This window comes from Ranitomeya imitator, chromosome 2 (genome assembly GCF_032444005.1).
Source record: "Ranitomeya imitator isolate aRanImi1 chromosome 2, aRanImi1.pri, whole genome shotgun sequence".
Lineage (NCBI taxonomy): Eukaryota > Metazoa > Chordata > Amphibia > Anura > Dendrobatidae > Ranitomeya > Ranitomeya imitator.
The window spans coordinates 478,940,678-479,084,856 of record NC_091283.1 but is presented as its reverse complement, the minus strand read 5'-3'; the positions used below and the strand labels follow the sequence as shown (position 1 = coordinate 479,084,856).

Here is a 144,179-nt window from a genome sequence, read left to right as displayed (position 1 = left end):
CAAGCGAAAAGCCAAAAACATCACTGCTCTAGAGGAGATCTGCATGGAGGAATGGGCCAACATACCAACAACAGTGTGTGGCAACCTTGTGAAGACTTACAGAAAACGTTTGACCTCTGTCATTGCCAACAAAGAATATATTACAAAGTATTGAGATGATATTTTGTTTCTGACCAAATACTTATTTTCCACCATAATATGCAAATAAAATGTTAAAAAAACAGACAATGTGATTTTCTGGATTTTTTTTTCTCAGTTTGTCTCCCATAGTTGAGGTCTACCTATGATGTAAATTACAGACGCCTCTCATCTTTTTAAGTGGTGGAACTTGCACTATTGCTGACTGACTAAATACTTTTTTGCCCCACTGTAACTCTCTACTGTTTTCCTGTGGGTGTTCATGTCTGTGGGCACTTTTCACATATCATGTGAACACCTTGCACCTGAAATATCATAGATCTGAAACTTTGTGATGATGCAATTGGCAATTTTCCGTGTGGGGAATTTTCCGTGTGGGGAATTTTCCTGTGGGCATTTTTCCTGTGGGCATTTTTCATGTGGGCAATTTTCCTGTGGGCAATTTTCCTGTGGGCATTTTTCTGGTCACCGAATGATTTACATCTGTTAGCCATCATAAGTACATGTGGGGGTTCCCTAGCAACCAGGCAACCCCCACATGTACTTATGCTGGCTAACAGATGTAAATCAACCAGCTGTGGCAAGAAAAACTAAATCTGTGAGCACTAAAAAATACTCGGAGGACCCCCGAGCATCTCGAGTAACGAGTTTATTCGCTCATCACTAGTAATCATATATAGTGGCCTCTATGAATACATTTTTTTAAATCTCTCCCTTTTTTTAGCCTGCTTAGTGGGTGTTGCTCTGTTTTGTAAAAAAGTGAATAGCGCCCCCAAGAGTCTGATTTTCTCTGGAGTCTCGGTTGCCGGGGGTAGCTGAGACCCCAGAGAACATGATTCGGGCACATTTGCAGGATCCGTTTTTTTGTCCAAAAAGACGGATTGCGACGGATGCCACACGACGCACGTGTGAAAGTAGCCTTAGGGTTAGGGTTGGGGCTAAAGTTAGGGCTAGGGTTGGGGCTAAAGTTAGGGCTAGGGTTGCGGCTAAAGTTAGGGTTAGAGTTGGGATTAGGGTTAGGGTTTCGATTAGGGTTGGTGTTAGGGTTGGCATTATGGTTACGTTTGGGATTAGGGTTAGGTTTGGGATTAGGGTTAAAGTTAGGGTTGGGATTAAGGTTAGGGGTGTATCGGGATTAAGGTTAGGTTTGAGGTTAGGGTTGAGATTAGGATTAGGGGCGTGTTGGATTTAGGGTTTTGATTAGTGTTATGGTAAAGGTACCTTCACACATAACGATATCGTCAACAATATCGTTGCTTTTTGTGACGTAGCAACGATAACGTTAAGGAAATCGTTATGTGTGACAGCGACCAACGATCATGCCCCTGCTGTGAGATCGTTGGTCGCTGAGGAAAGTCCAGAACTTTATTTCGTCGCTGGATCTCCCGCTGACATCGCTGGATCGGCGTATGTGACGCCGATCCAGCGATGTCTTCACTGGTAACCAGGGTAAACATCAAGTTACTAAGCGCAGGGCCGCGCTTAGTAACCCGATGTTTACCCTGGTTACCAGCGTAAACGTTAAAAAAACAAACACTACATACTTACCTTCAGCTGTCTGTCCCCGGCGCTCTGCTTCTCTGCACTCCTCCTGCATCCTGTGTCAGCGCCGGCCAGCCGGAAAGCACAGCGGTGACGTCACCGCTCTGCTTTCCGGCTGACCGGCGCTGACAGTGCAGAGGAAAGCAGAGCGCCGGAGGACAGACAGCTGAAGGTAAGTATGTAGTGTTTGTTTTTTTAACGTTTACGTTGGTAACCAGGGTAGACATCGGGTTACTAAGCGCGGCCCGATGTTTACCCTGGTTACCGGGGACCCCGGGATCGTTGGTCGCTGGAGAGCTGTCTGTGTGACAGCTCTCCAGCAACCAAACAGCGACGCTGCAGCGATCGACATCGTTGTCGGTATCGCTGCAGCGTCGCTTAGTGTGAAGGTACCTTTAGTGTTGAGATTAGGGTTGTTTCGGGATTAGGGTTGTGATTATCGTTAGGGTTGTGATTAGGATTATGCATCGGGTTGGGATTAGGGTTAAAGGTACCTTCACACATAACGATATTGTTAACGATATCGTTGCTATTTGTGACGTAGCAACGATATCGTTAATGAAATCGTTATGTGTGACAGCGACCAACGATCAGGCCCCTGCTGGGAGATCGTTGGTCGCTGAATAAAGTCCAGAACTTTATTTCGTCGCTGGATCTCCCGCAGACATCGCTGGATCGGCGTGTGTGACACCGATCCAGCGATGTCTTCACTGGTAACCAGGGTAAACATCGGGTTACTAAGCGCAGGGCCGCGCTTAGTAACCCGATGTTTACCCTGGTTACCATGCTAAAAGTAAAAAAAAACAAACAGTACATACTTACCTACCGCTGTCTGTCCTCCAGCGCTGTGCTCTGCTCTCCTCCTGTACTGGCTGTGAGCCGGAAAGCAGAGCGGTGACGTCACCGCTCTGCTTTCCGGCTCCCAGACAGTACAAGAGGAGAGCAGAAAAGCAGAGCGCAGCGCTGGAGGACAGACAGCGTTAGGTAAGTATGTACGGTTTGGTTTTTTTTTACTTTTAGCATGGTAACCAGGGTAAACATCGGGTTACTAAGCGCGGCCCTGCGCTTAGTTACCCGATGTTTACCCTGGTTACCGGCATCGTTGGTCGCTGGAGAGCGGTCTGTGTGACAGCTCTCCAGCGACCAAACAGCGACGCTGCAGCGATTCGGATCGTTGTCGGTATCGCTGCAGCGTCGCTAAATGTGAAGGGGCCTTAAGGGTGTGTTAGGGTTATGATTGGAGTTAGAATTGAGGGGTTTCCACTGTTTAGGTACATCAGGGGTTCTCCAAACATGACAGCCAATTTTGCGCTCAAAAAGTCAAATGGTGCTCCCTCCCTTCTGAGCTCTACCGTGCCCCCAAACAGTGGTTTACCCCCACATATGGAGCACCAGTGTACTCGGGATAAATTGGACAACAACTTTTGGCATCCAATTTCTCATGTTACCCTTGTAAAAATAAAAACTTGGGGGCTAAAAAATCTTTTTTTGTGGAAAAAAAATATTTTTTATTTTCACGACTCTGCATTATAAACCTCTGTGAAGCACTTGGGCATTCAAAGTTATCACCACACATCTAGATAAGTTCATTGGGGTGTCTAGTTTCCAAAATGGGGTCACTTGTGGGGGGTTTCTACTGTGTAGGTACATCAGGGGCTCTGCAAACGCAACATAAAGCCTGCAGACCATTCTATCAAAGTCTGCATTCCAAAACGGTGCTCCTTCCCTTCCGAGCTCTGCCGGGCGCCCAAACAGTGGTTTACCCCCACACTTGGGGTACCAGCATACTCAGGACAAATTGGCCAACAACTTTTGGGGTCCAATTTGTCTTGTTACCCTTGTGAAAATAAAAACTTGGGGGCTAAAAAATCTTTTTAGTGTAAAATTGTTATTTTTTTATTTTCACGATTCTGCATTATAATCTTCTGTGAAGCACTTGGTGGTTGAAAGTTCTCACCACACATCTAGATAAGTTCCTTGGGGTGTCTAGTTTCCAAAATAGGGTCACTTGTTGGGGTTTCTACTGTTTAGGTACATTAGGGGCTCTGCAAACGCAACATAACGCCCGCAGACCATTCTATCAAAGTCTGCATTCCAAAACGGCGCTCCTTCCCTTCCGAGCTCTGCCGTGCACCCAAACAGTGGTTCCCCCCCCCCCACACATGGGGTATCAGCATACTCAGGACAATATGGCCAACAACGTTGGAGGTCCAATTTCTCCTGATACCCTTGTGAAAGAAAAAATTTTGGGGTGAAAAGATCATTTTTGTGGAAAAAATATGATTTTTTTTATTTTCATGGCTCTACATTATAAACTTCTGTGAAGCAGTTGGGGGTTCATAGTGCTCACCACACATCTCACTAAGCTCTTTGGGGGGGGGGTCTAGTTTCCAAAATGGGGTCACTTGTGGGGGGTTTCTACTGTTTAGGCACATCAGGGGCTCTCCAAACGCGACATGGCGTCCGATCTCAATTCCAGCCAATTCTACATTGAAAAAGTAAAACAGCACTCCTTCTCTTCCAAGCTCTGCGGTGCGCCCAAACAGTGGTTTACCCCCACATATGGGGTATCGACGTACTCAAAAGAAATTGCACAATAACTTTTGTGGTCTAATTTCTCCTGTTAACCTTGTGAAAATAAAAATTTGGGGGCAAAAAGATGATTTTTGTAGAAAAAATTTGATTTTTTATTTTCACGGCTCTACGTTATAAGCTTCCGTGAAGCCCCTGGGGGTTTAAAGTGCTCACCACACATCTAGATAAGTTCCTTAAGGGGTCTAGTTTCCAAAATGGTGTCACTTGTGGGGGGTTTCCACTGTTTAGGCACATCAGGGGCTCTCCAAACGCGACATGGCGTCCGATCTCAATTCCAGCCAATTCTACATTGAAAAAGTAAAACGGCACTCCTTCTCTTCAAAGCTCTGTGGTGCACCCAAACAGTGGTTTACCCCCACATATGGGGTATCGACGTACTCAGGAGAAATTGCACAACAACTTTTGTGGTCTAATTTCTCTTGTTACCCTTGTGAAAATAAGAATTTGTTGGCGAAAAATCATTTTTGTGTAAACAAATGCGATTTTTTTATTTTCACGGCTCTACGTTATAAACTTCTGTGAAGCATTTGGGGGTTCAAAGTGCTCACCACACATCTAGAAAAGTTCCTTAAGGGGTCTAGTTTCCAAAATGGTGTCACTTGTGGAGCTTTTCCACTGTTTAGGCACATCAGGGGCTCTCTAAACGTGACATGGCATCCGATCTCAATTCCAGCCAATTCTGCATTGAAAAAGTCAAACGGCGCTCCTTCTCTTCCAAGCTCTGCCGTGCGCCCAAACAGTGGTTTACCCCCACATATGGGGTATCTGCGTATTCAGGAGAAATTGCCCAACAAATTTTGTGGTTCATTTTCTCTTTTTACACTTGTGAAAATAAAAAAAATTGGTTCTGAAGTAAAATGTTTGCAAAAAAAAGTTAAATGTTAATTTTTTCCTTCCACATTGTTTCAGTTCCTGTGAAGCACGTAAAGGGTTAATAAACATCTTGAATGTGGTTTTGAGCACCTTGAGGGGTGCAGTTTTTAGAATGGTGTCATGCTTGGTTATTTTCTGTCATATAGACCCCTCAAAATGACTTCAAATGTGATGTGGTCCCTAAAAAAATGGTGTTGTAAAAATGAGAAATTGCTGGTCAACTTTTAACCCTTATAACTCCCTAACAAAAAAAATTTTGTTTCCAAAATTGTTCTGATGTAAAGTAGACATGTGGGAAGTGTTATTTTTTTAACTATTTTTTGTGACATATCTCTCTGATTTAAGGGCATAAAAATACAAAGTTTGAAAATTGCAAAATTTTTAAAATTTTCGCCATATTTCCGTTTTTTTTAAATAAATAATCACCAGTAATATCGAAGAAATGTTACCACTAACATGAAGTACAATTTGTCATGAAAAAACAGTCTCTGAATCAAGTTACAGTGGTCAGAATTATAAAAATTGGCTCGTTCATTAAGTACCAAATTGGCTCTGTCACTAAGGGGTTAACTTTTTTACCAATCTAATTTTTCAGGGAAATTTTGGTGTTTAATACAATTAATAGGCTGAATGCAGATTCACTCTAGTGAGATTTAGTGCTCAATCTAGCATAAATGTCCACACAAATAAGGGAGCAAAGCCCTGTATTAGTACATAGTAACAGATGAACTGAATGATGAAGATAATAATATTGTAGTCAACATTGTCAGAGGGTAAGAATAAGCATGGGTGAAAAAGCTTTATGAAAGTAGCCTACCCGGTTGGATGTAGGGTCTGTGCCGCGTCCCTCAACCCCGACGCGCATTTCGCCCACACTTTTTTAGGGGGCATGTCAGGGGAGAGGGACACCGGACCTTTTAAACTCATATGGAGCCAATAATTTGTGCGCCGCCTGTCATGTGAGTAATCACAGCTGCCGGAAGTCTGGTGCCGCACACCATGTCATCGGACCACCCTCCCGGAAGTGGGCTTGTCACCTCTGGTAGATGGAACACAAGCACGAATGTGGCCTTGGTAACGGCCACTGTGCGCACCAGCCAATCCGCTGTTGTCAGAGAAGCGACAAGTCCGAGAGCGGTCAGAAAAGACAGGTGTGCACAACAACTGTACTGTAGGCTGATCATGGGGGAACAGTGTGAAGTGTATATACAGTACAGACCAAAAGTTTGGACACACTTTCTCATTTAAAGATTTTTCTGCATTTTCTTCACTATGAAGGTGGCTACTTTGAAGAACCTAGAATATAAGACATACGGTAATTTCAGTTGTTTCACACTTTTTTGCTAAGTATATAATTCCACATGTGTTAATTCATAGTTTTGATGCCTTCAGTATGAATGTACAATTTTCATAGTCATGAAAATACAGAAAAATCTTTAAATGAGAAGATGTGTCCAAACTTTTGGTCTGTACTGTAGGTCTAATTAACACTGCAAATAATAATGTGAAATAAATGAGGGAGTGAGAAGAAGGCTGCGGAGTGTATGTGAAGACAAAGTGCTGGAAAATCAATAGCATGATACTGAAGACTTGGTATGAATTACAGATGGGTAAAGTTAATGAATATAGTAGTGTAAAATAAATGCCCATACATGGATAAATTATTAGTATGTGACTATGTGAAAAAAAAAAAAAATAAAAAAAAACAATACAAATTTGATATCATCTGTGAATATTCACTGATGAGTGAAACAATGGATCATGCTAATAGCTGTATGGTGGAGGCGGGTATTGCCAAAAGTGATAATGTGTTCAGAGTAATAAGTTGCTTCATAAAGCCTCAAGAGAACACATTACATAAACATAAAGTGTAACATGACCTTGGTATATATGCTGAGGCTCCCACAGGTTGCTCCCATAACCTATAATGGACTCTGCCTTTCCTTATATTACTCATGTTTCCTCCTTATTAGACCTTGATATTCTATATGTTTGATATTTTCCATTTTTAATAATCTCAATAAACTTGTATCTTTTATTTGGTGTTTGATTGTTTATGGTTTCTTGATCTTTTAGTGGTTTCACAAGTTTTCATTATTCATAGGAGTACTCCACCGCTTTATTCTTTCCATTTAACTGAAGGGAGAACACCTTAAAATATTTTTGGTATGATCTCAACCTGGTTATATGACTTACACTGTATAAATATTGTTATAGGACACGTGAACATATTCTATCACTGTCTTAATATTAGTCAAAGCTTATCACCCTTTTACAAAGCCCACGTGGTGTGATCCTGCTAGTTTTGGTAACAGATCAGATAAACAGTTACACAAATTTTCAGACAATACTTTAACCCATTACCTACCAATGTCCTTTTTTGGGGACGCCTAATCTTTAGCTTCTAGAAACTAAGATTTTATAATTTTTATAATTCGGTCCAATTTTTTTGTGTTGTGTTTGTAAAGTGAATGTTTTCAAAATAGGAAATCCTGTCATTGTCATTTTTAATTGAATATTGGGACGCCCTTTTCTGAAAAATCTGTACTTGTAAAAAAAAATTATTTGGCAAATAATGGGTTAATACCTTGATCTATTAATAAAATTGACCCATAAAAAGATGAATTTGTGTTTGTGTCATTCGCATGAAGCAGGGCAGGAGGATGGTGATTGTGGGGATAGAGAAGGTGCCAAGCAAAATCAACGACGCACATTGAACCAGATCTTGCCGTGCAGGGGTATTATAAAAGGTATTTTTGGGGAAATGCAGAGGGGGTTGGGACTTTCCCCTTTAAGTCTTGTATTTGTGCTGCAGCGTGAGATCTGCTGTATAGTCCGCATAAGCGTTTCTCACCATCTCTACACCTTCATATTCTTTTGGATCTCCTAGAATAGATGTGGATTGTCTTAGCGGGGAGCATTATTCACCTGATATTCCAACCATCATCCCTTTGGATCTCTGAAGCTCTCCTCTGTAGTCAGGAAAGCTTAAAACCTGCATATACTGTATTGTCAGCTCCCCATTTAGAAGTGTCAGCGACCGTCATTATCGGTGGCCTATGATCTGAGATCATAAGTTGTTATATTTCTATTTCCTATTAATAATCATTGAGAGATGTGAAATAATAATGAATTTAGGCCATGTTCACACATTCAGTATTTGGTCAGTATTTTACCTCAGTATGTGTAAGCCAAAACCAGGAGAGGAACAACTAGAGGAAAAGTATAATAGAAACACGCCACCACTTCTGTATTTATCACCCACTCCTGGTTTTGGCTTACTAATACTGAACATGTGAACGTGGCCTATGAACATTCTTCATACATATGAATACTTAGCCCACTTGATGCATCTCTTTCCGTATATCATGTAGGCCAGCAACTGCTAAAGGAGGGGTATTGTCTTAACCGCAACTTCAGGGGGTTGTCGGCCTTAGGGTACAAGTCTGAAGATACTCTATATGAGTGCAGACTTGTGAATCCTCAAATCGTGCAGCGTGTGGACTCTCTGGTGTCGGGAGCGGAAGGTGCTTGACTGCAAGTATGTGATTTGCATTTCAGTATATTGTATCGAGCATTCGCTCAAAAAATGTTTATTTATTTGAAATCATTATTAGAATGCTCTAAAAACCAGAACAGTTAAAAACAAAAGGAAACACTTGTCCTACGCGTTTCAAGCATTAAAAGCCCTTAGTCATTTCACAATTTACATCTCAAGTGTTTCCCTTTGTGTTTAGCTACTTCTATATTTAGAGCATTCCAATAAAGATTTTAATTAAATAAGATAGTTTTTTGTGCTGATGCTGGATACCTGTTTTAATATACTGAATTTCTCCTTCACATGGGATCCTTCCGTGCACGACACCCATTGAGAACAGCTACCTGTTTTTGTGAGCTGATATAAAGCTTTGTTATTGGTATACTTATGTGATTTGCACATATACTGGCACATGCAGACTAGACGTGCAGGGTCGACCCCAGCGCAAGTGAATTAAGGCAGGCCGGAAATGGTCTAGCAGGAATGTGGCCTGAAGTGTAAAAATCGCATGCTTGCAGTCACATGACCAGGGCCGCCATCAGGGCATTACTGACCTGACTGGCGTATGGGGCCTGATGACCAGAGGGGGACCGCATTAGGCCCTGTCTCTTCTGGTCATCGGGTCCCAGCGGCAGGATTCTGCTGGTGCAGAAACTGAACCTGTGTCCGAGAGGCAGGTTCAGTTAAACTCTATTGTAGTGAGTGCCTGGGCCCGCACAGCAATAGTAAAAATCCGCCAATCGGAGGGTGGCAGCAGACGTCTGCGCACACATCGCCGGCATATGACGTCCTGCAGGGGGAGGAGGATGGGAGACACCGGGGCAGGATGGGAGACACAGGGGAAAGAATGGAGACACGGGGAAGAATAGAGACACGGGGCAAGAATGGAGACACAGGAGGAAGAATGGGAGACACTGGGAAGAATGGGAGACACAGGGGGAAGAATGGAGACACGGGGCAAGAATGGAGACACAGGGGGCAATAATGGAGACACAGGGGGCAGGATGGGAGACACGGGGAAGAATAGAGACACGGGGCAAGAATGGAGACACAGGAGGAAGAATGGGAGACACTGGGAAGAATGGGAGACACAGGGGGAAGAATGGAGACACGGGGCAAGAATGGAGACACAGGGGGCAATAATGGAGACACAGGGGGCAGGATGGGAGACACGGGGAAGAATAGAGACACGGGGCAAGAATGGAGACACAGGAGGAAGAATGGGAGACACTGGGAAGAATGGGAGACACAGGGGGAAGAATGGAGACACGGGGCAAGAATGGAGACACGGGGCAGGATGGGCGACACGGGGAAAAATAGAGACACGGGGCAAGAATAAAGACACAGGGGAAGGATGGAGACTCGGGGAAAGAATGGAGACACAGGGGGCAGTATGGAAACGCGGGGCAGGATAGAGACACAGGAGGCAGGATGGAGACACGGGGAGGGTCATGGGGCAGGATGGAGACAGATGGAGCAGGATCATGGGGCAGGATGGAGGCAGATGGGGCAGGATGGAGACATGGGGCAGGATCATGGGGCAGGATGGAGACAGATGGGATAGGATCATGGGGCAGGACAAAGACAGATGGGGCAGGATCATGGGGCAGGATCATGGGGCAGGATGGAGACAGATGGGGCCGGATCATGGGGCAGGATGGAGACACGGGGAGGGTCATGGGGCAGGATGGAGACAGATGGAGCAGGATCATGGGGCAGGATGGAGGCAGATGGGGCAGGATGGAGACATGGGGCAGGATCATGGGGCAGGATGGAGACAGATGGGATAGGATCATGGGGCAGGACAAAGACAGATGGGGCAGGATCATGGGGCAGGATCATGGGGCAGGATGGAGACAGATGGGGCCGGATCATGGGGCAGGATGGAGACAGGTGGGGCAGGATCATGGGGCAGTATGGAGACACATGGTGCAGGATGAATACAATGGAGACAGATGGGGCAGGATTATGGGAAAGATGGAGCAAGATCACGGGACATCATATGGGGGCAGAATGGATACTGATGAGGGCAGGATGGGAGAACATATGGCTGTAGCCAGGAATGAGACACACGGGGGCCAAGATGGGGGATATTACTACCATAGGGCTAATTAAGGGATATTATTACTGCAGTCATGTATTTATTTTTTGAGGATACTGTTTTAAATGGGGGGGGGGCGGTTCTGTTACTGAGCAGAGCGACTCATGTCGCCTTTTTTTTCTTCATCTGGTGTAGTGTAGAAGTTGTGAAAAAAATAAGTAATGTGTTCTGCAAGTCGTGCTCTAGATAACTGTTATTTCCTGCAGAGACGAGTCCTGGCTGGAAGAAGTGATGGCGGTCTGTGCTGGATAAAGATGAAAAGCAAACATGAAGGACTTCACCTAGAGGCGTCACTGGTGAGTCAATGTGTTAACTGTACACTGACACTATACACTGTATACTATATACAGCAGTCCTGTGTACAATGTCACCAATGATCACTGTATTACCTTTACACTAACACTATATACAGAGCTCCTATGTATAATGTAATTGATCACTGTATAGCCTGTACAATATATACAGTGGGGCAAAAAAGTATTTAGTCAGTCAGCAATAGTGCAAGTTCCACCACTTAAAAAGATGAGAGGCGTCTGTAATTTACATCATAGGTAGACCTCAACTATGGGAGACAAACTGAGAAAAAAAATCCAGAAAATCACATTGTCTGTTTTTTTAACATTTTATTTGCATATTATGGTGGAAAATAAGTATTTGGTCAGAAACAAACAATCAAGATTTCTGGCTCTCACAGACCTGTAACTTCTTCTTTAAGAGTCTCCTCTTTCCTCCACTCATTACCTGTAGTAATGGCACCTGTTTAAACTTGTTATCAGTATAAAAAGACACCTGTGCACACCCTCAAACAGTCTGACTCCAAACTCCACTATGGTGAAGACCAAAGAGCTGTCAAAGGACACCAGAAACAAAATTGTAGCCCTGCATCAGGCTGGGAAGACTGAATACTTGCACTATTGCTGACTGACGAAATACTTTTTTGCCCCACTGTACATCGCTCGTGTGTATAATGTCACTGATGATCACTGTATTACCTGTACACTGACACTATATACAGAGCTCCTGTGTATAATGTCACTAGTTATAACTGTATCATCTCTACATTGACACTATATACAGAGCTCGTGTATATGATGTCACCGGTAATCACTGTATTACCTGTACACTGACACTATATACAGAGCTCGTGTGTATAATGTCACTAGTGATCATTGTATTACCTGTACACTGTACATTATATATAGAGCTACTGTGTATAATGGCACTTATGGTGATATTAGTATTGTTTTTTTATTAATGATCAGTATTGTAGTATTCAGTCGCTATGTTGTGGTAATGTGTTGTCTGGCCATGGTGTGGTGGTATTTGTTCCTTGTATGTGCTGTTATTTGATCACTGTGTGGTGATAATATGTGGTCTGGACATGGTGTGTTGGTATTTGTTCCTTGTATGTGGTATTATTGGTCACCATGTGGTGGTAATATGTGGTCTGAACATGGTGCGGTGGTATTTGTTCCTTGTACGTGATATTATTCGGTTACTGTGGTGGTAATATGTGGTCTGGACATGGTGTGGCGGTATTTGTCCCTTGAATGTGGTATTATTGGTCACTATGTGGTGGTAATATGGTGTCTGGTCATGGTATGGCGGTATTTGTTCCTTGTATATATTATTGGTCATTTTAAAAATTGGAAAATAAATATATATCAAAATCGTATTAGATGTTTAAACAAATATTTAATAGGTTAGAGTAGGGTCTGGCCAAAAGAGTCTACCTTGCTGTGGTGGCGGCTTAAAAAATCTTTTGGCCAAAACAAGAGCTGCTGGCTATATATGTGTGTCGGGATCACACTCAGTCGGAGCAGCCTTTGGAAGTGGGGAATCACCAGAAATAATACACAAGACACGTCTTGTATAGTGTATCACTGGGAAGTCTCTGAAGCACGCCTGCCTTCAAGGTGCTATCCCTTCTTTATATAGTTGTTTCAGTAGGTTTAGTGGTTATACAAGTTTTGCATGTTTAAACAAAGAGACAAAACAGGAAAGAAAGAAAAGAAAAGAAAACAAGTTTCGTGGGCGGCAGTTTCACAACAAACAGTACAAAGGCAATTCCACAGACAAGAAAAACAGGATTTCATACTATAGCTAAAATGTCCTTGAATGGACAGGTCAATGTTTATCACAAATTCTTTTTTTTTTAATTTTTGTTCATTGAGGTAATCATTTTTGTTCTGCTCTTCACAATCCCCCCTTTGACATATTCCATTCAAAACCTTGTCGATCATTTTAGTCATTCTTTTTGTGATATTACAAAAAAAAAACTTTATATTCTCGCATCCATTACACAAAATGTATTTGTGCATACCGAGATACCCTTGAGTACAACCTTGAATAATACATATATAATTACAATTACAATAACCATAACTGTATGTATTAGGCTTTGCATAATCCCGGTAACCCACCCACCGATCCCTCTGAACCAATTGGCCGGGTTAAGAAAAGAAAAGGTATCTGACCACCAGCTATCCTTATTTTGGTCATTGTCTTTGTCATACTGATCCCTGAGTCGTTGTACGTCATTTAATTTAAATCTCATACTCATAGTACTATTCGGGTCTATATAATGACAGCAGGTGGGTCCGATGATTTGACACATACCCCCTTGTGAGGCAGTTATGTAATCCAATACCAGGGTATGTTGGTTAGTGACTATTATAAGCTGATTCTGTACAGCTATACTAGTATTTAATATGTCCAATATATCCCAAATCTGATCATCTAGATAATCCGTGGCTCTAACTAATTTATCCCACATCTGTGTTAACATAGGATAAATAAAAATGGTACTAGCAATTTTGTTGGGAATTCCCATTTGTACTATATGCGGCCTCCCCGAGGGACGTGGTGAGTTATCTGCAGCTCTTTTATACAGTGTGTGCTTGGGCACGGCTTGCATATTCACTTGTTTATTTGAAATTATGAAAGTAGCCGGGGTTAGGCGTCCTAATGTACAAGTACCCTTTATACCTACGGGAAGCCATTTATATGCTCCTTCTCCGCATATCCAAAATGTACCCTCAGGCAGATCCCACAAAGCTGAGTGCTGCAATACCAATCTGTGAGCCAAATCCACAAAACTAGATACATTCTGAAGCATACACCAAGAGGGTTTTTGTCCCAAGGGGCTACAGTACCCGGCTGCGGGATTCCCACATTCATGCATTCCGTTGACATACTCATTGGATTCATTACAAACCAGGTTCCCCGGCTTACTTGTACAACTGATTGCATCACCTTGGGGGAACAACTCAGAATGTTCCCATTTTCTATTATGTATATATGTTTCCAATACTGTAGGTTTGAAAGCATCAGAGGAAGGGGTGGTTGTACTGAAACTGAGCTGTAGATTTTCAGTGGGGACCTGTCCTAAATCAGTTAATCCAGTCTTATTCTTAGGTACCCATTTTCCTCCCTTGAATGCTAAATATTGTAAGTTGTCTATTTTTCCTGTAAGATTGCCCTGCCACCAAGGAAATTCTACCCATCCCACAATTGGTATGGCGATTGTAGTATTCCATAGTCTAGTATTGCCAGGTTGGTTGTTGGCCAGGTTGTCTGAACAATTAGGCCAAGCGAATATTTCTTCAGCTGACACGGGAACTGCTAGAAAAGGTATACTTGTGGCTGATACTGGTGAATGGGTACAGATCCAACAATCTGCCAGGGGTTGCGTATTATTTAACAAGTCATGCACTAATTTTCTATGATGTTGTACGAATCTATTGTTCAAAGGGGCTAGAGAATTCAGTCTTTCCCATGCCTCCGTTGAGGTTAACATTATTAACATCAATATCATGAGTCTTATACTGCTTTTTTGCAATGGCTTGCATGTATCCATGATGCCTTTCCTTCAAGCTTGACTGCTGTTGGAGTTGTTAACAGGACTTGGAAAGGTCCGTCAAATCTCGGTTCCAGAGTCTTTCTGGTGTGTCTTTTCACGTAGACTTGACCACCAGGTTCCAACTTGTGGCCTCCTTCGAGATTTTCTGGATCTGGAAGGGAAGCAAAAACTTGCGAATGCACTTTAGTTAAACGTTTTTGTAATTCTTGTACATAAGCAGTTAAAGTCTCAGTATTCAACATCAGTTGTTGTGGAAAATAACAACCCAAATTTGCTGCTCTACCAAAAAGAATCTCATGTGGTGACAGCTTAGCCTTCCCCCTTGGGGTGTTTCGGATGGAATACAGGGCAAGTGGTAGACACTCGGTCCAAGGCTTTCCTGTTTCTGCCATGGCCTTCTGGATTTTTAATTTTATTGTCCCATTTAATCTTTCCACTTTACCTGAACTCTGTGGATGATATGGAGTGTGAAACTGGTTTTCTACTCCCAACATTTTCATAACATTCTGGAATATTTCCCCAGTAAAATGGGTACCTCTATCTGACTCGATCACCTCAGGCATGCCGTAACGGGGTATCAGTTCATGTGCTATTTTAATGGCAGTAGTTTTTTGCTGAGGCTTTACGAACTGGATAAGCCTCTGGCCACCCTGAGAACATGTCCACACACACAAGCACATATTCGTATCCATTGTACCTAGGAAGTTGGATGTAGTCGATCTGGAGTCTTTGAAAGGGATACAGTGGTCTTACATGATGCTTGGTTGGGGTTTTAATGGCCTGACCTGGATTGTGTGCCAGGCATATAGCGCATGCAGCACACATGTTCCGAGCAAAATTACCAAAACCTGGAGCCAACCACCTTTCTTTTACCTTGAGCGTCATACCATTTGCCGACACATGCGTGGGTAGGTGGAAGTCACTTGCCACTGCGGGGTACCAGGCTCTGGGTAAACACAACAAAGTTCCTTTTTTCCATAATCCTTGCTGATCTTCTGCCCCTTTTTTCTGCCACTGCCCTCGTTCTTCGTCGTCTACCTGTTTCTGAGCTTCCTTCAATCTTTCCTCATCATCTTCAGAGCTATCTAGTGTGTGGGCATGATGTAAGGGTTTACGTGCTGCCTGTTTTGCTGCCTTATCGGCTTTATCGTTACCCCTGGCTTCCTCGGTGTCGAGTCTCACATGTGCAGCTACCTTTATCACCGCTATTTCTTTAGTTTCTTGTGCTGCCTCCAGAATCTGTCTAATGAGGGAGGCATGTTTAACAGGTTGGCCTGAAGCAGTCATATAACCTCTGGCTCTCCATATTACGCCAAAATCGAAAATAATGCCATGTGCATATCTAGAATCAGTGTATATGTTTGCTGTCTGATCTTTGGCTATTTTTAGAGCTTCAACTAATGCCGTAAGTTCTGCTTCTTGTGCAGACTGATTAGCAGGGAGAGGTTCTGCTTTCAGCACTTCATGCTGAGTTACTACCGCATAACCTGTATGAAATTGTCCATTCATATCTGCATATCTACTGCCATCTATGAAAAGTTCAAATGTAGCATTACAGAGTGGCTTGTCACGTACATTACATAAGCCCTGAGTCTCTTGTTCCATTAATTGTACACAATCATGCATTGACTTTGATGGGTCAAAGGAGTTGGAGAGTGCAGTTGCAGTTTCCTCAGGTATGGTACCCCCCTCAGACTCTAAAGGGAGCAAAGACGCGAGATTAAGAGTCTGAATCCTGGCAAAGGAAATGTTGGGCGGCAGTAGTAGGGAACATTGGAGACGGAGGTGTCTGGCCATTGAAATATGTTTAGGTTGGACCTGGTTAAGAATGCCATGTACATCATGAGTGGTCTGAACTAGAAGTGGGTGATCAAGAACAATCTCAGAAGCTTTATCTAATAACAGTGAAATTGCGGCTACTACTCTTACACAAGAAGGTGCGGCTCTAGCTACAGGGTCCAGATGAGCTGATATGTATGCCACAGGTCTCTGTTTGTTTCCATGTTTTTGTGTGAGCACCCCTGTAGCATGTGAGGATATCTCAGCTGCCATCAATTGAAAAGGTTTAGTGTAGTCTGGGAGTCCCAAAGCCGGAGCTGATACCAGTGCTGTTTTCAAAGAGGAAAATGACTGTTTAGCCTCTTCACTGAGTGAATATGGTGTGTTGGCAATACAGTCATATAAAGGCTGCATGAGTTGACTTGCATGTATGATCCACTGTCTACAGTGTGAAACAATACCTAGGAAAGCACGCAGCTGTTTGTGATTCCTGGGTTCAAGCATGTTACGTATGGCTTCCGTACGTTGAGGTGTGAGGTGTCTGATGCCTTGTGATATGCAGCGACCTAAAAACACGACTGTTTGTTGACAAGCCTGGAGTTTCTGTCTATTTACTTTACAGCCTTCTTGCGCTAGGAAAATTAAGAAATTAACAGTTGAGGTAACTGCCGTCTGTTCATCAGGGCAACAAATAAGTAAGTCATCTACATACTGTAGAATGACTACTCCTGGTTCTGGGATGAAATTTTTTAGCACGGTCTGCATTGCTTCAGAGTACAAAGTTGGTGAGTGTACCATACCTTGTGGCAATCTTGTCCATGCTAATTGTTTACCCTTGAATGTAAAGGCAAACAAATGCCAACAGTTCTTATGTAGTGGCACAGAAAAAAATGCGTTTGATAAGTCAATTACCGTAAAATATGCAGCAGTGCTTGGAATTTGAGACAGTAAGGTATGAGGATTCGGTACCACAGGGGTGACCGGTGCCAAAACCTTATTGATTTCCCGTAAGTCGTGCACCATGCGATATTTCACCATAGTTTCTTTGGAGGACACTTTCTTTTTAACAGGATATAAGGGTGTATTGGCGGGTGACCTGATTTCTACCAAAACACCTTGTAACACATAATCCTGAATTTGTTGAGAAATCGCCTGTTCTTGCTTGGCGCTGATGGGGTATTGCCTAAGCTGAGGTAATATGGTTCCCGGGGCAGTTTCTAACAGTATAGGAGCTACTGATAAAAATCCTACATCAGTGTCTCCTTTTGCCCATAGGCTGTCAGGAACCCGAGACAAGTCAATTTTTGCTTGTTGAGTGTAAATTTCGGGAAAATCCTCCATTGCCTGTATTCTAACACATGGTTCCAGAGTTTCTGCATCTTCAGGGATGGTCAGCATAACTGTGCCATCTTCTCTAAAATGGATGTTTGCATGCATTTTACTTAAGACATCAGTACCCAACAAGCAGGTAGGTGCACCTTTAGCAAATAAAAATTTGGATACAAAAGTTTTAGGGCCAAAGCTCACATTTAAAGGTTTTGTAAAGGGCAACGCCTGAATTTTACCATCATACCCTTCTGCATATGTAACCTTTGAGGATATATTGTCAGGATATGGTAAAAAGTCCTGATTTAAAATGGAGGATGTTGCTCCCGTATCTATCAGAAAAGGTACATTTTTACCCTCAACTTCAACTTGTATTATTGGTCTTCTAGAAGGAAGAGAGACCTGCATAACTTTCAGTCATTCTGAGCTGTCTGTTTGATCAGGCACTGGGTTATTTATCCTATTTTTGGGTACAAAGGTTCCTGAATCTATATCTGCTTTTCTCTTCCTACATTCCCTTTGGAAATGTCCTGGCTTCTTACAGTAATGACAAGTAAACTTTTGATTAGCAGAGCCAGTATTAGCCTGTGCAATTCTTACTGGCTTAGAATTTTCTCTTAAGTCCATTTCTATCCCTACAGCTTTCTGTCTAGCCAGGTGTGGGTCTTCCAAGGTTCTCCAATCAGGGGTTGCGGCCTTAAGCTTTTCCTTCACTTTTGGAGACAATCCATCTATAAAGGTTTTTGTAACTAACCTCATCATTCCTGGAGCGGTTAGATCCATGCCTTCATCTCTGAAATTATTTTCTACACTTAGATAATATTCGTCTACTGATTGTCCAGATTTCTGAGCCACCACTCCCGTTGTTCCTCTCTGCCTCTGTCTCTCCCTCATGAAAACCATTAAGTGATCTACAAATTGTGTACCTGATTCTATCGTTTGTAAGGCACCATCTCCTGCTTGGGGCCTATGTACCTGTAGATTTGCTAATAGCTCCTGGAAGAGTCCAGGAGTCATTTTCATTCTACATAATTCTTCTCCATCTGCCCAAACTCCAGCGTGAGTCTGCATAATTTGCTGTATATATTGTGCAAATCTAACTGGACACTGGGTGGGATCTGGTGCGTTGTGCAAGAGAGACATGCCTTCAGCGGGGGACCAAGGGAAATATTGTCGAGTTTGGTGATATCTAGTTCCCATTACTCCGTCAGCACCAGGTTCCCTAAAGGGTCTTGGTACTACCCTAACAGGGGCAAGTACAGCGCCATGTCTAGGTGTACCACAGGCTAGGCAATCATTTCTCCAGTCTGGATTTTGTTGTCCACAGTGCGGACATACCCATCCTCCTGGTCCGGCTAAACTTTGAGGTGGTGTTTGGAGAAAAGATGGGGCATGTGGGTTAAGGTATGGGGGTGGGGTATTTTTAGATTCCACATTTTGTTTTTCTCCACAGCCTGTGGGTCTAATACACCACTTTTTACTCTGTTGATTATATGTCCATCCCTCATTTTCTGCTACCCTAGAGACATCAATCAATGCTTGGATCTGATCTATCCATTTCTTGTCTCTGATTATGCCTTTTGTCCTTTCCTGAATTCCTTCCCATAGTTTTCTACTAAAAGCTTCTGCCCTAGTAACTCCAAACTTACTAAAAATCTTTTTCAGCCCCTTAGTGGCATCTTCACCACTTCTCTCCTTTATGATAGTATAGATATCTAATTCTTCTGGTTCCGACTTTGTTTGCTTATTCCCCATTTTCTTATCCTGAGCTTTCTTGCCCTAGGTGGCGTTTGGGTATGAGAATACCTCGTTACCTTCTTCCTAAGGAGCTAGGATGTCTTTTTCTTGCCCTAGGTGGCGTTTGGGTATGAGAATACCTCGTTACCTTCTTCCTAAGGAGCTAGGATGTTTAAACTGTGTTGATGTAAGAAAATCCTGATTCCTACACCTATAGCAAACAACACAAATGCAACCAGACAGAAAAAGAAAAAGAACATAGAACGTATCTTGTCCCAGGCTAATTTATCTGTCCTGGGCTTATACTATCACATACAACGTATTCTTGTCCCAGGCTAATTTATCTGTCCTGGGCTCATACTATCATACACTTATCCGTCACCAGGTTTTTGTCAAAGACAGGATCAGAGATTGAACATAGGCGCGGAGGTCTCCCCGAAAGGACGCAACCACGTTGCCCAGTGGGACAGTCACTTCTTCTGTTTCAACCCCCTGGGCGGCTTATAGGGCTATTCCCAACTTCCACACACCTTCTATTCACATTCACTCTCATTCAATGCCGTACTCCGTGAGGTGATCAATTCCTAAATAGTTCAAGAACCCGAGCTATAGGTATCCTCCTCTACTAGGCATCGTCGCATGTACCCTGGCAAACCTCTTTCTTGCGAGGTTTGAGGAGGAATATATTTATTCCAACAAAAACCCATTTCTTCGACATATCAAGCTATATGCTAGGTATGTCGATGACATGTTCATGGTGTGGGATGGGCACCAGGATGCCTTCACGGAGTTCGTGAGGTACCTGGGGACATCCAATACCATGAACATGGGATTTACCTCGCAATTTGGAGGCACCAACTTGGTCTTTTTGGATGTCCAGTTATGCATTGAGGACAGGGGGATCTCCACTAGAGTATATCGTAAACCCTCGGCATGTAATTCTTTATTACATTATAACAGTGCTCATCCGCCATACATGAAGGGATCTCTGCCCTATAGTCAACTTCTTAGGGTTAAGAGAATCAATAGTGATCCTGCAGGTTTTGCGCAGCAGTCAGTCGATTTGATTGGAAGATTTAAGAAACGTGGGTACCCCCCATCTATTTTAAAAAATGCCTACGATAAAGCAGCAGCCACGGATGTTTCCACCACCTCCAAAAAAAGACAAAAAGAAGAAAAAAAGTTTGTCTTCAGTTTTAAGTTTGGCCCTCTTGACAACCACATCAGAACCGTCATACGTAAAAATTGGTGTATTTTACGTCAAGATACTGACCTCAAAGAAATAATAGGGGACCTCTCTTTGCTAGCCGTCGCAGTACAAACATTAGAGACAGCATAGTCCGCAACCGCTTTGTCACTACCAAAAATAATTGGCAACTTAAAAATAATAGGCAACTTCACATGCGGGGGTTGCAACTTCTGCAAGTACCATCATACGGGTAATAGAATTAGAGTAGGTCATATCCAGCACACTGTACGGGACTTTATTTCTTGCAGGACTACCCATGTCGTCTATGTTCTTTTTTGTCCGTGCAGACGCTTCTATATTGGCAAAACCTTCCGCCCACTGTTTGTTCGGATTAGGGAGCATTTTTACTCCATTAGAACAGGGAAAGGAGCTCCAAGGTTAATAGACCATCTACACACTTGCCATGCAGGAGATGCCCAAGTACTAAGATTTGCGGGTTTGGAGCGGGTCTCGTTGCCTGAGGGAGGAGGGGATTTGCGCCGCCTCCTGCTGCGCAGAGAAGCCAGATGGATCCTGCGCGCAGACGCAGCAGGACCATCTGGTTTAAATGACAAAGTCGACATGTCGGTTTTCTTATAAAAGTGTCTCAATCTTGGTTTCTAAAAGCTGTATTCGGTTTATTTGTAGTTCTCAGCATGTGCTATTTTATTATTGTTGTTTTTAATACCATTTTGTTTTAAATGTAACACTGTTTATGTTTGGAGTCCAGGGGGAGGAGTCTGGGATCCAGATGGGTCTATAAAACTCCTTCCTGTTCCACTCAGCATTAGGACCCGTTGAAGTGCCGTAGAGCACGAAACGATCGTTGTCCGTGGCTGACCCTATCCCTCCCTGCTATCCGTTTGTTTATATGTCCTAATAAAGTGATATTCACCGCAACAGGGTAAGTGCGCGCCTACTTTTTCTTTTTTGCCATTTGGATTCTGCACACATTTTTCCTGGCAGCAGCACCCCGTTGATTCAGGTGTAAAGGATTCATACAGCCAGTATCACTTTCTGTGGTGCTAGACCGATATTATAATACGGTCACTGAGTTGGACCTTTGAGCAGTGCGGATGTATGTTTTCTCTACTATTGATCCTCCTCTACTAGAACTACCTGCTAAAGAACACGACACAGAAAATCTTACGGACAGTGCAGGGCAGATATAAGAGATCTAACAGTGTCTCTTACCTGGCCAGGTTTTTGTTCATCTGCCGTCCATTATCCCAGATTCTCTTTTCGTTCGTATTCTGCCGGTGTTCTTGAAGGAATACACAGACCTCAGGTCCCTGTTCAGGCGCCAGGAAATGTCGGGATCACACTCAGTCGGAGCAGCCTTTGGAAGTGGGGAATCACCAGAAATAATACACAAGACACGTCTTGTATAGTGTATCACTGGGAAGTCTCTGAAGCACGCCTGCCTTCAAGGTGCTATCCCTTCTTTATATAGTTGTTTCAGTAGGTTTAGTGGTTATACAAGTTTTCCATGTTTAAACAAAGAGACAAAACAGGAAAGAAAGAAAAGAAAAGAAAACAGTTTCGTGGGCGGCAGTTTCACAACAAACAGTACAAAGGCAATTCCACAGACAAGAAAAACAGGATTTCATACTATAGCTAAAATGTCCTTGAATGGACAGGTCAATGTTTATCACAAATTCTTTTTTTTTTATTTTTGTTCATTGAGGTAATCATTTTTGTTCTGCTCTTCACATGTGTGATCTGGTGATGGGAACTGTTAATGTATGATTGGTGAGAAGTGGAGTTTTTCCAAGAGAGAGCGGTGGGGCTGTGGACAGTTCGAGGGGTGGAGCCTGAGGGGAGTCTCAGGGGGGCCCCAAAATTCCTAGTGGCAGCCTTGCACATGACCAACTGTTCCTGCCACCAGAGTCACAAGTCTGCAGTTACATAGAGTGACTGTTGACTTCTAGCCCAAGGCCAGACAACACTTTAAATTTAAGGGAATCTGTCACCCCCAAAATCGTATATGAGCTGCTGCCATCAGCATCATGGGATTATCTACAGCATTCTGTCCGGGTCCGATGGGCGTTGCGGTCCGGCGCCTCCCATCTTCTTACGATGTCCTCTTCTTGTCTTTATGCTGCGGCTTCGGCATACTTTGTCTCCCTGTTGAGGGCAGAGCAAAGTACTGCAGTGCGCAAGTGCTGGGCCTCTCTGACCTTTCCCGGCGCCTGCGCACTGCAGTACTTTGCTCTGCCCTCAACAGGGAGACAAAGTACGCCTGCGCCGGAGCGTGAAGACAAGAAGAGGACGTCATCGTAAGAAGATGGGAGGCCCCGGACCGCAGCGGGACCGCCCCTGGGTGAGTATAATCTAACCTCTTTTTCTCATCTTTCAGGTTGCATCGGGGGCTTATCTGCAGCATTACAGCTGTAGATAAGCCCCCAATGCTGGTGGCCGCAGCTCATATACGATTTTGGGGGTGACAGGCTCCCTTTAAACTGTCAATGTGATAGTATCATTACATACCTAGCGCAAGGAACTGATGGGCTACCATAACTTATACAGCTACGTGGACAGAAATAAAAGTTATGGCTTTCAAAGGGAGAGGAAAAAAACCCACAAGAATTGGCCTCATCCTTGAAGGTTAAACTCCCCAGAACACTGTGTGAACAGCCTCCTTATACTCCCCAGGTGTAATCAGGCCATTCAGTGTGCAGGAGCGGCATCTGGAGGAACCACAAGGCCCGACACACCCCGGCAGGCGGCACTGGGCTCTGCCATGACCTGCCCTCTCCCTCACTACATGAGTGTGCGCGCTAAATATAGAAAAGAGGAATCCCCCAAGTTTATATAGTCGGCAGCTTGTAGCCACGCCCACACCGTGTGTGTCAAACGAATAAGAACCTGATTGGTGCTCATAGGGTGGGCGTCACCGAAACCAATGACGTTTCCCATCCTGATTGGTCAGACATGACAGTCACCATTTTACTATACCTTCTGCTAGAACGATGAACCATAACCATGGAAACTGTACGTCACTTTACGGCGTACTCTCACACGCCTCATTTGTGAAAATCCCTATCTTATTCAAATGTCATACACGAAGATAAAGTAATGAGTAACGCCGCTGTTTTAAAGGCGGGGACACGTAACAACTCTCGTTTCCTGGACGGGCTAACAACGTTAGTAAGATGGCTACACTGTAGCTTCCTGCGGGTGACGTTGCGGTTTTCTGATTGGACGTATGTCTCACACGTGATTAAAGGACGCCTACACATTGAGAATAGGAGCTTATGATTGGCTAGCTCCGGAGCATGCGTGTTCGGTATTAGTTCCGGCACTCTTCCTTCGGTGACGTCAGCAACCGCCGCCATTTCGTGTGACCGATCGGCAAGGAAGAGGCGGCGAGAGCAGGAAGTCGGTGAAGGCGCAGCTCTGGTAAGCCGTGTAGTGGTGGTGTGCGGTAATTGGGGGTCGGTGAGCGGCCTGTGGTAGTGGGGTGGGGCGCCTGGATGCCGCAGTGATGGAGGAGAGGGCAGCCTCACCGGAGGATCCACCATCCCAGCAGGACGTGTATCTGGGCCGTGACGCCATCTTCAGGCTCCCTGCAGGTTGTGATGTCACCTGGCCTTATAGGAGTCAATGGAGGTGTTGTGCTGCGGCGCAGTCCCCAGACCCCACATAGGTGTCATGGGTGAGAATCGCAGCGACCCTATATGTATGGCTGAGCACGCCAGGACCCCTGGACGTGGCCCCTATGGTGGGAGGCGTAAACGCTGTATAATGGGCGGAATCCGCTCATCCGTAATGTTTATGGACGGTTCGGTCCCTTTGTGACTGCGGCCACAGTCTATGATTCTGCCCCCTCCTCACCTGCACCATTAAAGGGGTTGTTCAGGTATTGCAGCTCATAGCCACACTGAAGTGAATGGAGACTTGCAATACCAGAGGCAAGCAATGGTCACGGGGGCGCTGTTTCTGAAAGAAAGTCGGCATGTTTTCCTGATGCTGCGGAACCTCCTGTAATGTAATTGACAACAGCTCAAATAGATGGAGACCTAATAGCGGGGTGTTTGCTGGGAGGGCGCCGCCTGGGCAGGGCACATGTATGACACAGTGGCTATCCAGTTAATACAAGGACAGCTGGTATTTCTGCCCCAAGTACGCAGTATATGGGCCGCAGATATCTCGCCCACCTCTCCCCATCATTGGAGCGAGCGCTTCTGTGGTCTATGAGAAGGGAGACATCTTTACTGGTGGCTAGTCCCTGGGACAATGTGATCAGCAGTCTGAAATTGGCCATGCCTGATCATCATCCCCCCCAGCCATCAGGTGGCGCTCCCATAAATGTTAGAGTACTGGCAGGTTTGGCCAACATTAATGTGTGTGGGAGCCTTAAAGGGAATCTGTCACCCCCAAAATCGATGGTGAGGTAAGCCCACCGGCATCAGGGGCTTATCTACAGCATTCTGGAATGGGATGTATCCTGAAAGATGAGAAAAAGAGGTTAGATTATACTGCCCCAGGGGCGGTCCGGGGCCTCCTATCTTCATCAGATGACATCCTCTTCTTGTCTTCACGCTCCGGCGCAGGCGTACTTTATCTGTCCTGTTGAGGGCAGAGCAAAGTACTGCAGTGCGCAGGTGCTGGGCCTCTCTGACCTTTCCTGGCGCCTGCGCGCTGCAGTACTTTGCCCTCAACAGGTCAGACAAAGTACGCCTGCGCTGGGGCTGCAGCGTGAAGACAAGAAGAGGATGTCATCGTAAGAAGATGGGAGGCCCCGGACCGCGACACCCATCGGACCGGACCGCCCCTGGGTGAGTATAATATAAAGTGTTTTTCTCATCTTTCAGGATATATCGGGGGCTTATCTACAGCATTCCAGAATGCTGTAGATAAGCCCCTGATGCCGGTGGGCTTAGCTCACCATCGATTTTGGGGGTGACGGGTTTCCATTAATAGTGAGGGTCTTGAGCAGGGGCTCTTCTCTACAATATCACTGATCTATTAGGGCATATGGACACGGGGGGCCGTCATCTTCTCCGATCAGATCGTGGTCAGGTTGGAGGCCAATCTAAGGTGACGTGCATCCAGAGAAGTTTAAAAAAAACTGAGTTTCATTGAATACACTTTTTTTCATCAGATTTTCCTTTTCTTCTGATGCAGTTGTTGTTGTTTTTTCCTGAAATGTTCTTTGCAGCCTTTTGAGTATACAGTGCTTAGTTTGGAGAAGTTTCCTTCAGGATCCTCTTAAAAAAAATAATAAATAAATAAAGTGACTTAAAGGCTTAAGAAAAAAAAAAAAGCTTATGGACCACAAAATGATTTCCCCAAGGAAAGAATAGGAAGTTTCCAAACGCATTTGAGGAGGATTTTAAAAATGTACAAAAAAATAAATCTTAGCGAACGTCCCTTTAAATATATACACGCAGGGTTTTTGTTTTCCTACTTGGATTTTGAAGCGGAATTATCCCCAAATCCACCTTAAGAAATGAAGAACTGCCTTGAACACTCACTAGTAATTTCCCATTGCTGTTCCGATTCCTCAGTTTCCCAGACTCCAGGACTCCGCTGCAGGGGGAGTGTTTTTTTTTTTTTTTTTTTTTTAACAAGCGGTTTTTGATCTTCACCAAACTTGACATTGAAGTAAAAAGACTGCAAAGCCAATATGTGGAAGAGTCTGCGCACAAACCGCTGCAGGACTGACTTGCCGAAACATCTCATGGATTTCTGATGTAGATTTCTGTTAAAAACCAAATAAGATTTTATGCTGTAGAAAAATGAAACACCGATGATGTGCCGAGGCTGTGTGTACACGGAGGGGTCTAAAAGTGGCGTTTTCATTCGCTCTCCTCTAGATTCAGTAGACTGAGATTAGGCCATTTATATTGTATTTCCAGGGTTTGGGCCACGTTCACGCATTCAGTATTTTACCTCAGTATGTGAAAGCCAAAACCAGGAGTGGAACAATTAGAGGAAAAGTATAATAGAAACATATGCACCACTTCTGTATTTATCACCCACTCCTGGTTTTGGTTTACACATACTGAGGTAAAAAACTGACCAAATACTGCTAGTGTGAACATGACCTTATGGCTTTGTTTGTGAAAATATATATATATATTCCCATTTATCAGCAACTTTCCTGTCTGAAGGAGTTCCCATCGATTATAGAAGTCCATCGGTGCTCAGAGGCCCCTTTTAGCCCACACTGATGAACCATTGCTAACCCTGTCCAGACCTCGCAGGCTTGAGTGGATTCTTTGCACTGACTTTTCTCCCACAGCCTGAGAAGCCGGCAGCACAGTCCGTAATCTCCACATGTTCTGCCAGACTTTGGACTCCGAGCTTAGTGGAGGAAGGTGATGGAGCTGTACATGCCAGTAATTCCCACTGTGAAGTGTCTGGACGATCTGTAAAATTATTAATGCCCACCTCAATTAGGACTTGGAGATTACCTTCCCATGTGTTTAATGTATAACCAGCGCTTTCAGGCCATTGATTATCCAGTCATTTATTACCTGTCGTGTGTGTGTCTCTGAGGGTGGTTAACACTGTGTAGTGGTGGCGTGGTGAGGGTATTCGTTTCTCTATATGTCCCCCAGTATTGTGTAATCCCAGACCCTGCTACCAGCAGATTTATGCTACTTACACTGGGATGCGCCCCAAGATTTCTCACCTCAGTCTTAGACCTGATGAGGCTTTTGTATTTGCTTTAGTAATCCATGTCATACTGTCTAAACCTGATGAAGCTGAACTCAAATGCTCGGCAACATCAGGTCTAAGGTCTGTTTTAAAGGGAATCTGTCACCACGTCTTTGGGCTACCAGGTAAAAATACCATTCAACTCGGTGCTCCCCTATGCATTACACAAGAACTTCTGATACCCCCTGACTCCCCATGTATGATCCATAAATACCTTTTTGTATTTCCCCCCCCCCCCCCCCCGCGCTGTATGTTATGGGCGGGGCTTAGTGTCTCTCTCCCCCCTCCCCACAGGCATCTCACACGTTCGCAGTATGCTTTCTATGTAGCGGAAGTATTTCGCTGCCATTTCTGTGTTCCGGGCCATAGAAAGCAATCATGTATGCATGCGCAACACAGCTTTTCTGCTTTGCCCACTGTTAGTCAAAGCTTACTGCGCACACGCGAGATGCCTTTGGAATGCACACACAGGAAAACTATGCAATCGCCGAAATTCACCGCAAGGAATACGTAGAAGCGAGGAGGGGGGAGAGATGGACACTAACCTCGCCCATTGGACCGGACCCACCATATTGACATACAGCACGGGAGGAATAAAAGTATTTATGGATCATACGTGGGGAGTCAGCGGGAATCAGAAGTACTTGTGTTATGCATAGGGGGCACAGAATTGAATGGTATTTTTTACCTGGTAGCCCAAAAAACTGGTGACTGATTCCCTTTAAAGCGTTATAGACCCATATAAAATAAAACTAATTGTGGCCCTACCCTAGAATCCATCTCCACTCCAGAGGTCTCTATTAGAACCGGAAGCGACGTCCTGATGGATGGCCCCAGCGATCTGCAGACTAGTAGTCGGAGATGTTTATGAAGCAGAACTTTGCTTTGATTGCAACTAAAAAACTAAAAACGTCCTTCTGTGGTCAAGCACCCATGTGACGGTGTGAGATGATAACATAGACCAGTGTTCACCAACTCCGGTCCTCAAGAGCCACCAACAGGTCATGTTTTCAGGATTTCCTTAAGGTACCGTCACACATAACGATATTGTTGCTTTTTGTGATGTAGCAACGATATCGTTAACAAAATTGTTATGCGTGACAGCGATCAACGATCAGGCCCCTGCTGGGAGATCGTTGGTCGCTGGGGAAAGTCCAGCACTTTATTTCGTCGCTGGATCTCCCGCAGATATCGCTGAATCGGCGTGTGTGACACCGATCCAGCGATGTCTTCACTGGTAACCAGGGTAAACATCGGGTTACTAAGCGCAGGGCCGCGCTTAGTAACCCGATGTTTACCCTGGTTACCATTGTAAATGTAAAAAAAAAACAAAAAACCAAACACTACATACTCACATTCCGGTGTCTGTCCCCCGGCCTCAGCTTCCCACACTGACTGAGCGCCGGCCAGCCGTAAAGCACAGCGGTGACGTCACCGCTATGCTTTACGGCCGTCCGGCGCTGACACAGTGCAGGGAAGCTGACGGCGCGGGACAGACACCGGAATCTAAGTATGTAGTGTTTGTGTTTTTTTTTTTTTTTTTTTTTTTTACATTTACAATGGTAACCAGGGTAAACATTGGGTTACTAAGCGCGGCCCTGCGCTTAGTAACCCGATGTTTACCCTGGTTACCAGGGGACTTCGGCATCGTTGGTCGCTGGAGAGCTGTCTGTGTGACAGCTCTCCAGCGACCAAACAGCAACGCTGCAGCGATCGACATCGTTGCCTATATCGCTGCAGCGTCGCTTAATGTGACGGTACCTTTAGTATTGAACAGGTAATAATTTCATCACCTGGACAGTCAAGATTTCAATCACCTGTACAATACTAAGTAAATCCTGAAAACATGACCTGTTGGTGGCTCTTGCAGACCGGAGTTGGGGAACGCTGCCATAGACCATCCGGTGCACTCATTACTTGAGATCGTTATTGGACATGGTTATATCGTTATGGCTATAATCGTGGTGAAAAGTCATCACCTTCCGTAGAGAAATTGTGCAAGTCTCCCTCTATCTAATCTCTCCAAGTCATCGACTGCACCTCAAAAATATCTGCAGAATATACGACCTTTTCTTACCATGGAAACTACCAAAACTCTTGATCTAACTCTCTGGCTCATTGTTGACTTGATAACTGCAAGTAACTACTAATTGGTCTTCCTGTCACTAAAAACTACCCTCTACAATAGGGGTCTCAAACTCAGCCGTTAAATGGGCCACACATTGAAAAAAGTTGAATCTGAAAGGCCGCGTTCTTTGCGGGAGAAGGTTTCGTTTTCATTGATGCCATTATTTTTCTGTACGACTTAATGATCATTCTCTTTACTTTTGTTGTTTTGTTTTTTTCTTTTTTAATGATGCTTTTCATGTGTTATGGTACAGGTCTTCTGTTTTACTTAAAGTTTTACACAAAACAGCATTTTTAGTGGTCAAACATTAGTCCATTATTTATTTTTTTCATTCTTTTATTTTACATTGTTTTTAAACGTTTTCCTTTTTTTGACCCTCAATCTGCCCAATACAGTAATATAGTTGTACAATTAGCCCCATAAAGTAATTCTGGCCCTCATCCTTTAATAATGTCTCCAATCCTATAAAGATGCGATCCAATCCTATAGTAATGTCCCCTGTGCTGTAGTAATGTCCATATACTGTAATGTACCCTGTACAGTAATAATGTCCCATCTCAGCGGTCCTTGGGCCGCACAACAGAGCCTCGGGCCACGTGTTTTTGAGACCCCTGCTTTACAATAAAACGTGAATGCGGCAGCCAGGCTCCTCTTTCTGTCCAGCCCATGCACCGACCTATCTAAACTATTAATATGGGCATACAGGTGATAGAATGCTGAAAACACTCCTCCCTGTGTGCCTCATATTAGCTGTGTTGTTGCTGAGAAATCATCTCACTTCATATAAATGACCTCTTCCAGGCTCTGGGGCTGATGGTGCCTGGAGGTCACTCTGCCCCCTCAGCTGTTATGAGGCCTACAGAGTTGGTCTGGTTTCAGCATTCTATCACCTGTATGACCATATTATTAGTTTAGATAGTCTAATGTGGCGACAGATTCCCTTTAAATAAAACCAAACACTAGAGTGGTGCGTTAAACTCCTCACCAACAAAGCTTGTCTCTTTTCTCATGTCTGCCACCCCACCCTGCTCTCCATTCTGCTAAGCATCTAAGGCTAGTATTCTCCATAATCTGAACCTCCCAACTCCAGCCTGCAGATGTGAGCCGGACGTGTCGGTCATGTGCTCTCAGCAGTTGCTGATCACGTGTGGGACGTTCCAGGAAGTGATCTGACGAGAACAGGACCTGCCAGCATTTTTACTCCAGCTCGTAAGACACTAGGAACTTTGTGGTCCTTAGATCTCCTGCTTTGAGGAGGCCTCCTTCATACTTGGAGTAAATGGTCTTTACCAACCTTATTGTAGGCAGCAGCTGTGAAACCTGAGGGTAATGGGCAGTATTTATAGCTGTCCGGCATTGTCTCACTACTCACTGTATGGGGTTTTCTGACGCACAAAGTACATTTTATTTAATATCCCAAGATCTATTATTTCAAATGTACTATGTTCATGGGACAACTCCTTTAAATTAAAGGGACTAATCGAAGAATAGCGTGCTGCTTTTACTATTGAAAAAAGGCGCACACTGGGATGGACACAATTAGAGATGTTTTACTGAACTGACATCTGTCTCCATTCACACATTTTCTTTTTCGTTTGGGTAGCCCTTTTAACTCCGTCCATGTTTGGCCTATGCTTTGGTGCAGTAGATGATGAAATTGGTATTGGATGTTCCCACCACACATTGAGGTTTGGATATATGCCAGGTGTGCTAGAGAGATATCACCTGATTGATGGTACATCTCCCTGAATTAAAGGGTTAAAACATTACTGCTTTCTTTTAGAAACAGCACCACCCCTCACCATGGGTTGTGCGCGGTATTGGAGCTACGCTTCATTCGCTTGTGTGCTTCCATTGCAGTACCAGACACCACCCATAGTTCAGAGGTGGCGCTATTTCCAAAAACAACGCAGCCAGGTTTTTGTAAGATGGCAGAAACATGATCTCTTACTAGACTGAGCCAATAAAGGGGCCAAGTCAGTATTTTATGGCCAATGAACAGGAATCCTGCGAGCCTCGTCCTACCTGACAGCATCCTTGACTCTTTCGATTAGCCAGCTTGACGTGACCTCGTGCACGCGTCTTGTGACAATGCTCCCGATCAAGGAATCAAATTAGGAGTTGAGGAGACGGCCCTCCGGGCTTCCATCCCCTGGCCATGGAATGCTACCCGGCTGCTGGACCACGGTCTCGCGGATTAGTTCCTCCCATCTCCACTACTGTCTTGTGGTAACAGCGCCATATCTTTCGCCAGGTTGTGTCTGGTATTGCAGCTTGGTTCTTTTAAAGGGAGATCAGCTGAGAAGCCATAGAGATGTATTACGAAGCATGAAATGTTTGCGGTATAGAAATCCTCCTACACGTCGCCTTGCATCACTCCATCTGGTTCCTTCCTGCGCCCTCGGGTCTGAGTCATCAGTAATCTTGCAGGCAGCGCTTATGTACTGTGTTTTATATGCAGCTTTCTTCCTTTATTGTATTGTGCCTATAGATGTGTGGGCAGAAGCAGTGTCTCATTTGTGAGTGGGCTGTTTCTGGGCAAGGGTAGAGGAGTGACTTCCTTCCATCTTGTCTCTGGGCCATTTTATATTCCACATTTGTGTGGCTGATGCTCAGCTGCATTTATGCAAAAAAGAGGGCCGAGCAGTGGGAACTAACCAAAAATGCCATCTGCATGGTTTTTTTTTTTTTTACTTTTCGATTTCTCTCCATTCTTTGTCGATCTTTGCAGAACAAAATAACTTGAGTCAATGCATTGTTTAGAGCCCAAATCTCTGAAGCCATCACCATGGCTAGGCGCAATGTTGTATGGTACTACTAGTACTACAGCTATATGAGGCACGTTACTAGAGCGTAAATAGAGGGGCTGACAACGTGGTGAACAGGCCGTCCCTATAGGTTTGGCCCAAGCTGATTTTCCTTCACTTCTTTAAAATATATTTAATGTAATTGTAAGAGATTAAGAAATTATTAAAGGTATACCCATCTCTGCTGCATTCAGGCGGAGAGAAAATGTATTGATGATCATGCATTGTAGTTTTGACAGCAGCTCACACTTCTCATGCATTTTTTGTCATATCTGATAATTGAATATTACTTTTTAAAAGGGGTTTTCTACCCAAATCCCAACTGGCCGATGGGATTCCCAGTGATCCTGAGACTAGGCAATGCCCATGGATGGGATGGAGCTGTGCATGCCCAATCTGCTCTAGTCATTGTCTATGGGACTGCTTGCTGAGTGATGTACTTCTCCAGCAGTCCTGTAGACAATGACTGAATTTCAATGTTCAGGGAGGTGATAACTTCTGACATTGTATGGGGGAGGATTTGAGGCATTATTCTGTCAAATTTCTTTTATTCACTGCTACTATTTGCTGAAGCAGTGACTCTTTAAGCCAAGCTTCCTAATACCCATCCCTGTCTTGCTGAGATGTCCTGTCTCACAAGAGGGAAATCTGCTTACCAGCTGTCACGCCATGGTGTTCCTCAGTGCAGTGCAGCTTGACATATCGGGGAGGATTTCTGGAGCTGAACCACTAACCACGTACAGAGATAGTTTGGTCTTTTCTGCCTCTTTAGTGTCTACATCATGGCTCGTTCCTTGTATTGTACAGGTGCCCGAGGTCTGGTCTGTACCATTCCGTTCATTAGGAGCGGCCTGCACTAGTGGCAGCTGCTGCCGGTACAACACTGCTCTGTGCGTCCCCAATCAATGGCCTCATGTATGGGACCTTCTCTTAAACAAGGTCACTCTGTTGAGATGGCCTTCACATTTGAGGTCTGGTAGATAGGACATAGCTTGTATTCTTGACTATACTGACGGCATGGCACTGCTTGTTCTGGGAAATCGGGGCTGGCCTTTGTACATTGAGGCCTCAAGTACAGATCCTGCATGGTGGCTCCCATGGATCTACTGACCTTACACACCTTAGAAGGAAACCACTTGTCCCCAGAACCAGTACTTCTCTAGTGGGAATGGTTAACTCTCAAAAAGGGCTAAGTGATTGTGAAAGCCTTTGGTGTTAGCAGGTCCTGTGGTGACGGCACAGGACCGTACAGCTCTGTGACTATCCTCAAGTACTGCAACTTGGCTTCCTCTCATCTCGGTGAGCGCTGTGTTGCTGTACTGGATAATGGCCACTACATGATGTACGGAGCCGTGCCGTTCTGGTGTTGTATACTGTATACGTCCCAGGGTCTGACTTTCCCCCCCCCCCTTCCCCCCATGGATCTGATATTGATGACCTATCCTAAGGGTAGACAGTCCAAATCCAGGACAACCCCACTACAAATACGCCAGGATCTTTCTGCACTTTGTCTTCTGAGATTCATCCGGCTGGAAGGATAGTTAAATATTCCATCACAGGGTTGGGAGCATGTGCTAACCTGACTGCGCAAATAGTCTGCAGTAGGAGAGTTAACTGATCCTGTAAGCAAGGAGAAGACAGAACATCCTCTCCTCCCCGCCTGTCCTTCACCCTTTGTGTTAATGTAATATTAGGCTGTAATTGTTCCTCTCCCCTGTACAGCGTCACGTTACAGCTCCCTCCTTCCCGTTAGCGCAGTCAGATGTCTAAGGCTGCCATGGTGACCGTTCCTTCTCTCTCCTCCTGAATCTTCATGGCTTTTAATGGACAGTGAAGGACACGAGCGCTTTACAGCAGAGTGAATACTATCTACAGGAAGTGGAGAGCAAACTCTGAATGGATGGTTGCTTTTTTTTTTTTTTATAAACAACTTCCTTTTCAAGGGTTAATGTAGATAATGCCAAGACTAAATATGGGGTTACCAGCCTCACCGTTCCGAAAGTAGTGCTCGTCTGAAACTGTGTTTTCCTGATCTTGGCCAATTTTTACAGGTCACGGGCAACCCACGCACTAAATTTAATTATCTAAAACTAATATATTATTGCAATTTCATGTTCCGACTCTCACATTTTCTTCCCAGGTGTAAAGGAAACCACCCAGACACTACAATGGGGAATATGTTTGCAAACCTTTTTAAAGGCCTATTTGGCAAGAAGGAGATGAGGATCCTTATGGTGGGCCTGGATGCTGCTGGAAAGACTACAATCCTCTATAAGCTGAAGCTGGGCGAGATTGTGACCACCATTCCCACAATAGGTATACAGTTCCTCTTATCATCTACATTGGGCGAATTTAGGGCTACGACCTCATTACTAACCGGGGGCCTCGTGATCTGAACTCGGCAATGTGGCATGTGCCTATGAGGCTGTTGGAGTTGGGATCAGGATATCTGCAGTCAGTCCAAAAATCGCACTCCATACTCGGGCCGGGATTACCAGACCTTCAGCCTTAATGTGTCTGGTATAAGAGACTAACTCATAACATGTCTGTGTCTTTTCAGGTTTTAATGTGGAGACAGTAGAATACAAGAATATCAGCTTTACTGTATGGGATGTTGGTGGCCAGGACAAAATTAGACCACTGTGGCGCCATTACTTCCAGAACACTCAGGGTATGTGCACTTTACAGGTGACCAGGACAATCCCTTTACCTAAATATACAGTGTCAGCCTCCATGCTGAGCAGAGACCCTGCAATTTTGTAGCATGTGGGGTCTCAGCGATAATTACAGGTGCTTCTCACAAAATTACAATATCAAAAAGTTAATTTATTTCAGTTCTTCAATACAAAAAATGAGATTCCTAATTCTATAGTCATTATAAACAGAGTGATCTATTTCAAGTGTTTGTTAATATTGATCATTATGGCTTACAGCCAATGAAAACCCAAAAGTCATTATCTCAGTAAAGAAGAAGAAAAAAAAAAAACGCCTGTAAAGGCTTCCAGCGTATTTAAAAAGGTCCCTTAGTCTTTTTCAGTAGGCTCCACAATCATGGGGAAGACTTCTGACTTGACAGATGCCCAGAAGGCAGTCATTGACACACTCCACAAGGAAATTAAAGTTTGCATTTCATTTGGAAATCAAGGTCCCAGAGTCTGGAGGAAGAGTGGAGAGGCCACAATCCAAGCTGCTTGAGGTCTAGTGTGAAGTTTCCACGATCAGGGATGGTTTGGAGAGCCATGTCATCTGCAGGTGTAGGTCCACTGTGTTTTATCAAGACCAAAGTGTTATGTAGGCAATCCAGTGACACAGTGTGCCAGCAATCAGAGCACATACAGTGATCTGACAATAACCCAAAAACAATAGAACGAGCTCTGAGACGTGGAATCTCTGTAGACCGCAATACCTGAACCTAACCTAAACACAACTAAAGGCAGCTGTGGATTGCGCCTGACACTACCTATGCAACTCGGCACAGCCTGAGGAGCTGACTAGCCTGAAGATAGAAAAACAAGCCTGACTTGCCTCAGAGAAATACCCCAAAGGAAAAGGCAGCCCCCCACATATAATGACTGTTAGCAAGATGAAAAGACAAACGTAGGGATGAAATAGATTCAGCAAAGTGAGGCCCGATATTCTAGATAGAGCGAGGATAGCAAAGAGAACTTTGCAGTCTACAAAAAACCCTAAAGCAAAAAACCACGCAAAGGGGGCAAAAAGACCTACCGTGCCGAACTAACGGCACGGCGGTACACCCTTTGCGTCTCAGAGCTTCCAGCAAAACGAAATGACAAGCTGGACAGAAAAAGTAGCAACAAAAGCAAAAAGCACTTATCTAAGCAGAGCAGCAGGCCACAGGAAAGATCCAGAAGCTCAGATCCAACACTGGAACATTGACAAGGAAGACAGAATCAGGTGGAGTTAAATAACAAAGCAGCCAGAGCTCACCAGAACACCTGAGAGAGGAAGCTCAGAAGCTGCAGTACCACTTGTGACCACAGGAGTGAATTCAGCCACAGAATTCACAACACAAAGTCAGCGCAGCCATCTACAAGGAAATGTTAGAGCACTTCATGCTTCCCTCTGACGACAATCTTTTTGGAGATGAAAATTTAATTCTCTAGCAGGACTTGGCTCCTGTCCACACTGCCAAAAGTACCAATACCTGGTGTAAAGACAACAGTATCACTGTGCTTAATTGGCCAGCAAACTCACCGAACCTTAACCTCAAAGGGAATTGTCAAGAGAAAGATGAGACATCAGACCCAACAATGCAGACGAGCTGCTGGCTGCTATCAAAGCAACCTGGGCTTCCATAACACCTCAGTAGTGCCAGATACTGATCATCTATGCCATGTTGCATTGATGCAGTAATTGATGCAAAAGGAGCCACGACCAAGTATTGTGTGCATTTACTGAATATACATTTCAGTAGGCCAACACTTCAGATTTTAAAATCATTTTTTAACCTGTTGTTATAAAGTATTCTAATTTACTGAGATAATGACACTTGGGTTTTCATTGGCTGTAAGCCATAATCATCAACAGAAATAAACACTTGAAATCACTCTGTTGCTATATAATATAGGAGTTTCACTATTTGTATTGAAGAACTGAAATTAGAATATCAAAGTAAATTTTGTGAGAAGCATCTGTATAATGTGAAGTTAAATAGTGAATGACTTATTTTGTCAAGTGCTTATGCTTTATATTGAATGGTTTTCACTTTAGCGTTTTCAATTAATACTTGCTGACTCATCCATTTTTCCTCTTTCGTTTTTTTTATGTGCGTCTTGTGTAGTTTATTAATTAGGAAATGGGGGGGTAATTGAAGTGTGTATGTATGTATGTATGTATGGGGATTGGCTCTAAACACCCCCATCCATTTAAAAAAAAAAAAAAAAAAAAAAAAAAAAGAGCACTGGCAAGAAAAACATGAAATGGGTGGCAGAGCTATCTTCTGTCTCTGCTGTTAGTAGCGGGTGCTAGCTGTGTGATACAGTAGGCACCTGCTGGGTTGGGCATGGAGTGGTCTCGCCCGCTCCATCTATCCACATGTAACACTCTGGAATGAGTTTAATAGAAAACATGGCTGTTCTACTCCAGAAACCGCTCTAAATGGATTATGTATTACAATTTATGTGAAGATCAAAGGCTGCTTTCACATTGCTTTCCTGTTTGGTGACCCCGTTGGGGCTTGCATCTGAGCTGCGCTCATATACATTGATGGGGGCTATAGACTGGGCAGACACTCTGGTGTAGTATTGGGTACACTTGAAAATGATGAATGGCTCTATCAGCACCAGTGCAGTCTATGGCCTCTTCGGTGCATATTTCAGAATTACAGATTTTAGGGGGCTTAAAATTAAAGCCCCCCCAACAGGGCCACGAAACCGGTGAAAAGTACACTAAGGGTACATTTGCACACTGTGGTTCCTATTTAACCCCATAGGATGTATCGTTGGCCTCATTGGGGTGAAGCAACGTGCAATTATACCTGTAATATCTGTGGGAGCTGGCATTTTGGACTGATTATAAATCTTCAGAATGGTAGTAATGTGATCACTTTCTCTTGCTCGCAGGTCTCATCTTTGTGGTTGACAGTAATGATAGAGAGCGAGTGAATGAAGCGAGGGAGGAACTGACAAGGATGCTGGCAGAGGACGAGCTGCGGGATGCAGTGCTATTAGTATTTGCTAACAAACAGGTAAAATCTGCTTCCAAATATATACCGTATATACTCGAGTATAAGCCGAGATTTTCAGCCCAAATTTTTGGGCTGAAAGTGCCCCCCTCGGCTTATACTCGAGTCACGGTAGCGGTGGGGTCGGCGGGTGAGGGGGTGAGGGCGCTGAGGAATACTTACCTAGTCCCAGCGATCCTCGCGCTGTCCCTGCCGTCCCACGGGCTTCGGCGCTGCAGTTTCTTCCTCTCTTCAGCGGTCACGTGGGACCGCTCATTACAGAAATGAATAAGCGGCTCCACCTCCCATAGGGGCGGAGCCGCTTATTCATTTCTCTAATCAGCGGTGCCGGTGACCGCTGATAGAGAAAGAAGCTGCGGCACCGAAGACAGGAGGGGACAGCGCGAGGATCGCCAGGACTAGGTGAGTATAGCATATTCACCTGGCGTCGCTCCATCTTCCCGGCCGGCGCCTCCATCTTCCCGGCGTCTCTGCTCTCTGACTGTTCAGGCAGAGGGCGCGATGACGCATACAGTGTGCGCGGCGCCCTCTGCCTGATCAGTCAGAGCAGAGACGCCGGGAGCTGCAATCAAGGGAGGTGAGTATGTGTTTTTTTTTCTTTATTGTGGCAGCGGCGGCACAAATTTATGTGGAACATCTATGGGGCACAGTGAACGGTGCAGAGCACCGTATATGGCACAGCACAGCTATGGGGCACAATGAACGGTGCAGAGCACCGTATATGGCACAGCACAGCTATGGGGCACAGTGAACGGTGCAGAGCACCGTATATGGCACAGCACAGCTATGGGGCACAGTGAACCGTGCAGAGCACCGTATATGGCACAGCACAGCTATGGGGCACAGTGAACGGTGCAGAGCACCGTATATGGCACAGCACAGCTATGGGGCACAGTGAACGGTGCAGAGCACCGTATATGGCACAGCACAGCTATGGGGTACAGTGAACGGTGCAGAGCACCGTATATGGCACAGCACAGCTATGGGGCACAGTGAACGGTGCAGAGCACCGTATATGGCACAGCACAGCTATGGGGCACAGTGAACGGTGCAGAGCACCGTATATGGCACAGCACAGCTATGGGGCACAGTGAACGGTGCAGAGCACCGTATATGGCACAGCACAGCTATAGGGCACAGTGAACGGTGCAGAGCACCGTATATGGCACAGCACAGCTATGTATGGGGCACAGTGAACAGTGCAGAGCACCGTATATGGCACAGCACAGCTATGGGGCACAGTGAATGGTGCAGAGCACCGTATATGGCACAGCTATGAGGCACAGTGAACGGTGCAGAGCACCGTATATGGCACAGCACAGCTATGGGGCACAGTGAACGGTGCAGAGCACCGTATATGGCACAGCGAACGGTGCAGAGCACCGTATATGGCACATCTATGGGGCACAATGAACGGTGCAGAGCACCGTATATGGCACAGCTAGGGGGCACAATGAACGGTGCAGAGCACTATATGGTTCACACCTATGGGGAAATATGAACGGTGCAGAGCACTATATGGCACAGCTATGGGGAAATAATGATCTATTTTTATTTTTGAAATTCACCGGTAAATGCTGCATTTCCACCCTAGGCTTATACTCGAGTCAATAAGTTTTCCCAGTTTTTTGTGGCAAAATTAGGGGGGTCGGCTTATACTCGGGTCGGCTTATACTCGAGTATATACGGTATTCTCCAAAAACATCTGAGATCCTTATTTCTCTCTTATTGTAATATATTCATCATGAGATAAATTGAAAGGAGGAAATGAAAGAAGAAATTTCTGGGATTTATTTCTTCGGTGTTTTGTGTGTTTAGTGTTTAACCCCTTTAAGGGGTTGTCCGGGTCTTTAACATTTGATGGTCTACCCTTAACATAGGTCATCAATGTCTGATCGCTGGGAGTGCGCCACACGGCACCCTCGGTGTCAGCAGTGGCCGGGACTGCTCAGTTATGGAGCTGCGCTGCTCCGTCGACTGAATAATGGTTGTGGCTGGGAACTGCACCTCTGCCCCTATTGATTTGAATATGGAGTTGACGTGCAGTGGATTATTACAACAAACCTGATGGGGCTGCTTTGGAATTACAAACAAATTTTTTTAGCGCCAACATATTGCACAGCACTTCACCATTCTAGAGATTGTACAGACAATAAGGACATTACAGAATAAACATAACTGTGATTTCAAAAGGAGTGCGGGCACTGCTCACAATCTATGAGGAAATAAGACACGTGGTTGCTACCCTAATTTCCCAGATTCTGGGTTGTTTATCTTTGATTCTTGTATTTGTAGGACCTTCCGAATGCAATGAACGCTGCAGAAATCACAGACAAGCTGGGTCTGCACTCCCTACGTCAACGGAACTGGTACATTCAAGCAACCTGTGCGACCAGTGGGGACGGTCTGTACGAAGGCTTGGACTGGCTGTCCAATCAGCTAAAGAACCAGAAGTGATCCCACCCTGAGTGACCACCACCCTCCCTCCGCCCCTACTTCCGCCTAACTCCCATCCTGTTCAGCATCTTGGCAGGGCTGGCCAGAGCCTCTGCTGCCTCCCAGGCGGGCATGTCATTTCCGCGCACATCTGTGTCGTGTGTCTGTCTGCGCGCCTGTGCGAGTGGGAGCAGTAATCTCACACTGTGCCTTATACATGCTAAGCAGTATTAACTTCCCCCTCTGAACAAAACACTACCCACCACGTAAACGGCCTGCGCATCTCTTTCCACCCTTTTTCCCCTGCCCCCAAAAGGGCTTCACAGGTAGATGGATTGCCCATCTTCAAAACCGCAATGCAATCTGAAGGGCATACATGAATATATTCCATGATGAGGTACTTTCCAGAGAGTGACTCTGGCTGATCCATGTCTTTTCTCTTGGTATTACATGGCCGCTCAGTCAATCTGCAGAACGTTGGGAAGTTATATCCTGCATTCAAGCCTCTAGTATCTCAGGAGGTCATCACTTATAATATTCCTGAGCTAGTGGGGGCTGTAGTCCTTATCGTAGCATATTACGGCTTCCCTTTACTAATATACCTACTATTTATCCACTTGTGACTTTTCTAGAGACTGAACTGATGGATGGATGACCAGGTACGTCCAGCATATGACCACACTGGAGAGATGTTACTGGGTAGAGGAGAACGCATATATTGGCACGGGGCTGGCACACCATTCTAGGCTTCCCTCACATCCCACCGCCAGGTCGTGCAATGGCCGTAATTTCTGACTTCTCCCACCACTTTGTACTGACACGCATGTAACATCACCAGCCTGGCTCACTGAGGCTTCTGAGATGTCTGCTCCCACTCCTAGAATTTCTTTTTTTCTTTTCTTTCTATTTTGGGGGGTATCGAGCGATATTCCATACCTTGAAGGAAGTCTGTACAGTAATATTTTCTTCTAATTTACTAACTTCACTTTTTTTCTTTTTATCCATCCACTCTCATCCCCAGCATTGCCCCTGGCCCCTTGTCTAGTCATCTGATAGACCAGCGTTTGGTTAAACGTCAGAACGGAGGTGCAGAGGGAGGTGAGGGGTATACACGAAAGGGAACATTTCTTTACCGTGTGGTCTGGTTCGCAGACACTGCAAGTGACATAGGCTCTTAAACCGGTAATCATCTTGTCCTGGGTCGTGAACTTGTACAGAATAGACTATAAGGACAGCGAATGTTACATCACCCGGATGTATGAATGTAAGGAGGAGTCCTTTAAATTATAAGACTATACAATGTTATAAGTACTGAGTAGTATTAAATGAATATGGCGTTGTTTGAAAATTGATCAAAAGGAAGTGAAATAATCCTGTACTTTGTACCCTAGCATTTAAATGTGGGGGTACTCACCAGCAATGTGACTCTCTAACTCCCAAAATTCTAATCTCCTCGTCTCCTGCAGCACCACCTTCTGGCCACTTGCTGTATTGCGTGTGTGAAAGACTTGGCAGCACACGGCGGGATCGCGTTCTATTTTAATCTGCATCTAAAATCTTTGGGTTTCTGTTTATTTTGTGGGGAACGGGTTGTAGCTCTTATCAATTTTAAATGACTATATATACTTCAGTCTGTAAATGAGACAGTTTTCATATCATGCATAAACGGCATCAGAGCTTTAAAGCGAATATTTTCTTTTCCTGTATAAAACTGATTGAAAAGCGTGAACTATGTGATGTACAATTGGACCGAAATTGAATTTCCTTTATTTTTCTTTTTTTTTCTTTTTTTTTTTTTTTGTTTTCTAACCATGTTGTAATTTGTCTGAAATGCTCTATATTAAAAAGAGTTCTGTATTAAAGTAATCGCCATGTTTTGTTTATTTTAAATAATGTCTTGGTAAATTGGCTACAGATGGTCGCTTTGTCTGAATTTGGTCTTTTGGGTATAGCGGTAAATGGGTATAGCGGTAAATGCATACGTTTGGTCAGTGGGCAGAACTGATAGGGTATGTGCACACGTTGCGGATTTTGCTGCGGATCTGCAGCTGTTTTCCATGCAGTTTACAGTACCATGTAAACGTATGGAAAACAAAATCCGCAGCAAACATGCTGCGGAAAAAAACCGCGCGGAAACGCAGCGGATTACATTCCGCAGCATGTCAATTCTTTATGCAGATTCCGCAGCGGTTTACACCTGCTCCACAACAGGAATCCGCAGGTGTAACACCGCAGGTGAAATCCACACAAAAACCGCAGCAAATCCGCGGGTAATCCGCAGTGTGGTTTACCTGCGGATTTTGCAAAAACAGTGCGGAAAAATCCGCACACCAATCCGCTACGTGTGCACATAGCCTTAAGGTTGCTAATTGGCAAACTAGTTCACATGTTGTTCCACACAAGTGGTCCCATTTGTAGTAATAAAAAAAAAACTGCAGCAATTGTTGGTATTGCCTATTTTGCGGATTAATGCTTTGATTCAAGGGACACAAACCTGTGGCTGACTGGCCCCAGAATTGCCACATTCATATGAATGTAGTCGTAGGGCTACATGGTGCTTGTTTTCCATCTACCTCTGCCCTTCTCTGGCTTTGGAAGACCAGAGCTGTCGATCGTAAAGGTAAGGGTTGAGAGAGATGAAAATCAAGTAGGTGGGAAAATGTAGTTAGCATTGAGGATAGGTAATCAATAGGGTTGAGCGAAACGGATCGTTCATTTTCAAAAGTCGCCGACTTTTGGCAAAGTCGGGTTTCATGAAACCCGACCCGATCCCTGTGTGGGGTCGGCCATGCGGTACACGACTTTCGCGCCAAAGTCGCGTTTCGTATGACGCGCTTGGCGCCATTTTTTTCAGCCAATGAAGGGGCGTGGGCAGAGTGATGACATAGGTCTTAGGGGCGCTTATCGCCATGTTGTCGCTTGTGCGCTGTAGCGATTTGCACTGTGTAACACCAGCTTTTCGAGAGAGAGACACCCCCATTGGGTTTCGTTTTTCGGTCGATCCTCGACCTTTCGCCATAATCGGTCGATTTCACTCGACTCGACTTTTGAGATAGCCACGTACTCTTGCAGAGCTGCCCGTTTTTTTTTTTTGTTATAGTGGCAACCGCAGGGTACTACACCTCTTATTGATTTGAATAGGATGTGGATGTGTAGTACCAAGCCCTGGCCATTATCACACAAAGTGAGGACCTGTGGCTGCTGACACCAATAACCGCTGAGCGGCATGGGTGCCAGACCACCACTGATCAGACATTGATGACCTATCCCAATGCTAATATAGTTGACAACCTCTTTACATTTTTGGCCATGCCATGATGCACTGAGTGCCTGTACTTATACTCTTCAACCAATCAAGTGGCAGAAGTTTCCCACCATATGTTGTGCGTTTTAATATGTTTGGGTAAGACTAAGGTTTTATCTGTTAATTGTGTGATTAGAACCCTGAATCTGCCCGTGGTCTTTGATATTGCACACCACAGTCACACCATAAAAAAAAATAAAAAAAAGTCCGCTCACCTCAGCAGTGCCACAGGCTGATCGCCTCCATGCCACGCCGCATTGATGCAAAGGGAGCCCCGACGAAATATTGAGTTTCACTTTTTGTATTGAAGAACTGAAGTAAGTTAACCTTTTGAAGATCTTCTAATTTAGTTAGCACTTGTAAGTAGTTGAACAGAGAAGGCTCCCTCTGACACCCCATTAGTGTGACTGGGCAGTGCCTGTGTGTTTCTAGATCAGCCTGGAGACTAATGAAGTCACTCACAACTTTGTGCTCCCATTGGGTTCTTAAAAAATCTAAAAGCTATGATCCCTTTTAAAGAAAATAAACTCCACGTGATGGCACAAAAAACTCATACACAGGGTTAAGTTGAATAAAGAGAAAGGAACGTTAATCCCCCAGAAATGAGTGCGCTTCTTATGGATGACTTATCACCTCCTGGAAAACTTCATGAAGAAAGGAGAACAAAGTACACAATCATTCCCAAGCAAGCAGGTATGCATAAGGCCGGTTTCACACGTCAGTGGCTCCGGTACGTGAGGTGACAGTTTCCTCACGTACCGGAGCCACTGACATACGTAGACATTAAAATCAATGCATCTTTTCAGATATCATTGATTTTTTTTTTGCGGACCGTGTCTCCGTGTGCCAAACACGGAGACATGTCAGTGTTCGTGGGAGCGCACGGATTACACGGACCCATTAACCCCTTCATGACCCAGCCTATTTTGACCTTAAAGACCTTGCCGTTTTTTGCAATTCTGACCAGTGTCCCTTTATGAGGTAATAACTCAGGAACGCTTCAACGGATCCTAGCGGTTCTGAGATTGTTTTTTCGTGACATATTGGGCTTCATGTTAGTGGTAAATTTAGGTCAATAAATTCTGCGTTTATTTGTGATAAAAACGGAAATTTGGCGAAAATTTCGCAATTTTCACATTTTGAATTTTTATTCTGTTAAACCAGAGAGATATGTGACACAAAATAGTTAATAAATAACATTTCCCACATGTTTACTTTACATCAGCACAATTTTGGAAACAAAATTTTTTTTTGTTAGGAAGTTATAAGGGTTAAAATTTGACCAGCGATTTGTTATTTTTACAACGAAATTTACAAAACCATTTTTTTTAGGGACCACCTCACATTTGAAGTCAGTTTGAGGGGTCTATATGGCTGAAAATACCCAAAAGTGACACCATTCTAAAAACTGCACCCCTCAAGGTACTCAAAACCACATTCAAGAAGTTTATTAACCCTTCAGGTGCTTCACAGCAGCAGAAGCAACATGGAAGGAAAAAATGAACATTTAACTTTTTAGTCACAAAAATTATCTTTTAGCAACAATTTTTTTATTTTCCCAATGGTAAAAGGAGAAACTGAACCACGAAAGTTGTTGTCCAATTTGTCCTGAGTACGCTGATACCTCATATGTGGGGGTAAACCACTGTTTGGGCGCACGGCAGGGCTTGGAAGGGAAGGAGCGCCATTTGACTTTTTGAATCAAAAATTGGCTCCACTCTTTAGCGGACACCATGTCACGTTTGGAGAGCCCCCGTGTGCCTAAAAATTGGAGCTCCCCCACAAGTGACCCCATTTTGGAAACTAGACGCCACAAGGAACTTATCTAGATGCATAGTTAGCACTTTGAACCCCCAGGTGCTTCACAAATTGATCCGTAAAAATGAAAAAGTACTTTTTCTCTTACCCCATGACGGCACTAACGAGAGAGGGATCCGCCCTCAGGGACAGGAAACCCACAGGTTAAAAAGGCGGGACCTCTCCTCCACCTCAGTTCGGTTTCCTGTCCCCGACGGGGATCCCACAACTCACCATCCAGGAGTCCAGGGACCATCGGGCCGAGTTCAGGCAGCGGGGGGCCCTGCCACGGTTCAGGTGGATTCCTCCCTGAAGGCGCGTTCCGGGGTCGGCGGGCCTCGTGGATATGCGCGGAGGGGAGGCAGTGAAGAGGTTACCGAGCCTGCCTCTTCTCAATGGAGTGGTCGGTAATAGGTAGCGGCGGCTACCTGGAGGTTTCCTCCGCCGGTCCATGAGGCGCACAGGGGGTGGTGACGCCGGTCACCGACAAGCGGCAAGACGCAGATTGCAGCGGCGGCTGCAGAAGCTCCGTCCCTCCTGTGAGCCGGCAAGTAGTGAGCGCGCGCGCGAGGTCCGGCAACTTACTGCGCAGGCGCTGGGGTCACTTCCGGGGTCGGCGCAAGGTACCTCTGGGTAAACCGGAAGTTACCTGGCGCCACTCTGTCAGCATAAAAAGAAAAAAAAAAGGGGCATACCGCTGCTCAGTAATTACCACCATGAGTGGAATAGAGCAGTCGGTGGAAGAAATTTCACAGGCCCCTGTGACAAAGAATCCGAAGGAGCGCCATTCGTCACGGAAACCTACGCAGCGCAGCAGCTCAGGATCCCAGCGCAGCAGAGGCTCTGGTGGATCCAGGAGGGAGACGGTGGTTCAAGTGGAGGAGGCATCCTCAAAGCCACAGCCGGGAAAGAAATGCCAAGGGAAAAGTAAACATAAAGTGTGCCCACTTTGTTCAGCAGATTTGCCAGATTCGTGGGTTAAAAAACTCTGTGCGTCATGTATTAAGAACACCATTGATGAGGAGGCACCAAGTTTCACATCTGAATTAAAAGATTTAATTAAAACCCAAGTAGCAGACGCATTAAAAAGCGTAAAAAACCGTAAAAGAAAACATAAAGAAAAATCTCCAGATTACAGCTCCAGCGAGGGAGATAGTACGAGTGGGGATTCTGATAGCTCTACAGCTTCATCATCCTCCTCTGCATCTTCAGAAAGCGGTCGCAACTGTTTCCCAATAGATGAAACGGATGCGTTGGTGAAAATGGTTAGGGCGACAATGGGTCTGGCAGATACTCGTTCCAAAAAATCTGTACAAGATCTTATGTTTAGTGGCCTGGAACAAAAGAAGTACAGAGTGTTCCCATTAAATGAAAAAATTCAAGCCCTTATAAAAAAGGAGTGGAAAAGACCAGACAAAAAAGTACTGTTAACACCCAAAAGGAAATACCCATTTGATGACCCAGCCTGCGCCTCATGGGGAAAAGCGCCAAAATTAGACGTCGCCATCGCGAAAGCCTCTAAAAAGTTCGCTCTGCCTTTTGAAGATATGGGGACCCTCAAGGATCCTATGGATAAAAAGGCCGATGTCTTCCTAAAAGGGTCCTGGGAGGCCGCCAGCGGGGGGCTAAAACCCGGTATAGCTGCTACGTGTACAGCTAGAGCACTAATGGTCTGGCTGGATCATTTGGAGTCTCAATTAAAAAATAAAACCCCGAGAGAGTCTATACTAGACTCCGTGTCAGCGATGAAAGGGGCCGCTGCATATTTAGCAGATGCCTCAATAGACTCAGTTAGACTGACGGCAAGATCGGCTTCCTTCTCAAATGCGGCTAGGAGAGCATTATGGCTAAAGTGCTGGCCGGGGGACCTGCAAACTAAAGCTAAGTTGTGTTCCATTCCGTGTGAAGGTGAATATTTGTTCGGTCCCACCCTAGACGATGTCCTCGAAAAAGCGGTTGATAAAAAGAAAGCCTTTCCGGGATTCCTAAATCAATCTTATAGGCGGCCCTTTCGAGGAAGGAGGTTCACACAAAGACGCCCCCCAAAAAATCAAAAGGAGGGGTGGGAAGACAGAAAATTCAAAAGAGGAGGTTTCATGTTCAACAAGCCGGATAATAAAAAACAGCCACAATGAGGGTGTGCCCCAGGTAGGAGGGAGACTGACCCACTTTCTTCCAACCTGGGAAAAAATTTCTGGAAGTGCCTGGACTCTAAACATCATAAAGACGGGCCTAAAACTAAGCTTTCACACAATGCCACACAATCAGTTTGTGGTCACACCACGAAGAAAGTCAGAGATCGAGCAGCTGAGCATCCAGAGAGAAGTTCTCAGTCTTCTGGAGAAGAAAGTCTTACAGGAAGTTCCACAACAGGAAGAGATGAGGGGGTTTTATTTTCCGCTCTTTCTTCGAACAAAACCGGACGGAACTTTCAGAGTAATTATAAATTTAAAACAACTAAACAGATACCTGATAATAGAAAAATTCAAAATGGAGACAATAAAATCATGTGTCAGATCCCTTATCCCGTCTTGTTTCATGACTGTTATAGACTTAAAGGACGCATACTATCATGTGCCAATCCATCCGGATTTCCGGAAATATCTCAGGGTTGCAGTAATGATACAAGGGGAACTGAAACATTACCAATACAAGGCTCTTCCGTTTGGTCTAGCCATTGCCCCGAGAGTATTCACAAAATTAATGGCGGAAGTAATGGCCCATATAAGGGAACAAAACATATTGATTGTGCCTTATCTGGACGACCTCCTAGTGATGGGCAGTTCCTCTCTACATTGCAGCCAGCAACTAAACAGAGTGATGGTAGCCCTATCGAATCTAGGATGGTTTCTGAACCTGGAAAAATCCAGGCTTATCCCATCTCAAGTACAGTTGTACTTGGGGATATTAATAGACTCAACAAAGCAAGAGTGTCGTCTCCAAGAAGAAAAAGTATCCAACATGATACATCTAGTAAATCAGTTGAGTATCTCTCCTCTGATCTCTCTAAGGAGAGCCATGTCCATACTGGGATCAATGACATCCTGTATCCCAGCGGTACAGTGGGCTCAGAGCCACTCGAGAGATCTCCAGTGGGAAATACTAGAGGCGGTATCCCACGCAGGAGGAAATTTAGAAAAGCAATTAAAAATATCCTCTCGGACAAAAACTTCCTTAGCTTGGTGGACAGACCCGTCCAATCTCAGGAGGGGGGTTCCATGGGTATGGCCGGTCTCGATAATCCTGACCACAGACGCAAGCCCTTGGGGGTGGGGGGCCCACCTAAACAGGCAAATTGCCCAAGGTCCTTGGTCAGTAGAAGAAAAAGACCTTACTTCAAACATGAAGGAGCTTTTAGCAGTTCAGTACGCCATCAATCATTTTTTAACTTCCCTCCGTTCCCACCACGTGAGAGTACTGACGGACAACAGGGTGGTAGTAGCATATTTAAACCATCAGGGAGGGACGAGGTCTCAATCCCTAATGAAAGTGACAAATTTCATCATGTCACAAGCAGAAGCCAACTTGTCCTCCCTGACAGCCCTTCACATAAAAGGGTCAGAAAATCAAACTGCAGATTTTCTAAGCAGAACCCAATTAAAACAGGGGGAATGGGAGTTAAATACAAGTATATTCAAACGCATAGTGGATCTTTGGGGGGCCCCGGATATAGATCTATTTGCAAACAATCAAAATCGGAAAACGGAGGCCTTCTGCTCGATAGATCCTCGGGGGAGTCCAGTGGCCATAGACGCGTTGTTAATTCCATGGAAATTCCATCTAGCTTATGTGTTTCCTCCGATAGCTCTAATTCCCTTAGTCTTGAAGAAAATCAGGGAAGACAGAGCCAAAGTGATACTGATAGCTCCGTTCTGGCCGAAAAGAGTATGGTTCCCATGGCTACGCCTAATGTCCATAGCGGATCCATGGGTACTCCCAGATATCCCAGACCTTCTGCATCAAGGGCCAGTGAATCACCCTCAAATAAAAAGTTTGCACATGACGGCCTGGCTTTTGAAAGGGAACTGTTAACAAAAAGGGGGTTTTCTTCAAATTTAATTTCTACCCTGCTGGCCAGTAGAAAACCTATAACTACCAGAGCCTACGGCAAAGTCTGGAAAAAGTTCCTCTCCACGTCAGGAGTTATCCTATCAAATCAGATGCCAATTCAGGAAATCTTAGAATTTCTTCAAAAAGGTTTAGAGAAAGGCCTAGCAACAAATACTCTGAAGGTTCAGATTGCAGCATTGGGTGCCCTTTACAACCAGGATTTGGCGGGGAATCACTGGGTAAAAAGGTTTGTTAGAGCATCTACTAGGTCCAGACCAGTTATACATCTCACCGCTCCTCCCTGGGACCTGAACTTAGTCCTTTCAGCACTAACTAAAGCGCCGTTCGAACCTTTATCTCAGGCTTCACTAAAAATAATATCTTGGAAAACCTGTTTATTGGTGGCCCTAACCTCAGCTCGCAGGATTAGTGATCTGCAGGCCTTATCAGCCTACCCACCTCTAACACAAATATTAGATGACAGAGTAATCCTCAAAACTGACCCTTCTTACCTTCCCAAAGTGGCATCAAAATTCCACAGATCTCAAGAGATAGCGTTACCATCTTTTTGCCCCAATCCAAAAAACAAAAAAGAGGAGGCTCTACACACTCTAGATGTAAAGAGATGTCTAACACACTATCTATCAGCCACAAGGGAGTGTAGAAAAGGGAGGGCTCTGTTTGTCTGCTTTCAGGGACCAAATAAGGGTCACAAGGCATCGAAAGCCACGTTGGCGAGGTGGGTAAGAGATGCCATCAAGATGTCATATACCTCTTCCGGAGAACAAGCTCCGGACACAATTAAGGCTCATTCAACCAGGTCGGTGGCAACCTCTTGGGCTGAACGTGGTGGAGCATCAATAGATCAAATATGTAGAGCAGCCACTTGGTCTTCCCCCTCTACATTCTTCAAGCACTATCAGCTTAATCTATCTTCTCCCTCAGACTTAACTTTTGGTAGGAGAGTTCTTGAGGCAGTAGTCCCACCCTAAAATTTTTCATTCTTTGAAATTCTCTCGTTAGTGCCGTCATGGGGTAAGAGAATATCGTAGTTACTTACCGATAACGGTATTTCTCTGAACCCATGACGGCACCTGTATATTCCCTCCCTTCACGTATGGGTGTCCACACTACTTATAAATTAAGTCACGAGGTGTGCATAAAAAAAAAAAAAAAAAAAAAATGTGTGTGTGTATATATATATATATATATATATAGAGGAGCTTATATAAGTTATACAGTTATATTTTGTTGTGTAAAAATAACCAATTAAGTTACAGCAGAAATTCCCTGCAAGGCTCTGTAAACCAACTGAGGTGGAGGAGAGGTCCCGCCTTTTTAACCTGTGGGTTTCCTGTCCCTGAGGGCGGATCCCTCTCTCGTTAGTGCCGTCATGGGTTCAGAGAAATACCGTTATCGGTAAGTAACTACGATATTTTTTCACAAAAAAATTCTTTTCGCCTCAATTTTTTCATTTTCACATGGGCAGTAGGATAAAATGGATCATAAAATTTGTTGGGCAATTTCTCCCGAGTACGTCGATACCTCATATGTGGGGGTAAACCACTGTTTGGGCACTCGGCAGGGCTCGGAAGGGAAGGCGCGCCATTTGACTTTTTGAATGGAAAATTAGCTCCAATTGTTAGCGGACACCATGTCGCGTTTGGAGAGCCCCTGTGTGCCTAAACATTGGAGCTCCCCCACAAGTGACCCCATTTTGGAAACTAGACCCCCCAAGGAACTTATCTAGATGCATATTGAGCACTTTAAACCCCCAGGTGCTTCACAGAAGTTTATAACGCAGAGCCATGAAAATAAAAAATAATTTTTCTTTCCTCAAAAATGATTTTTTTAGCCTGGAATTTCCTATTTTGCCAAGGATAATAGGAGAAATTGGACCCCAAATATTGTTGTCCAGTTTGTCCTGAGTACGCTGATACCCCATATGTGGGGGTAAACCACTGTTTGGGCGCACGGCAGGGCTCGGAAGGGATGGCATGCCATTTGGCTTTTTAAATGGAAAATTAGCTCCAATCATTAGCGGACACCATGTCACGTTTGGAGAGCCCCTGTGTGCCTAAACATTGGAGATCCCCCAGAAATGACACCATTTTGGAAACTAGACCCCCAAAGGAACTAATCTAGATGTGTGGTGAGGACTTTGAACCCCCAAGTGCTTCACAGAAGTTTATAACGCAGAGCCATGAAAATAAAAAAAAAAATTTATTTTCTCAAAAATGATCTTTTAGCCTGCAATTTTTTATTTTCCCAAGGGTAACAGGAGAAATTTGACCCCAAAAGTTGTTGTCCAGTTTCTCCTGAGTACGCTGATACCCCATATGTGGGGGTAAATCACTGTTTGGGCACATGCCGGGGCTCGGAAGTGAAGTAGTGACGTTTTGAAATGCAGACTTTGATGGAATGCTCTGTGGGCGTCACGTTGCGTTTGCAGAGCCCCTGATGTGGCTTAACAGTAGAAACCCCCCACAAGTGACCGCATTTTGGAAACTAGACCCCGAAAGGAACTTATCTAGATGTGTGGTGAGCACTTTGAACCCCCAAGCGCTTCATAGAAGTTTATAATGCAGAGCCGTGAAAATAATAAATACGTTTTCTTTCCTCAAAAATAATTATTTAGCCCAGAATTTTTTATTTTCCCAAGGGTAACAGGAGAAATTTGACCCCAATATTTGTTGTCCAGTTTCTCCTGAGTACGGTGATACCCCATATGTGGGGGTAAACTACTGTTTGGGCACATGCCGGGGCTTGGAATTGAAGTAGTGACGTTTTGAAATGCAGACTTTGATGGAATGCTCTGCGGGCGTCACGTTGCGTTTGCAGAGCCCCTGATGTGCCTAAACAGTAGAAACCCCCCACAAGTGATCCCATTTTGGAAACTAGACCCCGAAAGGAACTTATCTAGATGTGTGGTGAGCACTTTGAACCCCCAAGTGCTTCATAGAAGTTTATAATGCAGAGCCGTGAAAATAAAAAATCATTTTTCTTTCCTCAAAAATTATGTTTTAGCAAGCATTTTTTTTGATTCACAAGGGTAACAGGAGAAATTGGACCCCAGTAATTGTTGCGCAGTTTGTCCTGAGTATGCTGGTACCCCATATGTGGGGGTAAACCACTGTTTGGGCACACGTCAGGGCTCGGAAGTGAGGGAGCACCATTTGACTTTTTGAATACGAGATTGGCTGGAATCAATGGTGGCGCCATGTTGCGTTTGGAGACCCCTGATGTGCCTAAACAGTGGAAACCCCTCAATTCTACCTCCAACACTAACCCCCCCACACCCCTAACCCTAATCCCAACTGTAGCCATAACCCTAATCACAACCCTAACCCCAAAACACCCCTAACCACAACCCTAATTCCAACCCTAACCCTAAGGCTATGTGCCCACGTTGCGGATTCGTGTGAGATATTTCCGCACCATTTTTGAAAAATCGGCGGGTAAAAGGCACTGCGTTTTACCTGCGGATTTTCCGCGGATTTCCAGTGTTTTTTGTGCGGATTTCACCTGCGGATTCCTATTGAGGAACAGGTGTAAAACGCTGCAGAATCCGCACAAAGAATTGACATGCTGCGGAAAATACAACGCAGCGTTTCCGCGCGGTATTTTCCGCACCATGGGCACAGCGGATTTGGTTTTTCATATGTTTACATGGTACTGTAAACCTGATGGAACACTGCTGCGAATCCGCAGCGGCCAATCCGCACCGTGTGCACATAGCCTAATTCTAAAGGTATGTGCACACGCTGCGGAAAACGCTGCAGATCCGCAGCAGTTTCCCATGAGTTTACAGTTCAATGTAAACCTACGGGAAACAAAAATCGCTGTGCCCATGCTGCGGAAAAACTGCACGGAAACGCAGCGGTTTACATTCCGCAGCATGTCACTTCTTTCTGCGGATTCCGCAGCGGTTTTACAACTGCTCAAATAGAAAATCGCAGTTGTAAAACCGCAGTGAAATGCGCAGAAAAACCGCGGTAAATCCGCCATAAATCCGCAGCGGTTTAGCACTGCGGATTTATCAAATCCGCAGCGGAAAAATCCGCAGAGGACCAGAATACGTGTGCACATACCGAAACACTAACCCTACCCCTAACCCTATTCTAACATTAGTGGAAAAAAAAAATTTCTTTATTTTTTTATTGTCCCTACCTATGGGGGTGACAAAGGGGGGGGGGGGGGTCATTTATTATGTTTTTTATTTTGATCACTGAGATAGATTATATCTCAGTGATCAAAATGCAGTTTGGAACGAATCTGCCGGCCGGCAGATTCGGCGGGCGCACTGCGCATGCGCCCGCCATTTTGGAAGATGGCGGCGCCCAGGGAGAAGACGGACGGGACCCCGGCTGGATCGGTAAGTATGATGGGGTGGGGCGGGACCGGGGGGGGGGGGGGATCGGAGCACGGGGGGGGGGGAATCGGAGCGCGGGAGGGGTGGAACGGAGCACGGGGGGGGCTGGAACGGAGCACGGGGGGGCTGGAACGGAGCACGGGGGGTGGAACGGAGCACCGGGGGGGGGGGGGGGGGTGATTGGAGCACGGGGGGGTGATTGGAGCACGGGGGGAGCGGACAAGAGCATGGGGGGGGAGCGGAGCACTGGACGGAGGGGAGCCGGAGCAGTGTACCGGCCAGATCGGGGGGGTGGGGGGGCGATCGGAGGGGTGGGGTGGGGGCACACTAGTATTTCCAGCCATGGCCGATGATATTTCAGCATCGGCCATGGCTGGATTGTAATATTTCACCCGTTATAATAGGTGAAATATTACAAATCGCTCTGATTGGCAGTTTCACTTTCAACAGCCAATCAGAGCGATCGTAGCCACGAGGGGGTGAAGCCACCCCCCCTGGGCTAAACTACCACTCCCCTGTCCCTGCAGATCGGGTGAAATGGGAGTTAACCCTTTCACCCGATCTGCAGGGACGCGATCTTTCCATGACGCCACATAGGCGTCATGGGTCGGATTGGCACCGACTTTCATGACGCCTACGTGGCGTCATGGGTTGGGAAGGGGTTAAAGTCAATGAGTCCGTGTAAAACACGTACCGCACACGGACGTTCTCCGTGTGCCGTGCAGGAAACAGCGCTCCAGTAAGCGCTGTCCCCCCCACATGGTGCTGAAGCCGCGATTCAGATCTTTCGTGTATAAAATAAAGGTCCATGTCCCCACCCCCTGTGCGCCCGCTGTTCTTAAAATACTCACCCAGCTCCCTCGTTGGCTGTCGCTGCTTCCTCTCCTGGCCGCACCTTCTCCTGTATGAGTGGTCACGTGGGGCCGCCGATTACAGTCATGAATATGCGGCTCCACCTCCCATAGGGGTGGAGCCGCATATTCATTACTGTAAATGAGCGGCCCCACGTGACCGCTCATACAGTAGAAGGTGCGGCCAGGGGAGGGAGCTGGGTGAGTATTTTAAGAACAGCGGGCGCACAGGGGGTGGGGACATGGACCTTTATTTTATACACGAAAAACCACAAAAAAAAAAAAGGATTATTCATATCTTCTCTGCAGCAAACGCTGCTACACAGAAGATATGAATTGCGGTTTCAGCACGATGCAGGGGACAGCGCTAAACTTTAGCGCTGTCTCCTGCACGCTCTGTGTGGTACCCAGTGGGCACACGTGTGCCACACTGATGGTCCACAAACGCAGGGGCACACGGACACGGATAATTCCGGTACCGATTTTTTTTTTTTTTTCCCCGGTACCGGAATTATCTGGATGTGTGGGACTGCCCTAACATCAGGAAAAGTGGAAAAAAATAATAATTTTGTGATAATGGGACCCTTGTTCTTTAAAGGGGTTGTCCGGTCCAAATCAGTAAGTCTGCAGGCATTCTCACATTAGAAGTGAGTTTGGGGGGGGAGGGGGGGGGTCAATATAACAGAAAATGCCCAAAAGTGACATCATTCTAAAAACTGCACCCCTCCTCACAGTCCTCAAAACCACATAGAGTTTATTAATCCTTCACGGGCGTGACCGGAATTAACCCCTTAACGTCCAATGACGGATATATCCAACACTGGACGCCTCCCCCCGTTTGGTGCAGGCTCCGGCGACAAGTTCGCACCTTTTCCGGCACATGTGCCCCTAATAGCTGCGGTGGAATCGTGATCTACCTGTGGCTGGTATGGTAAATGCCGCTGTCAAACTCTGACAGCGGAATTTAACATGCAAGCGCAGGAAGCGCGTCATTAACCCTGCCCATCGGTGCCCGTGTCACATGACCGTGGGTCGCCGATGGGTTGGCATGACAACCCGGGGTCTGCAGGAGAAAATTGCTCAGAAGCCTGAACATGTGCACCGCAACATGAATTCATAATAGGAAGGGTCTGTAAGCCGCCGTTGGAGCGATTATTTCGGTGTCCATGGTGGTTTGTGCTGTTTAGGAGAATATGCTTACATGCTGCCAATGAGAACAGTGTGAACATCGCAGTATTATATGTGAAGGTCACCAGGCCGCCTCCCTCATTATTACTGTAGAAAGCTGATATATTCTGCTGGGTAATCTGCAAGGACAAGTGTCCAAACCACAACGCACAGGCTGCAGTGCGACATGCAATGCCCTAAACAAATATGGCCGCTAAACGTTCTGTGATGACGTCATTAATGGTGCGCCGCTTCCTGCCGTCACGTGATAATCCAAAGCTCTCCGATTCGCTTTAGGAAAGGGGCGTGTCCAAGTTAAATTCGCGGCGCGTATACTACGAGTCGCCCACTAACCGGTGATGGAAGCCGAGGTTTTGTCTTTCACGATCCCTGTAGAGAGTAGTAAAATCGTGTTTGTGTGGAACATCACAGCGCGGCTACCGGAGGCGGTCATTTATGTGAGTCTCGTCGTTTTCCCTGTTTATGCAGAGGTTGCGTGTGCTGACGTGGGCGTGGTCTCCCTCGCGCATGCGCAGTTTCTTTCCACGTATTGCCTTGCCGAGATGTGTTGTACTTGAGAGCTATCTGGAAAGTGTCAGCTCTTTCCTTTCAGTAAAGCTTTCTAGTGACAAATTAACGTCCCATCCACTGAATGCGGCTTATATGGGCCTTAGAGTAGTGCTAGCCACATAACAAAGACCTAAATGTGCAAATTAGCCAGTCTTGTTGCCACTGCTGTTGGAGCATGCGTATAAATAATGTAAACCTGGAAACTGGAACATTTCGGGACCTCTAAAGAACACCCTGAAAATGGGCGCCTTATGGTGGGATTTGTCGAGGTTCCTCACCTCAGCTTGGTTCACGTAGAAGTGATTGGCCCTCATAGTGAAGGCACGACGCAGCCATTAAACAATCCAGCAGGTTCCCACAATCACATCATGGGGTGGCAGAGACCCCTCTCCCCATTCTAAGGCTACGTTCACACTAGCGTTATGCTAGTTTGCGTCGGGCAACGCATGCGTCATGCGCCCCTATATTTAACCCCTTCAAGACCCAGCCTATTTTGACCTTAAAGACCTTGCCGTTTTTTGCAATTCTGACCAGTGTCCCTTTATGAGGTAGAAAAATATTTAGAATTGAGAGTCCTCAGTGGTTGATATTTCTTTCCTGTACCTTTATGAGGTAATAACTCAGGAACGCTTCAACGGATCCTAGCGGTTCTGAGATTGTTTTTTCGTGACATATTGGGCTTCATGTTAGTGGTAAATTTAGGTCAATAAATTCTGCATTTATTTGTGATAAACACGGAAATTTGGCGAAAATTTTGAAAATTTCGCAATTTTCACATTTTGAATTTTTATTCTGTTAAACCAGAGAGATATGTGACACAAAATAGTTAATAAATAACATTTCCCACATGTTTACTTTACATCAGCACAATTTTGGAAACAAAATTTTTTTTTGTTAGGAAGTTATAAGGGTTAAAATTCGACCAGCGATTTGTCATTTTTACAACGAAATTTACAAAACCATTTTTTTAGGGACCACCTCACATTTGAAGTCAGTTTGAGGGGTCTATATGGCTGAAAATACCCAAAAGTGACACCATTCTAAAAACTGCACCCCTCAAGGTACTCAAAACCACATTCAAGAAGTTTATTAACCCTTCAGGTGCTTCACAGCAGCAGAAGCAACATGGAAGGAAAAAATGAACATTTAACTTTTTAGTCACAAAAATTATCTTTTAGCAACAATTTTTTTATTTTCCCAATGGTAAAAGGAGAAACTGAACCACGAAAGTTGTTGTCCAATTTGTCCTGAGTACGCTGATACCTCATATCTGGGGGTAAACCACTGTTTTGGCGCACGGCAGGGCTTGGAAGGGAAGGAGCGCCATTTGACTTTTTGAATCAAAAATTGGCTCCACTCTTTAGCGGACACCATGTCACGTTTGGAGAGCCCCCGTGTGCCTAAAAATTGGAGCTCCCCCACAAGTGACCCCATTTTGGAAACTAGACGCCCCAAGGAACTTATCTAGATGCATAGTGAGCACTTTGAACCCCCAGGTGCTTCACAAATTGATCCGTAAAAATGAAAAAGTACTTTTTTTTCACAAAAAAATTCTTTTAGCCTCAATTTTTTCATTTTCACATGGGCAACAGGATAAAATGGATCCTAAAATGTGTTGGGCAATTTCTCCTGAGTACACCAATACCTCACATGTGGAGGTAAACCACTGTTTGGGCACATGGTAAGGCTCGGAAGGGAAGGAGCGCCATTTGACTTTTTGAATGAAAAATTATTTCCATCGTTAGCGGACACCATGTCGCGTTTGGCTAGCTCCTGTGTGCCTAAACATTGGCGCTCCCCCACAAGTGACCCCATTTTGGAAACTAGACCCCCCAAGGAACTAATTTAGATGCCTAGTGAGCACTTTAAACCCTCAGGTGCTTCACAAATTGATCTGTAAAAATGAAAAAGTAATTTTTTTTTCACAAAAAAATTCTTTTCGCCTCAATTTTTTCATTTTCACATGGGCAGTAGGATAAAATGGATCATAAAATTTGTTGGGCAATTTCTCCCGAGTACGCCGATACCTCATATGTGGGGTAAACCACTGTTTGGGCACTCGGCAGGGCTCGGAAGAGAAGGCGCGCCATTTGACTTTTTGAATGGAAAATTAGCTCCAATTGTTAGCGGACACCATGTCGCGTTTGGAGAGCCCCTGTGTGCCTAAACATTGGAGCTCCCGCACAAGTGACCCCATTTTGGAAACTAGACCCCCCAAGGAACTTATCTAGATGCATATTGAGCACTTTAAACCCCCAGGTGCTTCACAGAAGTTTATAACGCAGAGCCATGAAAATAAAAAATAATTTTTCTTTCCTCAAAAATGATTTTTTAGCCTGGAATTTCCTATTTTGCCAAGGATAATAGGAGAAATTAGACCCCAAATATTGTTGTCCAGTTTGTCCTGAGTACGCTGATACCCCATATGTGGGGGTAAACCACTGTTTGGGCGCACGGCAGGGCTCGGAAGGGATGGCACGCCATTTGGCTTTTTAAATGGAAAATTAGCTCCAATCATTAGCGGACACCATGTCACGTTTGGAGAGCCCCTGTGTGCCTAAACATTGGAGATCCCCCAGAAATGACACCATTTTAGAAACTAGACCCCCAAAGGAACTAATCTAGATGTGTGGTGAGGACTTTGAACCCCCAAGTGCTTCACAGAAGTTTATAACGCAGAGCCATGAAAATAAAAAAAAAAATTATTTTCTCAAAAATGATCTTTTAGCCTGCAATTTTTTATTTTCCCAAGGGTAACAGGGGAAATTTGACCCCAAAAGTTGTTGTCCAGTTTCTCCTGAGTACGCTGATACCCCATATGTGGGGGTAAATCACTGTTTGGGCACATGCCGGGGCTCGGAAGTGAAGTAGTGACGTTTTGAAATGCAGACTTTGATGGAATGCTCTGTGGGCGTCACGTTGCGTTTGCAGAGCCCCTGATGTGGCTTAACAGTAGAAACCCCCCACAATTGACCCCATTTTGGAAACTAGACCCCCAAAGGAACTTATCTAGATGTGTGGTGAGCACTTTGAACCCCCAAGTGCTTCATAGAAGTTTATAATGCAGAGCCGTGAAAATAATAAATACGTTTTCTTTCCTCAAAAATAATTATTTAGCCCAGAATTTTTTAATTTTCCCAAGGGTAACAGGAGAAATTTGACCCCAATATTTGTTGTCCAGTTTCTCCTGAGTACGGTGATACCTCATATGTGGGGGTAAACTACTGTTTGGGCACATGCCGGGGCTCAGAAGGGAAGTAGTGACTTTTGAAATGCAGACTTTGATGGAATGGTCTGCGGGTGTCACGTTGCGTTTGCAGAGCCCCTGGTGTGCCTAAACAGTAGAAACCCCCCACAAGTGACCCCATTTTAGAAACTAGACCCCCCAAGGAACTTATCTAGATAGTGGTGAGCACTTTGAACCCCCAAGTGCTTCACAGACGTTTACAACGCAGAGCCGTGAAAATAAAAAATCATTTTTCTTTCCTCAAAAATTATGTTTTAGCAAGCATTTTTTTAGATTCACAAGGGTAACAGGAGAAATTGGACCCCAGTAATTGTTGCGCAGTTTGTCCTGAGTATGCTGGTACCCCATATGTGGGGGTAAACCACTGTTTGGGCACACGTCAGGGCTCGGAAGTGAGGGAGCACCATTTGACTTTTTGAATACGAGATTGGCTGGAATCAATGGTGGCGCCATGTTGCGTTTGGAGACCCCTGATGTGCCTAAACAGTGGTAACCCCTCAATTCTAACTCCAACACTAACCCCAACACACCCCTAACCCTAATCCCAACTGTAGCCATAATCCTAATCACAACCCTAACCCCAACACACCCCTAACCACAACACTAACCCCAACACACCCCTAACCCTAACCACAACCCTAATTCCAACCCTAACCCTAAGGCTATGTGCCCACGTTGCGGATTCGTGTGAGATATTTCCGCACCATTTTTGAAAAATCTGCGGGTAAAAGGCACTGTGTTTTACCTGCGGATTTTCCGCGGATTTCCAGTGTTTTTTGTGCGGATTTCACCTGCGGATTCCTATTGAGGAACAGGTGTAAAACGCTGCGGAATCCGCACAAAGAATTGACATGCTGCGGAAAATACAACGCAGCGTTCCCGCGCGGTATTTTCCGCACCATGGGCACAGCGGATTTGGTTTTTCATATGTTTACATGGTACTGTAAACCTGATGGAACACTGCTGCGAATCCGCAGCCAAATCAGCACCGTGTGCACATAGCCTAATTCTAAAGGTATGTGCACACGCTGCGGAAAACGCTGCGGATCCGCAGCAGTTTCCCATGAGTGTACAGTTCAATGTAAACCTATGGGAAACAAAAATCGCTGTACACATGCTGCGGAAAAACTGCACGGAAACGCAGCGGTTTACATTCCGCAGCATGTCACTTCTTTGTGCGGATTCCGCAGCGGTTTTACAACTGCTCCAATAGAAAATCGCAATTGTAAAACCGCAGTGAAATGCGCAGAAAAAAACGCGGTAAATCCGCCATAAATCCGCAGCGGTTTAGCACTGCGGATTTATCAAATCCGCAGCGGAAAAATCCGCAGAGGACCAGAATACGTGTGCACATTCCTAACCCTAACCCTACCCCTAACCCTACCCCTAACCCTAGCCCTAACCCTACCCCTAACCCTACCCCTAACCCTAACCCTACCCCTAACCCTAACCCTATTCTAACATTAGTGGAAAAAAAAAAATTTCTTTATTTTTTTATTGTCCCTACCTATGGGGGTGACAAAGGGGGGGGGGGGGGTCATTTATTATTTTTTTTATTTTGATCACTGAGATAGATTATATCTCAGTGATCAAAATGCACTTTGGAACGAATCTGCCGGCCGGCAGATTCGGCGGGCGCACTGCGCATGCGCCCGCCATTTTGGAAGATGGCGGCGCCCGGGAGAAGACGGACGGGACCACGGCTGGATCGGTAAGTATGATAGGGTGGGGGGGGACCACGGGGGGGGGGGATCGGAGCACGGGGGGGGGAATCGGAGCGCGGGAGGGGTGGAACGGAGCGCGGGGGGCGTGGAACGGAGCACGGGGGGGCTGGAACGGAGCACGGGGGGGTGGAACGGAGCACGGGGGGGGTGGATCGGAGTGCAGGGGGGGTGATTGGAGCACGGGGGGGTGATTGGAGCACGGGGGGAGCGGACACGAGCACGGGGGGGAGCGGAGCACTGGATGGAGGGGAGCCGGAGCAGTGTACCGGCCAGATCGGGGGGGTGGGGGGGCGATCGGAGGGGTGGGGTGGGGGCACACTAGTATTTCCAGCCATGGCCGATGATATTTCAGCATCGGCCATGGCTGGATTGTAATATTTCACCCGTTATAATGGGTGAAATATTACAAATCGCTCTGATTGGCAGTTTCACTTTCAACAGCCAATCAGAGCGATCGTAGCCACGAGGGGGTGAAGCCACCCCCCCTGGGCTAAACTACCACTCCCCCTGTCCCTGCAGATCGGGTGAAATGGGAGTTAACCCTTTCACCCGGTCTGCAGGGACGCGATCTTTCCATGACGCCGCATAGGCGTCATGGGTCGGATTGGCACCGACTTTCATGACGCCTACGTGGCGTCAAAGGTCGGGAAGGGGTTAACATGGGGGACGCATGCGTTTTTTTTTTTTTTGTTGCGTTGTGCGACGCATGCGTCTTTTTTGCCGCTAGCGTCAGACCAAGAAAACGCAACAAGTTGCATTTTTCTTGCGTCCAAATTTTGGCAAAAAACGACACATGCGTCGCAAAACGCAGCGTTTTTGCGTGCGTTTTGCTGCGTTTTTGCGTGCGTTGTGCGTTGCGTCGCCGACGCAGCGGCGCACAACGCTAGTGTGGACGTTACCTAACCGCGTAGATGCTGTGGTTGCTTCTCCATGGCATCTAAGAGGTTAAACTGTAGAAAGCTAGTGTCAATTACAGCAGTTTCTGATGGGCGTCAGCTGTGCATAACAGACGGCTCAAAAAAACCAAAGAAAAACAGGATTCATAAAAAATAACCTTTATTAATATATACTACTAAAACACTCTAATCATTAAAACACAATAACAGAAATGTGCCTATATGGTCCTAGAGCGACACTATGCTTTGTCCTACCTGGCAGCGGGGGTTGGCACCCTAAATTACGCTTGGCGCCCCCACTCCACGGCGGCTCGCCCTCAGAATCCCTAGAGATCCCTACGATACAGGAAACCTGGAGCAACCTAATAAATGCCTAACGGACAAACCCTACCTGACAGTGGAGGTTGGCACCCTACTTTGAAACGGTTGGCGCCCCCACTCAGCGTCGACTTACCCTAGGATCCCTCAAAAAATCCCTACAATGGAGATAAAGATCAGAAAAATGTCCCAATACACCCTGATAACCACAAAAGTAAATAAAAAATGTGAAACAAAAACATAAAGAAAATAACCTAACCAGATAATGTAGTGTAATAGAGAGATCAGTATATCACAAATTGGGCTTCAGTCTACAAAATCGGATATGCCCAGCTAGCAAAAGGTATATCAGGATGCAATAAATAAATCTCACATCATCAAAAAAATAAAAAAGATGATAACATATCCAATAGGGGGACACATTTATATCATAAAGTCAATCAGTATATGATTATGTTAGCGAGACACAATCGTCTCTAGCCGAACAGGCAATATACAAATGTTTAAAGAATTTGCCCAAAAAGCCCCCTCATATGGACAAAAAAAGGCTATTATATCAATCTCCGATAATGCAAGTACCCACGGCAATAATAAAGTGCGAAGTGCCAAATTTGAAAAAGGGGCAAAGGACCGATAATTATAACAGTGTTATCGTCACAAGAAGCCCCGTAATGACTCAGACTTATCCCCTAATAATAAAGGGTGCAGAAACAATAGTCACAGCAGCATAGTAATTCAATGATTGGCACAGTAAGATTAAAGATACTCATCTGTGAGCTGCGGCACGAGAACCCGAAATCCGGGTGACGCCATAGGAGATGATGATACAGAGATGACGTCACCCGGATTTCGGGTTCTCGTGCCGCAGCTCACAGATGAGTATCTTTAATCTTACTGTGCCAATCATTGAATTACTATGCTGCTGTGACTATTGTTTCTGCACCCTTTATTATTAGGGGATAAGTCTGAGTCATTACGGGGCTTCTTGTGACGATAACACTGTTATAATTATCGGTCCTTTGCCCCTTTTTCAAATTTGGCACTTCGCACTTTATTATTGCCGTGGGTACTTGCATTATCGGAGATTGATATAATAGCCTTTTTTTGTCCATATGAGGGGGCTTTTTGGGCAAATTCTTTAAACATTTGTATATTGCCTGTTCGGCTAGAGACGATTGTGTCTCGCTAACATAATCATATACTGATTGACTTTATGATATAAATGTGTCCCCCTATTGGATATGTTATCATCTTTTTTATTTTTTTGATGATGTGAGATTTATTTATTGCATCCTGATATACCTTTTGCTAGCTGGGCATATCCGATTTTGTAGACTGAAGCCCAATTTGTGATATACTGATCTCTCTATTACACTACATTATCTGGTTAGGTTATTTTCTTTATGTTTTTGTTTCACATTTTTTATTTACTTTTGTGGTTATCAGGGTGTATTGGGACATTTTTCTGATCTTTATCTCCATTGTAGGGATTTTTTGAGGGATCCTAGGGTAAGTCAACGCTGAGTGGGGGCGCCAACCGTTTCAAAGTAGGGTGCCAACCTCCACTGTCAGGTAGGGTTTGTCCGTTAGGCATTTATTAGGTTGCTCCAGGTTTCCTGTATCGTAGGGATCTCTAGGGATTCTGAGGGCGAGCCGCCGTGGAGTGGGGGCGCCAAGCGTAATTTAGGGTGCCAACCCCCGCTGCCAGGTAGGACAAAGCATAGTGTCGCTCTAGGACCATATAGGCACATTTCTGTTATTGTGTTTTAATGATTAGAGTGTTTTAGTAGTATATATTAATAAAGGTTATTTTTTATGAATCCTGTTTTTCTTTGGTTTTTTTGAGCTTGAAAGGGTTCTAGAATATATTTTTGTTGGCATAACAGACGGCACCTACAGGGAATAGAGCAGCTCAGTGCATGAGCGCACATACGAATCCACCGACTTCTGCTGTAAGTGTACGCTGCACCCACAAACTAAAAGCCCCATAGCTGGCATATGCATGGCCGCCAGTGCCATAGTTATCAGGGACGCTGACACTTTTTCCAACAGGTGGCATTACACCAGCATTCTGCCCACAAAGCATGTTTTCTAGGGGAGAATACCCTTCTCGGAGGCATCTTATGGCCGTGCACAGACCGTCTGCGAAACCCTAAACTGGGCCTGTAGAGACGCATCGGTTATTGGAAATTTGATGCAAGTCAGTCGGAGATAATGGAGGGTAGAGACGAGAAACAGGACCTGTGACACGGAAGCACCGATCAACCATCACATTAATGCCGCCTGCCTAATATTGTGTAGGTCCTCCTGCACCCAAACTGCTCCAACCCATGGAGACTTGGACCCCACTAGATCTCTGTGCTCTCTGGCAGCAGATCCTTTATGCCCTGTGTGTTGTGAGGTGCTGCCTCCATGGGTCAGAATTGTTTGGGTTTTTTTTTTGTCTTTTATCTGCACATCCCACAGAGCTAGGCCCGGATTGAGGTTTGGGGACAAGACATCACCTAGTCAAAAACATTATTTACGGATTGCTTCTTCTTTGGGAAGTTTTGGGGGCAGTTTTTCATTTCCTGAAGCATCTTTGAAGAATTTTTTTTATTGATTTCATTTTTCAGCCTTTTCATTGGGCGGTGCCTAGTGTAAAACGGATTACATCGGGAAAGCAATGATGACCATTTTCTTCACCAGGCGTTTTTCAGAATTTGAAACTCTGAAAAGACAGAACATATGAACAGCAAAATGAATTTACAATAGAAATGAATAGGATGTGTTTTTTTTTTTTCAAACAGTTTTTGAGCCATTTTTCATGCGTTTTTGGAGCGGACCCACTTCGAAAGATTCCTCTGCAAGCACACCAACAAAGTTTTCAGAAATTTGTTCTATTGTAGCTCTTCTTTGGAATCAGACAGGATGATTTAACCTTCATCCCCCTCACAGACCTATAATCCTTGAGTGTCACCAGTTTTCCTTCCTTGGACGTCATTAGATCCTAACACCCCACAGGACCTGCCCGTTTGGAGATGCTCTGACCTAGTTGTCTAGCCATCACATTTTGCTCCATGTCACATCTACTCAATTTCTTCTGCTTGCCCATTTTTCCTGCTTCCTGGAAGAATATCCTGATCATCTCCCACTGTTAAACCCTTAATTTGTCCGTGGTCTCTACTCTTATGGCTGATCAATGTGTATAAAAGTATTCATTTGCCGATCGCTCTCCAGGCTAAAAATGATGTTTCAGTAAAACTAACATCTTATTCATTAAAATCCCTGGAGTCTGTATGCATAAGAGTCCAATGAGCCATCCCACTCAGTGATTGACAGTCTTCCCTGTATGTATAGCTGTCAATCACAGTAGTCTGCCCACTGGACTCCTATACATACAAATACCAGGGATTTTAATGAAGAAAATACAAGTTCTACTAAATCTTTTCCCATAAGCCCATAAATCATTCTGCTCAGCTTCTCCCTTTTACCATGGAGGCGACAGGTCAGGCTGCATGTACAACATGACAGGTTCCCTTTAATATCACAAGGTATCTCTTGGAGCATGCTCTGCGTTTGTGTCGTGTCCATGGCAGGACCCCAGGGGCAGAGTATGATTTGTGCTGTGATCCCTTGTGTTGTGCTCTTCCCCATCGTCCTACTGTAGCCACATAAGTGTATCTGTTTTGTTCATCATGTTCCTTTTATTTTGGAGTGACCCGTTCTCATACATTTCTCTCTTTTTGTAGTTCTCTATGCAAGAAGTGTTTTCTCAGTTTGGCCCTCTGTACTCACTGAAACTCTTCCCAAATGCTGGCGTGGCAGAGCCTGGGTACTATGCCGTCATCAAATACTTCTCATCCCAAAGTGCCAAAAGAGCACAGGTATCGTGTGACAAGAAGAATCTCTTCCAGGACACTCCTGTAAAGGTAATTGAGATGGCAGCAGTTTACAGTCTGACCTTCTTCAAGCAAGTCATAGCGTGCATGTGTAAATTCATAGCCAGTATCATATCTGGGCTCATTATTCTGCTGAGAGTCATTGGAAACAGTCAGAAAGCTTGTTGGCAGACACATTCCGCAGCTTAAACTTTGTTCACATGCCAGTTTTGTTTTTTTTAATCCATTTTGTAGATTAAAAAAACAGAAATAAAATGATCCAGTGCAGGATCCACTCATTTGAATGAGGTAGGAAATATCATAAAATATATTTAGTTTGACTGCAATCCATTTTTTCTCCGGATCGAAAAATTGTCTGCATTTTTTTTTTTTTATTGTTCGGTCAACAAAAACGGGTATTAACTGGGTCCAATTTTTTTTTAAAATGTAATGCTCCAACTGTTATAAACAGATGAAAACTGCACCTATGAACAGCGCCTTAGCTAAACTCCTAGAATGCAGATAGGTTGCCAGTTTTTAGAGCCTCACATTACTGCTTAGTGTTTGGTGTAAAGTTTTTACATCTCAGAAATAAATTACAGTAATTAGCACAGTGCAAACCCCAAGTTCCCAGGAATTCTGGGAGATTTCCTGCAAAATATTTAATGCAGCTCTAGAGTAGACTCAGGTCCAGGAGAAGATAGCTAATTATTCAGTCGCCATGACAGCACCACGAGAGAGGGGATTCGCCCTTCAGGGACAGGAAACCTACAGACATAAAAGGGCGGCACCTTTCTCCCGCTTCAGTTGGTTTCTTGTCCCTGGCAGGAGAACCTCTTCAGGCAGGCCTTGTGAAGAAGGTCTTAGAAACGGAGATAACCCAGTCCTGGCAGGCCGATTCAGGTAGCGGGGGTCCCCTACCTCGGTCTGTCCAGGACGCCGGAAGCACCACACGGCAGGGGAACTGCTGGTGTCGGTGTCAGCAGAGAGGGGCAGCCTTTATTCAAACGCTTGCCTCTTAAGTGACCCGTCGCTGTCCGGTACCGGGTGAGTATGTGGGGTCTTCTGCTGTGACTGTGCCCGGGGGTCCTCCCGGAGTCTGTCTGCGGCCTGGCGATGAAGTGCACGTCGGTCCGGGCGGCGCTGGCTTCCTCGACCGCGCGTCGGCTCGCTCACTGCGGCCGCGACCAGAAGGGGCATGTCTGGATGAAGCGGCTGGCGGCGTGGCGGGGGATGTGCAGTGGGACCGCGCCGGCCGATGACGTCACAATCGCGTCCGTACCTGAGCCAGGTACCCGGCGATTGTGCGGTGGAAGCGCGGGTTTGCAGGCGGACCTTCGGAGGGGGGGCAGAGACCGGTTTACGGTCGGTCCGTGGTGCGGTCCTGGGGAAGGCACTCCAACGTTTAAACATTATACCGGGCAGATCACCTGGAGAACCTGCTGACCCCCATCAGGGGGCGGTACCTTGGGGGCATATTTAATGAGGAGTATGACGACTGCTGAGTGCTTCTGACTCATTGTGATGATGGAGTCACTGGAGCAGGGAGAACCCCTGCCTGACAAGCAGCAGCAGATTCAGCCCATTGAGGAGCCTAGAATTATATCCTAGTGGCGATCTAGTGGCAGTAGTCTCACTGGTGGAGACAAGAATACCCAAAAATTGAGGCAGAGCAAGTCCTCAAGCCGTAGAACATCGCTGGCTAGGAAGGACCCCCCACTGATTACGGTACCAATCACTGCACGTTTGGGTAAGTGATCTACGTGAAAGTTCACTTAGTGATTTCCTGTTCCTCCTTATATTCCCTCTCTCCTTGTTAGGGAAGAAAATGTACCGCCAAACATGGGGAGTGCGCCAAATGTGGGGAACCACTCCCAGATGGCCATGACAGGAAGCTATATCAACCCTGAATACAACGCTTAATTGAGGAAGAAGCCCCTGACCTTACTTCCACTTTAAGGGATATGGTTAGACAGGAAGTTAGAGGTTCTATTAACCCCTCTGTGACCTTAGACGTACTATCCCGTTGAGGTGCCCTGGGCTTATCTGACCCTGGACGGGATAGTACGTCATAGCCGATCGGCCGCGTGTCAGCTGCTTATCGCAGCTGACATCCGGCACTATGTGCCAGGAGCGGTCACGGACCGCCCCCGGCACATTAACCCCTGGCACACCGCGATCAAAGATGATCGCGATGTGCCGGCGGTGCAGGGAAGCACCGCGCAGGGAGGGGGCTCCCTGCGGGCTTCCCTGAGACCACCGGAGCAACGCGATGTGATCGCGTTGCTGCGAGGGTCTCACCTCCCTCCCTGCTCCCTCCAGCCCCGGATCCAAGATGGCCGCGGATCCGGGTCCTGCAGGGAGGGAGGTGGCTTCACAGAGCCTGCTCAGAGCAGGCACTGTGAAGCCTGCAGCGCTGCATGTCAGATCAGTGATCTGACAGAGTGCTGTGCAAACTGTCAGATCACTGATCTGTGATGTCCCCCCCTGGGACAAAGTAAAAAAGTAAAAAAAAAATTTTCCAAATGTGTAAAAAAAATAAAAAAAAATATTCCAAAATAATGAAAAAAAAAAAAAATATTATTCCCATAAATACATTTCTTCATCTAAATAAAAAAAAAAAACCAATAAAAGTACACATATTTAGTATCGCCGCGTCCGTAACGACCCGACCTATAAAACTGTCCCACTAGTTAACCCCTTCAGTAAACACCGTAAGAAAAAAAAAAAAAAAAACGAGGCAAAAAACAACGCTTTATTATCATACCGCCGAACAAAAAGTGGAATAACACGCGATCAAAAGGACAGATATAAATAACCATGGTACCGCTGAAAGCGTCATATTGTCCCGCAAAAAAAGAGCCGCCATACAGCATCATCAGCAAAAAAATAAAAAAGTTATAGTCCTGAGAATAAAGCGATGCAAAAATAATTATTTTTTCTGTAAAATAGTTTTTATCGTATAAAAGCGCCAAACCATAAAAAAATGATATAAATGAGGTATCGCTGTAATCGTACTGACCCGAAGAATAAAACTGATTTATCAATTTTACCAAACGCGGAACGGTATAAACGCCTCCCCCAATAGAAATTCATGAATAGCTGGCTTTTGGTCATTCTTCCTCACAAAAATCGGAATAAAAAGCGATCAAAAAATGTCACGTGCCCAAAAATGTTTTCAATAAAAACGTCAACTCGTCCCGCAAAAAACAAGACCTCACATGACTCTGTGGACCAAAATATGGAAAAATTATAGCTCTCAAAATGTGGTATTGCAAAAAATATTTTTTGCAATAAAAAGGGTCTTTCAGTGTGTGACGGCTGCCAATCATAAAAATCCGCTAAAAAACTCGCTATAAAAGTAAATCAAACCCCCCTTCATCACCCCCTTAGTTAGGGAAAAATAAAAAAAAATGTATTTATTTCCATTTTCCCATTAGGGCTAGGGTTAGGGTTAGGGCTAGGGTTAGGGCTAGGGTTAGGGCTAGGGTTAGGGCTAGGGTTAGGGCTAGGGTTAGGGCTAGGGTTAGGGCTAAGGTTAGGGTTGGGGCTACAGTTAGGGTTGGGGCTAAAGTTAGGGTTAGGGTTTAGATTACATTTACAGTTGGGAATAGGGTTGGGATTAGGGTTAGGGGTGTGTCAGGGTTAGAGGTGTGGTTAGGGTTACCGTTGGAATTAGGGTTAGGGGTGTGTTTAGATTAGGGTTTCAGTTATAATTGGGGGGTTTCCACTGTTTCGGCACATCAGGGGCTCTCCAAACACGACATGGCGTCCGATCTCAATTCCAGCCAATTCTGCGTTGAAAAAGTAAAACAGTGCTCCTTCCCTTCCGAGCTCTCCTGTGTGCCCAAACAGGGGTTTACCCCAACATATGGGGTATCGGCGTACTCAGGACAAATTGGACAACAACTTTTGTGGACCAATTTCTCCTGTTACCCTTGGGAAAATACAAAACTGGGGGCTAAAAAATAATTTTTGTGGGAAAACAAAAAGATTTTTTATTTTCACGGCTCTGCGTTATAAACTGTAGTGAAACACTTGGGGGTTCAAAGTTCTCACAACACATCTAGATAAGTTCATTGAGGGGTCTAGTTTCCAATATGGGGTCACTTGTGGGGGGTTTCTACTGCTTAGGTACATTAGGGGCTCTGCAAACGCAATGTGACGCCTGCAGACCAATCCATCTAAGTCTGCATTCCAAATGATGCTCCTTCCCTTCCGAGCCCTCCCATGCGCCCAAACGGTGGTTCCCCCCCCACATATCGGGTATCAGCGTACTCAGGACAAATTGGACAACAACATTTAGGGTCCAATTTCTCCTGCTAACCTTGGAAAAATACAAAACTGGGGGCTAAAATATAATTTTTGTGGAAAAAAAAATATTTTTTATTTGCATGGCTCTGCGTTATAAACTGTAGTGAAATACTTGGGGGTTCAAAGCTCTCACAACACATCAAGATGAGTTCCTTAGGGGGTCTACTTTCCAAAATGGTGTCACTTGTGGGGGGTTTCTACTGTTTAGGTACATTAGGGGCTCTGCAAACGCAATGTGACGCCTGCAGACCATTCCATCTAAGTCTGCATTCCAAATGGCGCTCCTTCCCTTCCGAACCCTCCCATGCGCCCAAACGGTGGTTCCCCCCCACATATGGGGTATCAGCGTACTCAGGACAAATTGGACAACAACTTTTGGGGTCCAATTTCTCCTGTTACCCTAGGGAAAATACAAAACTGGGGGCTAAAAAATAATTTTTGTGGGAAAAAAATTTTGTTTTATTTTTATGGCTCTGCATTATAAACTTCTGTGAAGCCCTTGGCGGGTCAAAGTGCTCACCACACATCCAGATAAGTTCCTTAGGGGGTCTACTTTCCAAAATGGTGTCACTTGTGGGGGGTTTCAATGTTTAGGCACATCAGTGGCTCTCCAAACGCAACATGGCGTCCCATCTCAATTCCTGTCAATTTTGCATTGAAAAGTCAAATAGCGCTCCTTCCCTTCCGAGCTCTCCCATGCGCCCAAACAGTGGTTTACTGCCACATATGGGGTATCAGCGTACTCGGGACAAATTGGACAACAACTTTTGAGGTCCAATTTCTTCTCTTACCCTTGGAAAAATAAAAAATTGGGGGCAAAAATATAATTTTTGTGAAAAAATATGATTTTTTATTTTTACGGTTCTGCATTATAAACTTCTGTGAAGCACTTGGTGGGTCAAAGTGCTCACCACACATCCAGATAAGTTCCTTAGGGGGTCTACTTTCCAAAATGGTGTCACTTGTGGGGGGTTTCAATGTTTAGGCACATCAGTGGCTCTCCAAACGCAACATGGCGTCCCATCTCAATTCCTGTCAATTTTGCATTGAAAAGTCAAATAGCGCTCCTTCCCTTCCGAGCTCTCCCATGCGCCCAAACAGTGGTTTACTGCCACATATGGGGTATCAGCGTAGTCAGGACAAATTGGACAACAACTTTTTGGGTCCAATTTCTCCTGTTACCCTTGGTAAAATATAACAAATTGGAGCTGAAGTAAATTTTTTGTGTAAAAAAGTTAAATGTTCATTTTTATTTAAACATTCTAAAAATTCCTATTAAACACCTGAAGGGTTAATAAACTTCTTGAATGTGGTTTTGAGCACCTTGAGGGGTGCAGTTTTTAGAATGGTGTCACACTTGGGCATTTTCTATCATATAGACCCCTCAAAATGACTTCAAATGAGACGTGGTCCCTAAAAAAAAATGGTGTTGTAAAAATGAGAAATTGCTGGTCAACTTTTAACCCTTATAACTCCCTAACAAAAAAAAAAATTGGTTCCAAAATTATGCTGATGTAAAGGAGACATGTGGGAAATGTTACTTATTAAGTATTTTGTGTGACATATCTCTGTGATTTAATTGCATAAAAATTCAAAGTTTGAAAATTGCGAAATTTTCGCCAAATTTCCGTTTTTTTCACAAATAAACGCAGGTACTATCAAAGAAATTTTACCACTATCATGAAGTACAATATGTCACGAGAAAACAATGTCAGTATCACCAGGATCCATTGAAGCGTTTCGGAGTTATAACCTCATAAAGGGACAGTGGTCAGAATTGTAAAAATTGGCCTGGTCATTGACGTGCAAACCACCCTTGGGGGTAAAGGGGTTAAATCCATGTCCTAGAAAACGGATGTCAAGAGAAGCAAATATAGTAGCTCCCCAGTTTCGGATTTGGGTTCGGACTTGGGTGAACTGAGCTCTGATTCCTTTCCGTCATCCTCTTCATCTGTAGACACCGAGTCCGGTCACTCCTGCTTGTCGCTGGACAGAGTTAACCATCTTGTTAAGGCGGTAAACAACACAATGGGGATTGAGGAGACCCAGTCAGAATGCTCCATGCAGGACATTATGTTTAAAGGCCTGGATCGAAAATTCCGTAGGTCTTTTCCGGTGGTGGATAAAATAAATACATTGATTACAAGGGAGTGGAAAAAACCTGAAAGGAAAGGTTCGCTTCCACCGGCATTTAAGAGGAGATATCCATTCGAAGAGGAAGCTTCGTCCTCATGGGACAAGGCTCCGAAACTGGACGCAGCAGTAGCCAAGGCGTGTAAAAGGACCTCTCTTCCGTTTGAAGGTCTAGGAAATCTAAAAGATCCCCTTGATAGAAAGGCTGACGTTTTCCTTAAAGGGGCTTGGGAAACATCAGCAGGATCCCTAAGACCAGTGATTGCAGCCACTTGCACAGCACGGTCACTGATTGTGTGGCTTGACCACTTAGAGGATCAACTCAAAAATAAGGCTCCCAGGAATAAGATCGGTAGACGCTCTCCTAATCTCATGGCACTTCAATCTTGCCTACGCTTTTCCCCCTCTGAACTTAATCCCAATAGTTCTGAGGAAAATACAGGAAGACGGGGCCCAAATAATCCTGACAGCCCCGTTCTGGCCCAGAAGATGTAATTTCCTTGGCTGAGGAAGATGTCCTTTTCCCAGTCATGGATTCTTCCAGAAATGCCAAATCTCCTCTCCCAGGGCCCAATCCTCCATCCACGAGTGGCCAATTTACATCTAGCGGCGTGGAATTTCAAAGTTCATTACTAAGGGGGAGGGTTTTTTTGCGGGACCTGGTAAATACATTACTTAAAAGTAGAAAAATCTCTGCAACAAACATTTGCGTCAGGATTTGGAAAAAATTCTTATCAGTTTCAGAAACGGATTGATCAGGAACCCTGTATTAACCAAATTCTAGAATTCTTGCAAAAAGGGTTAGATATGGGTCTAGCCACAAGCACGCTCAGGGTTCAAGTGTCGGCTCTAGGGTCACTATACAATAGTAATTTGGCCAGCAATCATTGGATAGTCAGGTTCTTCAAGGCAGTTAAGAGATCTAGACCAATCATTAAACAAAAAGTAGTTACATGGGACCTAAATCTTGTTCTCTCAACTTTAACGCAAGCTCCATTTGAGCCTATTGATAATGCCCCGATTAAAATCCTATCCTTGAAAACAGCCCTCTTAGTTGCGCTCACATCCGCGAGAAGGATTAGTGATCTACAAGCTTTGTCCAGACAGCCTCCGTACATGCAGTTTAGGGAAGATAGAGTTATGAGACCTGATCCTCTTTATCTTCCAAATGTAGCTTCAAAATTTCATAGGTTACAAGAGGTTATTCTTCCCTCATTTTGTCCTAATCCCAGTAATGATAAGGAACATAAATTTCATACTTTGGATGTTAAAAGGTGTCTTCTTAAATATATTTCAGCTACCAACACTTGGAAGAAAGATAATTCCCTGTTTGTATCCTTTCAGGGAGTTAGAAAGGGACTTAAAGTATCTAAAAACACACTAGCTAGATGGATCAGGGAGGCAATCTCTCTTGCTTATACAGCAGGTGGCGTGGAGATCCCAGAAGGTGTCAGGCTATGTGCACACGTCAGGGTTTTTGGCAGAAATTTTCCTGACAAAAACCAGACATTTCTGCCAGAAATCCGCATGCGTTTTTTTCACGTTTTTTCATGCGTTTTTGGTGCGTTTTTTTCCAAATGCATAGAATAGCGGGAAAAACGCGAAAAAAACCGCAAAATTAATGAACATGCTGCCTTTTTTTACCGTGATGCGTTTTTGTTTTTTTTCGTGGAAAAAAAAACCGCATCATGTGCACAAATTGCAGAATGCATTCAAAATGATAGGATGCATATGTCTGCGGTTTCTAATGCGTTTTTATCGCGAAAAAAACTGAACGTGTGCACATACCCTCAAAGCTTATTCCACACGAGCCGTGGCCACATCCTGGGCGGAGAGATCAGAAGTGTTGATTGAAGACATTTGTAAGGTGGCCACATGGTCTTCTCCGTCTACTTTCTTTAAACACTATAGACTAGATCTCGGTAGCTCCTCTGACCTCACGTTTGGGAGAAGGGTGCTTGAAGCAGTTGTCCCTCCCTAGTCCTTTTACTTCTCTGAAAGTCTCTCGTGGTGCTGTCATGGCGACAGAATAAATACGTAAGCTACTTACCGGTCGCGGTGTTTTTTTCAGGAGACCATACAGCACCCTTATATTCCCTACCCTTTTTCTCGTATGGGTCAACACTTCCTCTTTTCCTTTCTATATTTACTCACATGGTGAATTGTATTAAGTTGATTTTGTGCTACTAACCTAGGAGACCCTCTCATGCTCTGTAAACCAACTGATGCGGGAGAGAGGTGCCGCCCTTTTATGTCTGTAGGTTTCCTGTCCCTGAAGGGCGGATCCCCTCTCTCGTGGTGGTGTCATGGGCTCCTGAAAACCACCGCTACCGGTAAGTAGCTTACGTATTTTCATATACTGACACAGTGAATCTTCCTGCAGAATAATGAGTGCAGCTCTGGAGTATAATATAGGCTGGAACTCGGGATCAGTACAGGATAAGTCATATATGAACCTGTGACTCCACCAGCAGAATAGCGAGTGCAGCTTTGGAGTATAATACAGGATGTACCTCAGGATCAGTACAGGATGAGTAATGTATGTACACAGTGAGTGCAGCTCTGGAGTATAATACAGGAGGCAACTCAGGATCAGTAATGTAATGTATGTACACAGTTAATCCACCAGCAGAATAGTGAGAGCATCTCTGGAGTATAATATAGGCTATAACTTAGGATCAGTACAGGATAAGTAATGCATGTACACAGTGACTGCACCAGCAGAATAGTGAGTGCAGCTGTGGAGTATAATACAGGCTATGAAACAGAATCTATATAGGAAAAAAGTAATATATCTACAATGTGACTCCACCAGCAGACTAGTGATTGCAGCTGTGGAGTTTAATCCTGTATGGAATACAGAATCAGCAGAGAAAAAGTAATGTATATACTATAACGTTACTCAACTTATCTTGGTGATTTCTATATGTAAGCTAAACAGTGATGTACATGATATTACTTATTGGAGTATATAACATTAAGGAGGAGTTTTAAGGTAATGGTGGTTAATGGTTCTTATAGTTGAATCTTGTTTTCTTTGTATCTAGGTACAAATATGTGTCAAGCAGAAAGGATTTCCATACAAGTCTCTGGAGCTGTACGGCCACAAATGTCAGGAACTTGCTAACTATTACCTGGGGTTTAATGGCTGGTCCAAAAGGATGATTGCTGTGAGTAATTTCCGATATTTTATTCATAAATTCCCAGACAATCTCTTTAATATACTATGTGGCCATGAAGACAATAACATATGGGGAACTTGGCAAATTGTCTCTATGCATGCTGTAAGTGACATGTGTTTGTAGAGAGTCATCGATGTGGATCCAACTATACAGAGATGCCTAAAACACACTATTTCTCCAGATGCACAGGGTTGTCGTCCTGCTTTCTTAGCCCCCGGATGTACAAGTATGCCTGATTATGCATATGTATGTTTTCCTTCAGATGCAGAATATAACTGGTTTGGATCATGATCCAGAGGAGGAACCAGAATTACAAGAACCATCAAAACTACGATACCTGTGTGTAGTGCAGGTGACCCTTCATTACCATGGAGTTTGCAGCAGAGGAGTTGGAGTTGCAGAAGAAATCATCGACAAGGAGAACGGTGAGGACTCCTTATGAGAACTGTGGATTGTAGATCTATATAGACACCATTTTATTCATGTTTCCAAGGCTGGGATTAAAGGAATTGTCTGGGAATTTATCAAATTTCATAAAATAGCAGACAATACGATAAAATGATAAAATTACCATAATCCACCTTTCACATTCCCTGCACTTTACTCCTGTGGCTTCAGTGGTAACATGCTGAACATTGTTTACAATGGTCACTTGAGTAATCACTGGCCTGAGTGTTCTTGTGTCGTATATGCCAGTATCAAAGCTGAGACCAGTGATTGGCTGCAGCGTTCATGTAACGCTGCAGCAGCAGGGAATACCTGAGTGGCAACTCTTCAGTAGATGGGGACTTGACAGGTGAATTTTGGTTATTTTATTGCCATATTCCTGCAGGTTTTTTATTGCTGGAAAATTTCTGTAATGCATTTACTTATGGATTATGTTTTCATTGATATTATGGGATATTTTGAGAAAATTTGATGCTACTATCACAATGTGATCACTGCACTTATTGTATTGCTATGTGGGGGACATGTCCTGGGCAATGGAAGGCACTATGTTAACTGGTCATTTGTTTTTATACCTGTGCGAGGCCGGAGGCAGAAGAACACAGCGCATAACACATTTACACAGCCACTGACCATTATATGAGCCCATACATATAGAGCAATAATGATGTAGGGCTATAGGACCAGTACAAGAAATGACTGTCTGACACCACTTAAGACTAGCAAATGTACATGGTGGTATTTTTTTTTTTTTTTTTACTGCTATTATATTTCAATGTCTTGTTTTATGTTCTTCCCAGATCCACTGGTATTAATATCAAAGACCGAGAAAGTACAGAAGTTTTCCCAGGAAAAAGCTCTGTCTAACGCTTTCCAGAAGATCTTGCTGGTGGTTTTTGGTAATTTGTTATTGCAGACTGTTTTATATAACATTATGTATTTTTTATATATAATTGTCTAAGTGTCTGTTTGTCTGTAACTGAAATCCCGCGTCGCTGATTGGTCGAGGCCGGCCGGGCCTCATACATATACTACAACATACATATACTAGAACGGGAATAACATGAAGGACAGTCTGTGAGGGGCGAGAATAAAGGCTCCTTCTCACTTGCGAGAAATACGTCCGTGTCTCGCAGGTTAAAACCCTGCTCTGGCGCCGGCACTCCAGAGCGGAGCATGCAGCCGCACAGCAATACATGGAGCTGCACACTCCGCTCTTGAGTGCCGGCACCAGAGCAGGGTTTTAACCTGCGAGACACTGACGTATTTCTTGTAAGTGAGAAGGAGCCCTAACATGGTCAGTCTGTGAGGGAGAAAATAACATGGAGGACAGTGTTTTGAGGGAGAGAATAACATGGAGGACAGTCTGTGAGGGAGAGAGAATAACATGGAGGACAGTCTGTGAGGGAGAGAATAACATGGAGGACAGTCTGTGAGGGAGAGAATAACATGGAGGACAGTGTTTTGAGGGAGAGAATAACATGGAGGACAGTCTGTGAGGGAGAGAGAATAACATGGAGGACAGTCTGTGAGGGAGAGAGAATAACATGGAGGACAGTCTGTGAGGGAGAGAGAATAACATGGAGGACAGTCTGTGAGGGAGAGAGAATAACATGGAGGACAGTCTGTGAGGGAGAGAGAATAACATGGAGGACAGTCTGTGAGGGAGAGAATAACATGGAGGACAGTCCGTGAGGGAGAGAATATTAATTTTCCCCGTTTTTAAGTTTATCATAAGGTAAAATAAATGGTGTCTCTGAAAACTATAAGTCATCCTGTAGAAAACAAGCTGTCATACAGTGATAGATGACTAATAAAGTTTTGACTCTTTAAAATAAAGACAGGAGAAAAACAATGGCATTGTGTCCAATGGGTTAAAACATAAATGTAAGCACCAATGTTTATATGAATACTAGATGGTGGCCCGAATCTAACGCATCAAGTATCTACTATATAATCGTCTAATTTTGTCTGTTTTGTCTGTAACGGAAATCCCGCGTTGCTGATTGGTCGCGGGCAGCTGGAGAGACCAATCAGCGACAGGCGCAGTCCGGCTGCGAATTGGCGCGGGTTTTTGAACCACGCTTCGCTGATAATGTATATATTTTACCTGGAAAATCCTGTCATTGCATTATTCTTAAATCTTCATAAATAAACTACATACATATTCTAGAATACCCGATGCGTTTGAATTGGGCCACCATCTAGTATTAAATAATCATGTAACATAAAGGCCCTCACTGAAGAATTTGATGGCATATTGCTAACTATTAACTTATCTTGCCAATCTTTTTAGGGATAGTAACTCTAGAGTCTTCGGCCTCTAATCGACCTCTAAAGTAACTAAAGAGGTGAATGTGCAATATTCTTATAATATGGGCTGCTTCTCAAGTGTTGGCCAATTAGGGCTCACACCAGGAAATTCCTATCTATTAAGCCAATTAAAGTAAGTCATTTCATCCTTAGGGTACCGTCACACTATAACATTTCGATCACTACGACGGTACGATTCGTGACGTTCCAGCGATATCGTTACGATATCGCTGTGTCTGACACGCAGCAGCGATCAGGGATCCTGCTGAGAATCGTACGTCGTAGCAGATCGTTTAGAACTTTCTTTCATCGCTGGATCTCCCGCTGTCATCGCTAGATCGGTGTGTGTGACACCGATCTAGCGATCTAGCGATGCGATCCAGCGATGCGTTCGCTTGTAACCAGGGTAAACATCGGGTAACTAAGCGCAGGACCGCGCTTAGTTACCCGATGTTTACCCTGGTTACAAGCGTTAAACTAAAAAAAAAACAAACAGCACATACTTACATTCTGGTGTCCGTCAGGTCCCTTGCAGTCTGCTTCCAGCACTGTGACTGCCGGCCGTAAAGTGAAAGCAGAGCACAGCGGCTGTGCTTTCACTTTCACTTTACGGCCGGCAGTCACTGAGTGCGGGAACCAGACTGCAAGGGACCTGACGGACACCAGAATGTAAGTATGTGCTGTTTTTTTTTTTTTTTTTTTAGTTTAACGCTTGTAACCAGGGTAAACATCGGGTAACTAAGCGCGGTCCTGCGCTTAGTTACCCGATGTTTACCCTGGTTACCCAGGGACCTCGGCATCTTGGTCGCTGGAGAGCGGTCTGTGTGACAGCTCCCCAGCGACCACACTACGATTTACCTACGATCACGGCCAGGTCATATCGCTGGTCGTGATCGTAGGTAAATCGTATAGTGTGACGGTACCCTTAATGAGAATTCTGATCTGTCAAGGTGACTCGGTAAAACACAACACTCTCTATAGTATTCGCATCCTTTATTTTCATCCAAGCTGGCACCATAAGGGGTGATGACCAGAAGTTAGGATTATGTGTCTGACGAGAGACGTCATGTGTTGCTGTGTCAAGTCTTTATATACTGTAACCTGCAGTTTTTTTGATAGCAATCGGCTCTGTGACAATAGGTTATTGACCTTGCTAAGAATCAGGGTGGCAATCTTGATAGTTGTGTCTTCCATTCAATACAGACAGTGGTAAGGTTGCTGTGGAATATGTTGCTGGTGAAGACGATACTGTAGACTGCCTAACAGAGGAAGAACTGCAAAGACTCATTCAGGTATAGAAGGATACACCACTTCGTCATTCAACATCCCAGTGACTTCTGCAGCTAATTATTGGGCTTAGGCTGGGGTCATATTGCGTTAATGGGTTAACGCTAACGGACAGCGTTGCATGGCGAAAATGTCGCAATTAACGCCGTGCAACGGGTCCGTTAGCGCACCCATTGACAGCAATGTTATTTCTGCCTGTAGCGCATCGCTAGCGCGTGCCATTTACGGGCCATTTCCGTTCTTTTGTGACGGACCTCACTGCAGCGTCCGAGGTCCGGTCCTCACTAGCGCAGATCGGGGATCTGCGCCAGCGGGGATGGCGAACGCGGACCAAAAAAGAAACATTGCGTTAGCACAATCCGCTAGCGCTATGCGCTTAACGGATTGCCCTAACGCAATGTGAACCTAGCCTTAGGCCATGTTCACACGATCCTTTTTTTCATGCGGAATTGCCGCGATTTTCCCGCTGCGGGTCCGCAGCTGTTTTCCATGCAGGGTACATTACATTGTACCCTATGGAAAACAGGAACTGCTGTGCCCACAATGCGGAAAATAAAAAAAAAAAGCCGCGCTGAATAGCTGCGGGAAAAAAGAAGTACCATGTCACTTCTTTTTTCGGAGCCGCAGCGGTTCTGCACCCATTGACCTCCATTGTGAGGTCAAACCCGCAGTAAAACCCGCAGATGAAAAAAATATCTGCGGGTTTTACTGCGGTTTGTGGTGCAGAACCGCTGCAGCAGGAAGTGCGGGGAAGCGGGCGGAAGTGCGTGGGCGGAGTGTGGCTGCCCCCCCGTGCTCCGATCCCGCCCCCCTGTGCTCCAATCCCACCGCCCCGTGCTCCGATGCCCCCCGCCAGTGCTCCGATGCCCCCCCCCCCCCCCCCGTGCCCAAATCTCCCCCCCTTATACTTACCCGGTGTCCGTCCGGCCGTCTTCTCCCTGGGCGCCGCCATCTTGCAAAATGGCGGGCGCACTGCGCATGCGCCCGCCGAATCTGCCGACCGGCAGATTCGTTCCAAAGTGCATTTAGATTATATCTCAGTGATCAAAATGCACTTTGGAACGAATCTGCCGGCCGGCAGATTCGTTCCAAAGTGCATTTTGATCACTGAGATATAATCTATCTCAGTGATCAAAATAAAAAAAAATAGTAAATGACACCCCCCCCCCCTTTGTCACCCCCATAGGTAGGGACAATAAAAAAAATTAAGAATTTTTTTTTTTTTTTCCACTAAGGTTAGAATAGGGTTAGGGGTAGGGTTAGGGTATTTTCAGCCATTTTAACCCTAAAAAACTTCCTAGAAAACACAGACTCTGCATAGAAAACTGCATAAAAAAAAGGATCAAAAAAAGGATAAAAAAAACGCATCAAAAAAGGACAAAAAAAGGCCGTGTGTTTTTGCCAAGAGCTGCAGTTTTTTAAAAAACAGTCCTGAAAAAAAAAAGGATGGAAATCAGGAACGTGTAAACATACCCTTAGAGTTTTTGCCGATGTAGTTGACACAAGACCAGTGTCCCAGTGATTAGCTGCAGAAGTCACATCCACTGTAGTCGTGATGTCACAACTGCAACCTGTCAACAACAACTATGGGCAGCCTCAAAAAAAAGTCATTGCTGGAGCCATGAAAGGTCAGTAATGCTTTAACTAATGCAAGCTGATAGAGTAAAAATGATCCATGGAAAATGTTTTACACAAAAATGACTTGGGTTGCTTTGTGTCATCTTCTCGGCACAGCCTTTAATTTTACTACTTTTTGTCTTGTTGTACGTGTTTCTGTGTTTTAGGTAAATGACTTCACATGGACTCCACTGGATCCCGGAGGAGGGGAAGATGAGGACTGGGCTGAGCTCACCTGCCATGAAGACACTGTGATAGAATCATAAGGGTTTTTATTTTTGTAATTTATTTTTGTACTTTGTATAGACATTAAATGTCATGTTTTGTTGAGAAATGTTTGATTTTGTGATATTCAGTTTGTTTTCTATAATCACAATTTGTAAACCTTTATCAGTATTTCTATGTAAAATAGAAGTTACTGTACAGCAGCAGACTGCTGTTTACGATTTCAATCATAGAAATCACAGTCTACAGGCAGAAAGAATAGTTATTATATGTGCTGTGATACTTTGCCCGGGCATCCCAAAGAAAGGTTTCACCAGATCACATCATAAAGATGTTCAAGTCATATAGATCCACAAATGATGGATTGAAGAACAGGAGAATCTACAGACTGAGGTCTGTGCAGCTCCATGCCTGTCACAGGCCTTATTCAAACTCCAGCAAGATGATTGGCTAGCAAATAGCCCTACAAAATAAAGGAGCTGCCTAATGGAGATTGGAAAAGAACAGAACACACTGTAAGAAAGTTCTTACCGAGAGCTGGAAGAGCCGAGAAGACCCTGTAACCATTCTCCTGGAAGCAGAGGCTGAAGTTTATTTAGAGATATGCAGCAGAACAGTTTACAGAAGACGGTGAGCTAAGACACGCATATACTCGCAGGTGTCCTGATAAGCAAAGCAACGCTGGGATATTTGACCTCGAACTATAGCATGGGGGCTTTTTATACATGATTAAGACAAAGAAAGTTACACATTGCGGCAAAGGGCATATACGGTACATGATAACTTCATACTATACTGTTCACTACCATATAATACCACTTGTTTACTATCACAGTGCCCCTCAGCCGCTCCTGATAACCTTTATGCCAACCATACATGCTAATGGCTCTGTTGTCATTTTATACCTCTAGTCTGAAGAGAGTTTCAGCTCTTTTAGCAAAGTTACTTGACTACAGATTGTCCATGATAGCTGCCAAAACATGGCTGTTCAGTATATTATGGCTGACCATTCTCTTACACAGAAGGGAAAGAAAATGTGTGGTCATCATCCAGTGCATCCCTACATTTGACTGAGCCCATTTTGCTTGATATATTGTATTACTTGACACAAACATGGAAAATTGTTTTCTCTATTGCTTCATTGGGGGACACAGGAAACCATGGGTGTATGCAGCTGACACTAGGCACAAATAAACTAGTCCCCCCAGCAGTGAACACCCCACGAACTGGTACGAAGTTAATCAATTTAGCTTAGTGTCAGTAGGAGGCTGATGTGGGTCTTTCAGTAGTCCCATATGTACCTATGTTGTCGGCGTTTTTAACTAATTATTTCTTTTCTTTTTCCTGAAGCTTCTCTTCACTAACCTTTTGGAGGAAAACCATGTGAATAGGCACTCTGTTATTCCACGTACAGAGAGAGTATGGTGTGGACTGACACACCATATTCTTTTCTGTCTATCTAAACACACGTGTTCAGGTGCTCCAGAGGACGGTCCTGGCCCTCCCATCCCTGTCCGCTCCCCTACCAGAGCCAGACAGCATCAGGAGGTACAGTCATCCAGCTACAAAGGTTTGGGCTTCAGCTTAATTTCCTCCATGATAGGACATCTGAGGAATCCGCTTCAGGGATAGAGAGGTAATTTTTCTCCAACAGGTCCCCTCTCTCCTTCCCCATGTGCAGGAGGTGGTATCGTCAGTAAGAAATAAGGTACTTCCTGCCAGCGCCGTCTTATGACCTCCGCGCTGCTCTCCTCACCCCTGTTAACCTCTAGTCCCTGGCTTTTTTGTGGCCCAGCCTAGCTTTCGGCCCTACCCCCTCACTTTCCATTGCGTCGGCTCTCCTGGTGCCGACACGCCCTCCTTTCCTCGTTCACTGGCGCCAATATCTTTGCTCCCTTTTTTCTCCTGTAAGCCCTCTCCTTCCCCCTGCAGCTGCCATTTTCTGGCATCCGACCACCAGTCTCATAGGAGCTTCTCCAGCTGGCTTCCAGGACCCTCATTACCGCAGACCCCTGCCATCAAATTGCAGTACTTCAGCTCTCTGGAGGGTAAGCTCTGCGCTGCAAACTGACACTCTTTTCAACAAACTTATTTTCTGTCCACTAACCTCTGGTATTAGTTAGTGAGTTTTTTTTTATCTTCCGTCATGTCTCATTCAAAAGGAGTCCGCTCTCGCCCTGCAGCCTCTGCTAGTTTTGTCAACCATTTTGTTTTCTCTTGTAAGTGCAGACTCCCTTCAGATCAGTCTTCTTCCCTCTGCCAAGATTGCAGCAATCAATCCGTGCTTACTTAGGAGTCCTCCACCGCTTTCGGTGAGAGTGCACCCCTTATCCCAGTGTGAGTGACTTCTCTTTCCCAATCCGTTGCAGACTTAACCAAGGTTTCTCAGACTCTAGTATCTGTGCTGGACAATTTTATTCCTCCCCCCGCTGCTGTTGGCAGCTCCCATGACCTACCCTTCCCTCCTTCTACTGATACTAGCAATGTCCGTAAGAGGGTTAGGCGGGAGAGTCATTCCAGATCTTCCTCTTGTTCCCTGTCTCCCCATGCAGGCTCTTGTAGGCAGGTTGAAGCCAAGTTAAACCAGTTTTTAATGAAGGTCACTGGGGGATAAAGTTCTGTTTAAACAGTCCAATCCTCAGCATCCTCTCCTTAAGCGGAGATTTCAGCCCTTTCGTCCTTTTCAGCACTTTTCACCTGTGGAAGATTCTTCCTGCCAGGAGAGGCCGCAGGCACAACAAGAAAGGAGAAAAGCATCCTTTAAGCCGACACCCTCCTGGTTCCCCGCAATGCGCAAAGCCGATACTCCAGGAGCAGGCCTAGCAGATTCTCTTCCTCACGACGTTTCTTTGCCACCCAAGTAGTCTTCCGCGGTGGGCGGTCGACTCCTATTCTTCAGGGACTCTTGGCTCGCCTCTGTGTAAGACTCCTGGTTACAAGATAATTCACCTCACTGCCCCGAGGTGTGTTTTTTTTTTTTTTTTTTTAAATCCTGCCCCCCAAGGGACCCCTCTCTGATTCCGGGTTGCTTCGCAGTCATTGCCTCTCTCATTCGAACAGGCGACATCGTTCCTGTCTCACCTCAGGAGCATTTTACAGGATTCTATTCAAACCTCTTTGCAGTTCCAAAGAAGGACTGGTCTGCCCGACTCATCCTAGAACTCAAGTTACTGACCCACAAGATCCGTCTACGTCATTTCAGGATGGAATCCCTCCGCTCAATAATAGCTTCCATGGAACTACAAGAGTTCCTGTGTTTGGATATCCAGGGCGCCTATCTCCAGGTCCCTATTTTTCCATGACATCAGAGCTTTCTAGAATTCGCAGTGTGACAGGACCACTTTTAGTTTGTCGCTCTGCCTTTTAGGCTGGCGACTGAAGAGAATTCACTGCACACTCTATCCGTAAGGTGATGAAGAAAGGAAATTTATTTATGTGGTCACACAATATTCGTAGAGCAGAGAAGAGAAAAACGTATATGAGCGACTCTATTCAACGTTTCGACTGATCTCCGGTCTTATTCAATATGCCGCCTTATGCTGAGAAATGCTTGAGTGGTCCTGTGAAGTGGATGTTATGGGCAGCGCTCCATCACTTTGCCCCCTTAAACAGTGTGCTTAGGCTGCTTCTGCTCTCTGCTGCTGGCGTGGCAGGCAACCACATCCAGGGTCTTTACAAAGATAATGGCAGCTGTGATGGTCATTTTGAAGACCAGGGGTCTAGTGGCCATATCTTACCTGGATGATATCCTGATTAAAGCTCCATTCTTTTCCCTAGACCAGGAGAGCCTTTCTATCACTCTGGACACCAGGTCAACAAGTCCAAATCTTGTCTAGCTCCGACCTAGCATCTGATTTTCCTAGGCATGTTCTTGACACTCCAGGCGAGGGTCTTTCTCCCTAAGGAAAAGAAAGCAGCTCTCCTCTAATGGGGTATTCACGCTCTTCAGGGCCCTTGGGCTCTGTCCCATCGATCGACCATGGAGGTCATGGGCAGGGTCATGGCGGCTGCCAAACCGATGCCCTTCGCTCATTTCTGCACCAGGCCACTTCAGCAGACCATTCTGTCCCAATGGGACAGGTCCGTTCTCTCCCTGGATCATCCAGTTCGGATCTAGTCGCAAATCAAGGCATCCCTAAACTGGTGGCTATCCTCCCCCCTCATTTGTCAGGGACGGTCGTTCCTCCCTATTCACTGGCAAATGATTAAAATGGATGCCAGTCTCCTCAGCTGAGGAGCCGTCTTCCACAACAACACGGTCCAGGGCCGTTGGTCGCCGGAGACTTATCTGCCAATAAATGTTCTCGATATCCTTCTTCTGTCCATTGTCCATATATGAACCACTAGGGAGGAACCCTGAGTCCACTGGCCATGACCAAAGTCTCCAAGATTCTTCTCTGGGCAGAGACCAAACTTCCGGCATATCAACGGTGCACATTCCTGGCGTAGACAATTGGGCCGTCGACTTTCTCAGTCGCGAGGGTCTCGCGGCAGCAGAATGGTCTCTGCATCAGGCTGTTTTTCATCGGATTTGTTTCCGATTGGGGACTCCGGAAGTGGATCTCTCAGCTTCCAGAATGAACAGAAAGGTTCTTTTAATCCTCTCGCTGTGGGCGTGAACACTCTGGCAATACCCTGGTCACAGTTCATCATTCCTCATCTGTTCCCGCCTCTTCCCCTTTTTCCCAGATTGTTAAAGAAAATTAAAGCAGAAGGGGTGCCTGTCATCCTAATAGCACAGGATTGGCCCAGGAGAGCCTGATATGCAGAGGGTGTCAACTTACTCGCATATGCCCCTTGGAGACTTTCAGACGGACCAGCTCTGCTTTCCCAGGGACACCTCTTCCACCGGAATTCTTGGTCGCTCAATTTGATGGCGTAGCTGTTGAAGTTGCAGTTTTAAGAGCTTCCAGGTTTTCAGAGACTGTTATTCAGACAATGATCCGTGCTCGGAAGCCGGCATCGTCTCGAGTCTACTATCAGACATGGAAGGCCTTCTTCCATTTGTGTGGGACTAATCACACCGTGCCTATGGTTTTTTCGCTATCTTTTCTGGCCTTCCTTCAAGGAGGGCTTGATGAAGAGCTAGCTCTGTTTTCTGAAGGGCCAAGTCTCTGTTATCCACCATTCTTTTCCAAAAGAATTTGGCTATTCATCCTCAGGTCAAAGCTTTTCTTCAGGGATTAGCTCATGCAGCTCATCCGTATCGACCTCCTGCAGATCATTAGGACCTCAACCTGGTTCTAGAGGTTCTCAGGAGTTTCCCCTTTGAAACTGCTCAGGGAGGTCTCCTTACTTTTTTTTTTTTTTTTATCTTGGAAGGTTTTTTCTCATAGCCATCAGATCCATCAGGTGGGTTTAGGAGCTGGCGGCTTTTGTTGCTCACCCTTCCTTAAGGTAACGTTACACTAAACGACTTACCAACGATCACGACCAGCGATACGACCTGGCCATGATCGTTGGTAAGTCGTTGTGTGGTCGCTGGGGAGCTGTCACACAGACAGCTCTCTCCAGCGGCCAACGATCAGGGGAAAGACTTCGGCATCGTTGAAACTGTCTTCAACGATGCCGAAGTCCCCGGGTAACCAGGGTAAACATCGGGTTACTAAGTGCAGGGCGCTTAGTAACCCGATATTTACCCTGGTTACCGTTGTAAAAGTAAAAAAAAAAAACACTACATACTCACATTCCGATGTCTGTCACGTTCCCCGCCGTCAGCTTCCCGCACTGACTGTCAGCGCCGGCCGTAAAGCAGAGCACAGCGGTGACGTCACCGCTGTGCTCTGCTTTTTGGCCGGCGCTGACAGTCAGTTCAGGGAAGCTGACGGTGGGGGCCGTGACAGACATCGGAATGTGAGTATGTACTGTTTTTTTTCTTTTTTTTGTTTTTTTTAACTTTTACCAGGGTAAATATTGGGTTACTAAGCGCGGCCCTGCGCTTTGTAACCAGGGTAAATATCGGGTTACTAGTGAACACATCGCTGGATCGGCATCACACATGCCGATCCAGCGATGACAGCGGGGGATCAGCGACCAAATAAAGGTCCTGATCATTCCCCAACGACCAACGATCTCAGCAACTAACTAACTAACTAAATCGTTGTGTGAAGTTACAGTACCTTTATTCTACACCAAGATAAGGTGGTTTTACATCCTGTACCTTCTTTTCTCCCAAAGGGACTGTCCGCCTTTTATCTCAATGAGGTCATTGTCCTCCCCTCTTTCTTTTAATCACTAACTGATTAACTTAGTGCCAGTCGGTGGGGTGTACACTGCTGAGGAGCAGCTAACATTTTTATGCCTAGTGGCAGCAGCATACACCCATGGTTTCCTGTGTCCCGAATAAAGATTTTACGGTGAGCAATTAAAATCTTATTTTTTTTCCCCATTAATTGGAAACTGTCACCGGGTTTTTGACATGTAATTTGAGAGTAGCATGATATATGGGATGAGACGCCGATTCCAGCGATATGTCTCTGCTGGTCTGCATGCTGTCATTTTAATACAGTTACTGCTGAGAATGCTGAGCCCTGTATAACTCCACCACTGATTGGCAGCTTTCCGTGTACATTGACAGAAAGCTGATAATCAGTAGTGGGGGTGGGGTTGGGGGTTACACAGAGGAGGGGATTAGGAAGCTTGAGATCTCCTGCTGTTAAAACACTGACTCTTTTTAAACACCAACACAAAGCTGAGTAAATGATACATTGCTTGAATCATGGTCTCTGTCCCTATATCATGAACCTGCTGACAAATCCACTTTAAGCACTTTGTCATATAGTCGGTGACACATCTTGGACATAAGGACATTTATGCTGCATGGTTGCCATAATATACTGGCAGTATATGCCCTTCATGCCACCTGGTATGAAGAGCTATTGGCTTTGTGAATATACACGTTACTGTAGTTGTTCTGAAGTAGATTATTAATGCCTTACAAGGATTCTGCTTCTTATTCTTTTATTATTTTACAATATACAAAGACATTTAAGAGACAAGGCAAAATACATTAGAAACACATATTCTTTGGTCAGGAAGTATGATAGTAGCATTACATTAACCATTCTGATTTTCTCCACGTGGCTGATGATAAAATGCAGCAGGTTTCTGGGCTTCTTGTAGAAGGGCTGCCACTCGTAGCACTCCTTTTCTCCTTAATTTACACCATGCAGTTGCTCTCCACAAATCTCCGGCACTTCATCACTTTTAGGTAAGTCTCCACCTTGTGCATGTCTTTCTTCAAACAAGACAGGAGACCATAGTTTTTAATCCGTGCATCATCGTTGTTGTCTGAATGGGAATCAAATTTGTCATATGTGAAGGTCAATAGGCCGTAATTCCTGGCGTTTCCATCATCTAGTTCCTGGTGATGGCAAAAAAGATGAATCATTAAAGGGATAGGCTAGGTCATCCATATCAGATCGATGACCCGTCACCCTGACTGATCAGTTATTATTAGCTCTGGATGCGACCATTGAATGAAGCTGTATGGCACATCTCCCGTTCAATGTGTAGCAGCCGCTGCTGAGAACTGCGGTATAGGTGCATGACTACTAGCTAACCAGCAGGGGGGGCACACTGAAGGTTTATCTTACCCTTATGAGAGCATATAATCCTTCTTCAAGATCTCGCAGTTTTTCATAGACTGCATTCCCGAACATTTGGTTAGTGAATAGTTTACTCAGCGATTGCATCGGTGTCATCCAAGACTGAATGAGGGTGAGGGAGAATCGAAGAAGGTCCATGTCCTGTAATAAGTGGAAATTAGTTAAGAGTTTTGTTAGCGGTGTGGTTATGGTGGTAGACTCATGACACAACCTTCAGGCTGTGAGGAAACCACCCTCAGTGGAGGACACAACTTACTGATTTCTGGTGGGTGTTGTCCTTGTCGGTTGGGGCTGGGATGGTTTCTGAGTAGCAGAACATTGCATAGGAGTTTTTATTTGAGTATCTCTTATCTTCACGGATGAATGTTCGTTCCTGGAAGAGAGATGTAAGCTAGTCAACAGCACAGTCGGCCATAGTGCGATGAACTATTCACCATATTGCTTGGGTTTGCTTCATTACAAGCATCATCTGAGAATTAGGGCGCATTCAGATGACCATAGTTTCGTTCTGAGGGTGACCCATCACAACATTGCATCGCACTTGAGCCAATGTTATTCAATTAGGTTGTGCACATGTCCAATTTTTTTTTTTCTTGGACTGTGTGGTTCGATTAAAAAAAAAATAAATTTTTGCAGCATTCATGATTTTGTTTCGGTAATTGGATCACGCTCGGCCATTCAAGACTATGGATTTGTGAAAAAAATCAGACCACACTTGCATGACATCTGAGTACGGTCCCATTTTCATGGACTGACAGAATTTAGAAGATAAAGAATTTTTTTTAAAAAATTCGCCACATTTGATCCCATTTTGACCATACTCTAATCAGTCATAAACGGGACGCTTTTTTCAGATGGAGAATATACGGTTGTGTGACCCTAGGCTTACAGTAATTACATTTCCATATCTGACTCCAATTTACATACATTGGACTCCAGTTTGAAGTCTGCCAACCATTGGGGCCCCTTCGGAAGCAGCCCATACATTTTCAACAGTTATTCTCCAAGTGCCCATTCAGCAGGATGACTACCGTTCTTGCCCTTTCCATACACATGTATGTTGGCTTGGCATGTGTTCTCAATAGGGAAAAAGCCATTGCCAGACACTTGTGGTGACTGCTTATCTTCCCTGAGAACAAAAGGATAGGGCTTTGACTTTTAACAGCCTGATCCTTCTTTCCCTCAATATCTGTCACTGAGAGACCCCCATACGAATAAGAAAACATGCAGTCCTGCCAAAATCAATGGGTTAGGTTGATTATTTCTGATGTCTAGGCCTCACAGATCTTCTACTGAGTAGAATACAGGAACTCTATCGGCTTTTTGCCTGAAATGGCGCTACTCCCAGGTATTTAGAAGGAACTACAACACAGCTTGACTTACTTTCATGAGGTTCTTTAGCAATTTTCTGCACATTAGCTGCTCAGGAGCAGGATATTGTCAGAAAGAAGCTGAAGTAGCCACAATCCCACCATTCTAGGCATTACTATACATCTGAGTGGTTAGATACTCCCTCAATCAGGACTTTGGAGATAGTATATGGCATCAGTGTTTCGGTGGAGAATCCCTTTAGATATAAAGGCTATACATTTTCTATTCCAACCATCAGTCCAGTACTTACATAGTCTCTGTATGTGTCTGCCACCACCTGGTGAATGTATTGTGCCCTGATTACAGCATTATTGAGGAGACTGGCAAGAGGTATCTGGGGGAAGGCACTGAACCCTGGAGGGCTTTGAAGGCACATGATGAGCAGCAGTCCAAGCGAGGAGCACAGTCCTAGAAACAGGTAATGAACCACATAAGTTAATATGAGATAATAAATTATGATGCCACCACCTTTCAGACATTTCTGCATGAATAGTCTGCATTGGTCCATCTGTTAGCCACCATTATTTTTAGACATTTGATGGACTTGTAGGAAAAGTGCCATCGTTGCCCACAGATTGTGCTTGTTATTGCTTAATCCCATCAGTTGCAATATCAAGTCATAACCTATGGACAGATGGGACTTTTGGAAGACGGCAGCCGTGGGTTTTTTTCCTAGCCATCTACTTTCCATACCTGAAGCCATTTCTTTCTGGTTGTGAAGGAGTTGGTGGTGCAGGTCTTCTTGATGTAAGGACCAGCTCAGATCTCAGCCATTTATATATGTAAAGTGATTAATAATCAAAAGGTTTTTACAACGATCAGGTCACAACTAATACATGTATGAAACGTTTCTCATGTGACACTTCTTTAATATGGATAAAACAAGGTGACATTTCTCCTCGTACAAACATCTATATACAGTATTTCTGTAAAGCTCATATTACCGCTCGCATTATTCCATTCACGGAGCGTAGCTTGGCTTTCATTGAATACTATGTTGATCGTTCTGATCCATTAATGCAGTAAGTGACACCTATATCCTGTGTATTTAATAGGCAGAAATCCACCTGCTCTTTGACTACACATCGACTCTGAATATTAAAGAAGTGGACAGACGTAGAATAGACGCTGAGGGAGACCTTGCTCTCACCCCACACTATTTGTTGTTGTTGTCTCCACACACTGCTTTCTTACTGTCCTATTCATCTTTTACTTTATATACAAATCGTTTCTGGCTCTATCGGGTCATGTGTTTGATGCCATGAAAAATCAGATTGGGGCAGAATATCCTGACTGATCAGTTCACTGTAACGAGGGAGATAGTCACTTTGTTTTCCATCTGGACTCTGGTCAGGAAGTGTCGGTCTTTTCTGGTGGGCATGAAATTGTGGTAAAAGACAGATAATGACTGCTGGAATGGGAACCAGATTGAGATCAGAAAGTAACTGTCATTTTAGCAAATGGCTCCATACTCCGAATCCCTCAGGGCTATAGATGCAATCCCTGAGAGAGAGTGGCCCGAAAACAATGCCTAACACCCAGTTCCCTGACTCTACTCATCTGACCCTAGATCACAATAGTGCTCTTCACAGAAAGTCTGGTTATTGTAGTTGTAATACAGTGGCCATATTACAGCCGTCTTGAATTAACCTAAAGGTCCACAATTATCAGTAACGAGTCGTAGAAACGATTGTTTCATGATAACCGTGCGGTGTAAACAGGTCGCCTGTCACCCGACAAATGGTGAAATTAGCTTTTGTTTTGTATAAAAGATCATCGTTCTCAGCAGCACATCATCTTTTGTAAGCAGGACTTGTGCGGCTGAGCGCAAAGCTATGTGCATGGAGTTGGGGATATGGCAAACCAGTCCCTATAGTGTGCGTTTCCCATTGTCCTCCCTATTCCATGTTTCTCAGTGTAACATAGCGAGGTACATTAGGGCCCCTCTGTAGAAGCTGCGGTATGTCTCTATAGAACATACGACAGTAATGTACATGAGACGTAGGCTGGAGTCACACTTTTACAGTCTGCGAGAGAACAGTATACAGTATATTTCTTGTAAATACAAGAGCAGATCCCGACTTCCAGATATGATAGGACAAAGTGCAGATGTTAAAAAATCCCATTCACACATGAGGTCAAAAACCAAACAACCTCCATGGTGTGATTTTTATTTCATCGTGGCAGCATGCTCTGTCCGTTGCAACAATGTCAAGGAGTTAATGCTTCCTTCTGTTTTTTTTAGACACTCTTGCCAACCATAAGGTAGGACATTGGGGTGAAAGGTTTAAAAACTCGAGAAAATTGAATGTTACGAGCATATCCTCATAATTATTTTATTTTTCTGCATTTATTACACACGTCTTTGCATCAGGGAACAATAATAGCACCATATTATATAAGGAGAAAACCGGTTACACATCTGAACAATCCAATAGTTTAAAAACTTTCCTCTAAATACAAATAATGGAATGAGTAAAATAGAATATATTAACCCCTTAATGACATGCGCCGTACATGTACAGCACATGTCATGTCCCTTCCTTTGATGTGGGCTCTAACGTTGAGCCCACATCTTTCCCGGCACATGTCAGATGTTTTGAGCAGCTGACATGTGCCCCTAACATCTGCGGGTGGAATCGTGATCCACCCATGGCTGTTCACCCGATTAAATGCCGGTGTCAACCTCTGACAGCTGCATTTAATGTGATCCTGCTGGAAACTCCTCACTAATCCCGCCCATCGGTGACCCCGGAACATGATCACAGGTCACCGATGGGTCGGCATGACAACCAGAGGTCTCCAGCAGACGTCTATGGTTGTCATAACCGGATTGCTATGAGCACCACCCTGTGGTCGGCGCTCATAGCAAGTGAGCATTCTGATCATCGCCTGTATGTAGCAGAAGCGATCGGGTTATCGCAGCCTCTAATCTCCCATGGAGAATATTGAAGCAAGTGAAAAGTTTAAAAAAAAAAAAAAAAAAGTTTTTAAAAATATATATAAAAAATATAAAAGTTCAACTCGCCTCCCATTCGTTCCATTCAAAATAAAACAAAAAAAATACACATTTGGTATTGCAGCATTCAGAATTGTTCGATCTATCAAGCTATAAAAAGAATTAATCCTATTGGTAAACAGCATAATAATAATGTTTTAATAATCTTTTTACTTATATAGCGCCAACATATTCCGCAGCGCTCTACAGTTTTCACACATTATCATCGCTGTCCCCGATGAGGCTCACAATCTAAATTCACTATCAGTATGTATTTGGAATGTGGGAGGAAACCGGAGAACCCGGAGGAAACCCACACAAACACGGGGAGAACATACAAACTCGTAATGAAAAAAAAAAAGCAAAAATGCCAGAGTTACAATTTTTTTTGGTTGCCACAACATTGCATTAACATGCAATAACGGGCGATCAAAAGATTGTATCTGCACCAAAATAGTATAATTAAAAATGCCAGATCAGCACGCAAAAAAGAAGCCTTCACCCGACCCCAGATCACGAAAAAATGGAGATGGTGCTACGGGTCTCGGAAAATGATGCAATTTTTATCTTTTTTTACAAACTTTGAATTTTTTTTTACCATTTAGATAAAAAGCAACATATACATGCTTGGCATCTATGGACTCGTAATGGGCTGGAGAATCATAATGGCAGGTCAGTTTTAGCATTTGGTGAACATGGTAGAAAAAATCCAAAAAACAGTTGTGGAATTGCAGTTGGAATTTTTTTTCCCGTTTTCGAGTACACGACATGGTAAAACCAATGGTGTCGTTCAAAAGTACAACTGGTCCTGCAAAAACAAGCCCTCACATGGCCATATTGACCAAAAAATAAAAGTTATGGCTCTGGGAAGAAAGGGAGCAAAAAACAAACGCAAAAACTAAAAAAAAAAGGGCGTGAAGGGGTTAAAGTCTGCCAAGAAAGTAGCTTATTTATTAAAGGCAGTCTGCCAGCACAAAATGACTGTACAGACCAAGCACCGTACCATGGCGTGGCAAAGCATCTTCCCACCTGCTTGTTTTCCATAGATCTCTGCCCTCCTCTCTCTCCTAGCTACGGCTGACAAGGTAAAGGGGAAGAGATAGATGAAAAGCAAGTAGGTGGGAAGTTGCACTTAACTGTCTGGCAACACCAAGGGGGAACAGAGCTTGGTTTGAACAGTCATTTTGTGTTGACAGACTCCCTTTAACATAGCTTTAGATCAGTGGACTGTAACCCGTACCTTTCTATTGGTGGTGAAACAATCGTTTTCTGTAGACTGCGGCAGTCAATGCATGCTGGGAGTTGTAGTTTCATTAGAGAATGAGAGGTGAAGTTGCAGATCACTGCTTTATATATTGATCATGCACCTTTAATATGATCAAAGGGTTTGATGGGTTCAAAACTATTAGGACACTTTACTGAATATTGCCGGCTGTTCACTTTGTGTCGGCACATTAAAATATACAAAGGGGTCATTTGATTTCAAAAACCTAATTTCAGATTTCTCGATGGGTCAAATTTGGGCTATTAGCAGGTGTTTCTCATAGGGAACCTCCATCAGCTAGACAAAGTAGAGAGTGACTGCGGAGCGCTTGGCTACAGGAGCAACATTTCTGTACAATGCACAGACCAACGCATTTAATAAACCTGTTTCACCCTGCGGGGGTGTTGCAGGGAAATTGAACACTTACTATCATGTACAGCTGGCTGCAACAACCCTAGACCAGTCTGTTTTAACAAAAAGGAATTATAAAAATCGAACAACCCCTTTTAAAATGGATTTCCCCTTTAAGCAAAGGCCCAAACAATGCCTGATAGCTATAATATATGGTAGATTCCGGATTTTCATAGGTGTAGCAGGTTATGCATTGCTAAAGCTGGGTACATAGTAGTCCCACTTGTCCCAGAAGGCAGAGAAGAAAAGAAAAAGGACAAGATCCCACAACATAGTCTGTTCATGTTGGTTCACGGCAAGTCCATCCTCATCACTTTGGGTTCCAACCAGAGCATTTTGGTTTAGTCTTGACTTTGAACCCAAGACGTAGCACTAAAGGGTCAGCATTATCCACCATCGTGACACTTCTACTCAAGGCACGGGTGCTCGCCCTCCATGGTCTTGGCTGCAAGGACTCGTACATTTTGGATGTCTTCATAGGTCGCTGTCTGATAGGCTTCTAGCCCCTGTGTAACACACAACATAAAATATAAGTACTCATACTAGATGCGTCTACAATAACTCGTCCTGTGGGTGATGACAAACCAATGCTAAATCTATTGTACACGGCCCTATAAGGATCTGGCATATGGGCCAGTGAAGCACGAGCACATTTATGCACCCCCATTATGGCGGCTGGAAATCCCCATGACTTTGAGCTAATGGCACAATAGTGATTTGTAATGCAGTTAGGTCAGGTCAGATCGGCATTTACACCATAATATGGATGTCAAAATGCCCCATATTAGCTTTGTGTAGAGGTTTGTGCACACAGCGGCTTTTTCAAGTGGTTTCCTCCTGAAAAAGTACTGCAAAAATGCCCTATAAAATGAACATTGCTGTGTAAGACCATGTGCACACGCTGCGGATTCCATTGCGGAATTTTCCGCAGCGGTTTTGATAAATCCGCAGTGCAAAACCGCTGTGGTTTTTATTGCGGTTTCCGCTGCGGGTTTTCACCTGTAGTTTCCTATTGGAGCAGGTGAAAAACCGCTGCGGATTCCGCACAAACAATTGACATGCTGCGGAAAATAAACCGCTGCGTTTCCGCGCATTTTTTTTCCGCAGCATGTGCACTGCGGATTTCATTTCCTATAGCGTTACATGGTACTGTAATTGCATGCGAAACCGCTGCGGATCCGCAGTGTGTGCACATACCCTTTATTAACGTTCTGTTTTATGTCACGTCTTTTGACTGTTATACACATTTGGAAAACCCAGAAGCGGTTAAAAAAAGTGACTTGCATATTCTTCCGCTCTGTATACTCAAAAGTGTAGAGTAAAAGACACCGGTTGCTGCAAGAACGATGCAAAACCGTTCAGGAAAATGACTCCTTGCATACACCTGAGACGGCTTTACCGGGGAAAACCAGGCTGCATCCCCATTCTAACATTTCTATCCTAGCAGTACATTAAAGTCTCCACTAGACGTCACACTCCCACCCCACAGGACCGATTGTGTCAGCAAATCCCCGATACATGATTCATTTAGACTCTGCACATTGAGTTTGCACCCCACACGTGCCATATATGCCATTTGTGCAATTGGGATTCATCAAACGTTTTGCACTGTTTACCTCGGGGTTGCAATATGTATTGCTTGCTGCAGAATGAGTTCTCTAAGAATCTCTGTGAGTTGAGTTTGTAACATATTTTTAGCTGTCTTATTCTGACCTGCTCTAAGATGACTTATGACCACAGACCACATCTAATATGAATGTGCACGGCCACAAAGCCAGAAGCTGCAAAATTTTCAATGACGACACCCAATTGCAAAAATGATTTTTAAGTCACAAATACATGCGTTTAAGTGAAAAACAAAAGCAGACAACCACTTTAAGCACTGCCTGCAAATCATCATAAAGAGATCCAATATGGTCAGAAATTTTGCACTACTTGTAAGACCCCTTGCAAAGTTTTATCCCATATGGAAACACTGAATGCATGGTTTTGGTGAACCTGTCGCTTTATACTGACTTGCAGGAAATGTCATGTAAGACATGGAGCCGTAGTATAAGGGACAGGCAGTGAAAAAAATCCTATAGCAGATGGCAAAACAAGCCCAGAGAAGTGGAGGTTATCCACTACTATATACAGGCTTGGACTGGCCAACAGGAGAACAGGGGAATCCTCCGGTGGGCCGCCACCCTCTTATATGAGCAGTACTTGGCACTATATACTTGAATCACTACAAAGACAGCATCTTATTCATTTACCAACCTACCCAGTTCATTGTTTTATAAATTTGTGATTGAGGATAATGTCACCTTTACATGTAGCTGAATAGTGGGGCTCTGGGGTTGGTTACTGGTGGGCCCTTAGCACCACCGTCCGACACTGGCTGTAGGTAGCCAATACTAGCAACCCTTCTCCAATAGGATTTTGTCTATGGCCAGTTGTACAGTGTTAGGCTGCCTTCACACTAGCAGTATTTGGTCAGTATTTGACATCAGTATTTGTAAGCCAAAACCAGGAGTGGAACAATCAGAGGAAAAGTATAATAGAAACATATGCACCACTTCTGTATTTATCACCCACTCCTGGTTTTGGCTTACACATACTGATGTAAAATACTGCTAGTGTGACGGCAGCCTTAATATGCAGTACGTACCTCATATGTATGGTCCTCGATCTTTAAACTGCGTTTTCTCTTCTGTAAGAGGAGCAAAATGAGTGTTAGTGCCGATTATAGCCTGTAATACATATTCTACATGGGCTTTAATAAGAAAGCATTATCTGTAGAAGATTGAAAGCTGATAATGAAATGTATCTATAGAGAATAATGTTTTGTTGACTACCTAATCAACCCATAGTTTGAAGATGGGACTCTCCCATTGATAGCATGTCTTCAGGACATCCCATAATATTCTCAGAGACCCACAACGATCAACAAAATGAGGAGGAAGCAGCTTAGAAGAGCCGGATTACCAAGCACAGTCACTTATATGAAGAACTGTGCCACAACCCCCTATTTATTGTATAGATTGGTGGGTGGTCTTGAAAGTTGGACTCAAACACAAATGTCTTATCCTAATCAATTTAAGTACTTGGGATATCACATATGGCCAAGTTCACATGGCTGGACTCTGACAACATTTTAAGACCCAAATAATGGCATCAATACCTAGACATCCCACCTTACAGAACTTAAAATGCCATAGAGGTTCATTGTGAAGTAGAATTAAGTAGTGTCCATGTGTTGTGGTCACAGTACCGAGCCTAAAATATATACTGCATCCATTAGTATTTGTACGGGATATTGATTTTTAATGTACTTATTGTTTCACGTGGCTTTTTAAAATAAACTGTCATGTTAGTACGGTACATTAGGAATAACAGTATTTCTGGTCATGATGTGTATCCTGCACTTTTTGTCAGTTTTCTCTTAGTTGTCCCTGAGCTAGTGGGTAGAGATTACCTGCTATGATCTCTCATACATACAAACATGATAGATTCATTTTCTTCTTTCTTTGTGCCATACAGAAACCCAAACAGCAGCAAGGAGGATATTATGCAGCAGTATTGAGCTGTGTGGCTGTGAATCCAGCAAATCTGCTAGAATCTGCAGAATAATTTGACTGCCTCTCATTATGCTTAGTGCTCCTCACTCTATTCTCCATTGAGTATCATAGGAGATGTCACCTGATACCTCACTGTGATTGCAGTATGGTTTGGCAGAGTTGAAGGGAAAATAATAATAATAATAATGTTTATTTTTATATAGCGCTAACATATTCTGCAGCGCTTTACAGACATTATCAGACTCATAAGTGGAGAAAGAAGCAGAATTCTCTGATAAATTACATTAGAAATTTTCTTATCCGCCAATAATATTAATTGGTGAAAAGTTTGTTGAAATGAGTGACTATTCATATATGATTATCCACATTACTTACCATTTCTCGTAGCAGTGTGATAGGCACCACTACAAAGAGCCCAATAAGGATTGTCTGAATCACTATGATTGCATCTTTCATTGTATTTCTTGTCTTTGTAGTATCTGGTTTACCGCAACCTGAAAATAGAGAATCTTCATTTTAATGTTTAGTCTGTAACTTTGCCATATTCTGGCTTCCTTCCCTGCTGTTAAACCATCCTGAGAACAGGTACGTCATGTTACGGTGTGAGATGGCCACAAAGCCGATACCATAAGTTCCCAGCACAGTCCATTGATACTACTGTACATCAGGGCAGATCCACTCCATACAAAGTAGTAGCATTGTGGACATCTGTGGAGAAGCAAGGGATGCAGTGCCTTATAGATGGGGCCACAGAGGTTCTGGCTGAGAAGTCTCCTACTGGTTGTGGATGGCTGGTCTAGATGGAAGGCACTTATCGTGGATCCACAAATCATTGATCTTAGCACAGTGCATCAGGTGAAATTCCCTTATTCTCTTCATTTATGATATATGAATGAATCAGGTTGAGCTTCAATTCCAGACACTGCCCACATCTAAGAGTTGCTCTGTTTCTGAATCAGAAGCAGACACCTTTTTTACATCTGTAAGTTGAGATGATCTGTACAGTGAAGGATTCTTGTGTGTTCATATTTGGTGAAGAAGCTCTATTACATTTGGAGCCACATATGGACACATCTGGGGCAAGGAAAACTTAGGTGATTCTTTTCTTGCAGAGTACAGAGCCGACTATCATGTGCTTTATTTACCTACCTACAACCTCCTACTGATAAGAGACTGAACCAAGTAGCTTCAGAATAAACCGTCACCGCTCTGCTTTCCGGCCGCTGTGTTTACACAGGGCAGAGAAGCAGAGCGCCGAGGGACAGACAGCGGAAGGTAAGTATGTAGTGTTTTTTTTTTTTTTTTACTTTTACGCTGGTAACCAGGGTAAACATCGGGTTACTAAGCGCGGCCCTGCGCTTAGTAACCCGATGTTTACCCTGGTTACCGGCATAGTTGGTCGCTGGAGAGCTGTCTGTGTGACAGCTCTCCAGCGACCAAACAGCGACGCTGCAGCGATCGACATCGTTGTCGGTATCGCTGCAGCGTCGCTTAGTGTGACGGTACCTTTAGTAAAGGCCAGGGAGGTTATACGTAGAGTAGCATAATTCTTTGTTTATTGTTTGCGTTTACTTGTGTAACATATTAAGTCTATAACAGTTGAAGCACCCTTTGTTGTTTGCATCTCATCTTGTGTACAGTAGTCTTCCTGCACCGTGGTGGTCCCCCGGCCATTGCTTCAAAGGTCTGCAGCATGTCCGGATGTCTCTTCTATTGAGCACATCTGGGACGTCACTGGTTGGCAATTGCAAAGGAAGCTTCCAGCAGCGGATCTTGATGATTTACCCAAGAGCATTCAGTGATGCAAAACATTCCTCAGATAACCATTAATAATCTTATTAATAGCAGCCAAGGTGTGTAAGTGTTGAGATTTCTTTTGTTTTGACCTTTTCATCATTTGCATATCATTAACATGTCTATCGACACTATGATAGTAAGTAAATATATATATATATATATATATATATATATATATATATATATATATATATATATATATATATATATATATATATATATATATATATATATATATATACACAGTTAGGGCCAGAAATATTTGGACAGTGACACAATTTTCGCGAGTTGGGCTCTGCATGCCACCACATTGGATTTGAAATGAAACCTCTACAACAGAATTCAAGTGCAGATTGTAACGTTTAATTTGAAGGGTTGAACAAAAATATCTGATAGAAAATGTAGGAATTGTACACATTTCTTTACAAATACTCCACATTTTAGGAGGTCAAAAGTAATTGGACAAATAAACATAACCCAAACAAAATATTTTTATTTTCAATATTTTGTTGCAAATCCTTTGGAGGCAATCACTGCCTTAAGTCTGGAACCCATGGACATCACCAAACGCTGGGTTTCCTCCTTCTTAATGCTTTGCCAGGCCTTTACAGCCGCAGCCTTCAGGTCTTGCTTGTTTGTGGGTCTTTCCGTCTTAAGTCTGGATTTGAGCAAGTGAAATGCATGCTCAATTGGGTTTAGATCTGGAGATTGACTTGGCCATTGCAGAATGTGCCACTTTTTGGCACTCATGAACTCCTGGGTAGCTTTGGCTGTATGCTTGGGGTCATTGTCCATCTGTACTATGAAGCGCCGTCCAATCAACTTTGCAGCATTTGGCTGAATCTGGGCTGAAAGTATATCCCGGTACACTTCAGAATTCATCCGGCTACTCTTGTCTGCTCTTATGTCATCAATAAACACAAGTGACCCAGTGCCATTGAAAGCCATGCATGCCCATGCCATCACGTTGCCTCCACCATGTTTTACAGAGGATGTGGTGTGCCTTGGATCATGTGCCGTTCCCTTTCTTCTCCAAACTTTTTTCTTCCCATCATTCTGGTACAGGTTGATCTTTGTCTCATCTGTCCATAGAATACTTTTCCAGAACTGAGCTGGCTTCTTGAGGTGTTTTTCTGCAAATTTAACTCTGGCCTGTCTATTTTTGGTATTGATGAATGGTTTGCATCTAGATGTGAACCCTTTGTATTTACTGTCATGGAGTCTTCTCTTTACTGTTGACTTAGAGACAGATACACCTACTTCACTGAGAGTGTTCTGGACTTCAGTTGATGTTGTGAACGGGTTCTTCTTCACCAAATTAAGTATGCGGCGATCATCCACCACTGTTGTCATCCGTGGACGCCCAGGCCTTTTTGAGTTCCCAAGCTCACCAGTCAATTCCTTTTTTCTCAGAATGTACCCAACTGTTGATTTTGCTACTTCAAGCATGTCTGCTGTCTCTCTGATGGATTTTTCTTTTTTTTCAGCCTCAGGATGTTCTGCTTCACCTCAATTGAGAGTTCCTTTGACCGCATGTTGTCTGCTCACAGCAACAGCTTCCAAATGCAAAACCACACACCTGGAATCCACCCCTGACCTTTTAACTACTTCATTGATTACAGGTTAACGAGGGAGACGCCTTCAGAGTTAATTGCAGCCCTTAGAGTCCATTGTCCAATTACTTTTGGTCCCTTGAAAAAGAGGACGCTATGCATTACAGAGCTATGATTCCTAAACCCTTTCTCCGATTTGGATGTGGAAACTATCATATTGCAGCTGGGAGTGTGCACTTTCAGCCCATATTATATATATAATTGTATTTCTGAACATGTTTTTGTAAACAGCTAAAATAACAAAACTTGTGTCACTGTCCAAATATTTCTGGCCCTAACTGTATATATATTGCAATTCATGGAGTTCTTGGTATTGCAATTTCAACTATATGTATGTATGTATGTGTATATATATATACAGTGGGGCAAAAAAGTATTTAGTCAGTCAGCAATAGTGCAAGTTCCACCACTTAAAAAGATGAGAGGCGTCTGTAATTTACATCATAGGTAGACCTCAACTATGGGAGACAAACTGAGAAAAAAAATCCAGAAAATCACATTGTCTGTTTTTTTAACATTTTATTTGCATATTATGGTGGAAAATAAGTATTTGGTCAGAAACAAACAATCAAGATTTCTGGCTCTCACAGACCTGTAACTTCTTCTTTAAGAGTCTCCTCTTTCCTCCACTCATTACCTGTAGTAATGGCACCTGTTTAAACTTATCAGTATAAAAAGACACCTGTGCACACCCTCAAACAGTCTGACTCCAAACTCCACTATGGTGAAGACCAAAGAGCTGTCAAAGGACACCAGAGACAAAATTGTAGCCCTGCACCAGGCTGGGAAGACTGAATCTGCAATAGCCAACCAGCTTGGAGTGCAGAAATCAACAGTAGGAGCAATAATTAGAAAATGGAAGACATACAAGACCACTGATAATCTCCCTCGATCTGGGGCTCCATGCAAAATCCCACCCCGTGGGGTCAGAATGATCACAAGAACGGTGAGCAAAAATCCCAGAACCACGCGGGGGGACCTAGTGAATGAACTGCAGAGAGCTGGGACCAATGTAACAAGGCCTACCATAAGTAACACACTACGCCACCATGGACTCAGATCCTGCAGTGCCAGACGTGTCCCACTGCTTAAGCCAGTACATGTCCGGGCCCGTCTGAAGTTTGCTAGAGAGCATTTGGATGATCCAGAGGAGTTTTGGGAGAATGTCCTATGGTCTGATGAAACCAAACTGGAACTGTTTGGTAGAAACACAACTTGTCGTGTTTGGAGGAAAAAGAATACTGAGTTGCATCCATCAAACACCATACCTACTGTAAAGCATGGTGGTGGAAACATCATGCTTTGGGGCTGTTTCTCTGCAAAGGGGCCAGGACGACTGATCCGGGTACATGAAAGAATGAATGGGGCCATGTATTGTGAGATTTTGAGTGCAAACCTCCTTCCATCAGCAAGGGCATTGAAGATGAAACGTGGCTGGGTCTTTCAACATGACAATGATCCAAAGCACACCGCCAGGGCAACGAAGGAGTGGCTTCGTAAGAAGCATTTCAAGGTCCTGGAGTGGCCTAGCCAGTCTCCAGTTCTCAACCCTATAGAAAACCTTTGGAGGGAGTTGAAAGTCCGTGTTGCCAAGCGAAAAGCCAAAAACATCACTGCTCTAGAGGAGATCTGCATGGAGGAATGGGCCAACATACCAACAACAGTGTGTGGCAACCTTGTGAAGACTTACAGAAAACGTTTGACCTCTGTCATTGCCAACAAAGGATATATTACAAAGTATTGAGATGAAATTTTGTTTCTGACCAAATACTTATTTTCCACCATAATATGCAAATAAAATGTTAAAAAAACAGACTGTGATTTTCTGGATTTTTTTTTCTCAGTTTGTCTCCCATAGTTGAGGTCTACCTATGATGTAAATTACAGACGCCTCTCATCTTTTTAAGTGGTGGAACTTGCACTATTGCTGACTGACTAAATACTTTTTTGCCCCACTGTGTGTGTATATATATATATAATTGAAATTGCATTACCATACCATTTCCTCAGTATTGAAATTGTAACACTAAGTATATATGCAGTAGGTGCGGAATATGTTGAAACCAAATCTTGCCCACACAATATAAATGGTTAAAATATAGATTAGGTGTTTTTTGACTTTGTATGACTGCTGTGACAAACAGGAAGCAGCTCTGATGTGTCAGCTTATAATGTGTGTGTTCTTCACATCTACGGTATAGATAGACAGTAGTGGCAATATGAATATAATACACTGATATATGGTACTTTACTTTTGTAATCCTATAGAATTAACCTATGAAAAGATGAATTGCTTCATAAATACACAACATTACTTACTGTACCTATTACTGATCCTGAACTACAGTCTTTATTATGCTTCAGTGCTGCTGTCATATACTGAGGAATCACTGTGTACATACATTGTACATTACGTTACTTGTCTTGCACTCATCCTGAACTACAGCCTTTTATTATTCTTCAGAGCTGCATTCACTATTCTGTTGGAAGGATCACTATATACATACATTACCGAGCTAATTTTTGTACTGATCCTTAATCACAGCCTTTATTAACCTTCAGATTTGCGCTCATTATTCTGCAGGTATTGTGTAGATGTATTAAATTACTTTTTGTTACGCTAATCTTGAATTATATCTGTATTAAACTTCTAAGCTCTCCTCACTATTTTTCTGGTATATATGTACAGTACATTAATTATGTGCTGATCTTGACTTCTTATACTCACTATTCTGCTGGTGGAGTCACTGTGTACATACATTACTTATCCTGTACTGATCCTGAGTTACATTCTGTATTATACCCCAGTGCTGCACTCACTATTCTGCTGGTACAGTCACTGTGTACATACATTACATTACTTATCCTGCACTGATCCTGTGTTACATCCTGTAATATACTTTATCAAAATTTAACAAAATTTAGGAGACACACGAGTCAAAACTGGCCACAATATATAATAACAAATAGTTTTTATTAAGTAATCAAACTTACAATAGTATAGTATTCAAAAAAGAGGACTATAAAGTGCATAGCAACTTAATCTAAGGGTACATCCAAGTCACCCATTAGTCCAGAACAGGGCCCACACAAGTATGGAACAAATATATTCGATAATATTCGTCCTATGGTTACCGCTTCTTCAGGGGACGCCCCCTGAAGAAGCGGTAACCATAGGACGCGAAACGCGCGTTGGGGAACGTCACCCAGGACCCAGGCAGGACCCCTTAACCACACATGGGTAACTTTACCATTTGATTCTTCTGTGTGACCATCTGTACGCTTGAAACATGTGGTATTCCATGTATTGTGGTCACTGTGAATATACTCCTTTTCATTAGGATCACCACATGCTTTAGGCTATATAGCCCTTATGTGAGCAGCACTTTAATGTTGATATTTATTATCGAATATATTTGTTCCATACTTGTGTGGGCCCTGTTCTGGACTAATGGGTGACTTGGATGTACCCTTAGATTAAGTTGCTATGCACTTTATAGTCCTCTTTTTTGAATACTATACTATTGTAAGTTTGATTACTTAATAAAAACTATTTGTTATTATATATTGTGGCCAGTTTTGACTCGTGTGTCTCCTAAATTTTGATAATTGGATTGTTGAGTCGCCATATATGTGCGTTTTGTATTTTGCACTGACGCCTTGTCTATCCTTTAATATACTGCAGAGCTGCACTCACTATTCTGCTGGTGGAGTCACTGTGTACATACATTACATTACTTATCCTGTACTGATCCTGAGTTACATCCTGTATTATACTCCAGAGCTGCACTCACTTTTACCCTTCGCCATGACAGCACCCACTGGAGAGATAGGGATCCGCCCCAAGGAACAGGAAACCTACAGAGACATAAAAGGGGGCGGTCCCCCTCTCCTCCTCAGTTTAGGTTTCCTGTTCCCAGGGGACAGGATCGCTGGATTCTCCAGGAAAATCTACCTGGGCCATAAGCATCCACCTGTGCGGTCTCTGCGGGAACGGCAGGGGATGCGGTCCAGAAGCAGCGTCGGGGGAGACTCCGTTAGACGGCTCCCCCCTCGTCTGTCCGGCATGTGGGATGGCTGGGTCCATGAGGGGCCGCCCGAATCCTGGTGCGACGCTGCGGGAGTGCGACCGAAGGAGGCGCCGGACGCGGACCGGCTTAATCGAGGTCCGCGATTCGTGGCTCTGCAGCAGCGGCAGCCGGCACACCGCTCCCAGACGCAGGCCGGAATAATGGCAGCCGCGCATGCGGGGAGCGGTGGAAGATTCCCCTTACTGACCCGGAAGTGTTGAACTACTTCCGGGTCACTCACACAGCGGTGAGGGAAAGCGCGGTTTCGCGCAGGCGCAGTACACCGCTGTGTGAAGAAGAAGAAAAAAAAAGGGAGACCGGATCTTGGCATAAAAGGGGGATGGTTGCAAACGCACAGGCGATGCAACATGTCGTCCCCAGGCAAGACGGTGGACCCAGCAGGGGAGCCACCCAGCAGGAGGTCCTCGGATGCCAGCCGCAGAAGCGAAGCCTCAGATTCCAGATCCAGGAAGGCGCTTCAGCAACCTGATCCGGTACCGTACAGCTTCACTGGGTGAGTGTTAAAACACCTCTGCCTATAAAGCTGACACTCTTTCCCACAAATCTTTTTCACCCAGGCCAAAAAGAGACAAAAATCTAAGCACAAACAGTGTGCATTATGTGACGAGCCTCTCCCAGATGCCCACCCCAAAAACCTCTGCAACCAGTGTATCACCGAAACAATGCAGAGTCCATCTATGTCAGTTACGGATATACGGGCCATAATTAGGGAAGAGTTGCATGCCATTACACAAGCCAGTGCACCCCCTAAAAAATCCAGTAAAGAGAAGGCTGTATCCAGCTCTGAGTCCGATGAGGAAGGCGTCATCCACTCAGACTCCTCACATTCATCATCCTCTTCCTCCACACAATCTGACATCGGAGGTCAAGCTTGTTTCCCCCTTGATGGGGTTGACAACCTGGTAAAATCCATCAGGAATACGATAGGTTGTGAGGATACAAAAGACGACCAAACTGCACAAGACATCATGTTTGCAGGGTTGGCAGAGAGGAAGAGAAGAGCCTTCCCAGTAATTCCTGCCGTTAAGGCACTAATAAGGAGGGAATGGGAAAAACCGGACCAGAGGGGTTTTCTCCCATCAGCCTCCAAAAGGAAGTACCCCTTTAGTGACGAGGAATTAAATATATGGACCAAAATTCCTAAAGTGGACGCAGCTGTGGCCTCCACTTCTAAACAGTCAGCCTTACCAGTCGAGGATGCAGGCCTACTTTCTGATCCTCTAGATCGAAAAGCAGAGTCGTCACTGAAAAGGTCATGGGAAGCTTCCACGGGCATATTTAAGCCAACGATTGCCAGCACGTGCACAGCTAGATCCATGCTTGTTTGGATCGACCAGTTAGATCAACAGATTGAGCAGGGGATCTCCAGACAAAAATTGCGGGATGCACTGCCATTAATTAGAGGAGCAGCAGCATTCATGGCCGATGCGTCAGCCGACTCTCTACGCCTTGCAGCGAGGTCAGCAGGCCTAGTGAATAATGCCAGACGTGCGTTGTGGATGAAGAGTTGGAAGGGAGATACACATTCGAAAGCTAAGATTTGTGGTATCCCGTGTGAGGGTGAGTTTCTGTTTGGAAAAGCTTTAGATGATATCCTCAAAAAAGCAAAGGAGAGGAAAAAAGCCTTTCCTGACCCCCCGATTCCTTTCTATAGGAAGACCTTTAGGAGAAGACCGTTCAAGAAAAGAACGCAAAATGAAAGACCATCACGGTGGGCCACAAAAGAGGGAAAACAGAGTGGCACTATGTTTAAAGGGCCCCCCTTCCGTAGAGACAACAAATATTAATGTACCAGTTACCCCAGTAGGGGGCAGGTTAAAATTTTTCTTTCCCCAATGGCGAAAGATTACGTCAAATTCCTGGGTTCTGAATATTATTAAAGAAGGAATGAAAATAGAATTCCTCCAAATTCCCCATAATTCTTTTGTTTTAACAGCCCTTTCCTCACCAGTTCAACAAAGGGCCCTTGAACTGGAAATCCAAAATCTCATAGTAAAAAATGTCTTAGTTAGGGTGCCGAAGGGACAAGAGGGTAGAGGGTTCTACTCTCCGTTATTTTTAATCCCTAAACCCGATGGTTCCTTTAGAACAATTATAAATCTTAAAAAACTCAATACGTTTATTAAAAATTATACGTTTAAAATGGAATCTATTAGATCTGCCATTAAACTCCTCTATCCAAATTGTAAAATGGGCGGCATTGATTTAAAAGATGCCTACTACCATCTCCCTATTCACAGCAGATATCAAAAATACTTAAGAGTGGCGGTAACTCTTGAGGGGGAGATTCATCATTTCCAATACACAGCCATGCCCTTTGGTCTCTCCACAGCTCCAAGGATTTTCACCAAAGTTATGTTAGAAGTGATGGCCTACCTCCGCCAAAAAGACACCTTAATCATCCCCTATTTGGATGATTTTTTAGTAGTTGGAAATTCGTCCGTTCAGTGTGCTGAGCGGTTAGCTGACACTGTCTCATCCCTAAAAAACCTGGGCTGGATCATCAACTATGAAAAGTCCAGACTCATCCCACTTTCTCTCCAGACATTCCTAGGTTTCAATTTAGACTCCACAAAACAAAAGTGTCTACTCCCACAAGTAAAGGTATCACTAATAGAGGAGAAAGTAGCGGCGGCCATTCAAAAACCCCAGATGTCCTTGAGGGCAGGAATGTCCTTATTAGGATCCCTTTCCTCCTGTACTCCAGCCGTTCAGTGGGCACAACTTCATACCCGAACATTGCAACATCAGATACTTCGGGAACAGAGGCAATATTTTGGGCACCTTGAATCAAAAATAACATTATCAGGGAAAGTGTTATCTTCTTTGTCATGGTGGTTGGATAGCAAAAACTTAACGGAAGGTGTCCCTTGGGTGATAACACCATCCCACACGGTAACCACTGATGCTAGTCCCCACGGGTGTGGTGCACACATGGGGGATAAATTCTGCCAGGGAATATGGAATAAGAAGGAGATTTTAGATTCATCAAATTTGAAAGAATTGAAGGCAGTAAACTATGCACTGCGTCAATTTCTCCCACAGTTACGAGGAAACCACGTCAGAGTCTGTTCAGACAACACTACGACAGTGGCGTATTTAAACAAACAAGGCGGCACACGATCAGACACTCTAATGTCTTCCGCAAAGAATACCTTAACCCTGGCCGAAAATCATCTATTGTCCCTCTCTGCGGTCCACATCAAAGGAGAGAACAATCAACAAGCAGACTTTCTAAGTCGACACACTCTACATCAAGGAGAGTGGTGTCTAAATCCTCACATATTCCACAAAGTGACATTATTATGGGGCAGGCCCCAGATAGACCTGTTTGCTACGGAACAGAACAGACAAGTCCAGAAATTTGCATCTCGGTTCTGTGCAGACCACCCGGACATTCTAGATGCTCTTCAAACACCCTGGCAATTCAAGCTGGCATATGCCTTCCCTCCGATAATTCTTCTTCCACAAGTAATACGGAAGATCAGGGAAGAACAAGCCAGGATAATATTGATCGCACCATTCTGGCCCAAAAGACCATGGTTCTCGTGTCTGCAGTCAATGTCGGTGACAGATCCATGGGTCCTTCCCTCAATCCCAGACCTTCTCTCTCAGGGACCTTTCTTCCACCCTCAGGTGGACAGCCTCCACTTGACGGCCTGGAATTTGAAAGGCAGATACTAAATTCCAGGGGGTTCTCAAAAGGCCTCATTGATACACTCCTGCTTAGCAGGAAACCATCTACAACTAAAATTTACACCAAGATATGGGAAAAGTTTCTTCAGTTCCATACAGGTTCAAACCCCTCTGAAGTTCCAATAAAATCTATCCTAGAGTTTCTACAGAAAGGGAAAGTATTAGGTCTGTCAGTTAACACACTAAAAGTTCAGGTGTCCGCTCTGGGAGCCCTCTATGGCCATAATATTGCGGGTAATAAATGGGTATCCCGGTTTATCACGGCTTGTGAGCGAGCTACTCCGGTCCACATACCTAGAATAGCTCCTTGGGACCTAAACCTAGTTTTAGACTCTCTAACGGAACCTCCATTTGAGCCTATAGACACAATATCCCTGAAACACTTATCACTAAAGACAGCCTTCTTAGTAGCCTTAACATCGGCTAGAAGAGTCAGCGACATTCAGGCCTTGTCGATACATCAACCTTACCTTCTCACATTTCATGACAGACTAGTTTTAAAACCAGACCCCTTATACCTTCCTAAGGTAGCAGGGAAATTCCACAGGTCACAAGAAATACACCTTCCTACTTTCTTTAAAGACCCCTCTACTCCTGAAGAACAAAAATTTCACACTTTAGATGTCAGGAGAATAGTCTTACAATATATTGAGAAAACTAGTAGTTGGAGGCAGAGTAGGGCTCTGTTCATTTCCTTTCAGGGAAGAAAGAAAGGGTATGGAGTCACGAAAGCAACATTGTCCAGGTGGATAAGAGATGCTATCCGGTTGGCCTACTCCATCAAGAATATAGAACCTCCGGAGGGCATTAAAGCACATTCCACTAGAGCCATGGCTTCCTCCTGGGCCGAAAAAGGGAACGTTCCAATTGAGGACATATGTAAGGCCGCAACCTGGTTGACTCCTTCCACTTTCTATAATCACTACAGGCTTAATCTTTCATCAGACTCTGACCTACACTTTGGCAGGACTATCCTCAGCACGGTGGTCCCCCCCTAGGTGTTGGTCTCTGGAAATCTCTCCAGTGGGTGCTGTCATGGCGAAGGGTAAATAGCCGTATTACTTACGGTAATGCTCTTTTAATGAGTCCATGACAGCACCCAGTCACATCCCTCCCTAAATAGATAAAAGCCAATGTAATTACTTCTATGAAGTTTATAACCTGATGATAGGTTGCAATATATGACTAACACTGGCGGTCCTCCGGGTACTCTGAAATTAAACTGAGGAGGAGAGGGGGACCGCCCCCTTTTATGTCTCTGTAGGTTTCCTGTTCCTTGGGGCGGATCCCTATCTCTCCAGTGGGTGCTGTCATGGACTCATTAAAAGAGCATTACCGTAAGTAATACGGCTAATTCTGCTGGTGCAGTCACTGTGTACATACATTACTTATCCTGTACTGATCCTGAGTTACATCCTGTATTATACTCCAGAGCTGCACTCACTATTCTGCTGGTGCAGTCACTGTGTACATACATTACTTATTATGTACTGATCCTGCGTTGCATCCTGCATTATACCCCAGAACTGCACTCACTATTCTGCTGTGCAGTCAACGTGTACATACATTGCATTACTAATCCTGAGTTACCGCCTATATTATACTCCAGAGCTGCACTCACTATTCTGCTGATGGATTCACTGTATACATACATTACTTATCCTGTACTTATCCTGAGGCACATCCTGTATTATACTCCAGAGCTGCACTCACTATTCTGCTGGTGCAGTCACTGTGTACATACATTACTTATTCTGTACTGATCCTGCGTTGCATCCTGTATTATACCCCAGAGCTGCACTCACTATTCTGCTGGTGCAGTCACCGTGTACATACATTGCATTACTTATCCTGTACTGATCCAGAGTTACCGCCTGTATTATACTCCAGAGCTGCACTCGCTATTCTGCTGATGGATTCACTGTATACATACATTACTTATCCTGTACTGATCCTGAGTTACATCCTGTAATATACGCCAGAGCTGCATTCACTGTTCTGCTGGTGGGGTCACTATATACATACATTACTTATTCTGTACTGATCCTGAGTTACCCCTGCAATATACTCCAGAGCTGTGCTCACTATTCTGCCGATGGAATCACTGTGTACATACGTTGCATGACTTATCCTGTACTGATCCTGATTTATACTCTAAAGCTGCACTCACTATTCTGCTGGTAGAGTTATTGTATATGTATCCCACTTTTAATTCTGTACTGACTCTGAGCTAAATGTTATATTCTACTCCAGAGCTGTATTCCCAGTGCTGGTGACTGCTAGTATAGGTAATACAGGTCCTTCTCAAAAAATTAGCATATAGTGTTAAATTTCATTATTTACCATAATGTAATGATTACAATTAAACTTTCATATATTATAGATTCATTATCCACCAACTGAAATTTGTCAGGTCTTTTATTGTTTTAATACTGATGATTTTGGCATACAACTCCTGATAACCCAAAAAACCTGTCTCAATAAATTAGCATATCAAGAAAAGGTTCTCCAAACGACCTATTACCCTAATCTTCTGAATCAACTAATTAACTCTAAACACATGCAAAAGATACCTGAGGCTTTTATAAACTCCCTGCCTGGTTCATTACTCAAAACCCCCATCATGGGTAAGACTAGCGACCTGACAGATGTCAAGAAGGCCATCATTGACACCCTCAAGCAAGAGGGTAAGACCCAGAAAGAAATTTCTCAACAAATAGGCTGTTCCCAGAGTGCTGTATCAAGGCACCTCAATGGTAAGTCTGTTGGAAGGAAACAATGTGGCAGAAAACGCTGTACAACGAGAAGAGGAGACCGGACCCTGAGGAAGATTGTGGAGAAGGACCGATTCCAGACCTTGGGGAACCTGAGGAAGCAGTGGACTGAGTCTGGTGTGGAAACATCCAGAGCCACCGTGCACAGGCGTGTGCAGGAAATGGGCTACAGGTGCCGCATTCCCCAGGTAAAGCCACTTTTGAACCATAAACAGCGGCAGAGGCGCCTGACCTGGGCTACAGAGAAGCAGCACTGGACTGTTGCTAAGTGGTCCCAAGTACTTTTTTCTGATGAAAGCAAATTTTGCATGTCATTCGGAAATCAAGGTGCCAGAGTCTGGAGGAAGACTGGGGAGAAGGAAATGCCAAAATGCCTGAAGTCCAGTGTCAAGTACCCACAGTCAGTGATGGTGTGGGGTGCCATGTCAGCTGCTGGTGTTGGTCCACTGTGTTTCATCAAGGGCAGGGTCAATGCAGCTAGCTATCAGGAGATTTTGGAGCACTTCATGCTTCCATCGGCTGAAATGCTTTATGGAGATGAAGATTTCATTTTTCAGCACGACCTGGCACCTGCTCACAGTGCCAAAACCACTGGTAAATGGTTTACTGACCATTGTATTACTGTGCTCAATTGGCCTGCCAACTCTCCTGACCTGAACCCCATAGAGAATCTGTGGGATATTGTGAAGAGAAAGTTGAGAGACGCAAGACCCAACACTCTGGATGAGCTTAAGGCCGCTGTTGAAGCATCCTGGGCCTCCATAACATCTCAGCAGTGTCACAGGCTGATTGCCTCCATGCCACGCCGCATTGAAGCAGTCATTTCTGCCAAAGGATTCCCGACCAAGTATTGAGTGCATAACTGAACATTATTATTTGATGGTTTTTTTGTTTGTTATTAAAAAACACTTTTATTTGATTGGATGGGTGAAATATGCTAATTTATTGAGACAGGTTTTTTGGGTTATCAGGAGTTGTATGCCAAAATCATCAGAATTAAAACAATAAAAGACCTGACAAATTTCAGTTGGTGGATAATGAATCTATAATATATGAAAGTTTAATTGTAATCATTACATTATGGTAAATAATGAAATTTAACACTATATGCTAATTTTTTGAGAAGGACCTGTATATCAGAATTGTACCCAGTAGTTTCAGTATATAATATTGCCCACAGAAGACTGTCTGATTACATTGATACTCCAGACTTACCCACTATCATCAGCTCCGTCCCACAGCGTGGCTGCTTTATCTCACGACTTGTATTGTATTTACAGAAGTAGACTCCGCTGTCTTTTCTTTGCACATTTTTTATGATCAAATAGTTGTCTTTAAATATAATGTGAGGATCTGGTTCTACGTAGCTGATCAGGGAGCCATTTTGATGTCCACGATACCAGGAGACAGTGCAGGTTGCAGGGAGTGTCAACGCACATCCACATTGTATATTGACAGTCCGGCCTTTTTTCACAGCGAAGAAGCGAGGAGACTGCATCACCATCCCTAGAACAGCAAAGTACAAAACCACTGAGCAACCTGGCTGCTACCTGTCATGTGGATTTTTCGCATTTTTCCCACTATTTAATGCATTGGGAAGCTCCGGAAAAAAACGCGCGAAAAAACGCATGTGGATTTCTTGCAGAAAATGTCCGGTTTTCTTCAGGAATTTTCTGCAAGAAATCCTGACGTGTGCACAAAGTCTGAATATAAGTGCTGAAGGTCTACAGCTGATAACTCTGATGTGGAGACATTAGCTGCCTCCACTAGAAAGTGTAGTACGATGATAATTACAGCAAAAAAATATTCTGTACAAGTTTCTTCATCTTCCAAAAAAATTGCACTTTTTTACAGAGCAAAAAAGTGTCCTATATTTACAGACTGTACTGGAATTTCTGGACAGTTGACAACCCTACCCTGGACTGCTGAACAGCAAGAATCCTACAACAGACAGGAATGGGAGCACATTCCTCTCCCAAAACTTCAGCAATTGGTGTGATTTCCCAGATGTTTACAATGGTGGACACGCCCTGTCCTAACTGTTTTGAGATGTGTTGCTGCCATCAACTTCTAAATTAATAAATTTTTTTCAAATGAAATGGAAAAATGTCTAATGTTCAAATTCTGACCTTTGTTCACTTCTACTGTGAATAAAATATGGCGGTTATAGATTTCCAAATCATTGCATTCTTGTTTTCTTTACATTTTACAAAAAGTGTCCCAACTCTTATGAAATCCTGGTTGTAGACAGATATGGTTGACACCAATGACTAATTCTGTTATGTGTAAGAAATGTTTATTGTAGACATAGCACGCTGTTTTTCCATTTTAGTAAAATATGATCCAGTCCTTAAAATAACTCTGTGGAAACTTCTTCATTCAAATTACTATTCTCTTGAGAGAGAATTGGAAAATATACAATAACATGTTTATTGCTCCTTGCCTTTTATTAAAATTAAAGCCTCAATTTCGAATTTACTCATGAAGATTGTGCTTTGTGTTTTAAGCCAAGGGTAGTTACAAAAAAAAGTAAGAATATATGCTCCACATTTGATTGCAGTCTAAGGCCGGTTTCACACATTCTGATTTTGCGGTCGGACTTTGATACACAGATCAGCCGTTGGTTTCCTGACTTGAAGTAGATCACCTCATGTGTGCCTATGAAGCTGTTGAGTTCAAAGCATAAGACAAGGCGAGTCCATGCCTCAAAGTCAGTTCTCTGACTGAAAAAAACGTGTAAAACTATCTTATGGATGAGTTCAGACATCCATGTTTAATGATCCGCATACTGACCTCAAAGTTCGGACCGATCGCGATTATCTTAATGGGCGCTACCAGCCTTAGACATGCCTATTCGGTTGTTAAATTGGGTCAAGATGGCGCCTTTTCTTTTTTTAGGCCCCCTTCACATGTCCATTCTTCATGTCTGTATTCGGTCCGTTTTTTATGGACCGCAAATACAGACACACACGCACAACCATTGTATTCAATGGTGGTGTGCACATGTCTGGTTTCTCATATGGACAATTTCTTCATGTGTAAAACCCGCAACTTTGTACATTTTTTTTACCCACACCATCGACAAAATGCGTGCAGACTGATGACATATGGATTACATCATACTGGCACCTGGGAAAAACCGTATAGTTTGTGCTGTTTCCAGGCGCCGTGTGCTGAAGGCAGCTTCCATCATTGTCGCCTGGTCTCCCTGAGATCAACACAACCAGGTGACGCTGATGGGAGTTTTATTCAGCACCTTGTTTGCACATTGTGTTGTGTATAAATAAATACATTTTTAAAAAACACGTGGGATCCCGCTTAATTTTCATAAGCAGCAGAGAGAAAGCCAACTGCTGGGAGCTGATGTTAATAATCTGGGAAAGGGCCAATAGCCTTAAAGGCTCCCAGGCTATTAACAGCTCACAGCTGTTTGCTTAGCCTTTACTGGTTAGCTTACAGGGGACACCAGAAAATAACAGGATGCAGGGTCCCCCTATAATTACTAACCAGCAAAGGCTAAGCAGACAGCTGTGGGCTGATATTAAAATGGGGAAGTAGAAATTAGGCTGGGGGTGTTGCAGGAGCTCCGATAGTGTTGAGGTTGCAACGTGGTCATTGCAGTCTGTAAGCTTTCTTCAAGTTCCATCTGAAGTATCTGAATGTGATGGATAATTGGGCATGTTGGGGCACAGAATTCCAGAGGATGGAGGATACTCGGGATAGGTCTTGGAGGCGATTGGATGAGGAACGAATAAAGGTGGAGGAGAGAAGGAAGTCTTAGGAGGACCAGAGATTACATGAGGGAAGATATCAGGAAATTAGTTTGGAGATATACGGTGGAGACAGGTTATAGATGACTTTGTAGGTCAGTGTTAGTAGTTTGAACTGGATACTTTGGGGAACTGGGAGCCAATGAAGGGATTTACAGACGGGAGAAGAGGGAGGAGTATGGAGGAGACAGATGAATTAGTCTGGCAGCGTTAAAGACAGATTAGAGGGGTGTGAAAATGTTAACAGGTAGGCCACAGAGGAGGAAGTTGCAGTAGTCAAGGCGGGGGGTGATGGGGGGCATGCACAAGCATTTTAGTAGATTGAGGGTTGTGGAAATGACGGATTCTGGAAATGTTTTTGAGCTGGAGGCGACAGGAGGTGGAAAGAGCTTGAATGTGTGTCGTTTGAAGAGCAGAGTCAAGACATACTCCGAAGCAGAGGATTTCCCCTACAGTAGAAAGCGTGATGTAATTTATTGTAATAGATACATCAAGTAGAGAAGATATATGAGACGGAGGAAAGATAATGAGTAGTGATGAGCGAGTGTACTCGGGTGACCTCCAAGTATTTGTTAGTGTTCGGAGATTTAGTTTTCATCACGGCAGCTGAATGATTTACAGCTGTTAGCCACGCTGAGTACATGTGGGGGTTGCCTGGTTGCTAGGTAATCACCACATGTAATCAAGCTGGCTATTAGCTGTAAATCATGCTGCTGAGAGATGAAAGCTTAATCTCCGAGCAGTCCTAAATACTCGGAGGTCACCCGAGCAACGAGTACACTCACTCATCACTAATAATGAGTTCAGATTTGTCCTCATTGAGCTTGAAGAAGCAAGAGGAGAAGAAGTAGGATATGGCTGATAGACACCCCAGGATTCTGGACAACATAGAGGTGACATCTGGCCAGAAAGGTAGATCTGAGTGTCATCAGCGTATAGGTGATACTGGAAGCCATGTGATTTTATTAGTTGTGCTAGACAAATGGTACAAATAAAAAGAGTAAGGCTATGTGCACACGTTCAGGTTTTTTTGCGGTAAAAACACTATAAAAACTCATTAAAAACGCATACATTATGCATCCTATCATTTAGAATGCATTCTGCATGTTTTGTGCACATGATGCGTTTTTTTCCGCGAAAAAAATGCATCGCGGTAAAAAAAGCAGCATGTTCATTAATTTTGCGGATTTTCTACATTTTTCCCGCTATTCTATGCATTTGGGAAAAAACACAAAAATCGCACCAAAAATGCATGAAAAAACGTGAAAAAAAACGCATGCGGATTTCTGGCAGAAGTGTCCAGTTTTTGTCAGGAAAATTTCTGCAAGAAATCCTGACGTGTGCACATACCCTAAGGGTCTTGGGACAGAGACTTGAGGAACTCCAACAGAGAGAGCGGGATGAGGAGCTAGTGTGGGAGTGGGAGATGCTAAATGTGCGGTTTGTGAGGTATGAGGAGACCCAAGATAGGGCAAGGTCTTTGACGTGAAGAGAGGATCAGTAGTAGAAGGCAGTGGTCAACTGTGTTGAAGGCAGAGGACAGGTCTAGAAGGAGTAGTCTAGAGAATTGTCTGTTAGCTTTGTCTGTAAGTCATTAGTAATTTTGGTCAGGGTAGCGTCAGTGGAATGATGGGCATGGAAACCAGATTGTAGGTTGAAAAAAGAGCGAGTTAGATGAGAAGTGGGAGGAAAGTCCGGAGTGGACGTGCTGCTCAAGGAGTTTGGAAGCAAATGGGAGCAGCGATATGGGGCATTGCTGGACATAGCTGTTAGGTCGATGAATGGCTTTTTGAGGATAGATGTGATTGTTTGAAAGCAGAATACCAGGTACCATGAGTATGTTAGTGAGGATGGAGAGATGAGTAAGCTCTTCTTCAGTGGTGTTGGAGAGGGAGATTATGTGGGAAGGGCATTGGTTTGGTACACAAAGTGGTTGTTGGTGGTTGAACAATAAAGACTAATCTTGTTTGGTCGATCTTATTTTTGAAGTGTGTGGCAAAGTCCTCAGCAGAGATTAGGGAGGTCAGAGGGGCCAGTGGTGGGTGGAAGAGGGAGTTAAGAATTTTGAATAACTGCTTTGGGTTGTAGGATAAGGAAGATACGAGGGTTGTGAAGTAGGCCTGTTTAGCAGAGGTGAGGGCTGATTTGAATGTGAGTGGTGCTTGTTTGTTTGTTTTCGTTCAATGATGCTCCGCAACCCTGGATGCTTATTGAAGCTTTTTAATGAGGTTATTGTGCCAGGGTTGTCTATTGCATCATTGCACTCTGCCATGTATGACATGGGCAAGTGAATCAATAGCTGTTGCAAGAGTGGCATTGTAGAAAGCAGTGGCACTGTTTGTGTCGTGGAGTGATTATATAGTTGCCAGTGGTAGAATAGAGTTAGAGAGTGCATGAGAGTCTAGATGTGCTAGATTTCTGCAGGGGTATGCTAGTTGCTGGACATGGATGACAGATGAGGAATACAGGAATGAGAAAGTGAGTTGATGGAGGTCAGATGGAGAGAGGGAAGAATGTGAAGATAGACAGGGAGCAGAGATGGGTGAAGATAAGGTCTAGTGTATGTCTGTCTGTGTGGGTGGCTGAGGAGGACCACTGAGAAAATCCAAAAGATGAAGTTAGCAATAGGACTTTGGAGGCTGCTGACTGAAGGGTGTCAGTAGGGATGGTAAAGTCACCCATGATGATGATGGGAACGTCAGCAGAGAGAAAGTGAAGAAGCCAGGTCAATTGGCAATAAAGGCAGTGACTGGGCCCAGAGGTCGGTACATGAGGCCACTTGAAAGTTGGAGGGAGAGTAGATATGGACAGATTTCTGTTATGAACAGGTAATTCAGAACCACAATGGACATAGAAGTACAGGGCACACAAAGTGACCTGACAATTACCAAAAACAAAGGACGAGCTCTGAGACGTGGGAACTCTGCTGACCGCAATCCCTAATCCTAACACACACACTAGAGGTAGCCGTGGATTGCGCCTAACGCTCCCTATGCAACTCGGCACAGCCTGAGAAACTAACTAGCCCTGAAGATAGAAAAATAAGCCTACCTTGCCTCAGAGAAATTCCCCAAAGGAAAAGGCAGCCCCCCACATATAATGACTGTAATTAAGATGAAAATACAAACACAGAGATGAAATAGATTTAGCAAAGTGAGGCCCGACTTACTGAATAGACCGAGGATAGGAAAGAAAGCTTTGCGGTCAACACAAAAACCTACAAACAACCACGCAGAGGGGCAAAAAGACCCTCCGCACCGACTAACGGTACGGAGGTGCTCCCTCTGCGTCTCAGAGCTTCCAGCAAGCAAGAAAAACCAATATAGCAAGCTGGACAGAAAAAATAGCAAACAAAAAATAACACAAGCAAAACTTGGCTTATGCAGGATAGACAGGCCACAGGAACGATCCAGGAGGAAGCAAGACCAATACTAGAACATTGACTGGAGGCCAGGATCAAAGCACCAGGTGGAGTTAAATAGAGCAGCACCTAACGACTTAACCTCATCACCTGAGGAAGGAAACTCAGAAGCCGCAGTACCACTCTCGACCACAGGAGGGAGCTTGGCCACAATTCACAACAGATTTCACTTCAAAAGAAGGGTGGATAAGGGAGGGTAGAGGTGGGATTGGGTTAAAGGTGTAGTTGGTAGAAAGGAGAAGATACACTCCTTCACCATGTCTGTTACCAGGGCGAGGAGTGTGGGTGAAGTGGAGGCCACCGTAACACAGCGCAGCTGGGGAGGTGGTGTTGGAGGGTGTCAGACATGTTTCGGTGAGGCCCAGGAACAGGGCCGGCGTCAGCACCCGGCGCTCCGGGCAAATGCCAGGGCCCTGGGGAGAGAGGGGGGCCCACTCACGCTGTCATAGATACAGCTGGGAGAGCAGAGCAGGAGATAACATGCTCTCTCCGCCCACAAAGTCACTGCTGGCTGCGTTCTCTTAACCCCTATGTGCCAGCTCTAACACAAGCATCTTCTCACTCAGTCAGTGCAGCCAGGCAGGCACACATAGGGGTTAAGAGTAGGCAGCCAGTGTGACATTGTTTGTGGGTGGAGAGAGCAGTTCTCTGCTCTGCTCTCCGCCCCTGGCTGGCTGCGTGCTGCTGAAGTTATGAGGCAGATTCAGGAGGAGCTCCTAGTCCTACCAGTGCCTGAGTGAGTGGCGCTGCTATATACTACGTGGGCTGCGCTGCTATATACTACGTGGGCTGCGCTGCTATATACTACGTGGGCTGCGCTGCTATATACTACGTGGGCTGCTATATACTACGTGGGCTGCACTGCTATATACTACGTGGGCTGCTATATGCTACGTGGGCTGCTATATACTACATGGGCTGCTATATGGCTGTGTTTATATGCGATCATGAATCGGGGTATGTGTTAAAGGGGGGGCCCACTGAGACTCTTTCGCCCGGGGCCCTCAAAAACCTGGAGCCGGCCCTGCCCAGGAAGGAAAAATTGCGAGAGGTAAAGAGGTCATGAATCACATGAAGCTTGTTGCATATGGTGAGGGGGGGCGTCAGGGGCACAGGTTTCACGTGGGAGAGATAGCAGTAGTTCATAATGGGTTGGGAGCGATAGGAGGGGGAGTTAATGGAAAGTATCAGCTGTGGAGGGCCAGGATTGAGAGATATGTTGCCAGCAGTGAGGAGAAGCAGAGAGAGGGAGAGCAGGTGGGAGAAGGAGAGTGGTCAGCCTGTTTTATGTTTTAGTAGGAGAGATCTGAGGTTGAGGAGCAGGCGTATTTTAATACTTATTTCACACATTACACACGTTAATGATTAGTAATATATGGGCTTCTAATAAAACCATTTTGAGTGCTCCTTAAATGATAATGTTCTTGCAGCCACCATATGGGCACTTGGAAACCTACAGTATATTGGTTCATTATAGCTTCATTGCAGTGAGGTCACCCTGGTGACAGACAGTACTTCCCATTTTATAAAGAAAAAAAAAGATGTACCTGATTCTTCAGAACTGTTACTCCTTGCACAACATCCCTGATCTGCAAATATAAAAAAGAAACTTACGATGAGAGTCACATTTATTATGTTAGTGTGATTCTAAGTTTGAATTTTAGGACAAAGAACTACTAGATTACTTTCCGCCTGAACTACTAGCTGAGGAGCCACAAAAATAAAGGTTCACTTACACTTAAGGGCTCATTTACACTTATACCACTGACTGCAAACAAAAATCATATTCAGTATGACTTCTAGGATATGTGTGTTACAGTTCACAAACTCTCTCCCAGAAGGCTTTGTCAAAAAGTCCTCATACACAACTGAGAGCCAACCCCCCCAAACCTGTTAGGCTGGTTTCACACTTCAAAATGCGATGTGCAGATCAGCCACAGGACTACTGACCTGAACTTATCAGTATCATAGACATATGAAGCTATTGATTACCACTAGTGATGAGCGAATATACTTGTTACTCGAGTTTTCCTGAGCATGCTCGGCTTCCTCCGAGTATTTTTTTATTGCTCGGAGATTTCGTTTTCTTCGCCGCAGCTGAATGATTTACATCTGTTAGCCAGCTTAATAACATGTGGGGATTCCCTAGCAACCAGGCAACCCCCACATGTACTTATGCTGGCTAAAAGATGTAAATCATTCAGCTGTGGAGAAGAAAACTAAATCTCCGAGCACTAAAAAATACTCGGAGAACACCCAAGCGTGCTCGGGAAATCTCGAATAACGAGTATATTCGCTCATCACTAATTACCACCCATGACCGGTCCAGAAATCATGGTGGTCTGTACTTGGACGGTGGACCATATTGTCACAAGAGGACGTTTGAACCAATCTTATTGCTCAAAATAAAGTTTATGACCATCGGAGCTCCACATAAGCTTCAATTGGGTTTAAGAAAGCTGCATGTCATGGACCCAGTGGTCCCTGGGCCCTATTAATGGGTTTGGTATCTGAGGATCCTGTGGTCACTCTGTCAGTACTAAGGCCTCCCTTTTTTAAGACTTTAGTTTCATACACCAGTCTTAATTATGGGTGTTGAAAAGTAAAATACGCCAATTTCATTAAGAGGTACAAGCCACTTAATGAATTTGGCGTATATAATCAGTGTTGTGGTCTCCATGAACCTCTGGAGTTGAGTGGGCCGAGTGGGGCATGGCTGTATGCACTTTTCAAATTAATCGAGAGTGTCTTATGCCAGAGATGTCACTCCAGTCCCCGATTGGAGTCTCATTAAGATTTTTTTTAAATATTGCATTATGATATCTGCTATTACAAACTATTATTTCTATTCTTGCCAGTATGAAACACACACATATATATATATATATATATATATATATATATATATATATATATATATATATATATATATAACTATTAGGGATGAACGAACATGCCCAGTGATACTCGGTTATCACTCGAGTATCACAGTGCCTGGATGTGCTCGTTATTTGGCGAGCAATGGGCGGTGCTCGAGTTCAAACTCGAATCCCTGCCCCACATGTTTGGTAGAGAGGTCATCTAAAAGTGTGTTAGACCAGAATGCCATTGTGGAAAAAATGTTGAAAAAAATCCCATTAGACAATGCTAGCGATAGGGGGTAGGCTTCTTTCTCCAACCAAAAGGGAGAGGCCAGGGAGATACACAGCACAGGCAGGCCTGATGACCTGGTATTTTTGACAAGGGGGGAAAAGTTTTTACACACGGTCAAGCAATACATGGCCACCAAACCAGCGTACTCCCTATTTTCAACTATTTAGTCTCAAAGCTGGACACCTGGCATGAGCTGTCCCTCTATGCCTTGGATGTGTTGTGCTGCCGTACTGCTAGCATCTGAGAGGGTTTTTAGTGCTGCCGGAGGGGCCATAACAGACAGAGGCTTCACCGGTCAACAATTTTGGTGGTATATAACAGTAAAAAAAAGCATTTGAAAATTTTGCTTGTTTGTTCACATTGATTACTGATACAGTATTACGTATTCTTGGGTACATTTTGTTGGTATATAACCCTCAAAAAAGTGTTCAAAATGTATTTGTATTATATTGCTCATCCATAGGAGTATTACATCTTCTTGGGTACATTTCATTGTTATATAAGCCTCGAAAAACTTGTTAAAAAATATATTGATATTATATTTCTCACCTATAGACTTTTCCGTGGTCTGGAGTCCATTTCGTTGGTATATATCCCTCATAAAACTTGTTTAAAAATATATCGGTACTTTATTGCTCCACCATAGGGTATTATATCTTCTGGGGTGCATTTCGTTGCTATATAAGCCTCAAAAAACTTGTTCAAAATTTTTTGGTATTATATTGTTCACCAATAGGATATTACATCTTCTTGAGTACATTTTGTTGCTATTTAAGCCTAAAAAAATTGTTCAAAATGTATTGGTATTATATTGCTCACCCATAGGGTATTACATCTTCTTGAGTACATTTTGTTGCTATATAAGCCTCAAAAACTTGTTCAAAATGTATCGGTTTTATATTGCTCACCTATAGACTATGGTCCATGGTCTGGAGTACATTTCCTTGGTATCTAACCCTCAAAAGTGCATAGCCTTTATGTGTCTAGAAGTGCCAATACATGACAATTTGAACAGAATGTGTATGAGGTGCTCCCTTATGTCTAATACAGAGTGTATCTGACTCCCTTATTTTTGGTATTTCTTGCTTCCTTCACAAATTACACTGAAATGTCTTATTTTTATTTTTTTTAAATAAAAACATCAATTTTGGTTTACCTAAATTTATTTTTTTTTTTTAATCCTTTTTAAATGTTGCCTTATATACAAGTCATTATGCAGGAAAGAATGTTTCTTAACATTTTTTTCCTGTAAAATGCAATTTCTTATCGGTTTGGAATGTTGTATTGTCACTCCTTAAAATGGAGTAAAAGTGTGACACAATTGTTCTCAGCAGCGATCTGGGAGTCAGAGATGCTTCCAGGGGTCTTCCCCATATTGTTCTCCTTCCATTCAGCACTTTTCCCATCCATTTGAACGTTATCACTGCACCCCAGACCTCTTTGTATGGTCTGATGGAAAAAAGCTCGGATTTCCCATTGACTCCCATTATACTCGTTACTCAAAACGAGCATGCGAGTATTCGGAATTGCTCGGTTCGAGCTACGAGCGTCCGAGTATTTTAGTGCTCGCTCATCTCTAATAATTATATATAGCATATGTGTAATAGTAAAATCGATCTCCTACCACAAGAACCATGGAAATTAATAGGTGAAGAAAGTGAGGCCAACATGGCTGTTATATATAATTGTTCAATAAGCCTTTGACCTAATTTCTAGTGAAAATTGGCATGGCTCACGACTGCGAAGGAGAGTTGCATTTTAAAAGCTAATGAAACTAATAGCAAGTTTCCAAGGTTTGAGAAAAACAGTGTATCATTATATAGGAAGGGTTTCAGTATTTGTTTTCCCTTAAAGCGGTTGCACAACCTTTCCATAGGATAGTAATCAATATTGGTTTGTTGGGGGCTCAACATCCAGCACCCCCACTGATCAGCAGAAAATAGCTCCAGCAGATGTAAGCACACTGAATGTAGCACCATTCAATGTGTAGCAGTCACTGCTGGGTACTACAGAACTGCTCCTAAGAAGCTGTTTTCAGCTGATCGTAACTTCAACCATCTCATGTTGATGACCTATCCCACCATTCAAAATGTATATACACACCATGTCACGAAACAGCACAGTGAGTATCTGTAGCCCTATATACAGGCCACTCACTGATTCCAAGATTGTAGACACCTGTGATGCTAGTTAGTGGACACACCTTGATTTAACATGTCCATTTTGTCATATTATTTTCTGGGGTACCATCATTTCTGTCCAGGCCTATTTCATGAGTTTTATTTTATTTTTTTTAATTCTGTGGAAGCATGGTTGAAATGCAATGTCTGAATTTCATTTGTTAATTTTCATAGATCTTTTATTTATTATTACTTTTGTCAGATTCAAGTTATTTCTGTGACCATTGTGGGTTTTTCTGTCATTAAACGAGGGGTACCAACAGTTTTGACCATGTGTGTACTTACAATATGCGTCAGCACGCTGCGACTAATGAATACATGAACCCCACTCTTGCTATGCATTTAAAAAATTATTAAAAAGTCATCCGCACACGTCAGGGTGTACCTCAATATGAATGGCTCCTACCTCTAATGACTCACTTCTCCATGTGCCCAGACCAGCCTCAAATGAAATGGGGGACGAGATATGAACTCAGCTCAGGCTCAGCTCACAATGAAATCTTTGTGGGAAAAATGGGTGGATAAGTGCGCTTATCAGGGAGAGGGCTACACCCCTCAATGCAAACTACAAAAAAGGGACCTGCACACCTTGAATATTAAATCAATATGCAGGTGACCAAATTTTCTTGAAATACTCTTTGATACAGATCTTGAAGCAGATCCGTTACAAAATCCATCTAATAAAATTGAGTGTGAACATGCCCTTAATATAATCTTCATAACATAAAAGTTTTAGTGACTTTACAATAACTTTCTGGTAGTGATCTTGAGTTACATCATCTCTATAGTGTTTCAGGCCCCAGATTATTTTTTGGTTGTCTTTTAAACCAGCCAATATTTGTGGACAGATGTTCCCAAAATGCTTAACTTATCTTGTATAATGAACGCTGCTCTGTATTGTGGGAGTTAGCTTTTCCCAAAGATGTAGAGCTTCATACACACCGGCAAAGATCCTGTTTGGTAGTACGTTCTATCAGATGCCATATACAAGAAGACATTCTCTCCTAAAAGAACTTTCGTTAGTTATGCAATGTACTTAGATCCCGGAGACACTAGAGGATGATCTTGATCACTTGTGGTGATCTCTACGGAACCACAATTACGACTCGGTACACAATAGAACCACAGTACGGCTGTGTGCTTGAGCCTGGGGGTACAGTCACTGAAACGCAAATTTAGGCTATGTGTATTGTTCATAGGAGATTTTCCCTATAGACTTTAAGTCCCTATGGAAAAATTATACACTGGTTTGCGTCGGACCACTCTATATATGTCTGGTTATGTAGAACCACGAAGGTCCGGGGCTTTTTTTATGACTGAACATCAGTTCCATAAGTAAAGGGAGTAGTTTCTGCAAAATTCACATCCATTCCTGCAAACCCCATCAGAGAGTTACAGAAATTTCGGCACTAGACACCTGTTATTATGATTTGTGGAGGTCCTTATCACCAATCTTGTTAATAGCAAAAAAAAAAAGATGTAATTGTGTGACAAACAGTTCCTACATAGCAAAAATTAATCAGATTTTCTGCTGCGTATTCATTTGCGTAAAATCCACTGTTTCACATGAGATTTTAAAAGGGTTTGTACATTACTGGGCAACTCCTTTTTTAAAAAATTATATAATTACCTCCAGAACCGACGCTGTTCCAGCATTGTCGGCGGCTCGGCGCTCTCATGTCATGCTCATTAAAATGTTATGTTATGTGAGTGCTGCAGCCCATCAGTGGCCACTGATGGGCTGCAGCTTTCGCAGTTCTGTCAGACACAGTTCCAACAGAACTGCTGCTGATGTGCTACAAAACCTACATAACATAACACTGGCAAAAAGTCCCAGGAGAGCGCCAACGTCGCTGGAACAGCACCAATCCTGGAGGTGAGTTTAGGATTTTTTTTTTATATGTGGCCTTTTTATTTTTTGAAATTTCATATGATGCAAAAAATATCCACATATCACATCTGCAGCCTGTCAATTTTTCCTGATGATGTCATTGCGTGTTTCACCAGGAAGTTTACAGCAGAAATGCTATATGTGACTGAGCCCTAAGGCTGCAGTTTTATGCATGTAGCTCTAGATAGGCCTGGAATGTAATGGGCTCATAGTTACAAGGTGCCATCACTTTTTGTAAAGATTATAGCTATGTAAACTATTCAGCGGTGAATCAGTGCGTTAAAGTTTGCTTTATGTCAAACCTTTCGAGTAGATGCGGTTTTATTTTCGCTACTAAATATACTAATTTCTGATCTATCCTGAGCCTATCGGGACAGCAATCAAAAGCCTGTATTCAGACAAATGATGAGAAATGTCCGTATTGTACCAGAGGAAAAAAATTAACAGTTTTCCATACAATTTGAATACATTTAGGGGGGCAATACTTTTTCCTACGTTATATTTCGGTACAGGGCTTGGTGGACAGACTACTCTTCCCAGAATAAAAATAACCAAAGCCAGCTGTGTGTGGATACTGAAGTGAATTGCAAATGTAGTTCTGGAGTGTAAAACAGGCTGTGACCAAGGATTACTTTCATCACTACTACATAAACCATGAATTTACAGCTTTAATAAAATATAACTTTTATTCAAATAATTTTTAAATAACCTATATGACATACAACATGGTGCCCTCATGTATTTCAATTCCCATAGCGACATAAAGAGTTGACAAAAAATAACAAAAACAAAACTGAAAATATCCACAATATAATCTATATTAAAAAATAATGTCTCTGTCTCAACGCGTTTCGTCGCTCTGATTAGAGCAACTCATCAGGAGACACACAATACTAAAAATGGAGACAACTTGGCTTAAAACCAATCTATAGTGGATTCCAATCCTCTCCAATGCATGTTTTCACAATATTCACAGACTCAATATATCTGCTGTAGAATGGGGTATGTGCACCGTGCCAATAAATTGCTGTATGTAGCCTAATTCAGGGGGATGGCAGCATTTTGTGTAGCAGCATATTGGTGAAGTGCCCTATTCAGAGACAAACTCATAGCCCATTTATCTATGCACTTATCACCGCGCAACAGAGGCAATACCTAAACTCTGCACATGACTAAGTGCGTGCAACAAACTTTAGAGGTTTGTATAATAATTGCCCTCCTATCTCAAGAGTCAATGTTGCTCTTATAACAAGACTCACAAAAAATGGAGACTTCAAACTAATTCCCATATCTACAAAAACAATCCACAAGAGGGTACTAGGGAGTATAGGAATGGGAATCATTCAAAGGAATCTGTCACCCCCCGGGATGTATATGCCCTATTAATATGGGCATACAGGTAATAGAAATGTTAGACCGGTCCTACCTGTATGCCTCATATTAATGGTCTTGTTGCTGAGAAATGCTATATTCTGTCTTTATGCTAATGATTTATTCCAAGCTCCGGGGCATGCGGTGCCAGGTAGAAATCCCGGCCTCCTGTCTTCATTGTAACACTTACCCTTTTTCCAATTAGCATCATTTATGGCCACGGAATCCAGCGCCTGTGTCCTGCACTCCCTCAGAAATACATACCTCTTCCTCCCTTCTGTGGGCGCTGCATTCAGGGATTTTCTACGCAGGCGCCAGCAAGTCACTGTGACATCCGGAGAGCGCACAGGTAAGATGCTCTCCTGATTTCCTCCCTGCATAGTCATCGCTAGGAACCATGTGTACATAGCATTGACTATGCAGGGAGGAAGTGGGGAGAGCACCTTATCGGTGCGCATATCAGAGGTCACTGGAGCGGAAGTCGCCGGCGCTGCGCAGAAGATCCCTGAATGCAGCGCCCACAGAAGAGAGGATGAGGTATGTATTTCAGAGGGAGCACAGGCTAGGATTATGGGACTGTAACTGATGCTAATGAGAGGGGGGTTAGTATTATAATGAAGACAGGAGGCAGGGATTTCTTACAGCACCGCACGCCCCAGAACCTGTAAGAAATCATTAGCATAAGGAAAGACGATAACAAACTCAGCAACTAGGCCACTAATATGAGCCATACAGGTATGACTAGTGCAACATTTCCATCACCTGTATGCCCATATCAATAGATCATATGCGTCCCGGGGGTGACAGATTCCCTTTTCCATGGACCTGTGTACTGCCACTTCGGTTGAAATATTATTATTATTATTTCTTATTATAGCCCCACTTTCTCCATGGCGCTTTACATGTGAGGAGGGAGGGGTATTCATAAGTATCACACTTATATTCTAAGAGGGATATTGAGGGTGTATAAGTGTGACGCTACAGCATTATAGTACTATTTATCTAGATGCCTTACATTGTTTCATGAGATATACCACATGTTTCTATGTTAATGATGTGTGTTAAAGATGTATCCATAGCACATATATTGCATCTATTGTGATATTTATACCCATTGTGACCATAGTGTCATAGCCCCCTTAGCTGCATGATTTGCGGCTGCTAGACAGCCTGAATACATGTGGGGATTCCCTAACAAACAGGCAATCCGTGCATGTGTTCAGGTTGTCTAACAACTGCAAATCATGTAGCTGCGGGGACTCAAACATAATCTACGAGCACGCCCCAAATACTCATGCTCGGAAAACTCGAGTAACGAGTACAATCGCTCATCTCTATATATATTTAATACAATGTCCTTACCCTATATACATGCACATTTATTTTGTCCGGTCATACATCTATTTTAGACTGCTTTTATCCCCCTTTTTTTACTGTATATATTTTGTGTTCACCCGTCTTTATAGTATCGGCACTGTATCAACAATTTGTTCAATAAAGTGTTTTTTAATATTCTGTATGTTTCTACAATTATTCTGGACCATATTGTTCAGCTTTCTCGCTAATTGTTTTTGTGTTTTTTTCCGAATGGTCTCATTAGCAAGATCAATATATGTGTAATTTACTGACGAATGTCGTGTTGATATACATAATTTAGTCTACACATATACTATATGCATCGTTCAGGTTTGTTTTGTAATTCTCAGAGTGGTGACTGAACCAGCGCTGGTGCCACCCTTGTGACTGAAACCGAGTGCTGCTGCGGAGAATAAAGTTAATTTTCTCCCAGCAGCGTTCTGTTGCGTGCAGGCGCCAGGCAGGTTAGTAATGCTATTAACCTGGTTTCGGCAGGTTAAGAGAATTTTTTTTCTGGTAACAGGTTCCTTTTAATCATGTGACTCCTTCTCTTTGTTCTCAATTATTATTTTAATATTTCATTATCAGTCCAGTATTGGATTTTTGTAGGCGTTATTAACATCAGTTATAAGTTTATTCAATAAGGTTGGGCAATGCACATCTGCATCATACCGATGCCTTCCACAAACAGTACCAAGTAGTGTAGATAAGTGCGGCACGCGCATGATAGTAAGCAGAAAGAGGATTGCGGTCAACATGGATTCATTTTAGGGGTCTGGTCTGGGGTACAAATTAATTTTAGTTGCAAGTCGGGGGTCTGATGAATAATTTATAGGTGTCCAGTTTAGTGTTTGCGTGAGGTCTTGTTTGGGGGTCTGTATTAAATTTAGCGACCTGGTTTGGGGCCAGGTTCATTTTAAGGGTCTAGTCTGAAATCATAAATTGTTTTGGAGTCTGGTGTGTGAATTAGTTTAGGAGTCTGATCTGGTTTTTCCAACTATCAAATAATAGTAATCTCGATCTAAATGATTCTGCAAAGTTCTAACAAGTCAACATCACTTATGTTGAGCTTGGATCTTCACCTGTCTGAAGACCCAGGTAAGTAGACTGTTATGAAAACTAGCGGAGTACCCCAGCCCTAAAACATTCTATACTGGAAATTGGAGAATTTTCACCTACGTTCCCATGTTGAGTTTTTGGTGATTTTTTTATGCTGCGTATTTTCGAACAAATGCAAGAAACCTATTTTACTTAATTGGTGAAGAAATGGTGTAGTAAGTCTGCAACATCAAACACTCACCAAAATCTCATTGTGGGAACGTAGCCTAATGTGGCCTGTAGATATTATCGTAGACATGTTTATGAGCCTCGGAGCTATTATACTTCGAGACACGGCCCCCCCCACTGCTTCCTCTTTCAGACAGATGTGCAGGAAAAAGGTATTTTCACAGAAAATTCACTATACGAGCATGTAAACAACACGGTTCAATGCAAACTGGTCCGACACAAATGAAACTTTTTCTACAGACTATCTATCCTAAAGAAAAGTGTTTTACGATGAGATATTTTATAATTCTGTAGTCCATTTTATACTTTTTTGCATCTGTTAGTTTTTTATTGAGATCTGCAGATGGTGTGATTGACTTTTTTAGTAAATCTCCAGATATAAAGGTATTAATAGACACAAGAGTAAATCCCAATATTACATGTTCTATAAGTAAAACATTATCAATAATGGTCAAATATGACATTTTACCTACCCAACAGAAGCGGAGCGATGCAGAGAGCGCAGAGAACGGCCACGCTCGTAGTCATCTTGAGACATGTAATCTGTAGATTTTTGGAGCATGCGAAGTCTCATGGGATGGACTATGGGACATGCAAATAGTCCAGGGCAGGGGCTTCTGCTTGGTAGCTGACATGTCATCAGATGCCAAGCTATTTTACTAGAGATATCTGAGCAGAACAAATTCCTTCCAGCGCAGGTTTTATTATATATAAAAGATCATTTCCCCCAAATGTTGTATATTACAGCTGATACCAGGCATTGTGTGGGACAGTTGTACTGATATAAGTACACCCTAAAATAAAGGTATGAATTGAAACCATTCATTGACTGGTATAATTTTATGATTTATGCTTAGTGATATTGTTAGGATTGTGTGTCTTGAAGATTTCTACCATAGACAATAAACATCATCTATTGACCAACAGTATTGATTGGTCTACCTTTTTCAGATCCATTAATGTCATATATCGTCTAATTTTAACCCTCAACATTGTTTATGAGATAAGCTTTTAGGTTTTTGCTTTTTTTTTAGAGTAGTTACTTTAATATTTCAGAAAAAAATGTTTGTTTTTTTTAGCATTTTTTTAGTACACCTCCAAAACTTCTTTGCTTTTGCAGCTGCTGCTTGACATTGAGCACGACTGCCTTTACTTAGATGCAATTAACACCTCTGTCAAGCCTTGATTTCAGATACTACTTAAAAAATAAATATATTTTTCATTTTTTACTATGTTATATTTGTTAATTTTTTATGTTTTTCCCCCCAGGCTTTCAACTTTACTTGTATTTATTGAAATTGTTGTTTTCTTCTGCTCTTTTTCTGCAATTGATCTTCAATGTTTGTTTCTTTTTTTTATCTGTTAGGCCAGCGTCACACTAGAGAGTTTTACGGATGTATGAGAGGCGCAAAAACTGCGCATTGCACACGGACCAATGATTCTCTATAGGGCAGCTCCTATCTGCCGTATATTTCTCAGCCATATTTTACAGGCTGAGAAAATCGCAGGATGCTGCGTTTGTCAGCGTATTGCGCAAAAAATCCGCCAATGAAAGTCTATGAGGGCGAGAAAAATACGGATTACACACGGACCATCAGTGTGACTTGCGAGAAATACTCTCTGGTGTTCTAGAAAAAAGCTGGTAATTCAGTGCGGTGTACAGTAAAATCACACTGAAAGGTTAGAATAGAATAGATCAAATAAATGTCTACACATAGTATAGGTGTGTGCATATATATATATATATATACTAGATGGTGGCCCAATTCTAACGCATCGGGTATTTATGAAGTTTTCAGAATAATGCAATTTATACGCAGGATTCGGCCGGCCGGCCGTGACCAATTAGCGAAGCATGGTTCAAATTCCGCACCAATTCGCGGCCGGACTGCGCCTGTCACTGATTGTTCACGCCCGGCCACGAACAATCAGTGAAGCCAGGGCCGGCTCCAGGTTTTTGAGGGCTCCAGGCGAAAGAGTCTCTGTGGGCCCCCCTCTTTAACACATACCACGATTCATGATGCACAGATACAGTAGAGAAATATAGCACAGCCAAGTAGCTTATAACACAGCCCACGTAGCATATAACACAGCCCACGTAGTATATAGCTCAGCCACGTATTATAAAACACAGCCACGTAGTATATTGCCCAGCCACGTAGTATATAGCACAGCCCACATAGTAAATAGCACAGCCACGTAGTACATTGTCCAGCCACGTAGTATATAGCACAGCCAATGTAGTAAATAGCACAGACACGTACTATATTGCCCAGCCACGTAGTATATTGCCCAGCCACTTAGTATATAACACAGCCACTTAATATATATAGCACAGACACATAGTATATTGCCCATCCACGTAGTATATTGCATAGACACGTAGTATATAGCACAGACACATAGTATATTGCCCAGCCACGTAGAATATAGCACAGCCACGTAGTATATTGCCCAGCCACGTAGTATATAGCAGACATGTATATAGCACAGACACGTAGTATATTGCCCAGCCACGTAATATATTACACAGCCACATAGTATAATATTATTATTATTATACATTTTTATAGCGCCATTTATTCCGTGGCGCTTTACATGTGAATACGGGGCAAATATAGACAAATACATTAGACATGAGCAGATAACAAGGCACACGAGTACATAAGGAGGGAGGACCCTGCCCGCGAGGGCTCACAGTCTGCAGGGGGTGGGTGAGGATACACTAGGAGAGGGAAGAGCTGGCTGTGCGGCTGTTCAGTAGGTTGAGGATCACTGCAGGCTGTAGGCTTGTCGGAAGAGATGAGTCAGCCATAGCACAGCCATGTAGTATATAGCACAGAGACATAGTATATAACACTGCCCACGTAGTATATAACACAGGCCACGTAGTATATTGCCCAGCCACGTAATATATACCACAGCCACGTAGTATATAGCACAGAGACTTAGTATCTAACACAGCCCACACAGTATATAGCAATGTGGGCACCATATCCTTGTTAAAAAAAGAATTAAAATAAAAAATAGTTATATACTCACCCTCCGACGGCCCCCCGGATCCAGCCCAGGCATTTACTGATGCTCCTCGCGATGCTCCGGTCCCAAGAGTGCATTGCAGTCTCGCGAGATGATGATGTAGCAGTCTTGCGAGACCGCTACGTCATCATCTCACGAGACCGCAATGCATGGATCGGTTACCGGAGCATCGCGAGGAGTGAGAAAGGCGCCGGAAGGTGAGTATATAATGATTTTTATTTTTTTAAATTATTTTTAACGTTAGATCTTTTTAAAAGCAGTTAATACAAGAGAAGATAGTATTCTGCTACAGATGGATCTGGATAAGTTGGAAACTTGGGCTGAAAGGTGGCAGATGAGGTTTAACAATGATAAATGTAAGGTTATACACATGGGAAGAGGGAATCAATATCACCATTACACACTGAACGGGAAACCACTGGGTAAATCTGACAGGGAGAAGGACTTGGGGATCCTAGTTAATGATAAACTTACCTGGAGCAGCCAGTGCCAGGCAGCAGCTGCCAAGGCAAACAGGATCATGGGGTGCATTAAAAGAGGTCTGGATACACATGATGAGAGCATTATACTGCCTCTGTACAAATCCCTAGTTAGACCGCACATGGAGTACTGTGTCCAGTTTTGGGCACCGGTGCTCAGGAAGGATATAATGGAACTAGAGAGAGTACAAAGGAGGGCAACAAAATTAATAAAGGGGATGGGAGAACTACAATACCCAGATAGATTAGCGAAATTAGGATTATTTAGTCTAGAAAAAAGACGACTGAGGGGCGATCTAATAACCATGTATAAGTATATAAGGGGACAATACAAATATCTCGCTGAGGATCTGTTTATACCAAGGAAGGTGACGGGCACAAGGGGGCATTCTTTGCGTCTGGAGGAGAGAAGGTTTTTCCACCAACATAGAAGAGGATTCTTTACTGTTAGGGCAGTGAGAATCTGGAATTGCTTGCCTGAGGAGGTGGTGATGGCGAACTCAGTCGAGGGGTTCAAGAGAGGCCTGGATGTCTTCCTGGAGCAGAACAATATTGTATCATACAATTATTAGGTTCTGTAGAAGGACGTAGATCTGGGTATTTATTATGATGGAATATAGGCTGAACTGGATGGACAAATGTCTTTTTTCGGCCTTACTAACTATGTTACTATGTTACTATGTTACTATTGATGCTGCATAGGCAGCATCAATAGTAAAAAGTTGGTCACACAGGTTTAGTAGCAGCGTTAACAGAGTGCGTTACACTGCGGCATAACGTCCGTTAACGCTGGCATTAACCCTCTGTGAGCGCTAACTGGAGGGGAATATGGAGCGGCCATTTTGCCGCCAGACTGTGCCTGTCGCTGATTGGTCGTCGCCATTTTGCCGCGACCAATCAGCGACTTGGGATTTCCGTGACAGACAGAAAGAAAGACGGAAGTGACCCTTAGACAATTATAAAGTAGATGTCATTGAGACACATATATCTACTATATAATTGTCTAAGGGTCACTTCCATCTTTCTGCCTGTCCTTCTGTCTGTCACAGATATTCATTGGTCGCGGCCTCTGTCTATCATGGAATCCAAGTCGCTGATTGCTCTCGTCAGCTGCCTGTCATGGCTGCCGCAACCAATCAGCGACGACCACAGTCCAATTAGTCCCTCCCCTGCAGTCAGCACCCGGCGCCCGTCTCCATACTCCCCGCAGTCACCGCTCACACAGGGTTAATGCCAGGGTTAATGCCAGCGGTAATGGACCGCGTTATGCCACGGGTAACTCACTCCGTTACCGCCGCTATTAACCCTGTGTGGCCAAGTTTTTACTATTGATGCTGCCTATGTAGCATCAATAGTAAAAACATCTAATGTTAAAAATAATTAAAAAAAAAAAAAAATCATTATATACTCACCTTTTGTGACGCTCCGGTGACCACTCCATTCAAGCGGCAGGTTCCGGTGCCAAGGATGGTATGGGAGAAGGACCTGCCATGACGTCATGGTCATGTGACCGCGACGTCATCACAGGCCCTGCGCGTCTGCTTGAGAAGGACCTGCCATGACGTCACGGTGAAGTGACCGCGACGTCATCACAGGCCCTGCGCACCTGCGCGAGAAAGACCTGCCATGACGTCATGGTCATGTGACCGCGACGTCATCATAGGTCCTGCGCGCCTGCGCGAGAAGGACCTGCCATGACGTCACGGTCATGTGACCGAACTACAAGGGGCTCTCGGAAGGTGAGAATATGTTTATTTTTTATTTTTTAACCTGTGACATACGGGGCTGGGCAATATACTACGTCGCTGGGCAATATACTACGTGGCTGGGCAATATACTATGTGGCTCTGTGCTCTATACTACGTCGCTGTGCAATATACTACGTGGCTCTGTGCTGTATACTACATCACTGGGCAATATACTACGTGGCTGGGCAATATACTACGTGACTGGGCAATATACTACGTGACTGGGCAATATACTACGTGGGCTGGGCAATATACTACGTGGCTTGGCAATATACTACGTGACTGGGCACTATACTACGTGACTGGGCAATATATTACGTGGCTGGGCAATATATTATGTGGGCTGTGCAATATACTACGTGGACATGCATATTCTAGAATACCCGATGCGTTAGAATCGGGCCACCATCTAGTATATATATATTTATATTTAATACAGCGCTAGATTGCATAAAAGCCGGTAATTCAATTACCGGCTTTTGCTATCTCCTTATCAAACCCGACAGGATATGAGACATGGCTAACATACAGTAAACCATTTCATATCCCTTTTTTTTTTGCATATTCCTCACTACTAATGTTATTAGAGTCTGTGTGCAATATTTGGGGGCTCTAGCTGTTAAAATAAAGGGTTAATTCACGGAAAACTGGCGTGGGCTCCCGCGCAATTTAAGAAAATATTCAGAAAAATTCCCATGCTAGAGTTCATATGAGTTTATACCAGCAAGTCTATGATGCTACGTTCCCCTGCATTCCATTCATTCCCCAGATTTTACAGCCAGGAGCACAACTGCATTAGCAGGCTCCTGGCTGTAACATTTTTTAACCCCTTCAGATGGATTTACAGCGTGGGACGTGACTGAGCACCGGAAAGGTATGGGATATTGTTGCTTTTTTCTTTTACAGAACGAGGGTCTTCAGGTGGATTAAGCGTACAAAAAAGATTTTACAACCCCTTGTGTGCTTTTATTTCTATAAAATACTTTATTCTTATTGTGTGTGTGTGTATTATTAACACTTTAATATTATTGGATTAATAATGGATAGGTGTCTTAATAACATCTCTCCATTATTAACCAGGCTTAATGTCACCTTACAATAGCAAGGTGACATTAACCCTTTATTACCCCATATCCCGCCGTCACAGGGGAGTGGGAAGAGAGAGGCTAAGTGCCACAATAGGCGCATCTTCCAGATGTGCCTTTTCTGGGTGGCTGGGGGCAGATGTTTTTCACCGGGGGGGGGGGGGGCCAATAACCATGGTCCGTCTCTAGGCTATTAATACCTGCCCTCAGTCACTGGCTTTCCCACTCTGGCAGAGAAAATTGCGTGGGAGCCCACGCCAGTTTTTTCTGTGAATTCACTCTTTATTTTAACAGCTAGAGCCCCCAAATTTTGCACACAAACTCTGCGGGCGGCACCGTGGTGCAGTGGTTAGCACTGCAGCCTTGCAGCGCTGGAGTCCTGGGTTCAAACCCCACCAAGTACAACATGTGCAAAGAGTTTGTATGTTCTCTCCGTGTTTGCGTGGGTTTCCTCCGGGCAGTCCGGTTTCCTCCCACATTCCAAAGACATACTGATAGGGAATTTAGATTGTGAGCCACATTGGGGACAGTGATGATAATGTGTGCAAAACGTAAAGCGCTGCGGAATATGTTAGCGCTATATAAAAATAAAGATTATTATTAAGATTACTAACATTAGTAGTGAGGAATGTGCAAAAAAAATAAGGGATATGAAATGGTTTACTGTAGGTAAACCATGTCTCATATCCTGTCGGGTTTGATAAGGAGATAGCAAAAGCCGGCAATTGAATTACCGGCTTTTATGCTATCTAGCACTGTATTAAGTATAAATATATATATATATATATATATATATATATATATATATATATATATATATATAGACTGCATATATGTTTTCACGAATATTTGAGCCCATGGATCCATTACATGTCCATTTTGCAAGGTGGGAGAAAAAAATGCAGTACGGATGCCATACGGATTACATACGGAGCATGCCATTCGTAAAATACGTAGCCACACCCTGCCTACGGATGACGTATGGATCACTGTTTTGGGATCATTTCTGCGTATTATGTATGTAAATAACGGACCGTATTTCCTTACGCTGAGTGTGACGCCGGCCTTAGTGTCAGTGACTTTTTTTACATTACAACTCATTCCATTCTTTGAGAAATATTAGAATGACATGATTTCTGATTTAAGTTTAAAAGGCTAAATAAAAAGATACAATTAAAAATAAAACTGTCTCTAACACTGGACTCAGTTGTTTTCAGCCAATTCTTCATTTTAGACTTTTTAAAAAATGTTTCAAAATTTTGGCCAAGTTGTACTTGAGCGCCATGGTGGAGTGCAAAGTCAAATTTTGTTTTGCGCAGTCAAATACTAACATAGGACTTTTTAAAATCTTATTGAACGGGTGCTGAATTTATCAAAGATATTGTTTCATTTTGCTGAACTTGGCACAAAAATCACCAGTGCAAAGAAAAGACAAAAAAATTAAAAAATATATAGAAATGTTGAATTGGGGCAATTATTATGAAGAAAAATATAACAAATTTGTTAAAAATACATAATCCCCAATTCATCCCTCGCAATTTTTAACATATTGTACTGTTTTTCTTTTTTTTTTCAGGCAAATTCATGTTAAATGTACAATATCACAAAGAGCAGCCAGATGTTATCTAAAAGACAGGCTTTTCTGATTGTGTCTATTTTCTCGTTAGCTTCTCTACAGAATGTGAAAATGACCATAAAAATGCAAATAAAAAAATAAAATAAAAATCATTGACTTTTATACGGCAAAAAGAAAAGCCTTTGTGAAGAAAGTCTCACAACAATTTCTTTAAATGCTGTTTTACGTGGTTGAACAGATCCAACTACATAGTCCTGCAATAGCTCAGCTAGCTAAAAAACAAACTCCTACAGCTCCATCAATGGGTTGGAAAAAGCAAAACAATCTATAGTACGTCTTAGAAAATGGGGAGACCTTCCAAATTTTTCTTTTTTTTACCAAACTTCAGAAACGTTTGTAACCACTTAAAACCTATTTAACTTGGTAACTGACATAACTGTACCCAAACTGTTGCCAAGCATGGTAATTTTACTACATAATGAGTGCCATAATACCGAACCCCCCTCCCCCCCCTCCCAAAAAACAAAAACAAAAAAAAACAATGGTGGAATGTGGTTCGGGTTTTTTTTTACGGCATTTCACCCCACTCAGAATCTTTTTTTTTTTTTTACTTTGTTTCGGCACTTCATATGGTAAAGTGAATGGTGTCATTCCACTGGTCCAGCAATAAACAAGCCCTTGTACGGCCATGGTGATGCGAAATAGAGAGAGGAGGAAAAAACAAAATCTCAAAAATGAAAAATCTCTGATCCAAACAATGAAAATGAAGGTGCTGGATCCAACTCATGACAGACCCCATTAACCATATTATTGACTAGATTTTTGGCAGGTATGTACAAAGCCTTAGAAGCGTTAAGCTTTTTTTTTCTTCTTTTCAGATGAAGCCTGTGACCGGATACATAATGTATTATTGTGAGCGGCTTACAATGGATGACACAGGACAAATGAAACTTAAGCCAGAGATGAATATTACAGAGGACTGGGACACCTCCACACACTCCTTATGTTGTGAGGCCAACTGGCTCTTGTTGGGTCTTACATGTGGATGAGATATAGGCAGAGATATATTCATGATTCTGTGTATTCGGGGATTAGTCCGGATGAATTTAGTAAACAAGCCGTTATAAGGTGAACATGGAAATATCATGCCATTCTTCATGTTTCAATGAGATGGTTTCACAACCCAACAGATGGCTCAGGTTTGTGTCTGACGGGCGTCCTGTTCATCAATAGATGTATTCAGTCATAGGGCAATGTTTTTATTGAAGTTGTTGTTGTTGTCATCTAGACATCCATGCCGTACTACGGTAGAGTTTGACTTTTCCAAGGTTGGATGCTGCTAAGAAGCTAAAATAAAGTTGGAGTTCCTTGGGGAAAGAGGCTCAGTTATAACAAATTTACTTCCCTACAAGCCATCTGTGTTTTTAAAGCTATGGCAACTGCTACTCTCTGCATTCTGGGAGTTGTAGTTTCACCCATAGGTTGCAGACTATAGGGAAGGGCTGAATCTGTGGCCACAAGTGGTCCCTGATCCCTGACGAGCCTACGGACTCCACAACCATATTAGGCTACATTCTCACAATGAGTTTTTGATATTGTAGATTCTCTGCGCCTATTAGGTTACTTGCATTTTTTCATTGCGTTTTTGAGTACGTGATTTTTACATGCATTTTTATTGTGTTTTTGTCTTATTATGGGGTGTCATGTTTTAAACAAAGCTGCTTTGTTTTTATACTTCCTGATATTCACCATTGACAAAACTTTATTGATGTGGTCATGTACGGATTACATGCATTTTAACTGTGTTCTTGCAGTGAAAAACACATGTGCGTTTTTTACATGCAGATTTTCCACATCCAATGCAATTCTATGGAGAAAATCTGCACAGAAAACTTGGAAGAGACATTGCTATGTTAAGGTTTTCAAAGACACATCGCAGGTCAGTTTACGCTGTGGAAATAAAAAAGCACAATGGGCAGGAGACTTCCATAAATCCAGTCTACTTTACTGGAATTGTAAGATGATGCTTTTTTTACACAGTGAAAATACTTAAAAACTCACCAAAACTCATCACTCAGTTATCTACTATATAATTGTCTAAGGGTCACTTCCGTCTGTCTGTCTGTCTTTCTGTCTGTCTGTCACGGATATTCATTGGTTGCGGCCTCTGTCTGTCATGGAAATCCAAGTCGTTGATTGGTCGTGGCAAAACAGCCATGACCAATCAGTGACGGGCACAGTCCGGCAGAAAAATAGCTGCTCCTTCCTCCGTACTTCCCTTCAGTCAGCGCTCACACAGGGTTAATGGCCGCGTTGACCGCGGTGTAACGCACTGGGTTAACGCTGCTATTAACCCTGTGTGACCAACTTTTTACTATTCATGCTGCCTATGCCGCATTAATAGTAAAAAGATGTAATGTTAAAAAATAATAAAAAAATAAAAAATAGTTATATACTCACCATCTGTCGGATCAGGAACAGGCCTTTCCCACTCCTCGCGATGCCCCAGTGACCGCTCCATGCATTGCGGTCTCGCGAGATGATGACGTGCGGTCTCACGAGACCGCTGCGTCATCATCTTGCGAGACCGCAATGCACTCTTCAGACCGGAGAGCGCGAGGAGCGTTGGTAACCGCTTCGATCCGGGGGCCACCGGAGGGTGAGTATATAACTATTTTTTATTTTAATTCTTTTTTTTAACAGGGATATGGTGCCCACATTGCTATATACTACGTGGCTGGGCAATATACTACATGGCTGGGAAATATACTACGTGGCTGGGAAATATACTATGTGACTGGGCAATATACTACGTGACTGGGCAATATACTACGAGACTGGGCAATATACTACGTGGCTGGGCAATATACTGTGTGGGCTGTGCAATCAATATACTACGCGATTGGGCAATATACTGCGCGGGCTGTGCAATCAATATATTACATGACTGGGCAATATACTACGTGACTGGGCAATATACTACGTGGCTGGGCAATATACTATGTGGCTGGGCAATATACTACGTGACTGGGCAATATACTACGTGGCTGGGCAATATACTGTGTGGGCTGTGCAATCAATATACTACGCGACTGGGCAATATACTGCGTGGGCTGTGCAATATACTACGTGACTGCCCAATATACTACGTGACTGGGCAGTATACTACGTGTCTGTGCTGTATACTATGTGGCTCTGTGCCGTATACTACGTGACTGGGCAATATACTACGTGGCTGGGCAATATACTACGTGACTGGGCAATATACTACGTGACTGGGCAATATACTACGTGACTGGGCAATATACTACGTGGCTGGGCAATATACTATGTGGCTGGGCAATATACTACGAGGCTGGGCAATATACTACGTGGCTGGGCAATATACTACGTGGCTGGGCAATATACTACGAGGCCATGAAACCAGGGATTCAAGCTTGAGGAGGCTAATTTGCATATTCCAGGTGCCTTCTGGGAAAAGCGAAGAGTCTCCCTAAGCTAGAAGATCGTTGGGTACAGCCGGGACCAGCTGCTTGGAAAGAATCACCAAACCAGGGATTCAAGCTTGAGGAGGCTAATTTGCATATGCCAGGTGCCTTCTGGGAAAAGCGAAGAGTCTCCCTAAGCTAGAAGATCGTTGGGTACAGCCGGGACCAGCTGCTTGGAAAGAATCACCAAACCAGGGATTCAAGCTTGAGGAGGCTAATTTGCATATTCCAGGTGCCTTCTGGGAAAAGCGAAGAGTCTCTATAAGCTAGAAGATCGTTGGGTACAGCCGGGACCAGCTGCTTGGAAAGAATCACCAAACCAGGGATTCAAGCTTGAGGAGGCTAATTTGCATATTCCAGGTGCCTTCTGGGAAAAGCGAAGAGTCTCCCTAAGCTAGAAGATCGTTGGGTACAGCCGGGACCAGCTGCTTGGAAAGAATCACCAAACCAGGGATTCAAGCTTGAGGAGGCTAATTTGCATATTCCAGGTGCCTTCTGGGAAAAGCGAAGAGTCTCCCTAAGCTAGAAGATCGTTGGGTACAGCCGGGACCAGCTGCTTGGAAAGAATCACCAAACCGCGCGCCTTACGGCGCACGAATTTTTGCCTGTAGGACATTAATGCAAGAGAGCTTGGCTGAGTAGATTACACAAGAAGGAAAACACACAGCAAGTCAGCAGGTTCTAGGAGCAACATGGCAGATGTGACAACCTACATGGTGAGCTGCAGCATGTGCTACATGTTCACAGATCGACCAGAAGAAGAATTAAATTTCACCTGTCAGAAGTGTAGACTAGTGGCCCTTTTAGAAGAAAAGGTGCGGGGTCTGGAAGAAAGAATAGCAACTTAGAAACTCATCAAAGAGAATGAAGACTTTCTAGACAGAACAGAAGCATCTCTACTGGTCACAGAAGGTGAAAAAAGTGTCAGAGAACCTCCAAAAGCAGATGAGTGGAAGCATGTGACCAAAAGAAGCAAGAAGACCATGGAGAAATCACCAACCACACAACTGAAGAAC

General features: G+C 43.9%; 4 protein-coding genes across 5 annotated transcripts; 2 read left to right on the top strand and 2 right to left on the bottom strand.

Annotated features, from left to right (window-relative positions):
* Nucleotides 1-23,776: 23,776 nt before the first annotated feature.
* Nucleotides 23,777-42,329, top strand: LOC138664542 (ADP-ribosylation factor 1-like). The gene is made up of 5 exons (XM_069751329.1): nt 23,777-24,121; nt 34,464-34,639; nt 34,884-34,994; nt 37,906-38,030; nt 40,323-42,329. The coding sequence occupies exons 2-5, from the start codon at nt 34,492-34,494 to the stop codon at nt 40,482-40,484; spliced, it is 546 nt and encodes a 181-aa protein (XP_069607430.1). The 5' UTR covers nt 23,777-24,121; nt 34,464-34,491; the 3' UTR covers nt 40,485-42,329.
* Nucleotides 42,330-56,300: 13,971 nt separating this feature from the next.
* RDM1 (RAD52 motif containing 1) lies at nt 56,301-82,246 on the top strand. Of its 2 annotated transcripts, XM_069751326.1 has the most exons (7): nt 56,301-56,462; nt 66,491-66,670; nt 76,114-76,236; nt 76,511-76,673; nt 77,496-77,594; nt 80,212-80,300; nt 82,080-82,246. In XM_069751326.1, exons 1-7 carry the CDS (start codon nt 56,364-56,366, stop codon nt 82,176-82,178), a joined length of 852 nt encoding a protein of 283 aa, XP_069607427.1. In that variant the 5' UTR covers nt 56,301-56,363; the 3' UTR covers nt 82,179-82,246. The 2 variants fall into 2 exon arrangements, with proteins under 2 accessions (XP_069607427.1, XP_069607428.1); XM_069751327.1 differs by lacking the exon at nt 80,212-80,300.
* Nucleotides 82,247-89,107: 6,861 nt separating this feature from the next.
* On the bottom strand, nt 89,108-91,858 carry LOC138667504 (somatotropin). The gene is made up of 5 exons (XM_069755679.1): nt 91,809-91,858; nt 91,366-91,523; nt 90,001-90,117; nt 89,733-89,885; nt 89,108-89,500 (listed from the first exon to the last, which is right to left on the bottom strand). The coding sequence occupies exons 1-5, from the start codon at nt 91,816-91,818 to the stop codon at nt 89,297-89,299; spliced, it is 642 nt and encodes a 213-aa protein (XP_069611780.1). The 5' UTR covers nt 91,819-91,858; the 3' UTR covers nt 89,108-89,296.
* Nucleotides 91,859-93,437: 1,579 nt separating this feature from the next.
* On the bottom strand, nt 93,438-132,289 carry CD79B (CD79b molecule). The gene is made up of 6 exons (XM_069751325.1): nt 132,222-132,289; nt 122,058-122,099; nt 114,535-114,825; nt 99,724-99,842; nt 98,439-98,480; nt 93,438-96,294 (listed from the first exon to the last, which is right to left on the bottom strand). Exons 1-6 carry the CDS (start codon nt 132,274-132,276, stop codon nt 96,196-96,198), a joined length of 648 nt encoding a protein of 215 aa, XP_069607426.1. The 5' UTR covers nt 132,277-132,289; the 3' UTR covers nt 93,438-96,195.
* Nucleotides 132,290-144,179: the final 11,890 nt, after the last annotated feature.

What these genes read in the sequence shown, in the direction of transcription:
- LOC138664542 (XM_069751329.1), top strand. Translation starts at nt 34,492, where the DNA reads ATGGGGAATATGTTTGCAAACCTTTTTAAAGGCCTATTTGGCAAGAAG. An exon ending in GACCACCATTCCCACAATAG is followed by an intron (nt 34,640 to 34,883) that starts GTATACAGTTCC and finishes GTGTCTTTTCAG; the next exon opens with GTTTTAATGTGGAGACAGTA. An exon ending in TAGTATTTGCTAACAAACAG is followed by an intron (nt 38,031 to 40,322) that starts GTAAAATCTGCT and finishes TTGTATTTGTAG; the next exon opens with GACCTTCCGAATGCAATGAA.
- RDM1 (XM_069751326.1), top strand. Translation starts at nt 56,364, where the DNA reads ATGGAAGCCGAGGTTTTGTCTTTCACGATCCCTGTAGAGAGTAGTAAA. An exon ending in TACCGGAGGCGGTCATTTAT is followed by an intron (nt 56,463 to 66,490) that starts GTGAGTCTCGTC and finishes CTCTTTTTGTAG; the next exon opens with TTCTCTATGCAAGAAGTGTT. An exon ending in GGTCCAAAAGGATGATTGCT is followed by an intron (nt 76,237 to 76,510) that starts GTGAGTAATTTC and finishes GTTTTCCTTCAG; the next exon opens with ATGCAGAATATAACTGGTTT.
- LOC138667504 (XM_069755679.1), bottom strand. An exon ending in CAGACACATACAGAGACTAT is followed by an intron (nt 90,118 to 91,365) that starts GTAAGTACTGGA and finishes TCTCTCTTCCAG; the next exon opens with GAACGAACATTCATCCGTGA. An exon ending in ACAACACCCACCAGAAATCA is followed by an intron (nt 89,886 to 90,000) that starts GTAAGTTGTGTC and finishes CACTTATTACAG; the next exon opens with GACATGGACCTTCTTCGATT.
- CD79B (XM_069751325.1), bottom strand. Translation starts at nt 132,276, where the DNA reads ATGACTACGAGCGTGGCCGTTCTCTGCGCTCTCTGCATCGCTCCGCTT. An exon ending in CATCGCTCCGCTTCTGTTGG is followed by an intron (nt 122,100 to 132,221) that starts GTAGGTAAAATG and finishes TTATATTTGCAG; the next exon opens with ATCAGGGATGTTGTGCAAGG. An exon ending in TCGAGGACCATACATATGAG is followed by an intron (nt 96,295 to 98,438) that starts GTACGTACTGCA and finishes TGTGTTACACAG; the next exon opens with GGGCTAGAAGCCTATCAGAC.